This window comes from Varanus komodoensis, unplaced genomic scaffold, assembly GCF_004798865.1.
Source record: "Varanus komodoensis strain SLA01 unplaced genomic scaffold, ASM479886v1 scaffold17, whole genome shotgun sequence".
Classification (NCBI taxonomy): domain Eukaryota; kingdom Metazoa; phylum Chordata; class Lepidosauria; order Squamata; family Varanidae; genus Varanus; species Varanus komodoensis.
The window spans coordinates 292,051-436,229 of record NW_025335505.1 but is presented as its reverse complement, the minus strand read 5'-3'; the positions used below and the strand labels follow the sequence as shown (position 1 = coordinate 436,229).

The window sequence follows — 144,179 nt, the reverse complement described above, 5'->3', positions numbered from 1 at the left end:
GATTCTAATATGCCAGGGGGACAGCACAACATTAAAAGAATCACAGGCTCTTAATTAGAACATCTCTTTGCTAAATCTTAGATATTAAATTTCAATTCTTCGTAAGAAAACTCAAAGCTAAAATCTTGTGTTAATAAAAACAAATGTATTAAAATTCACAGCAAGTCCAAGTATGAGTGTGTGTGTGGGGGGGGGGTGTATCCTTGGCAGCGCACTGACTGGCCATGCAAAAGCTCAGACAAGTCACAGCTGAGTCATGGCTCGCGACGTCACCGCCTGGCGCCGCTACTCCTTTCCGAGCACGCGCATGGCCCCTGTGTGCGCTGTTATCCGATGCTCGGCTGCTGAGGTGATGCTGGGGTGACTTGGCTCGCGTGCCAACAGAGAGGGCTCTGCGTGCCCAGTGCAGCACAGGTGCCATAGGTTCACCACCTCTGCCCTAAACTTGCGACTATGTTGCCTAAGATTCCCCACCTTATCATCCCCAGGCCTTCCTTTATCTGCCCATCTCTTTTCTTCCCACAGTTCTCATTCCAGGGATGTCTGAAAAATCTAGTTTTGGAGTGGGAATTCATCTGATCTCTTCAGTTCTGCTCCCCAGACTTCAACCGACTTTTTCTCCTTCCTGAGTCTGCCTCAAGCTGAGCAATTGCATGGACATCCAGGAGAAAGCAAATTCAAGTGGAATTCTCCTTCCACAAGTTTGACTGGTGGGCTTTGTATACTTTGTATTTAAAAAATTGTGCTTTGCATGCTTTGCACAAAGAATTAAATATTTTGTACATTTTGCATGACAAATTATGTACTTTGTGTATCTTGCACAAAGAATTACATTCTTTGCATACTTTGCACAGAGAATCCACTAGCATTCCCAAGCATTCATCTCAGCTTGGGTCATTTCCTAGCCAGAGACAAGCATGGGGAAAAAGTTCAGTGAGTACAAGAGGTCCAGACTCGTTCTGATCATTGCACCCCTATTCCATCCTCAGTCCTAGTATTCAGTCTTGCCCTGGTGCTACTCTCAGGAGAGAGTATGAGCCGAAACAGAGGTGATTTTAAATCCGTGTATAGCAGCTACATCTCCTTCCTTTTTTAACTCTAGGCTAGGCACAGGAGTTCCAAAGCAGATCAGGGCACTAGAAGGATAGGGAGAGACCCAGATAAGGGTTCTACACCTATTTTAGATTAAAATGGTGGTGCACACCAGCAAAAGTAGAAGACAGCCACCCATAAGTGCCACTGGGCGCTTCACATGTGGCTCTCATTGGTGCTTGCCAGCAGCTCTTGGCCACAGCATCAGAGGGATTGCGCTGCTCTGCTCAAGCAGCTTGCTTCTTGTGGGGTTTGCCACCTCTGGTGGGCCGTGCTATCTGACTCAGACAATGGGACAAGCCATGGAGAGTTATGCAAAGCCTATCACAAGCCATGACTTGTCAGCATGGTTTACAAGCCACATGTAAGCCATTCTGACAACACCAGCCTGGAATCGGAAAACAAAGCCACAGTGTCTCTGCCTGTCATGCAAACCCAGACATTACATACAAATCTCCCTGGATATAACCAGTGTGCAACCACTATAGCTCATTAACCACTCTGGAATTGTGCAAACCAGATAACTGAGTTCCACAGGCTTTACACACAGGTACATGTCATAGGTTTGCAGCCTAAACTTGTTGTTGTTGTTGGTTAGCGAAGTCATGTCCGACCCATCACAACCCCATAGACAACATTCTTCCATGCTCTCCTGTCCTCCACCATCCCACAGAGTCCACCTAAGCTCACACCAACTGCTTCAGTGACCCCATCCAGCCACCTCATCCTCGGTTCCCTTCTCCTTTTGCTGTCAATTGTTCCCAGCATCAGGCTCTTCTCCAGGGAGTCCTTCCTTCTCATTAGGTGGCCAAAGTATTTGAGTTTCATCTTCAGCATCTGGCCTTCTAAAGAGCAGTCAGGGTTGATCTCCTCTAGGACTGACTGCTTTGATCGCCTTGCGGTCCAAGGGACTCGCAGGGGTCTCCTCCAGCACCACAATTCAAAGGCCTCAATCCTTCAGCGTTCAGCCTTCCTTATGGTCCAGCTTTCACAGCCATACATTGCAACTGGGAAGACCATAGCCTTGACTATACAAACCTTTGTTGCCAGGGTGATGTCTCTGCTTTTTAGTATGCTGTCTAGATTTGCCATAGCTTTCCTCCCAAGGAGCAAGCGTCTTTTAATTTCTTGGCTGCAATCAGTGTCTGTGGTCATCTTGGAGCCCAGGAAAATAAAATCTGTCACTACTTCCATTTCCTCCCCATCTATTTGCCAGGAAGTGAGAGGACCGGTTGCCATGATCTTAGTTTTCTTAATGTTGAGTTTCAAGCCAACTTTTTCACTCTCCTCTTTCACCCACATCAAGAGGCTCTTTAGTTCCTCTTCACTTTCTGCCATTACAGTGGTATCATCTGCATATTTGAGGTTGTTGATATTTCTCCCAGCAATCTTAATTCCAATTTGTGATTCATCTAGCCCAGTCTTTAGCATGATGTGTTGTGCATATAAAATAGCCAGAGTGACAATATACAGCCTTGCTGTACTCCTTTCCTAATTTTGAACCCATATCCAGTTCTCACTGTTGCTTCTTGACCCACATACAGGTTTCTCAAGAGACCAATAAGGTGGTCTGGTACTCTCATCTCTTTAAGAACTTGGCACAATTTGTTGTGATCCACATAATCAATCTGATTTCTGTGTTGACCATCTGCTGAGGTGCATGTGTAGAGTCCTCTCATGGGTTGTTGGAAAAGAGCTTTTGTTATGACCAATGTATTCTCTTGACAAAATTCTGCCAGCCTTTGCCCTGCTTCATTTTGTACTCCAAGGCCAAACTTGCGTGTTATTCCAGTTATCTTTTGGCTTCCTACTTTAGCATTCCAATCCCCCATGATGATAAGGACATCATTCTTTGGTGTTATTTCTAGAAGGTGCTCTCGACCTTCATAGAAATGGTCAACTTCAGCCTCTTCCACATCAGTGGTTGGGGCATAGGCTTGGACTACTGTAATGCTGAATGGTTTGTCTTGGATCTGAACTAATGAGTCATTCACTTCCCTCCAGCTGCTGAGTGATTCCATAATCCTGTTAGATGCCAATTTCAGAAGCCACTTACTGAAGACTGAACCATTTTCCAGAAACCAGAAGCCAACTCCATTCCAAAGGGCAGCTTTTCATAAACAAATAGAGCTTTGGGGAGAGTTTAACAACAGACAAGTTAAGAGCAACATGCTGTAGGCATCTGTTGGTCACATATAATTTGGGAAAGTTCGCAGAGTCAGCCAGCACGCAAAGAGCATCTTCAGGGCTGTATACACAAAGGGAATTCATTGCACAAGGGAGCACAACTTGGCTTGGCTCTTCTTTGTGCTATTGACAATAGACTCAGAGAGCAAGGTGAAGCTTCTGGAACTAGCAATACCTCCTGGGCAGGTGTGATCAGCACAGACTAACCTGGATCACACAGCACAGTGCACCCAGAATGTTCTGCAGCACCCCCTGGCACTACCTGGGATATCCAGCCCCGGCTCAAGGCCTGCCATGTTGGATGAACAGGGTAAGGGTGAATTATGGTACGTCCTCCTGACCAAACAACCCTTGAGCAGGGGTTCAATATCCATAACACCAACTCAGTTGTGCAAACTGGCCCACTATCTCACACCCGACAAAGTAAGGCAACCCTGGACAAAAATCAGTGATGTGCAGTGTTCACAACAGCCTTCCCCAGGGTGGTGTATTCAGTACATGTTGCACTCTAAATTCAGTCAGCATGACCCATGGTCAGGAAGGCTGGGAGTTGTTATCCAAAAGCATTTGGAGGGCCCCAGGTTGGAGAAGGCTAGGCGTGAGCTACAGAATAGATCCTGGGGACCCAGGTTCAACTCCTTCCTCATCCATAAAGTTAACACCAGGCAAGTTTCAGGGCTGTTGCAAGAATAAAAGAAGGGTGTGGAGAATTGTGCACAGTGTCCTAAAATCTTTGGAAGAATTGCAGGATTAACCATATGAAATAAAGCTAGAGAATGAAAAATGCAAGTTGTGAGTGGTCCAGCTCTCCCTAGATTTTGGTTCCTCTCCCAAGTAAAATGCTCTCTCTATCTTGCCTTATGGCTTTACTAGTGAGCATCGGCACTCACTAGAAGAGTTCCATTTAAAGTATGGCTGGAGGAGGAAATATGCTGTTAAAAAAAAAATTAAGATGCTGCCAGATGGCATGGGTTTGGGAAACACTTTGCCTAAGAAAATGCTTATCTAAGAGTTCCAACAGACTTTCGGTATGAGACTGAGAAGGAGCAATTAGGAAAAACTCCCACAGTCAACAGCAATATCCAATCAGCATAAAATCGTCCTGCTAAATTTAATTTAATCATATCATGAGCATCTTTGGACATGACTCTGAGAGGCAAAGATTAAGGACTAGTTGTAAGATGAGTGTTTAGCTGAGTCCTTTTCTTCTCTTTTAGCAGGAACATCAACAAGACCTTATATATATAGCCAGTTCATCATGATCCTACTGCTTTGGTGTCCCTGGCTAGTTAGCCTCTCTTTTCTCAGCAGGATGCCTTTTAAAATAGGAGATTCCACTCCCCAACCCTTGCCTAGTGCAAGAATCAGCTCAGCTCACATGAAAAGCAGATTCTCATGGCATACAAGGAAGCTAGTGCAGAGAGAAAGCTGTCAATGCATTGCCCTAAAATGATGAGCCCCAGGATAGGGACTCTTTCTGTCAGACCCCAAGGAAGCTCCTACACTAGTGTCCTCCTTGGTCCAAACAGCAAGAATCAGACTAAGGAAGCTCTCTCCTCACCTTTGGGATATTCACCATGTTTCTCAGTTTTTCTGACCGGGTCTACCTCGTGTGATGTCAAAATTAGCTATGTGTGAATACAGACAACGGAATGTCTATTCTCGACACACACGTGTGCCAAGTGGGCACAAGGGCAGACTCAGGTCTCTAGTGCACGGCAGATCCACACGTTAAAACCAAAAGTGAGCCCAAGCACACCTCCTGGGGCCAGTTCAGATAAGGCGGCACACAGAACCCAAGCCCATCCATGCTTCTCCCCAAGTCAACCAGCAAGTCCCACACGGTCATGATGTGCAGAAGAGGCAGGTCACCACGTGCCGTGGGGAGGGCCCATTAGCCGACAGAGCCCCCCAGGCTCTCCCACTACTGAACGTACTGCGTGAGGCAGCTTCTCCGGCCTGCCTTCTCTCAGCTGCCTGGCAGGAGGCTCCTCTCGACCTGCACATTTCCCATGTGCTCCATTCCTCAGGCACTCAGGCAAAACCACCTGTAGGTTGGAGTGAGAGCAGGATCCTGCCACAAGTCATGCAGTAAATGCTGCCAGGCACAGTGACTGCCAGTGGAGGCATTTGTATAAGCCATAATTAACCCGTCTGTTTGTCATGCACAAACACAAACATGGCTTTGTGCACCTTCTGAGAACTTCCAGGGAAAGGCATGTGTATACCAACTCTAATATAAAAGGGAGTTTGTGAAATCTTTGTTTTTTATATTAAAAAAAACAAACGCTGCACAAGAATGGAACTGAAGAACAGCAGGGAGCAGACCCTCTTCAGTGCTGTGGGAAGCAAGTTCAGCCCATCAATGAGAGGACTGCCACCAGACATATTTTGTGCTTGAGGGAAAATATCAAACGGATCTACACATTACAGAGGCTGCTTAAACTTGGCTGTAAAAAAAGCAGGAAATGCAACAACAAAAACAAAAAGAGAATGCCAATTTTCCTAACATTTGCATTTGCTGATTACTGTGCATGTTGAGGAATAACAGCTATAATTTAAACAGGTACAACACATTTTTGCCTCAGTGTAGAAGGCTGTGAGCAGGTGGAGTGTGTGCCTGTGTGTTCAGTGTGCCGCTCAGGTATTATGGTGGGCACCTTTCCCTCCTGATGGTTCTTGATCTTCAGCTCAGACTGGCCCAGATAGCTATCCGGGTGGAGAACACCTTCAGCGAAAGGGCTGTCTTCTAAAGAGGTGTACTTGGTCACCCTGAGGCATTCACATAAAGCGGGAAAGGCTGTAATAACATAACAGGCAATTTTCGGGCCTTTCAGATTTGAGGTAAGAGGGAGCCACCTCCCTCTGCCTCCTGGGAGGGCTGGCTATGGACTGAGGTTATTTGGAAGAGGGAGAGACCCAGTCCCATGGTCCCACCAGTTGATGCCTGGTCTAGAAGAGGAAGACGCTTCCACAGATCAAAGCAGCATGTCAGCAGATCCAGAGCAAGGAGCTACTTCGCTGCCTAAACGCTAAGAAACCAGCAAGCCTCTGTTGACACCAGGAACCTTCTGCTACGGTAATTCCAAGTTATGTTGCTGACTCTTTTTGAGCTGATAGATAGCTATTTTAGTACCAACACACACAAAAAAGCTTTTGTTTCCTCAGCAGGTATAAATCATTGAATGTTTAAACAGTTCAATATTAATGTCCTACTGGTTATGTAAGAGGTGCATGGAAATAAGAGTCTCTTGTGCACAAGGCCATTTCAGGTTCCTGGAACATCGTATTCTGAGCTGGAATATAAATGTTACAGGGAAAATACGGGGGTGGGGATGCGATCGCTACCTATGCACACCCAGTTACATGCACAATATCAGGATTAGTTCCCACCTGCCTAAAAATCAAATACATGCATAAAAAAATATTTCTGGAATCCTGTCCCTCCACCTCTCCCCGCCAGCAAAAAGCCATATTCTTTTAAGTGGATTTAATTAATGGAAGCAGATTTAAATAATATGCGCACAGCAGGCATTGTGCTAGTCAAATGGTGCAGAAAGCCTGACAATGGCCCAGAGTTTAGTGGGGTCGCATGCCTTCCATGTAGCGTGGCCACTTACGCAATGCCAGGAAAGAGGAGACGCTTTGTGAAAAAGCGGGCGCTGATTTGCATGGAGTTTGCATAGGATAGTCTGTGCATATAGATCCCAACATAGAAATAATTAGTGTGAATTAAATATAAAGCAATACATCTCAGTATAATGGTGATGGGGACTCAATGAAAAATAATAGGAAAAACCCCAAGCACACTCCCCCAATCAGATATTCAATGTATGTAGCACCAAAGTTTTGGGAAACTTGGACAGGAGGGGGAAACATTAAGGAGGCCATCCCTTAGCTAGAAACCATGTTTCTGAGCATGTTCTGAAGCATCATTTCCTGCTGGCAGCATGGACACTGCAGTGTTCTCTTTCTCTCAAACATGATTGGGTAGCAGAGAAATCGATAAAACTCAAGCTTGCTGGCTGTTATTTCCAGCCAGAATCACGACAGTGTCGTTTTCTCTGCCTCCCCCCTCACGGGGATTATCTTTTCTTCTCCCTTCCACCGTGGCAAGGGGGCAGGGGTCCTTTGCTGTCAGGGGAGGGGGAACTTGTTGGAGTCAAACCCAGACTCAAGGGGGCCTGAGCCTCACTGTCGATGAAGCAAGGCTTTTCAGAGGGGGAGGCTGCATCCCCCACAAACCCTTCTATCGTTACTTGCATAGCCCATCTCACAGGCAGCTCTGGTGCTCCTCAGGGCCACTTTGGTCCTGAAGCAGTCCTCTAAGCATGAGTTTTGCCACACATCCTGACTGCCTCATGAATAATCAGGCTGTAGAATATAGTGATTAATGGCATATTTATTTAAAGTATTGGTCCCTGATAGTCAGCCAAAATGGCAGCCACCGTGGCTTTTACATCCATAATAAACAAGCCCTGAGCTGAGGCTTACATTCTAAAAGTCAAAAGAAAGGTGGGATTGGAGGGTACAGGGAGGAAATTGCCATTGGCACCTGATGTTACAGAGCTCTAATAACATCCAGCTGGGATGAAAACAACCAAGTTGGTTCCACACCAGGCCATGAGACCACCAGAGTTAGAAAGCACATGTTCCAGCTGCCCACAGCCCCAATTTATTTATTTACTTACTTACTTACTTACTTACTTACTTACTTATATTTATAGGCCCCCTATAATTGCCGAGGCCTTCCTAGGCAGCTACCTGGAATTTCCTGCTACCTGCCCCTAGTATTACAATAGGTTCCTATTTTGTCCCTGTTTGGCCATTCCGGTCTATGCTCCTTTCACATGTGTTTATCTGTAAGTCGGTTCCTTCCCCTTTCTGCATTAATCTACGATTTTAACCACAGAAAAGATCTGCACAAAAAATAATATGTACAGTAGATATGTATTTGCTCAAAATGATACATTGCTGGTATATTTTGTTTTAAAATAAGCTTTTCTAAATATATTTTATCTCAAAATGCATCTTTGTTACACCTTTTTGTATCTTTCTGTCAGTCCAGAACTACATAGCAAATTTTGGAGAATTGCAAAATTCAGTCTTATCAGTTCATATTTAAATTCACAACAACTGAATTCCTCAAATGGCCCTAACGAATCAGGAAGTCCTTAGTATGAAATCTTTCATCTGCCATAGCTCAATATGTGGTCCAAAGGGTCAAAATATATGTGAGGCTAAACAAACTTTTGAATCCTTTGAATTCGGTTTTCTTCCCCTTACTTTCAGTTAAGAGTAGCTGCTGGAATGGGACCTAATCTTGGCAAAGACTGGGAATTGGGGGGGGGGGGGTCTCCTTCCCTATAGGATGGCTCAAAAAAAAGCAAAGCAAAGCAAAGCAAAGCAAAGCAGAGAGATTGCTACTTTGTGCAGTCATGCACATGAATGGACTAGCTTCCCTTCAGTCTTCTCCAATCTTCCCATCTAGCAAAGAGGGAGGCACAGATTTTGTTTTAAGACATGTTTTATGTCATCCGCACTTTAACTGAATTATCAAAGAGGTGTATAAGTTGTAAAACATGGCCCATAACTCAGCAGGATCTGCATGGCTTGGAATGAGCCAGTCTACTGCAGAATCTGCAGGTGTTGGCATTTTAGCAATTCAGGTTCATATCGAAACAGAGAAACAGAGCGAGTCAGAAGGGGCTTCCCGGGCCATATACATCCTGCCTTTTTTCCTTCAATGAACTCAAGCATCCTGAACAATCCTCCTCCTCTTCCATTCAATCTTTCTTATTTATTTATTTATTTAGAAAATTTCTATGCCGCCGAAGCCTCGGGGCGGCTCACAAATAAATCAATTAAAATACTATAAGTTAACAATATAAAACAAGTTAACAATATAAAACAAGTTGCCGTGGCCAAAGAATAAAATAATACTATTAACAGTTAAAATGATGTTTGAATAAAAAGGTCTTTGTCTGGTGCCGAAAAACAAATAACGACGGCGCCAGGCGGACCTCTCTGGGGAGCGCATTCCATAGATTGGGCGCCACCGCAGAGAAAGCCCTCCTCCGGGTACTCACCCTCCTAATTTCCTTCACGGAGGGTTCCCAGAGAAGGGCCTCTCCCGCTGATCTCAGGGGGTGGGCGGGCATATATGGACGTAAGCGCTCCTTATCCTCACAACAACCCAGCGAGGTAAGTTGGCTGTGACTCAGGGACTTGCCCAAGTCACTCAGTGAGCCTTGTGGCCAACTGGGGACTAGAACACAAATCTGGATCTTAGCCCAGTGCTCTAACCACTGCACCACAGTGGCTGCCACTGGAACGCACAGCAGAGTCCTCCAACATCCCTAGGAGCATACGGTATATTGCTGAATGCTTTTGAATTGCGGCCACTGTTTTGTAATGTGTGCAACCAGATCTGTTCTGGGATTAAACATGCTGTGAAGCATTTCTAATTTGGAAAGGAGAAGAAGAAAAAGAAATTCTTATGACCAGTTTACTAGCACAACCCTAGACAAAGGTGAACACCATGTGCAGCAAGGAGGAAAAGACTTGAGCAAACTCTGAAAGTGGAGACAGAATTGTCATTTCAGGAAAAGAGCACCAGTGCATCCCTAGAGTCATCCGTGAGGTACTGGAAGGTGTGGGGATGCACATGCCTGAATACTGCAAGAGCATTGCATACAAGCTTTTACCATGCCTTGGTTAAAGGCCAGATAAACTGTCTTCAGGGATGGATCTGGCCCATGGCTGCCGAGTTTGCCATTGCCTATTGATCCTATGCGTTCTCCTATCACAGCCTTTTGCAACCAGGAGCCCTGTGGTTGTGTGGGACTACAACTCCCATTATTCCCTAGGCGGGATGGCTAGGGAATGATGTAAGTTACAGTCCAACACATCTGCAGGACTCCAGCTTGGGGAAGGCCAGCTGCAAAGTCTAGCCATTTGTAGCTGCCTCAATGGGCATCTTTCCAGTCCCTTTTCTAGCAACTTCCTTCTCCAGAAATTGACTGAGAGTTTCGTTTTATGTCTGAGAGAAACAAGCACACTGAACTTCTCTGCAAACATATCTGGGCTGCTTCCTCTGTAATGTTAGTTATATTCCTACTTCCTTTTTCAGGACTCATACATAATGAATTTGGAAGGCATGCATGTAACCAGATACGCTTCCCCCCCTTGAATGTTCTCTGGTAAACGGTGGGGTGCAGGGAGAGAGCTTTTTAGCAGACGTCTTAAAGCTAGATATGAAACAATGCTCTCTAATTTACTTGACCTTTCATTTCAGTAAAGGAAGAGTGGGGGAAATAAAACATAGGTTTCTACTGCTCAGAAATATTTCGTTTTGCCCCACACTTAACCTCAAAGCTTTTCCAATCCTTCAGGTGCAGCTCAAGATTGTTCAGCCCTCAATGGAATCTCTCAGCCTTGATTAGCTCAGAAGGAGGCACGGAGATTAAGGAAAGGCACAGGAACGATGAAACTGTGAGCAGTGCAGTGCAACGAAGGAGCGGGAGACGTGCAGTACACTCAATCCTTCACCAGGTATAGACCAGCCTTCCGCAACCTGGAGCCTTCCCAGCATTCTGGAGCATCGTCCGTGCTGGGCTGGGGCAGATGGGAGTCACAGGCCAAGGCAAGAGGAGCGCACCAGTTCACAAAGGCTGGTGTGCATCTATGCAGCCATTTCCAAAGAGTCTTTCACCACTGAGAGTGACCAAGTATTTTTCTACACAAGGCACTTATCAGGCGCTCATTATTCCCTAATCCCAGTTGCGCAGGGGCTCCCCAGACAATATTGCATACTTCCAGTTTGCTTCTCTGCATCCAACCAGCACTTTCAGTGGATTTCTTTAGAGGAAAGGCAAAGTGGCGTTCAACGGAGAGAGAACAAGAAAGCACCCGCTCCTCTTGTGTATCTGGGCCATTGTGCCACGCCACAGTGTCACCACGAGGCTACGCAATGGTAAAACGGGTGGGGAACTAGCCCTCACGTAGTGCCCCAATCTCGATTCTGTGATGGCACTAAAAGTAGATATAGCAGATTGGCAGCTGATTAACAGCCTCGTGTAGAAAAGCCCCAAGCAGCAAAACTCAGGATGATACAGAAACGGCAGTCTGGGCAACGTTAAGATTTCCAATGGCTGGAATTAGTAGAGCAGCCAGGAGCATGGAGGTAAGTCCTGCCTCAGTGCTGACCCCAAGCTCATCCGTTTGCTTTCTCTAGTACATGTGGATGGTCGCCATTCATTCCTCTGGAAAAACCAAAGCAACATCCTCAGGTGACCTCCTGCAGGTCTACCAGTGCACCGGAGGCAGGGGATCTCATCAACCCCAGGAGCCTAGTTCAGTTTCAGAGATACTCTCAGGACTGTACTTTCAGGGGTGAGGGAGACAAGGAGCCAGAAATAGAAGACATGCCAGCATAGTGTTGCTGAGAGTTCCTTCTAAGAAGAATCTCAGTCTTTTAGAATGAGAATAAAGCAGCACCAAAGTCCAGAAACCACTAAACACTGAAGGCCAGAGGGTGGCCGTGTAGCCTGGGAGCAGGGCATGGTCTGTCTTGCCAAGGGGCAAGCAGTTCTGCATGAGACAGCAGGGGGAAAAAGTGGGATAGAAATATAATAATAAAGAAATAAATACTCAGGGGAGAAAGGGTTTTGGGATGGGGGGTTCTTTGTTTACTTAAATCACTCTGCACAACAAAGAAGGAAGTATAAACAGGGAAATTTGCTTACCCTCTTTCCATTTCCAGGAGACTCATAACTGACACAGGAGGGCCCTTCATTCTGGCCCAGTCTGCTCAGGGCTACTCCACAGTCCCAGGCTGAGAGGAGCGCCAAGCAGCTGGGTGATTCCTAGAGATGTCTATATTGTTGAAGTAATTGCAGTAGTGTCCACCTCAGTGCACATGTGTGATCACTCACAACTTGCCGCAGAAGGTAGTGGAGACCCAAGGCCTAGCGATGAGCAATGGGTTTAACTCTACTACTGCCTGATTTTGATGTACAGAAACAGTCCGCTCCCAAAAGCAAAGTCATATGAGCATAAGACCAGGGGAGTGGGGGGCAGGGCTGCTTTTCAAGTGCATGTTGCCTTGACAATGAAACTTGGGCTCAACACAAAGTAATCTGGGGTGTGCATGGAGGAAGTTTTCTGGGGAACACGAGGTCCTCCGTTTTTGCTCTGGATGCACACATCTCATGCTGTTGGCCATGAGCCTCTGTGCAGGGATCAACCGTGTTCCTAAATGTCCCTGGAAATTGTAAGCTGTGCATACGTGCGCACATGCATGTGCCCACACACACAGCATTGAAGGGTGTTCCTCATGTTGATGTGCAAAGCACAGATGGATGAGTTCCAAGCCAGTTCACAGGGACGTCTACCATGCTGAACAGCCAAACTAGTCAGCCAAGTTGCAGTCCAGTTATTCACTTCTGTGGCCAGTGGTTCAGGATGCAGGCTTCCCCAAGGCCCCACGCACACCTCCGATTTGGCATTGCATTCTTCATGCTCTTGTAAGCCAGAAAGTTATTTCCTCTGGCCTCCTGCCTAGCAATTATCACAAAATGACTCTTCTCTCTGCCTCTGACTTTATCCTCTTCAATGAGTTTCACAGGGCCTTGCTCAGCCAGAAAGCTCTGAGCTGTTCGTGTTGGATCACGCAAGCGATTTGTCTACTGAGATGGCAAGCTGAAAATAAATATACACATTTGCAGCTCCGAGCAATTCCTAGGGGCTCTGGAACAGCCTTCCCATCCTGGTGCCTTCTGGGGGTGGTACCATAGGTATGCTGGCTGGGAATGACAGAGCCGCAGTTCATCACTTCCACGGGGCAGAAGGCTGAGGGCAGCTGCTGCAGACCAAGCCAGGAAGATGGCAACCTCCTATATGTCCATTCTGTGGCAGTGCCAGCCCAACAGTGCAGGCTGTCTCATCTTTTAGAATAGTGTACGTGCTGGGAGAGTTTCTGGCCAGCTCCACTCACACACGTGATGTGTGACTTATGGTCAGGGTAGACAGACAAGAATTTGGTGTGGCATGATGCACTGCCTGACAAAACAGGTGTGTAGCATGCATACACATACCTTCAAAATTACCATCTACGGGGAACTACAAAGATCACAGCTGAAGATAGTGGCACCAGAAAATGCAACAACAGGAGTGCATTGTTTCTGAAGCAGAAAAAGGCATGACCCATTCTGAACAATAGGAACCCTATGCTCAGTCTCAGAATCTGACAGTCCCAGACTCACAACGGGCCTCCTGTAAAAGTGACCTTTGTCCTGCCAGAACGTCTGCACAGGAGGGTATGGGCACAAGTCTTGGGTTCAGACACACAACCTCCACAAGGACCATGTGTCGTGCGGTCAACCCACTTGCTCCAATGCAAAGAATCACACCAAGGCGTGACAAAGGGACAAGGCCGCTGCACAGTTCAGCTGAATCTTCAGGGTGCATCCAGCTTGTGGCTTTCCTCCCACGCCTCTTAGCACTTTGCCCATGGCCACGATGATAAATGGACCCGACCAGGGAGTGAACATTTTGAGCACAGCCTGGCACCAGAACTTAAACTAGCCACATGGCGGCCCAGACTAATTGTTCTCAGACTGCTGCTGAGGGGTCGACACAGGTAAGGATCAGCAGCATAGGGACAAAAGTTGTATACATTGTATTGGTTACAAAATAATTATCTTTTCAGTCTTTGTTCTCCCTTTGGGGGATGTTGTATTATTTAAGGCACAATCCTATGCATGTTTAGGCAGAAAAAAGTCCGACACTACCCATCATTCCCCAGTGAGTGCGGCTAAACTTTTTTGTATCCAAATTAGCAAAGGACTGCATCTTTAATGTGTTAACCCCAAAACTGGATCCTACCTGGGGAAGTTGTGGGCTCTCTCTCACTGGAGACATTCAAAAAGCATCTGGACAGCCATCTGAGTGGGATGATGTAACTTGGTGTCCTGTAACAGCAGGGGGTTGGACCTGATGGCTTTCTGGCCCCTTCCAACTCTACTCTTTTATGATTCTCTGGTGCTTTCCATATGCCCATCTTCGAAAAGAAGTCTAGCTAGTTGTGGCCAACAAAACTGCCGTTTGTCAGCCAATTGCCTGCATGGACCCAAATATATATAAATCGCAACTTCTTAGCCCATTTCTGTTTTTTTAAAAAGCAAGGAGGTGTGGCACGTGCTCTGCAGTGGAATCCTCTGGGTTTTGGAGGGAGGTGCTCATGTGGCCCTAGGCTACCCTCACTTTTCCCAATGTGGATAGCACAGAGTCACAAAAGCTGCCATAAAGAGCCCAAAGGCCTGCAAAAAGAGTAGTTTGGGGGGCATCCCCTCAACTCACCCTTCCAAGCAGGATGCCAGTGGGTTTGGAGGGTTGCTAAGAAGCCCCAACCATCCTCTCCGTTTTGTGAATTACCCCAAGTATCTCAAGAAGTGGTAAAATGTGAGGGAAATCCCAGTGGTGGGAAGGCTTGTGGAGCAGAAGACTCCCTCCCTGGATGGGAGTTCCACAAGTTTTAAAGTGCTCCCACCAGCTCCTCCTCGGTGGAAGGAGCCTTTCCCAGTGGTCCCCAAATGCAGCTTTGGCATTTTGGGAAAGCACATCATCTGCTAGCCCCTCGACTAGACTGCCAAGCCTTCCTGCCACCCTTGTCAAGGCTCTCTGTGTTGTCTGGTTGTGTTGTATTGAGTTGTGTTACTTGACCATGGTTAATTTTGTTCTCTGAGTTTGGATGACACAATAAACCGCAGTAGGTTTCTTGAGCCCTAGTACAAGCCCTGGCTAGTTGAGATGTTTTCCAAAAACCATGGTTTAATAAACCCACCATGGCCTACAGTGTCTAAGCCCAGATATATTACCACAAAATAGGCAGGGGATGGGATGGAACCTCGCTTCTACATGAAATAGGGCCCCCCACACACACACACAAAATGAGGATGCATCAGTGCAAAACAGTTTTGCACCACATACATATGTTGATTTGTATGCATGTGTGTGTGCAGATTCAGAAATAATTTTTCTAGCTGAAACACCAAATCAGTGCATCTCAAAATATTGTAGAAAACTGTGACCAGGTGTCATGTGTACCTCCCTGCCCAGTCTGTACTTCAGGTGCTGCTGAAGGGCAGCTTCAGGTCCCAGTTCTTCCTTGAACAAGAACTGGACTAGAGAGCCTTTTGAAGAGAGGATGCCTATGAAAATAAGTCTGTCCCCTGTAAAGCAGGTCATCTGCCCACACAGCCTCAGATGATGCTCTGTTGGGATTTGCTGAGATGTTGTGCAGAAGCTTTGTTTTTCTAACTGTTGCCACCTTCTTCAAATGTATAATGCTGTTTTCAAGACAGAAGCTAGAACTGAAGAATATGCAAGAGATTTTGCTCTTTCAGCTCTTCCTCCTGTTTTGTGTGCATGATGTTCCCAGGTCCTGATTCAATGTCAGGTCCATTTTAAACAAGGTTCATTAGAGGATTAACAGGAATTTGAAAATGGTCCCAGTGCGGTCCCAGCAGTGGCTCTGGCTCCAAAAGGACATTCAACAAATGCTGGCTAATTTTCAGAGTTTAACCAATGAATAGTAGGCTGCATTTTAGAGGTTCTGTTTTTTCCATGTGGAAATGAAGTGAAATTCTTCTGACCCCAGTTCTTCAACCTCTTCTTAATGAGCTTCACCAGTGGTTATTCATTCTCACTTTCCACAGAATCATAAGAGACTTTCAATAGCCATCAAGATGAAGCAGACCAGAATCTTGGACTTAACCCAGGAAGATTAAATCCTTGTCAGTAAATGACCTTGGACCAGTAACTATCTTGGACTAACTTACCTCAGAGGGTTGTTGTGGAGACAGAATGGACCAAACCCATATAGAGCTCCTGAGTATACAGGCTCAACTTCAGCCCCCGCTGCAGGGTTAAGGAATTTTTTTCATACCTGAAGCACAAAAACATAATCATGCTTTCCCATCCTCCAGCAGACAACTCCTAGCACTAATCATCTGTATCAGACCCTAAGGTATAAGCTCAATTACAATGGCCTTTCTGCAATATCAGAAGATATTGCATGAGTGTGCGTACATTCTTAATTTGTTCTATCCTCACCAGAGCCTTTCTTGGTACAAATTTTCCATATTTTTAAAGGTCATGGTTTTGACATCAGTAGTAATCAGTAGGCAGGTGAGCCAACCACAGCTGAGTGCAGATGGGCTGGGTGGTTTTCCCCATGGTAGTTTTTTTTACCATTGTTGGGCTGTTGTACTGTCTGAACCTGGTACTTCACATGATAAATTTGCTCTTTATAACCTATGATGAGGAACAATGGTTTGTTCTATGGTTTGTTCTATGGTTATTCCATAGCATCATTGCTTGTCATGCTGACAGAACCCAAGTCTATGGATTCCATGGTCCTGGTATGCAAGTGCCACAAACTCCCCTGAAAAGAAAGGCCACTGCAAGAGCCACGCCAGCAGGGCAATGAGGAATAAGCAGGTAAAATAGACAGGGAGCAATGTACCTTAGGACTGAATTTCAGGTGAGGTTGCTCATGGGAGGACTGAGCAAGGAGAATGGAAACCACGATAACATAGAAGCCATTAGATCAGCTGTTGGGTAGATCATGGTTTTTTTAAAAAAAAAAACCTGCAAACCATGGTAACCATGCAGGATCGGTTGTTGTGTTGTGTGCACCCTTTGTGATAGGCATTGCTGTTAAAATTTACTTTTCGGTTCATATCTTGAGTAATGCTACAGTTCCTTCCTGACTATTTTTAAAATGCATTCAAACAACAAAATGAAGTGTAGTGCTATACTTTATAATGCTAAAGCACAATTAAAAACACTTTTAAAAAGGAGACCTTTTTAGAAACATGACAAATGCCAGTAAGTGGGAGGGTTTTTAAAAATTATTTTAAAAATTAGCGTTAGCAGGTGGAGAGCTTTCTGCCTAAACAAATACACAAAAGTGATATCAGTCCTTTTTGCCTGTCATCTTCCCTGGAGTTGGCTACATTATTATATATCCACCAGGATTATGGTTCTTTGTTGCCATTCCCACCCCCAGGTTTTCTCAACTCTTTAGTACAAGTATTCTGTTTTTAAAAACGCAGGACAGAATCCTGCTGCTGTTTGAAGTCTGTCTCAAAGTTCCACCTGATTGTAATGGAGCAAGTCAGACCTCATCATGCTGTGTCCAGTTTGGGCACCAAGATTTAAGAAAGATGCAAAAAAAAATTAGAAAGAGTCCAGAGGAGGGCAACAAAAATGATTGATTGATTTATTGATTGATTGAAAGCTTTTCTAAACCATCTGACTGTCTCTTGCAGAAAAACTAAGAAAAAGATTTATGTCAGTTGAAAGACTAGAATATGCATTGTGTCATAAGTTTTCATAGAACACAGCAACTGATTTCCAGATGTTTTGGACCTCAACTCCCACCCCCACCATTCCTGACCAATGTGCATGCCAGCAGAGGCTACTCAGAGTTGAACTCCAAAACATCTGCAGAGTTACCTTCTGTCCACTCCTAGACTAAAGCCCACTTAATCAGGTGTGTGTAAATGCTGAGGCCACAATAAATCTGTTAATTGTTAAAGGTACCACAAGTCTCTCCTGTTTGTAACATGGGAGACTAAATGACTTCTAGGTGCTATCCTCTGGGTACAATCCTTTTCCATCCTTGGGGCCATCATCTGCTTTAAGAATTTCTGCATTCAGAAGCAAAATTACTGTTAAATTCCAACTCTTTGTGCTGTTCTATTTTAGAGAAATCAGTCACAGAGGTATGAGAGTCTTTCCTAAAAGATTTCCTAAAAGATGTAACCCTAAATAGATTCCACTTCAGTACCAAATACTGCTAAGGAAACAGGGTTTAGAGTATATATTTTCATGTCTGGACAGTACAAAGCTCTGAGAATAACATTTGGACTTGGTTCCATTCCAGTGACCACAAGTTCTGTAACTAGCATTGTATCTCATACGTGAAGAAAGCTACCCCCATAAGAATCCAAATTCCACAATAAAGAGTTATGGTTTAAAGCATGGAAACAAATTAAGGCATATTTCCAACCACCTCAGCACCCCTGAATTGTTACTCATCCTTGTTTTAAGTGAACAAGATGCTTCAGTGAAAAATCAAAACCAAACCTGCTTGTTTCTCAACTCCATGCAGGTAAGTGGCACCATTAATCTTTGCAATAGGCTTCTCAAAATTTATGCTTAAGTACAGCCATTCTTAATGCACGAGGTATTGGTCACATACTAAATCATGCTTTAATATTACATGCCCATGTGGAAGTACCTGCTACAGATATTGGACCACCTATCCTCTTTTTCTTTCTGCAAGGCCAGGGAAACTACAGCAGAGTTTAGTTTTTATGAAACCTGACTTGTTGATAATATAGCTGTTTGGACATGGATAGGGACTAATTATCCAAAGTGGAAACTTCTTTCCATCCCCATTGTTGACAAACCCCAAACTGGTCAAGATACACAGTCAAGTCAGTCTAAGGTCAAAACTAGCAAATTTTTAGATCCGGTAAGATTCTGCAAGTAAAGTGACTGATAAGCAAGGAGTTATGGTTTAAAGCAGCCACCAGTTAGATTAGCAAGCCAGTACCAGACGCAGTCACCCAAACATGGTGACTCTTGATCCCAACTGGTGGCAGAGAGGCAGAATATGGCTGCTTAGACTCCTTTTCAGGCTACGTTATGAGTGTGGGGGAGCAGCAGGGGAGGTTACTGGTCTGTAACCTCCTGCTTGACTGCAATCTTTAAATGCACTTAATCCACCAGTGAAATCAGTGTGACCAATATTGGATTCACATGGTTATTCATGCTCTGAATGAAAAACTTAACGACACATTTCAAGTATTTACACTGGTTAGTTCAGTGATGGTTGGGGTACGGGATGAACAATTCGGACAGCTCTGTTCTACCATCGATGGGGAAACAGTGCCTTGGGGCCCCTGGGCAAGACAATCTACTTGCTTGCCAGGCAAGGAGCAGGGGCATCTACTGCTCCTCCTGGGCACCACCACCATTTTCTGGACTATGGCAAGAGGTGGATCAACACTCAGGTTGCAGTGCTGAAGAGGTGGGAAAACTCCACAGGACTCCTGTGAGAAGGCCAGACGCAGTCACCCAGACATGGTGACTCCTGATCCCAACTGGTGGCAGAGAGGCAGAATATGGCTGATTAGACTCCTTTTCAGGCTACGTTATGAGTGTGGGGGAGCAGCAGGGGAGGTTACTGGTCTGGTTAAAACCAAGATTTAGCCAGCAAATACTTCATAATGGTTATGATCCGAGGGCATGGAATGGGCTTCCACAGGAGGTGGTTGAAGCCCCATCGGTGCGGGTGTGCAAGGATAGACTGGCCATGCACATGGTAGGCATGTCATGAGCAGAGCCGGCTGGAGCCAGGGGTCGGACTAGATGACTCAGGAGGCCCCTTCTGACTCACTCTGTTTCTATGTAGGCATTCTTCATAAAAATACATAGCATACAGGATTGTGACTGCTGTTCCATGGAATGCAGCTCAGCCCAAACTTAGCTGGTTGCCTGTGATCTGTAATTGTTTCTCACTTTGGAAATATTTCAAGAATTTGGTCATAAGGAAATGGTCCTAGGAATTCTTTACTGAGGTGTCACAGAATCATAGAATAGCAGAGTTGGAAGGGAACAGAAGGCCATTGGGTCCAACCCCCTGCTGTTGCAATTTATGAATTTACACCATCCCTCTCAGATGACTGTCATAATCAGAGTCAATCCTATCCAGCTTAAAAAAAACTATGCAAACCTGCCATAAGAAATGAGGAGTATACTTTTTTGCCTTCCATAAAGCATATGCATTTTCAGGCTAGACCAGCAGAAAACATTCCCTGCCTCTGAAAAATCTGAGTTGTTTTGCTTGAGAGAAACGTATGCTTGAAAGCAAACTTTGCCAGCCCTTCAGTGGTGTAGTGGTACATTTTGAAGTTGGGCGGGGGGGAGGGAGTAGATCAACACACCAGTTCTCTCAGTTTTCATCTCCACCTGGATGGATCTCAGTGGCCCATTCAAGACTAGCCCACCCCAAAGCACTTGCTTTTACCATCTGGAATAATAGGTTGCTGCAGCTGTTGCAAGGATTTCAGCTAAGCTCAGAGGGAAGTACCCTGCCGCATCCCCGAGCCCTGATCTCGCCATACCCCTCCCACCATGAGATGTGACTTGCCTCCATATCATGAACTTGCAGGGGTACAAATGGCTGAATGTTGGCATTATAACATGCAGAAGATACAGATATCTGGCATATGTCTATTTCCTGGTCTCCAGCATCTCAAGCTATCTATACCACAGAACTGAATCTATACCATGCTAAACCATACCAATCTATACCATACTAAACTGCCTGAATGGTCATTTCCTCTGCCCATGGAATCCTAGGTTTAGAGCAATAAAAGGTCTTCTTGCCTTCCCCAGATTTCAACTCCTAGAACTATTTAGGCAAAGTCGTGCTGGATAAGCCAGCACAAGACTGCTTGAAGTGTGATTGTAGTTGGCCCTTGTCTGAACTGATAGTCTAAATCTGCCATGTTGGCCTCTATAAGATCCTCCCCAATTCTGTTGCCCATCTTCACATGCTGTGTGGTACACCTGGAAAGCTGCTTGAGACAGACAGTGGTAAAATTACCATTTGACTTTGGGTGGGGTCTCTTTAGATGCTGATATGAATGGCATCTTCCAGATGAGGTAAGCCAGCCCTGCTGCATTTGGGGCGCCTCCAACTCATCCTGCGAATCTGCTGGATAATTTTAGACTCTGAACACAATGGTGGTGGTGGTGCTTTCAGATGCCCCTGATATTATTTCTACTATGAACAGGAAGCTAATATTTCTCTTCTCTGCTGCCTTCCAGTTTTCCATGCTTTACAACAGCTTCCACATTGTTAGAACAAAAAAGCTGTTTGCCACCTGATTTAGAAAAGTAGTTTTTCATTTTTAACATATTTAAATCATAGCACTGTCAAGATGGCAAGGATGCAATGGGGTTTGTTTCTGCTGCCCAGATAATATCACTTGCCTCTCTCTTGGTCAGGATGCAAGAGAGCTTTGAAGTGCTGGACTTTGGCCCCAAGATCCAATTAGGCTGCACCACTAATTGTGTCACTGGACACACACCACATGAAGGTGGCCAACAGGAAGCACACGAGAGCAACAACAGCCAATCCATCTCCTGCTGTGTGACAGCTTTTGTTTATTTGTTCAATTAAATCACACATTAACTGCTCTTCAGCCATAGCTCTCAGAATGGCTTACAAAATCAAACCATTAAAACCCTTCAAATGATTCACACCAAGCAGTTTAACAATTGGGCACAAAACAGAAAGACCACCAAAAGGCCTGGGCAAATGAAAAGCTTTGTCCTTGGTGTGCAAGAGAAAACAAGAACAGTGGTAAAACTCCCTGGGAAGCAAGTTGAGGAGGGGGCATGTGCCACAGCTGAAACGACTCCAGCTGCATTTGGATATCCCGCATGCAAAACCATCCTTATTACAGAGCCCAAGAATCCACGCCCATGAAAAGTTCATTTCTCACATGTACTTTGAGCCCAAGAACAATGTCTGAAGTATAGAATAACCCTCCACAGGAGTGGAAATACAAACAGATTGAAGTTACAGTTGCATTCTAGATAACCAAGAAGTGCTTGGAAGTGCTTTTTTAACTATCTGGAAGAGAAGCTGCCCATTCCTAGAAGGTCTTGAAGTTCCAGACGGCCTTATTTGAGTGTCTGCTGACGCAGGGACTGGGGGAAGTAAAGAGCAGCTGGGAATTTGATCTGTTCAAATCCAGTGACACTATATCATCCTCATGCCCCATTATGACTTGGGATGGGAGTAGCTAACCATTGCAAGTCATATGCAGAATAGGCAGAGATAAGAATCCTAAATAAAGACAACATGGAAAATATACAAACGCTACAAAGCAATCATCCAGATTTAAACTTTCCCACAGTTCCGAGGGATGCAGATCCCAGTTTTGTTTAACCTTCATAAACAATTGAACACCAGGAGTATAATTTCATATATTTTACTTCCAAACCAAGGAGGAGAAAAGCAACCAATAGCTGAGACAAGAAAGTCAATTCCCCCTTTTGGAGATATACAGGGGTAATTTACAAAGTATTTATTTATTATATTTACATCCCACCTTTTTTCCTTTCAAGGAACTCAAGATGGCGGCTTACATGATTTTCCTCCTCCTCTCAATCGTATCCTCACAACAACAGCCCTGTGAGGTAGGTGGGGCTGAGAGTCTGTGACTGGCCCAGAGTCACCCAGTTGGCTCCATGACTGAGGACTAGAACCCAGGTCTCCTGAGTCCCAGTCCTGCACTCTTAGCAGCTGCACCACACCGGCTGTCAGTGACGCATTTCATACACACTCGCACACAATTGTTTGTCATGATTAGTTGTTCCATTATAAATGTGGCAGAAACAGAGGCCAGGTGTAAGTAATTTAGCATGCAGATCTTCAGCCTATGTCTTTTATCCCAGTGCATAAATACATGCAGAAAATAGGCCTTTCCGATCTATCGTTGCTCCAGTCTAGACTTGCATGAGTACAGCAGCCCACGGAAAGACTGCCAGAGCTGCCAATTGTGCCTTTCTCCTCTCACCCACACCATCATGTACACAAAGGTGCACACATATCCCTCACTTTATGAGCCATTCCCTGGAAGAGGTGCCTGACCGCACTCAGGTGCTTCATTCTAGGTGCCTCCTAGGTGAGGGCTTCATGCAAGCTCAAACAATGAATTAAATTCCTTTCCAGAAAGCCTTAAATTATAGAAAATGAAGGACAGCCCCACTCGGCAGTGCTCGTGCTGGCCCAGTTCTCGATGCTGGGGTGGGGTACACAAGCCTCAGATTGCACAGGGACTGCCTAACCATTCCTGAGGCCACCACCATGTTTTCCTGCCACCACTGCTGAATTTGCCTCTGTGACAGCACAAATTGCCTTGACTGCGCAGGGAAGCAAGCTATGCAGGTAGCTTGTGCCTCATTTCCAGGCAGCTCCATGAGCCCAAAAACCTCCTGGAAAGGCTATTCTCCTATGAAACCGGCCTCAAACTCCCTGGGCACTTTGTTTCCTTACTAAATCAGTGTGACTTCTGCCTTGTCAGTGGCAAATTCAGGGACAGTGTATATGTGTGTGTATGGGAGGCGGGTACTGTTACTGGTTGCTGTTAAACCTTTAGCAAGCTTATCTGAATAATTTAGGTATGTTATGAAAACTATGAAGTGACGCCCTCTCTTCCAGTGCTTTTTTTGGTCATAGAATGCACTGGAATGGAGTTCCAGCACCTTTTTTCGACAGATTTTCCAAGTTTTAAAAGTAACTTTTGAAAATTTGATGTTTGGTCCACGTGGATTTGAATCGCCGTCGAGTGTAGCAGATCGGCGGTAAAATCATTAAAACGGTGCGTGCGGGCTGCTTGTGTGTCGAATCCGATGCGTGCTGCTTGTGATGGTGCTGCTTGGCTTGTGGCGCTGCTCAGCTCGTGATTGGTCATGTGGTCGCATGCTGAGTGCTTACTGCGGGCGGCAACTATTGTTTCATTACACAACTGACGTGTGTGGGTGTGTGTACAGTGGTTGACTATGCGCAAAAGGTAAATAATTTCATGAGTTCCAGCACCTTTTTTCTTACAAAAAAAGCACTGCTCTCTTCAATGCACCCCTTAACACGGTGAGAGGGTTTTCAAGAGTCGGAGAAGCAGGAGCAATTGTCTCTCCAGGCTGGTCTCATTGCAGGTCACCCAAGGTGGAATAGTCAAAGCTGGGGCACCAGACTAAGATGCTCCTGCCCTCATCAGGAGGAACGGGCACATCGGGAGAAGAGAATGGGTGTCTCTAATGGTGATGGGCTGGCGGGATCCCGAGGGGCAGCTATAGGGCAGGAGTAGTTAAAAGAGAAACCAGTGGAGGAACTTTCTCAGACCACAGCAGTGAAGAACCACTTTTGAATCTGCTTACTGTGAAACCCTATGATGGAACAATCCAAAATGAAACAGGAGACAGTGCCAGGAGATGAGACTCCCGGGTCAGAAGGTACTCAACTAGCTAATGAAGAAGAACAAGGGGCAAATATGAATAACGCCATCACTGAGAGAAGTCAAGCAGGTGACATGAACCGCAGCAAAAGGAAAATTGGGTGCTGCTCCACACATACACACACTTGGAACATGGCACTTGAGAAGTATGAATCAAGGCAAAGTGGAAACTGTAAAGCAAGAAATGGAATGTTTATAAACATTGCAGTACTTGGTGCGAGTGGCCTAAAGTGGACTGGAATGGAAAGTTTTCAGTCAGCCAAACACAAAGTGTTGTTACTTTGTAAATGACTAACCCAGAAAAAAATGGAGAGGCTCTAATACTGAGGAAAGATGTTGCAAAAAGAGGGGGGAAAGATTAGATGGATGTTGGAAGAAATATTCACAATTACTCTAAGTACAGACAAGAAGCACTTACAAAGGGGTACTCGGTTTCCTTTGCTTAAAACAATGTTTTAAGCAAAGGAAGAGTTTGGCTTCAGTTCCAGAATGGACCTGAATGAATTCTGTGAGCTTCTAGCATGTATTTTGTGGACTGCAGAACCTAAGGAACAAGAGGTTGCACTCATGCTCTTTCCCTTGAACTCCTGTCACATAGTTTCTCATAACTTAAGGCCCTGCCTGCTTAGATTAAATTGGAACACTGTGTTTATATCCATACTATGTAATGCTAAACAAACGGCAAAGTTATATGAAAGCACTCGGATTCCAAAGAGAAATAAAACAGGCTCTAAGTTGGACTTGATTGTAGCACAAGGGAAACAGCTTCCAATGCTCAGACAGCTGTGCCCCTTCACTGGAGCAAACACACTTGTGCAAGTGGAATGCCTTGCGTGTGTGTTAGGCTGCATTGTCTGCAAGATACTTGCATTTCATGTGACACAATGTTAGCTGGGCTTGGTATGCGATATATTTTTTGTATTTCTGCCAAGATCATCTTAGAACGGCGTCACAGTGTGCCACGGCCAAGGCCTATTTATGCTGATCCCATTTCTCCAAGTGGTGAAAGAAGTTCTCGGTAAGCAGCTTTTTCCTGGGACTGGTTTCCTTTGGAAGGAAAGAATCCCAGGATTGCCCTTCTCTCCCTGATCTTTGCTGTAATCCTCACAGTAATGTGCGTGAAGGATGGGTGTTCCCAGTAACAGGGTATTGTCGTGAGTTACCCTTGCTTTGGGACAGTGGGTGTCTTCCAAGTCCACTCAGGGGTAACTAGATATAAGACTGCAGCAAGAAAAGGTTGAAGTCAGCCCTTTAGACACATAGAAAATGTTAAGCACGGGTGGAGAGCAGATATGACTGAGGAATCCAAGGCCTGAAGCAATCCGTGCTGGGGTCATTGCAATGGTCTGTCCTCCTGTACAGTTAATGTGCTGCGCATGTTCCAACTGCTAAGCACTGTGGCTGGATGCCATTTGAACCTGACCATTTGCTTCCTGGGGCCAAGGCTGTGAAAGGGGCTGATGCCATGAGCTGACAGAGAGCTCAAGCAGAACATACCAAAACGTGCGGGAAGTGACACGTGCAGCCCGGCCCAGGCTACCATTTTCCAAAAGTGTAGAAAAGCAAAGGGTTAAGGCAAAGCCAGCATTTCTTTGTTGCTTTAATATATGGCAGTTACTTGATACCCAGCAACTATAGGGCCTAGTGCTGTTGAAAGACAGAAGGGAACTTGGTTTTTCCAGCAGACGTTCACTCAGGAAAGGCTATCACCTTACCCACTTTGTCCATCTAAAAGCCAATACCGCTAGCAGCTATCAGATGTCCCTGAAAACATTAGGACAAACAGTGTGTGGGAGGATAAAGGGCATGGCATATGTACATATACGGCTTAGAAAAGCCATACAAGGGTAGGAAAACAAAACTGTTCTGAAAGGCAGCCATTGAGCAGTTCAATATGGGTCGTACTTATTAAGATAAAGGAAAGTGTATGATACATTAGATTTATGCATTTATTCTTGGAACATTATAAAATGTGACCTGGGGGTGTGGGGAGCAGAGCTCCAAGGACCGCGTATATTCTTCTACCTTATAGTCATAATATCAGATAAAACTCCACAGAGGTCCATGGAGTAGCAGTGCAAATGGGAAAAAGAAATGGCACTAAAGACAGTGTTGCCTCGCCCCGTACACAACAGAGGAAACATTAGCAATTCATACAGCAATCCCCAAACCACTAACTCGAAAGATATCCCATAGGGACATCCTGTTGGGACTCCATCTATCCACTGAAATCCTTCCTCAGAGCCTACTTTCTCTGCAAAGTCTCTTCCGAATCAACCAAGAGAATCTTTTCTATCCCAATCACTACTATTTAACTCCCTGCCATTCCATTCTCACTCTGCCTCCATCAAGACCCAACCTTCTGTTTCATCTTTGTCCCATCTTATCCAGGCACTCTCATGTACTTATGGGAGTTTCCTGGTTAGCTGTTACCAGATCAGATCCACGTGAAATGCTCCATCCAAAGGCAACTCAGTGTGTACATAACGTGCTTCCTGCTGCGATGTTCCCATGTGCCCAAGGTTTATAGGGATCAATGTGCTACCAGCACAGCCTTCCTAAGGGAAACAAGAAAGACAGATGTGAGAAGGTACTAGAGAAATATGCTGTCTCATTTCGCATAACACAGGCATGTGAAATCCATTGAGAAACATGACCAGCCACTATCTTAGATAGAAATTTCTCAAGCAACTTCGGTTCACCTGTAGGTTCACATCTGTATATTGGTGTTCTGAGAAGTCAAGGGCTATGAAGTGGTTGGGTCTACCACAAGAGTGCAGAATGTACACACACAAAATTGCAATGAGCATGATTGAATACCAGTGAGAAACTGCCTTCCTGCTTACTCTGTGCTGGTAGCAAAGAAATCTTAATTCTCTACCACCACTGCATCAGAACTATATTGGCTGGTGAAAAGCTGGCCATCTGTAGAAATGGGAGATGAGATGGAAACCACAGTGACTTCTTGCGACTAATTCACATTATTTTTTATAGGCAAAATGGTTTGCATTCATCCCAAGTCAGATTCAGTTGTTTTAATATTCAGAAGTGAATGCAGCCAACTTTCCATCTCCTCATATAGTTTTGGATAGGTTTCAGCTTGGGCAGCCTTGCAGCCTGATGAGGTGAATTTTGAACCCAGGCCTTTCCTAAATTGTAAAATCTGCCATGATGGACCTACCTTTTGGACTTGGAGGTGGTTGCTGCTTCCCTGTAGAATTGTGTGGTTCCCGTTGCACTTAAGTAGGCAGTAGGAAGGAGCCGCAGTTTGGTGGAAAAGCAGAAAGTCCCAGGTTTAATCACCGGCATCTCCAGGTAAGGCAGGAAATACACAGCACTGCTATTTGAGAGCACTGCTTTCTGTGTCCTGTTATTTCTAGGGATGGGCCAAGCCTTTCTGGAACCTGGGTCAGGCCTGCTCCTTGGACTTCTTCCAGTGCTCGTCCCTCTCTGGGGAAGGTAGCCAAGCCTGGGAGAAGCCCAGGAGCACTTGCAGCCCCCCAGCTGTGCAACCAGAACCTTTCCTAGCCACCGGTCCTGGCAGCCATGCTCCCTCCCTGCTCGCTGCTGCGCTGGCATGAGAGGGAAAGGGGTGCACTGTGTGGGCAAGCCAGCTGCCATCCCTGGCAGCCAGTCGTGGCATTGCTTGTAGAGCGTGGGCAACTCAGTTCCTGGCAAGCACGCCCCAACCTGGGCATACCACCCAGGAACTCAGACCCTGGGCCACTGGAGAGCGGAGCAGAGTCCACAAAGCTGGAAACCAAGGAATGTGCCGGAGTTTCCACCCAGAGTGGATTCCTCCCACATCCGTGATTGTTACATAGACTACCTTGAGAAGGCTTCATCCTGAAAGGCAGGATAAAAATGTTTTCAATTACGGAATCCATTGTTTGAGATGTAGGCCATGGATGGCACTTTTCCACTGCAGAATCAAGCCTAGTCCATACAATGGAGATGCCAAGCCTCAGGCCTGGCCTGGGACCAGATACAGTCCTCCTAGTCCCAGCCTGGCCCTGGTCCTCTCCCTGGCCTTACCCTTCCTCCCCAACAACCTCTCCAGCTTTTGTGCCATTGTATTCCCCATTGTAAAAGTTTGGATTACCTTCCCCAAGTCTTTCAGCTAAAACATACTGGTAGGTTTGATCCTTTGCACCCATTCCTCTTGCAGTGTGGGCCCCATGAGCATCTCTGCCCCTCAGTCAGAAGGAGGCCCTGCACCCGTGCCACGCAGCAGCCGAGCAGCCCATGGATGAGGTCCTGTTGAGGCAGCAGGCCTCCCCCAGCCACGCTTCCGCAGTGATGCTGCCACATGCATCAGGGACGCCTGAGAATTTCCTCTCCTTTCACTGCTGTTCATGCACTGAGAAGTGCAGGTCCTCAGAACACGCACCCAAGCCACATACTCGACTGTGCGACTGCAGCAGCCGCACCTGCTGTGCCCTTAGCATCAAAAACAACTCGAACTCAAGGAACATATTAACATAGTGACCTATTCTGCATGCATTTCTGTTACGTATTTAAAATGATTGTCCAACAGAACACGCACCTTTTTTTTAATGCAAGTCACATTCTCTACAAGAGAGCTTTGGCTAACCAGAGTGCAATAAAAGCTCTTTTCCTCAGAGGGTCTTCCTGGGGCTGCACAGCAATATGGGTCGAATTGGAAACAGCCTCCCGAAATATCAGCTCAGCTACTAAGCAGCAATTCTCTCTGCAGCAAGAGCGGTACACAACCCCGGCCTCCTTAGCCACCCAATCAGGCACCCACAGCCTGATTAATAGGCTCAATATTAAACAGCCTGGGCATGTTTAAAAGGAAGTGTATAGCTTTTGCTGGAAAGAAAATGAGGACGATGTGAGATGAACCGTTCTTGGGAAGCAGTTCCATAAAGTGACTGCCAGGCACGACGGAAATGGGCTTAACCCTGTTCACCTCACTCCTTGCTTCCCTTGGCAAAGGGACAAAAAGCCAGTTCAAGCAGGTAAGAGCCATCCTCTAGGCACACTGGTCCCAAACTATCACTGTTACATGTGTTTAATTGCACTCACAGATAATGCAATGCACAACAAAACCAATCAGGGCTGGTAAGTGCTCTGCATAAAGGCTTTTAATTAGGTCAGATTTTTAATGGAAATTATTTAGATGTTAAACTGCTGCATATTTTTCTATATTGGAATTTTTAGCTGATTTACTTTTTCACATTGGAATCTTATACTGCATTTTATTGCATTTGTTTTCTTTCTAACTGTATGTTCTGTGATTGTTGTGAATCACCCAGACAGCTTTAGCTATTGGACAGTATAGAAATAAAATGATTTTTTTAAAAAATTTGCACCAAGAAGAGAACGTTCAAACTCTCTGCCTTCAAGGGGAGGATTTCCCCATCTTTCTGCCTGACACAGAAGTCACAAAGTGCCCCATTCCAGTTAGCTAAGGCTCATGGAGAAGCTGGTAGCATCTCGTCACAGCCAGATCAAGGCAGATCAAGTCACATCCACTATTCCTAGCCATTTTATTGTGCTCAAGAGGACAACATCGTAACAGAGAACTGGCTGCAAATTCACATGACCATTTTCTCCACCAGCAGGTACAAAGCACATGCACGGGCATATCCTCTAATAATTCTGAATGATAGGCAGCTTCGATGAAAGCAGAAACTCTGCCTTAAGGCAAGCTAAGAAGACAGATGGATAAGTAGGCATGAAATTTAATTTAGCAAAAATTAACAATGCTGAGTATGTGGCGAGTTTAACCTCCTGAGCTGTGTCTGACTATAGGAGAGATAGAAGAAACTCATTTCTAAATGGCCTGGAGAGACAAAGCCATTTAAGTAATTAGCAGCTAGGATGGATGGCAGCAGAAATATTCTTAAAGAGAATTTTGGCCAACAGAAGACTACTTGGAGATCCAAGGCCAGGTTGTCCCAGTGGCAGAATTAAATCAAGGTGCTCGTCTTGGACTGCACCTCAGGCAGCAGGGAGGTCAAAATTGATTGCTCCTTTATTCATTATTTTTAAAAGTTGCATAGCTTCTCACATAGTTTTAACAATGGTATATGAGGGCGAAGGCTCACCTTAACCTTCTCCCTAGCATAGACTGCTTCCACGCTTGACGCTTTCTCTCAATTTAACCTAATTTAGTAGGTTAGATTGTACAATTTAGTATTAGATTGTATTAATCCAGAGTGCAGCTGTGGGGAATATCCTAGAACAACACTCACGGGAATGCGAGCAGCATTTTTTAAATTGACGGGAAAAGACGTTCATTTACAATAGTTTCGTACTGCTAAAATCTATTCCCTTATCGGAAAGCAGTAAATTCAGTAACTTCTCTGAGGCAATAAACACATCGCCTTTTATACACTGGCCAATAATCTAATCATAGGAAATGCTGATGTGCCCTTTATTTCTGCTCATTTCAGCCCTTGCTCAGCTGGCTGGAAAATACTCTCATGCTTTAACATATTACAAAATGTTTCCTTATTTAAGTGTCACCCTCTTACAGCTACTGTGTCAATGTGAACTGGCTGGGCCAAGGTCGGATGGGCACAATCCTGCTCACACCCATGGATCCAACTACCTTATATTGCAGTATGACAGAAGGTCCAGTCGTATAAGATCATGTATAATACCCCTGAGAAAGAGTACTGCTTAACAGTTGGATTTCTTTTTAAAGAAAAATGCATTTGGGAGGCATAGTGTACATATCAGTTTTATAATAATCCCAATGTTAAAAAGAAAACAGGACTCAACATTGGGGAAAAACATTCCGGGCTGTTCTGTTTTATTTCTGTCAGAGGCAAAGACAGGAGTTTTTTTCTGATAGAGGCATTTTCCTTTTAGTTGCATGATTATGCTGTTGACCTATGCAGGCATTGGCAGGCGTACTTAAACAAAAATCGATATCCAACACACCCCAACTTCCAATTAAACTTGAAGCACCAGCCAGCTTCAAAGAGAACGCTTTTTACCATCAATGCTGCAATACGCAGCCAAGGCTCCACAGAGGAATGCTGACTTCATGCAAAGAAATGAAGAGTGACTGATGTGTGACTGCCTCTCATGATGACAGGTGGGTTTTTCATTAACTCTTCCAATCTCATGAAATTCCTCACACTTCACTTGTGATAATCGCCTACATGTGTGCATTCATTCCATATTCAACTACAAGCCTTTGGCTACATTGTAGAATATCATTCCAGGGAATGTGTGCGTGCGTAGGTGTGCGTAGATCAGGCTTGTCAAAACTCATTCCTCAGCTCACCTGTGGTGAGTAAAATTAGCCTGCAGGTGACAGATAAAGAGGTTTTTCTACATTGCAAGGAGGTTGGATGACAGCAGAATTTCCAACATCTGACTGGGAAAAAAAGGGTCCCTGGGAGTATGGGGAGAAATGGGGGCAGAACTTGTTGGAGGAAACTGACAAGGACAGAAGTTAAACTAGGCCAGATTTTGATGGACTGGGGACAGAGTCGGGTGAGAAATGGACAACGCCTGGAAGAACATCCATTGCATTGCTGGTTTTGCTCTGATTCATTTTGTAACCCCCTCCAGACAAGGAGATGTAGGGTCTACTCTCCTGTGCAGGAGAACCTTTTGTTTTCTCATGGGGATGAACAAGAAAGTCACTGGTCAGCTGTTTTTACCAGAAGTTGGAAAGACAACCAAGAAAAAGCAGAGAAACCAAGGAAGGACACCATTCCAGCAGTGTTTTCCTAATAGTATGACAGAGCAAGAGTATCATCTCTGGAAGCAACAGGAAGCAGTGGCTTCCTCATTGTCCAGAGTGTGCAGCAATGAGATGAGGGGAAGCTTTCCAGTTCTAGATGCTTGCAGTGTCTTGTAGACTGAGTGGCCACTAAAAGATCTCAGAGGCTTCTGCGTGTGAGAGGTCCCATTACGGGTTGCTAACCCTCACCCTAACCCCATTAAGGATCTCCTTCTCCCATATGAACCTGCCCACTAATAGCAATCTGAAAAAAGGCGCCACTCCGGCTGCCCCTGCCTTCCAGGTTTACATTGGTGGCAAACAGAGACGGGGCTTTTTCTGTGGTGGCACCCAAACAGTGAGCCTCTCTTTATAGACACCTTCATCAGGTGCCTGCTCTGTTATCTTTCTTGTGCCTGCTCTTCCATACCTCAAGTGAATTTAAGGGACATGAGCCCTTTTAATTGCTCGCTGCTTTTTGATGTGTCCATTGTTGCATTTCCCAAACATTTTAATTGTATTTCCTGGTGATTTTTATTATTCTAGTTTTCTATTTTTTGCATTTAACTTTCTTTCTTGTACATCATGCAGTAAAAGTAAGATATAAATCTCACTCATGAATGAAACAGGCCAACTGGTGAACTTCCTGCACCCATGGATTTAACTACTGAATGCTGCAATATAGATGAAGACGCTATGTTGTGTTGCTAGTCGTGAAGTCACGTCCGGCCCATAGATGAAGATATAATTGAGCAAAATCATGCATAGTACCCCTGAACAGTTGTATTTCCTTTTAAGTTCCTACTTTTTACATTGTTAAACGTATTTTTTAAACTTCTAAATTAAAAAAAAACTTTTAATTTAGTCTGCAATTTTGTACTCCCTGACATGGGAGTAAGCCTGAGAGTTACCTCTGAGTAACCCACATAGGGTTGCGCTGTCAGAGATGCTTCACTCCAACTGAGAAATAATGGTGGCCAGGTGCTGTCACCCACTGGGCAGGAAAATGAGATCTCAGGAAAAGAGAGTTTCCCTGAAGAAGCATTTCTTCAGCGACTGTTTGCCAGTCTGGGCTGGCTGCGATGTGGGTGCCCGGATGCTCTCCTCTCCAGAGGGTGGTGGTGATGAACAGTTGCATGACTTTCAGCACCCACCCCCTTGGGAACGGCAGCAAATGCTCGGACACTGAGCCACAGAAAAATGTGCCTCATGACCAGATCGGGCTGCCTTTGTGAGTCACCTGACCTCAACCGGAGAGCCTGCCAAGGCTGGCTTATACTTTTTAAACAAAAAGAGAGAGAAATCTGGCTTCATTGTTCCTCAGGTTTTACACTGCTGAGCTGCCATTCTAGAAAAGGACAATGTGACTGACACACATTATCTTCTCGGGACATTGCCAGCAGGCGCGTTCTGGGCGCACAGATAAGGTGGCACAAATGCCTTTGAGGCTCTGTAAGCTGAGCACCGGCCTGGTAACCATTTACAGAGCTTTTGAATTGACAGCCTTTGTTTTCACATTTAATCCCTAAAACTACTTATTTTATCATGCACAGCAACACAGTGGAGGCCAGAACAAATGAATCAAGAACACCAAGCTGAATTATGACAGTAAAAATTCCAGTGCTATCAGGAAATGGCTTTGCTCTGGCCCAGCAGGTTCTTAGCAGGAAAGGCTCTCTTGCAGCTTGGGAGTCTTCCAGAGCTGTTTGACTCATGGGGAAGGCTGGATCTGTCTTCCAGGAAAAGGACAAGCTGGGGCATTGTCTGCCTATTGACACTGATTGAGAAATGGCAAATAGGAACAGGGGGACACAAGCCTTCTGGAAAATCTGTAAATGGGAGTAGAGGTATCATATGAGAAACTGGGAGAGAACCCATGCGCCTAAAGAAGAGACATGATATAATTATAATGATCCTCTTTTGCTACAGAATTCTCTAGCCCTAAACTAGATGTATGGCTCGGAAGTTGCTGCTTTGGTGCTGTCAACAAAATGCTGAAGATGAGAACGGGGGGGGGGGGCAATTTCAGAGAAGTCTAGTCACAGAGGCCTCTGGGGCATGCTACTGTATACATGAGGAACATGCATAGAATGGCCAAGTGTCCTCTTTATACAGAGGATATTCCTCTATTTGAAAGCCTGCTGGAAGATACCGCTCTGTTCTGACGGAGACTTTTATTTAAAGAGCCATCCAAGAGATGCCAGGAAGTACTGCCTGATGGTTAGGACCCCGAGGGTATGGAATTGGGCTTCTATGGGAGGTGGTTGAGCCCCATCGGTGAGGGTGTTCAAGGACAGGCTGGACATGCACATGGTAGGCATGTCATGAGTGGATCCGGCTGGAGCCGGGGGGTCAGACTAGATGGCCTACCTTCTAAGTCTAAGGAAGAGGACATCAAAAGGAAAACCCAGAATCCCCCTTAGTGGCACCTATAGAACAAAAGGAAGAAGCAAGCACACAGCACTCCTGGGGGCAGATATCACGTTTCAATTACTTTGAGATTACACACACACACACACGCACGCACGCACACACAAATGTACAATTGTTTTGAAAACTATTTCCCTCTTTCTTGATAATTCACAAGTGGCCACTGTGAAAGTGGGCTGGTTGGAAGTGAAGTGTGTCTACCTGCCCAATGCACCTTTATTTATTCCTTTGATCGTATCGTATTTATATCCACCTTATTTCCTGCGAGGAATCCAAGGTTGCTTACAGAATCCTGCTCCTCCTTTCCATTTTATGCTAACGACAACTATCTGAGGTAGGTCAGGGTGCAGGTCGACGACAGGCCACAGTCATCAGGCGAGCTTCATGACCTGCAGGGACTCAAAGTGCGCTCTCCCAAGTCCCTGTCTGGTACTCTAACCCTGCACCAGCCTGGCTGTTCTTGCCCGAATCCAGTTCCTGCCACCCACCCAGGGCTCACTGCATTCGCTCACATGTTGTTCTGCTGTGTAGCAGACCTCAGAAATCATAGTGACAGCTTTGTTCAACTCAGTGTTTATAAAAGCATTTTAAGTCAATGAAGGACTGCAAACAGCAAGCAGAGAAGATGAAGGCCAAGTAGGAGGTTCGGAACAGGCAAAACAAAGGGGTTAGAAATGTGTGGCTTAGTAATACCAAGAAGTGGTTTCCTAACCCAGTTTATATGTACTTACTGTGAGCTCTTTAGAGCTTCAAGAAAAGGATATTGTGTCTAGCAATACTACATATGCATAGATTCCCCTTTTAATCTCCTTTTTAAGGTCTTTTGCCCAAAAATCCGAGAGCTTCCCAAAGTGCACATGTTTAGTGAGGGGGGGTGGGAGCAATCCTGGACTTTAATGCAGACAGGATTTGGCAGCATCATGTCCCCCTTCCAAGAGAGAGAGAGAGAGAGAGAGAGGCAAATCAGACAGTAGTGAAACTATTCCTCATGCTATTAATGCTAAAGTAATGCTACTTCTGATTTAGCTCATTAGCATATGAGAAATGTGAGGTTTGGTTTTGGTTCTAGTTTGCTTTGTTTTGTGCTTAGGGGCATTTAAAATGCAAGTGTCTGGCCAGTTTAATGAGACTGGTTTTTGTTCCAATCTGCGATGTGCTTTAGAAAGGGTATTTTTGGCTGGGACAGCCCTGGGGTTTCAAGCCAGCCTCTAAGTAGCAATAGTCAATTCCACGGTAGTTCTGTCAGGTCATGCTCAGCCCCTCTTTCTGCCTCCCAAAATGCACTGTAGGCTGTATTAGCATTGACATGGCTGGAGAAATTTTTAAATCTTTGGGGCATGGCATGACGGGCATGCTGGCCGTTGTAGGCTATTTTTCTGTCTAAAGTTATACAGGCTTACAGCTTCATAAAAGTTAAAAAAAAACCAAACCTCTCACATTTTTTCTCACTAATGAAGAACAGATTAGAAATTCTAACTATGCTGCTATGTTTTGTGGATGGAAACATGACAGAGCAGAGCGGGCATCTTCTACCCAATCATAGCTACACTGAAATTTTGGATTTATTCCTTGTCAGCTCCCAGGAAAAGAAGAAAAGGCAGTTTTAACAGAAGCAGAAAATTCTTTTCTCTGGATGTCAGAATGAGAAGGTTTCCCTATTTCTATGAGCAAATATAGTCTTCAGAACTGCAGCCATTTTAAGCCAGTGACAGTATAGAAAGTACTACACAGCATTTGAGTAAAGTGCCTTTGCTGCTTGTCCCGGCGGTTTGTTTGCATCATGCACAAAATTTGCCACAGTACACCTTTATACATCAACCTAGACCATTCTCCGGCTTCACACATGTGGTGGGGCAAACCAGATTCAATGCAAATTGTGACTTCCTCATATTTACCAAGAATAATCCTTTTAGACCATTGGGATTTTTTTCAGGGTTTTAAAATTGTCACCTTAATGATCAGGGCGATTTGAATATCCATGTTTGGCATCAAGGGGCAGCCCCTTTGCGTGTTGCACGACGAGTAGCTTTTTTGGTCGGTGGTGCTGTTCTTGGATTTGGTACAGCTCAGGAAACACAGTTACAGATGACACAACCTGAAGGTATTGCTCCATTAAGTTAAGACTGAGCAAACAATTCATGCTTCTTGTCTGAAAAAGATAACATTTGTGTGCTTTACCCGAATGCAGGAACAGCGACAATTGCCTCTTTCTTCTGTATCCTGCACGAACACACAGCATGGCAGATATAATTTATTTCCAATATCAAAAGGACTATCTTGTTCAGTTTTTTGTAAAATTCATGCATGAGAAAGGGCTGACACATTGTATTAAACATACCACCCTTGGCACACAGTGGCCTGACGAGAGTGCAGTGTGCGTTATGGTAACTCATGCAACAAAGGAAACATCACAACACACAAGTCATAGCAGCAATTTGGAGAACTCTGTGTGGGAGGTATTACACTCCCCACCAGTCTACCTGGTTGGAGCAGACCAATAATTGCTCCATAGCATTTCCCAGGGTCTTCCCTTCCATTGAGCCAAGGTAGGTTTTGAAGAGATACCCTAGAAGGGACTGAGAGCCATATTCAGTGGTATCATGCTCACTCCAAACTCATTCAGGAGTTTGGCTCAGTCTTTTAGGCTTCATCCAAAAAAGTAATCTGGTAACTCTGAATTAATTATGGAACAGGTTTGGGTAGGGCTTCCTATTGCTAGCCATGTGGCCACTCAAAGCCTGTGCACAGTCTAAGAGCACCTGAAGGGATGGTTCTCCAAAGCAGTGCACTGACACCTGTGGACACCTCCAGTGTTGGCTGCATAAGAATCCCCAGTGTAATTCTTGGAGACACCTGAAAAAATAAGGGTGCTTTATTTCCGTGTGTGTGTACAGTGGTACCTTGGTTCATGATCTTAATCCATTCCACAACTATGGTCACAAGCCAAATTGGTTGGAAACCAAGTCAAATTTCCCCATAAGGTTCAATGTAAATAAGGTTAATCTGTTCTGTAAACACTTTTTATCACAAAAATTTGAAACAAAGTAACAAAGAACAACAAAGTAACTACAGTACAGTAGAGAACACTAACCTAGGTGGGGGGGGGAGGTTATTGTTTGAAGGGAGAGTCCCCCTCCATAAGGGCATTGGGGAGATCTCCTTCAGGGGTTCCTCTCTTCTTTGTCTCTTAGCTGCAGGGTCAATTTTGGCGAAAAATCTGCACGTTCGGGTCACCTTCATTACCACTCTGCACGTTCTTTTTACCACCATGCTTGCTCTGCACTTTCTTTGGAGCCATTATTCAATATTATCATTGACTAATACTTTACACTATTGTGCTAACAAGCACACAGAAAAGCTTCACAGCAAGTGACCACAGGTCTGTCTGCGACTGCGAGTGGAGAAGATGGGCATGATCACAATCGTGTTCGTGCAGGAACATGGCTGCAATCGTGGTCATCACCCGATGTAGAGTTTGCAATTGAGGCAAAATTTCTCTGAAATGTTGGTTTGTCAATATTTTTCTGAAATATCAGTTTGGAACCAAATTGGTCATGAACTGAGACGTTTGTGAACTGAGGTACCACTGTGTGGGTGTGCATGGATTTGTAAGAAATGCACACAACTTTCTAGCAGCTATACATAGGCTTCAACAAAAGTGGACCAAATATCTAAATAAGTATCCATTTGAGGGTGGAATCTATACCTCAACCCTAATTTTATTCATATAACCAAAGTGTTGTAAGGTCTTCAGTTCATTACAGCAGAAGAAGTTCTTGTTCATAAGATAGGCCTTTTGGTGTCAAAAGGATGCAGAAAATCAATTTCCCTTTTTTGCTTAATTTTCATGAAGCAAGCAAATACTTCTCAAGAATGTGCATATCAGCAAATCTTAAAGACTATCCCAGTACAAAATCTATCTGTGTGTTAGCTACTCCCCAACAGAAGCCACTTGTAGATGTTACCCAATCATTTGTTTAAAAATTAGCTGTGTTGAACCTCCAGCAATTAGCTAAAGTAAACAATCCCTTGTTGAAGAGATGTTGTAGCATCCAAGCTAAGAACGATGTAGGCTAGGTCTGCCTGCACGGTGGTAAAAGAGGACAGGATTCAGTAAGAGTTTGTGCGAAGTGGCAGAGAGGGAGGGTGCTGGCTTTGAATCTGATAGATACCTTCACGGGATGTGTTTTCTGCACAGAATTCCAGCATAGCTTTTTTCTTTCCTTCTCTCTCTTCAATATATCTTTCAATCCATGAGACTGATCCCCCCCCTCCTTCAAAATTAGCTTTCTCTCTTGTTTCCTTTGGCAGTCACCAGCTACTGCTCCAGCATCATCAGAATGCTGGTGGGAACAGAGGAATTCAAAACAGGGGGGCACTGTCAGCATCCCAGTTTCAGAGTGACCCTGAGCACGCCTGTGTAACTTTGCTAGCAATGGCTTTCATGGTGCATAACAACCTTAATAAATTTTAAACAGCTGCTCAGAAATTCACCAAACTGAAAGGCACCCCCCCCTCCACAAGCGTGAATAATGTGCCTTAGCTCTTTGCCTCAGAATTTGAAAGAAATATATACCACACCAAGTCACAACTTAGTAAAAAGTACGGCTGGGTCAGCTTTCAGCAGTTCTAACTTGCTGTGTCAGGGGCTACTTACATCAGATTGCTCTGAAATATTACACAATGGTAGACCTCACGAGTTTCACTAGAGATGCCAAGTTCCACATGATCAGCTCTGCATGCAAAATTTCAAACCAACTGCCACAGCTGTCATATGCATTTATTTGTTGTTTATTCCATTTATATGCCACCTCACTGGTCATAGGCTGGTGGTTCTTTGGACAGCTTACATCATTAAAAACCGTCCAATATAAAGCAGTGCAAAACACACATAACAATACACAATCAATTCCAATAACAATAAAATTATAAAAACCTATTAAAATTCAATAAAACCAGCATATACAAAATAATAATAATACAATATATACACACATAGACCAAAAATAAAGCAATATCATTAAAATGTATCATATCAAAATCTAGCATTGAAACAAATTGGAACAAATTGCCAGCAGCACAGTAACGTAAAAAATAAGATTAAAACTTCAGTAAAAACCCAAGAGATCACCTAATCAAAATAACTATGGAGCAGATGTGTCTAGTTGGGGCCCAAAGGCCAGAAGGCCTGTGGAATTAAGTTCCAGAGTGTGGGCATCATTCTCGAGAAAGCCGCCCCCCCTTGCAACCCCCCCCCCCCGGCAAAGTGCTTTTGAGCAGTTCCTCCCCACAGGAGGAACATGGGGGAGGGCTTCAGGTGAGGACTGCAGTGACTGGGCTGGTATGTATGGAGAGAGGCTTTGCTTTAGACAACCTTTCGGCTGTTATAAAGGTGAGGCTTATAATGGCAGGCCCCCTTCCCAATTTTTCGACTCTCCTTAACTAAAGGCACTCTTCTATGCCCCTTCAAATGCAGCTTTGGTTAAAAGATGTACCGTGCATGCAGCCCTAATTTTGTCAGGACTTGGGTGTACCATGCACCTTGTGACCTAGAAGACATATTGGGTCATAACTGAGCTTGTATTTCCACGCCAAGCTCGAGCCAGAGGACTGAACTGCGTGGAAAAAACTGAAGAAACTGCCTTACAATAACAAGCTGATGTAATGAATTGTGTGATACATTTTGCTCTATGTAAAAACTTAGTCTTTTTGCTGCTGGTCTGAGCAACTTGATGACCAGCCCTTGTTAACAACTGTCTTGTTGGCTGCCCCATCAGTACTGGTTAGAGGGGGGTATTACTTTTTAGACTGAATAAGCTAAGTAAGTCAAGACAGGAAAGGAAAGAAACATAGCAGGGAAGCATGCACAGAAGGGAGAAAGAATAGTTAAGGATCTTGATTTTTCGACCCTTTGACTTCTCTAGCATGGATGGGGAAAATATAGGCTGGGATGGGGGAAGGGGGCCTACCAATCAATCTTTAATAGTGCTTTCGAGCAGTTTACCCAGATCAGATATTAAGCTAGCTGGCCTATAATTTCCCAGATCCCCCCTGGATCCCATTTTAAAAATTCATGTTAGATCGGCCAGTCTCCAATGCTCTGGTACAAGGGCTAATTTTAGGGACATGTTAAATATTTTGGGAAGAAGGTCCATTATTTCATGCTTGAGTTCTTGGATCACTCTAGGATTGATACCATCTGGACCAGGTGACTTGCTGACTTTCAGTTTGTACATAAGGTTGAAAATATATTTTTTCACTAATCTCTGCCCTAATTCCTTGGACTTGCTTCCAGCCCAGAGACAGGCATCTGTTCTCCATCTTCTGCTGTGAGGACTGAGCAAAAGAATTCATTCAGCTTCTCTGCAAGCTCCTTAGCCCCCACTTTGTGCTCCTTTAATCCCATTACCATCCAATGGCCCGCCTGCTTGCCTTAACCACATTCTTTCTTTGGATGTATTTAAAGAATTGTTTATTGTTAGCCTTGATATTGTTAGCAATTTGGCCCTCAAACTGTTTCTTTGCTTCTCTGATCTCCCTTGTGCAAGCTTGTGGTCCTGTCTGTTCTTTCATCATGAGGAATTTTACTGTGCACGCATGAATTATCAGTGAGGTTGTTTATGGGCTCTTTATTAAATTATTGTCCTCCAATATTCTTTTTTTTCCAGAGTACTTTTCTGTTTTTGTTTTGGTTTTTTGGAAGAGGAGAAATGGCAGCATTTCTCCTTGTGTCTTTGAGTAATTCCACGGTAGCATACCTCCATGTCCGGGTTCTGGAGAGCAGTTTGTGCTTGAATCTCAGTGCTGCAATGAAACCGAAAGCAGCCACAAGAAAGCCCCATGCCAGCAGAATCCTGCCAGTCATGACCCTTAGGGCCATGGAAGTATTAGGACCTTGTGCTCCTAAGGTGATTGCAAAGTGCATGTGAGGAAGGCTGAATCTTGCTTCTCTGTAGTTTGATCGCAGGCTGCAAGCAGGAGTTCACTTGGACATTTTGTATTCATCTGATTGGTGTCATCAATGCACATAAAATGCTATTATTGTTGTCTGTTGTTTTGCATATCATGTCCTTTTACTCGCAGGTGTAATGGTTGCTCACCCTTGTATTGAAGATTGAATCAAAAATGTAGCTTGCAGGGTTTGATTTATACACACACACTTACATTTGAACTGTGCAGGCTATTTCCTTTCTGTGTCAAGTCCTTTGCTGAGAAAAGCACAAAACAAACAGCACACGCAGCATGGATTGCTCAGCAGTCAGCAGTGTCCACAAGACAGGGATTTTCTGGGGTATTTTTGCAGAGTTCATCATGGCAAGTAGCAACTGCTGCTCCAGTTCTGCCCAATCAGCATAGATGCTTCTTAAAAAAACTACCTTCTCTATTATTGCACAGGCTTCCATTTGAAAGTTCACAGCTCCGTGTCAATGTGCATTATCCCAACGCTTGCTCTCACCCTAGCAACGACTAACGGGCAAGTTACAAATTGCCAAAGGTAATCTAAAACTATAATTATTCTGGAATGACATGAAGTTAATTGGAACAGCAAATATTTTGATATATGGCATCTGATCAGTACAGGAGACAAGGCCAAAATGATTCACGCAGCAAAAAGAGGAGCAACAGCCCTTGAGATTGCATTTTTATTCATATTTGGTGAGGGGGGGGGGATGAAAAAATAAGATGGTAAATAAATGTTTTGCATAATTCAGGAAAATATCTGTATGCGGGGAATCATTGGTAATCTGTGGCTTTCCAGATGTTTGCCTACATCTCCCATGATGGTTACGCTGCCCAGGGCTCATGGGAGTTGTAGAGGAAAACATCTGGAGGACTGCAAGTTGCCAGTCTCTGGAAACTGTTTCACATGTGCACATTCCCCTCTGAAGTCCTCAGCACTTTATGAATTTCGACCAAATGTGTGAACTATCTCCCCTGGAAAGTCTTGAATTTGATGTAACATCAAAGAATTTTATTTTCCACATTTCAGGTGGAGATTTCCCCCTGCATACAGTGGGTAACATATATGGGATAATGTCACAACAACTTCTTAAATAGTCTCTATGGCTAGGAACTGGCTCAAGGCTGCCATTTCATTCTGATTGCCGAGGAAAGCCATATAGGCAGTTCTCCCTGCTGCAAGCTCTACATTCTATCAAATACATTTTGCATTGCCGTGTTGTGTCTTCATATTGTGTGCCATCCCTTGATACTAAACCCAAAGAAATTCGGATCATGTACAGGTGAACTAATCGAACAAAATGGGGCCATACACTGCAATTCGGATTAGAAAAAGGGACTTTGGACCTGAGGAGTCATAACCAGCGGCGTGGGTGAAAGAGAGGTTTGTTACCCCTCTCCCGTAAATGCTACTTGCCGTCCAAGTCCCACTTCCATCTTGAACCACATCACAACCTCTCCAGAGAACTCACTGCACTTGACTGAGGTCCAGGGCTCTTTGGACTTCATTTTGTCAACATGGCTTCTGTTTCCTGAGCTACTGCCAATTAAAATGCAGTAAGGATGTGTATATGACAAACTCTCTGACAAAGGCTTTGACATGGCACTGACATAGTATCACAGCAGGTCATGTTTCACTAGGACAGAGATGACAAAACTATACTCTAAGCTCCAGAGCGACAGGGAGAATGAACCTCCAATGCAGCAACTTTGAATGGAAGAATTATTGTTACTAGCTTGACTGCTACTCACTCTTGATAATAAAAGCTATCTTCTAAAAGTAAAGTTATTGGAATGAAGATTTATGGTGTGTTTTTCTGCTTTAGTAGGACAGATGTGAAAAACAGATCATGCGATGTTAAGGAGCACATTGATGACAGAGAGGCATTTCTGACCAAAGATGTTCACAGTGGGGTTTGCTTGCCATGTGCTTTAGATGATGTGAAGGACTTATCTCCATGGGTCTGGAAAAGAGTGAAGATTGACACCTTCTCAAGCACAGTCACTTTGTTCCAGCAGCTCAGGTTTATGTGGGCTAGAGAAAGACAATGCAGAGAAAGAGATGCAGAAGAGAAAGCTTCTGCATCTAAGAAATTATCCACAGTGATGATGCAAGATTTAAGTCTGGAGGACTGAAAGCTGGTGGCCACTAGCTACTGTGAAACTGCATTTACCTGGATCAAGATAAATAAAGAGACAGGCCTCTGATAGCACAATTTTTATTCAGAAGTCCCACTGAGTTTAATGGGGCTTTGACCCAAGTTAGTACACATAGGCTCATAATCTGAGTGACATAGCTGACGGGCAAAGATGAGTCTTTGAAAGTGGAGAGAATGCTCTTTGCTTTCAGGGGGTCTGGCAATCCCCTTCAGGTTTCAGGATCCTTCATTAAAAATTCAATCTGTCATGATGCTTTCCTGAATTCTCAATTTGGCACTGTAAACAGAGATTACAACATCCAAGTCTCTGTTGCTGTATCCTTAAGAAAAAATGGACCCTATCCAAGGCTGCCCCCAGAACTTTCCAGAGCTTCAGAATGTAAGAAACAAGAAAATATTTTAAATGCTCTAAATTTTGTTTACAATCCAGTTGAGAAGCAGAAAAATCCACAAACAGGTAGAGAAGTAGTGGAGAACTTCCAGCCCACAGAAACCCAATGTTTTGACAGAAGAGCTTCCCAAGGTTTCTTCCGGCCTGGCCACCAAGCCATGACCCTAGAGGACTCCCACAAGAAAATACCCCACTTTGGTCCATACAGCGTAGTCATTTTAAAATTTTGCCTTACCTGCATATTTATAATTTCCATTCAATATACAGTAATGATAACATATTAAACAAGATTTTTATTAATTATTGTTAATGACAGATTTAGAACTCAAAACCCTGTGAAAGGTAACTTGGGTTTAATGGGTGCTTAAATTGTTCTTTTCTACTCTGTCAACTGAAAGCTACTGTATTTCGAGGGCGGGGGGATTGAACGAGAGAATGCTAGCTTAGTAATACATCCTTTTATTTCAGAAAGAAAAAAATGAGGCACAGCTGACAAAGTTGGGTTAATCCAACAGAGCAGCTGGGCTTAAAACAACAATGCATTTAGCTCACAGACATGTGATATCTTTTGAAATCTCTTCAGTGACTTGTCAGTTTGTTATATGCTGTTTCAGAATCAAGGGTTATCAGAAAATAAAAGCATTGCTCTTCCAACCTCATGTTGATATGCATCAGCAAAAGAGTCCTTCACCTCTGCACTCTGCACTGTGGTAATAATTGACTTGTGTACTGTGGATCTTCTCCCTAGCAGCTCTAAGCTCAGCCACATGACAAAGGCAAGGTCTAAAGAATAGGAAGAATCCACCTGAAGCAACTTTGCATGCCATCCCATCTGGTGAGGCAGCTCTTCATGTTCCAGAGGATGGTCCAATTGCATTCATTTTATGCAACATGATGGTGCAGCCTCCTGTACATCAACATCACTGTGCATGAATTGATACTGTCTTCTATAATACAGCTATTACCCCAATGCATTCCAGGGGAAGGTTAACCCTTGCCTCAACAAAAAACTTGCATTAGTCAGATCTGGGGTCATTTCTGACCCCAGACAAATTGCCTGAAGCATATGAAAAACCTTTGTCCTGCCTTTTCTGTCATTTTTAGTGAAGAAGCCTTAGGAAGTTTCCCAAGACCTTTACTGTTCCTTCAAATTCAGTTTGAAAACCGCATACATGCATCAAAACCCTAACATACTTACTAGTCCGTTAAAAGATTTAATTCTGCTTTCTGTATATGTTCACTTTCTCAATAAAGTTGTTCTCGCTACTTAATATTGCTAATTTAATGCACTTATAATATCTGTATGATCATTCTCTTTTTCCTTTCCAACTATGATTATTTTTAGAAGCCACTTTAATGGGGGAGGTGTCCTTGCCCTTCAATGTTCCTTCAGGTGATTGAGGCCAGTGGAGTTTTCCGGAGCCCCCACTGGTGTTTCCAAGATGACCACTGCTCCAGAAATGTTCCCTGAAGCAAACACCACGGCAGAAGAGCAGCTGGAAAGCCTGTCTGGAACACCCACTGGAGAGGAGGAGAAGGTTCCTCCTGGTGAGGGTGGAGAAAATGGCGCAACTCGTTCCTTCCCCTTTCTGCCACCTCAAATGGGATCCACCATGAGCTATGGGGAGAGGAGGGGCTGACCCTGTCAAAAGTGTATGGCCTCTGATATGGGAGTGATACTTAAACATCATGACTCATGGCTATAGATAGCCTTATTCTCCACTGATTTGTCTACTCCCCTTTTAAAGCTGTCCAAGTATGGTAGCGCAGCGGCTAAGCAAGTGATGTGTGTACCGGGAAGTTGTGAATTCAGATCTCACTTCTAGCAACAACACTTGGCTTTAGGCAGGCCACAGTCTCAAAATCTGAACTGCTGCCCTTATAGGCAGTAAGGAGACCACGGCACTGTTCCACTGTGCCATTCTTTGAACCTTGTAAGGCAGTACTTAAATGCTCAGCTATGTGAAAGAGTTAAGAACCATCTCAGCTGTAAAATGAAACTATCTCTACATAGTTCCAGACTCAAAACAAACTCTAAGAGAATGTTGATGTGACTAGTACACAAATGCAGGATGAATTGACCAGTAGAGGAATCAGGGTGAATTGACAATATAATGCAAATCAGAATGAGAACCAACTTCTGCTCTTCATGTAGTACAGACATGACTCCAGATAAGATCATTGGAAGGGTCCCCATTCTTTGACAGGTTACAAGGTCATGGCATTATGAACAAGTCCCTCTCTGTCCTACCTCCACCATTTTGTCCTGTCCTGTCTCCCGCACCTTACTTGCAGGGCTCCAATCTGAGCTCTCCATTGTCCAATACCTTAATGTTTTCTAATCCTATTGCATTAAGTAGTAGGGGTGGGGTCGGGGGAGAGAAATTGATAACAGTTCTATAACCAGTCCAGGTAAGAGGACACAAAATGTGTTCTTCATCTGAGGCTTTATCTAATAGGTCAGAGGTAGAAAACACAGAGTCCATGGGCACCAGGGCATCTGTGTATACCTTCAACTGGTACCTAACAATATGTATGATTCTTTTGTGTTTTAATTTCTTCATTCCCAGCTACAGGAATAGTTGTGAAATGAGTTGTTTTCGGTGCTAAAATTTCAATACAAATGAGTTGTTCAGTGGAGCTCAGAACCCCACTTCTGCTTTGTACTCAGGCTTTTGGGGCAGGTTACATGTGTTTTACTATGTTTCCTATAGCAACTGCTTTGTAGCAGCACTGGGGGCAGTTTCTCAAATGGCCCACTGTGTCCGTAGTCCCAAAAGTTTGCCTACTGTGGCAGCAGCTGCTTGAATCAGTCACAATGAAAAATATACTTACATATATTTTGCAGTTGCAGTGCCTCTGTATGGGTAGAAGAGTTTGCGATTTTGAAGGATCCTGCTTGAAGTGCTGTGAAATCCCTCAAAATCAGACATCATGGGAAGGCCCAAATAATGTTGCACAGGCCATGATGGTTCTTCAGGTACCTGAAAAGTTCTGGTACATAGTCACCAGAACCCACGTCAGCCCAACAACATAGAACTTAAAGCCACAGTTCAAGCACCAACTTCCAAGTGACAGGAGGCAAACCTCCTGAGAAGCAACACTTCATGGCTCCAAGAAAGGATGAAGAAATTGCTGGCTGCCTGTGGTTTTTTCCAGGATGAGCCCCTTCTGACGTGGAGTTTCCCATGTGAAACATACTGATAGGGGTTAGCCCCTGGCAGCTGCTGTGGTAGATTCAACCCTCAGAGGTCTGGACCCACAAATACTGTTCTCAGAGACAAAAGAGGGGCTCAGAAAACTGGCACTTGTAACAGGCCTAGAACCTACAGCATCAGTATAGAGCAGCAGGTTCACTCCTCTTCTCCCAAAGTGCACTTCCACAGAAACTCATTAGTGTTCACAGCTCCAAAGTCTAAGCTTGGTGAAAGCATCTTGTTCTTCAGGGATATTCCAAGCTCAAGCAAATGGAGCTGTTAGAGAGAATGTCGCAGCACATCATTCCCCACTACATCCGACTGATTGTAACAAAGGCATGAACAGATTGGATGCCTGTGACATTCTCCAGAAGGTTCTTTAAGAACAACACCACGGCTGATAAGTGAAATACTCCTGCAACAGCTTTAAACAACACATTAAGGATTGTTTCCCATTATTTAACCCCTTTCGACTGTTTTTGACGGATTCTTCCTTAAAAGGTATGGATTGTTCTCTATGTGTTTATTCAGAAGGATCCTTGATGAATGAGTGTCATGCTTGATAATTCTGTCCCATAATATGTTTCAAACCATTGGTGTAAGTTGTTAGGGCTGTGCTTACAGCTACTCTGGGAAGAAAGAGGAGCTTGGGAACAGGGCATGTTCTGTGAGCTACTGAAAATCAGCAAACTTCAGATTTGTAAGGTCTAGTTCTTTCCCTAAAACTCTACCAACAGGAGCCAAATGCAAATGTGCGGCTCAGGGGATCAACAGTAATTAAAGAAAAAGGTATCTCTAAGCACATACCCAGCTCAGAACTGTGTTTTCAGTTTGGAATTGACTCACAGTCCTCTCAAACCAATTTTTCTTGGCCCTGGATCCATTGATCAGCTCAGCCAGTTATTATTTGATTTTTCCCCCACTATAAAAGTAAGGTCTCTTATTTGGCAGCCATGAAGCCAATAGGAGGCTATGCAGATGAAGCGATGGAGCTTAAACAGAAAGGAGGGTTCAGTTCCCATCAATCTATGGGATAACTTCACTAAGTTGCGCTCAGCACCATTACTGGGAAAAGGCTAAGATTCGCTTCTTAGAATGAAGTTGCCATGGCTCACAGGACTTCCCAGGGCCTCCTTCCCAGGAATGGGAAATGCATCCTTTCCCCAGTGGTGGAGGAATGTCCTTACTTAAGATGGAATTTTAGGAAGACCAAGTGCAGACCCGCACAGTACAGATAAATCAATTCCATCTTTCAAATGAGTTGAACAATTACCAGTTTTAACTATGAACTCCCACACTCCCAAGGCAAACACCATGTTGCATTCACTAAGTAAGAACTACCGGAAAACAGTCTGCTGGCTCCAGGTCTCATGAGCTTGATTCCATTTTAAGTCAGTTTCTTCTAAATTTAGATGTTCTGACGCTGGTATGCAGAGGCTGCACCCACCCATTTTCCTCATCATTTACTTGCCATTTGGCCCGTCCCATGAAGAGGCACTTCATGCCCAGTGAAGCAGTGTAGAGGCTATCAAATCCCAGCTGGGGCAATCTGGTGCCATCCGGTGTCACGGTGGTCATTTTCCCCATCAGGTTTCAAGTTACCATGGGGCTTAAAACAAAAACTTGGCAGATTACCTCAGATCTTGCCAACAGGTTTAGACTTTGTGCTGGTTTCAACTCAGCATGTTTACTTCCAAGAGTGGTTCTTGTGGCGTGTAAAAGTCAGCTTTCCAGTGCACACAGCCATGAGCCTGGATCACTGGATTGTTTCTCTGCACAACTGTAGCTAAGATTTGTTGGCACAATATGGCAGTTCAATGCTGTTCTCTGGACTGGTGGCAGCTAGTCGTGATGGACCAGCTCGGCTGGCTAGCAGGGTAGCCAGTACACGCCTAGGGCCAGAACAGTCAACAGGCAGCAGCCTCTACACCATTCCTCCTGGCCCTCTCCAGCCATTTCCCTCTGTCAGAGGGCAGAACAGTTTGCCTGGCTTCTCTTGCATCCCCTCAACTTGCTACTTCCCTCAGGTGTGGTGGTGGTCACTGCCCCATTGTCCGTGTTGACATAAATTCAGCTGCCAGTCAGATCAGTTCACATGTGCAGGAGTAGACCACCTTTTTATCCTTTGCCTCAGGCCACAAAAGTGCATTGGGCCAGGCCTGTGCATCCCTCCCACCCAGAAAGAGGTAGTGACTTGGCTCCTACTGAAGAATCAGCTCAAGACCTGCTGGCTTCCATAGTTAAAGATCAGTCTCAAATTCACCATTGGAAGGTGGCAAACTGAAGGAAGCAGTGACTCAGAGAGTCCAGATATTGTTGGACACTCATTGTTCTCAATACTTTTCAGTCTGGTTTTAGGTGTTTTGGAGACAGAGACTGCTTTTGTCACCCTGAATGAGGACCTAGGCTGAGAAAAAAAAAACCAGGGAGCATGCAAGACTTTTAATTCTCCTGGACTTCTCAGCATCACCCAATGCCATCCACTGCAGCATTTTTGGACCACCTTTCCGAGTTAGGAGCTCTACCTTAGACACAGTTCCATTCCTGCCAGATGCTTTCAGGTTCTAGAAGATTCTGCCAGAAAACCGTTGCTTATTCTTTCTGGGAAACAGGCCAACCACAAAGTTGTTTTCTCTCCCATGCTTTTGAACATCTGTTCCCTAATATCAAGAGGTCATCTGCTCACCTGGACTGAGGTAACTACAGTATATTGGTGCATTCCTCCATTTCATCAGAGCCAGAGTAATCCTTGGAGAGTACATGGAGACCGAGAGGGCTGAAGGGCCTGACTTCCAATCCAGGAAAGTCTAAGTGATGATGCTGGGGGATTCACCAGCCTAGGTAGCTGGAGAAGTACCTGTTTAGGATATGATCACACTCTATTCTATCAAGCAGGCTCATCATCTGCAGACACTCCTGGACTCAGCACTGCTGCCACATTCTAAGGAGCAGCTGTGGCCCAAAGCACTGTTGATTAGCTTTAGTTGATTTTCAGGCACCAGTCTACTATTGCTGTGGCCTTGCAACCTCCAGATTAAGGTACTTTAAGGAGGGCTGCCTTTGAAAATTATCCAAAATCTCCAACAGTGATAAAAGGCTGTTCCTTGCCAGTCTATGCTGGAAAAAGCCTACCTCCCCAGTTTGGAAACATCTGTACTGTTGACTTGTTTCTATCAGCCCAATAGAAAAGTGTAGGGTTTAGTCTTAAAGCCCTTCATGGCCTATGTCCTGGCTATGTCATATGAACCCTGCAGTAGTTCTCCAGATGTTTTGATCTAAAGCTGTCATCAACTCTAGCCAGCATAGCTAATGGTGAAGGAGGATGGGAATTGTAGGACCAAACATCTGGAGGAACACAACTAGCACAACTCCTTTTTAAGGTCTACTGATTAAGCTCTGCTCCAAAACCCATCTTTCTGAAAAATGAGATTAGCTTCTACTAGGAGATGGGCCTTTTGGTCTTGGCTCTGGAGCTGTGCAACACCATTCCTTCAAGAGGCCTGTGCTCTTTGTCAGTCTCATTAAAAGGTGTACTTTTACAGTCTTTGCCTTTAAACTGTTTTATCAAATGCTCCTGCAGCTTTACATAATACTTATCACATTATACAAAAGCTATTTTGATAACTTTTATGTTAAAAGGAAGAATAGAATGCAGTAAATAAATTAATGGAAATATTTGTGTCACTTTATAAATAGGGAGAAAGATGGAAGTAATGTTTGTGCAACATAAGCAATGGCCATTTCCTCAAAATGCAATTTAATTGGAATGTCATTTTTAAAAAAAAAACCCACTGTCCTATTCTCTGTTGCATCTGCACCATGAGGAAACCACCTCCTTTATGCTGTGACTGAATGAAGAAAGCTCTTTGCCTGGGTCGCTAAATCAAGTTACACACAGTCTCCTAGGTGAGTTGGTACTCACAGAAAGGGACCTGAAGATAATACAGGTGGAGCTCATCCACCAAGCTTTGGTTGGCCGCTCCACAGGATGAGGAGTGGGCAACGTGGGACAAGGAAATGGTCCGCCTAAGCTGACCTGCTGCCTGGTGACAGCAGTCACTGGTGGGATGCAAAGGTGGTCCTGGTGGGCTTGGGCTGGGGTCCTGTTGCTACAGCCTCTGGATCTCCAGGGAAAATCATAGGCCTCACTGAGCAGACTTAGCTTTATGGGCTCCTTGCCTCGTTCTCCCTCAGTCCCCGTTGCTTACCGCTCTTTCTTTCACTATAGACATCTTTCCTTTCCTCTTCATAGATTGCAACAGACCGCTGGCCTCCTGGGGAAAGGGACTAACACTGGGAAGAGCCAGATTCCTTGCCTTGTCCCAGTGAAAAAGCACCAGGCCCTGCTGGGGTCTGACATCCAGCGACTACTATCTCTGAAAAAACTGGCAAATATTTTTCACTACACAGAAGCAAGAAGAGTTAATCTAAATAAATTTGCAACTATGAACACTTTCGATATTTTTAAATTATTTAACTTTTATTACTGTTGCACCATTGATACAATTACATATAATTTCAATGCATCCATTGTACATTTTGCATTTGTTTGTTTGTTTGTTTGTTTTTCCAATGAGTGGTGTATCGGTGTCTGTGACACAGAATGGAAGAGAAACTGGAGCGGCAATGAATGCTGACTTTTAATTTTTCATTTTCACTGACCAATAAACAGAACTACAGGTGCACCCAACCACGGACATGCATTAAACTCGTCATGAGAAATCTAGGTAGGCTAAGTAGGATGAGAATGCTTTTTTATTTTATTTTATTTTTAACTCCCAAAAATATTTGGAGAGGAAGAAGAACCGGAGGATTAGCACTGAGAAAAAATGTGGACAGCTACGTGAGTCTTGTCTGAAAGTTGCCATTCATCCACTGCATAAAAAATACAAAATGATAAAGGCTGTAAATTTAAAAAAAAAAACCCACAGAAAATACTGCTTTCGGAAAGATCTGATTGGTATGGTACTAGCCCAGAGGGCAGAATCAATTCTTCATCACTCCCAAACCCCCATTAGAGAAAAAGAAGAAAGAAAAGATCGAAAGATCAGTGGAGTGCATTTACAGCAATTCAGATACAAAAGAGAGGTACTGCACTTTCAGACTTCAGTGTAGTTTTCTTATTTTAATTACTGGTTGAAGTACAGGATTTGGATTGTGAAGTTGGCAGAAAGTATATTAGAGATATTTCCCCCACAAAAATACTATTCGGGTTTCCCACCAGAGCAACCACCCCACCCCACCCCTCCCTCCCCTCCCTCTCAAACTTAATGGGACAATCCATTTTCGTTTTCGTTTTATTTTTTTTTTTTCCTTTTTTAATTTTTCCCTGGGCAATACATATCGCTATTTCAGATCGGAAACAAGTTAGTAGAGCTGAAAACAAGAGAATTAAAAATAAAAAGAAAAGGGAAAAAAAGACACAGGTTGTAAGTGGTTAATTTTGTGTGTTTTGTTTTGTTTTGTTTTGTTTTGTTTTGTTTTGTTTTGTTTTGTTTCCCAACAGGCTGTCCAATTTAATCTTTCACTGCTATGGTTTGATCCGAATTAGTTGCTGGAGCTTCAGATGGTTTCGCTTCCTCTGGTGGGGCTGCAGGCTCTGAAGCCTTCGGAGTAGAACTAGGTGCTTCTGTTGTTGCTGGGGTCTCCTTGGAAGGAGGCGCAGCCTCGCTGCTGCTAGGTTTTGAGTCTGAAGCTGGGGCTACTTCACTTTTAGTTTCCTGAGCTGCAGGTACTGCAGGAGCCTCAGTCTTTTTGGCCTCCCCTTCCTCTTTGCCTTTGTCATCTACTTTACTAGTGGCTGTGGCTTCTGAAGGCTGGGGAACTTTTGCATCACTGCTGGACTCAGAGGGTTTAGGGGCATCACTGCTGGCTGGTGGAGGAGCCGCTGAGCTGGGTTCCTCTTGCTTGGCCACCTGCTGCTCATGGTTCTTCGGAGCCTCGGCCTTTGCATCGACCACGGCCTCGCCCTTCTCTGGCTCAGCCTTCTTGGGCTCTTCCTGGCCCCCTGCTTTCTCTTTCTCCCCTTCGCTTTCTTCAGCCTTGCTGGCATCCGCTGGGGCCTCCTTGCCCGCCGCCTCCTCCTTGTTGTTCTCCTTCACCTCCGTGGCCTCCACTGTGGCCTGCTGGCTCTGCTCGTTCTCCTTCGCAGCCTCCCCTTCCTCAGCACCTGCCCCCTCAGCCTTCTTGTCCTTGTCTTTTGCCTTTTCATCATTCACGTTGTAGCCCTTCTTCTTCTTGCTCAGCTTGCCTCCCATTTTGGAGCCCTGGAAACAAGACAGGGGAGAGCGTTAACCCCGGAAGGAAGTCCCTTGGTATCAGTGGGGAAAGCAGGGGCTCGCACGATGGAGAGCAAAGCATGGGATTTGCCACAGTAAGGGAGAATTCTGCCCACGGCAACCTTCACGAAAGCCGGGCCAGAACCACCCCCGATTTTGGCAGTTGCAGGCTGAGAAGGGCTCAACACTATAAACATCAAGAGATTTTGGGCTTCCCTCACTGTCATCATTTCCCTTAACAAGTCTGTATTCTAATGATTCTTCCCTGTTACTGATGCCTCACTTTGGAGACCTACAGAATCCCCAGGAAAGAGTAACTGATGGTTAGAGCACTTTGAATCTACAGCAGATATATGAGTGCAACAATACACCTCTCGGCGCAACTTTCCACATACCATTTGGACAGTCATATTCTAACACTTGAGTGAAACCAAAACTCCTCTCCAGAGCCCAGCAGGAGGAGCAAAAGGAATGACGCCACTCGCTCCAGGTTCAACATATACAAGTGAATTAGGATAGAAAGGTGCAACTTCCCATCCCTGAGAAATTTAACTAAATTTAATCTCCCTTCTTTTTAACATTCCTCAACATTCCCTAGAGAAGAGCAGAATGCCCAGGTACATTCTGAAAATCTAGCATCTTATGGCTGCATTCAGACTGTCAGAGAAGGCACAGATTTGCTCCATGAACCCACGGCTGTGGCCACACACTCTTAGCGCAGTTGTACAGCTCTGTGCACAGAAAGGTCCAGCTTCATCCTCAACATTTCCTGCTAAGGACAGAAAAGGATCCTGCCTGAAGGCCTGGAGGACTCTTGCCAGTGAGGGTCCCCTAGTGATCCAAAGGGGCCAAAGGTCTGGCATTTTCTATGTTCCCTTCACACACTGGCTTGGCTGCAGCGACCCTGCCTCACATCAGCGCTGCTGATGCTGCATCTGAACCAGAGCAACCTGACTTCATATCCATTAGCAAAGCAATCAGTGTCTAGGATCAGAGGCAGTTTGCTTGGGAATGCTAGGGGCTGGGGGACACAAGCAGGAAAAGGTTGGTTGCGGGCTTCCCACTGGGGGCATCCAGTTAGCCACTGTGTGAACAGAATGCTGGGTTAGGTGACTCTTTGCTGGGATTCAGCCATGCTCTCCTTATGTTCTTTTGAAAACAAACAACACAACCTGAAGGGGAGAGCTTAACTTCCACAGCTACTATAGGCCTTGGATGAAGACTGAATCACGGCCAAAGTGCCCCCTAGCATAAAGTGCTTATTCTTCCCCACATAACCTGTAACATTAGAAGAGGAACTTGCATGTGTGCATGGGGGCGGGTGGCGTGCTCTTAATAGTCTTGTTCCATTTGCAGCTTTGATACATGCAGTGGAACAAACGATGAGGACAGGAATAGGCTGAGGTATTAACCAGTCACGGAGGTATCAGAAGAGAAACTCAGAGCTCTCACCTGCAGTGACAGCTCTGAGCGCCAGAAGAGTTCAGGCGCTCACAATGCTCACTGCAGGCACAAGGGTGTGCCTCCCTTGATTAAAGAGCAGGCATTTTGATCAGCTGCTTCACGCAATGACCCTCAAGCCATGTAAACCACCTGGAAGGCAAAAGCTTCTGGACAGTGCACTGATATCAGAGTGGGATCTACACAAGCCACAAGAAAGGCCGCCAGCCCCACTCGGGTCAGGGGCACACAGTTCCCGAGGCCTAATGCCATCAGGGCCACCCCATTTCTTGCAACTGCTCATGTAGGTCACTGTGCGCTTATTATATAAAGAAAGTGACATTTCATTCATGCCCATCCAGTCACATTGCACTTCAGAGCAGTTTTGCAAATCAGCAGGAACAAAGATTTTAAACAATAGCGAGAGCCATATTTGCTTCCAAATAGCCAATCCCTAATTAAGCCTTCATTTGTTTGCCTGGCAATGCCTGGAGAACACAAGCATGCTTTTGTTTGATGTGCCTCTTCCACTTTTCCAAGGGTTTTTTTTTTTTTTTTTTTGCCTTTGACATGACCAGCAGAATGCCTGTTATTTTGATTGGATATGGGGGGAAAGGAGAGAGAGAGAGAGAGAGAGAGAGAGAGAGAGAGAGAGAGAGAGAGAAGTGCCAATCATTCTCAAAGTAAAGAGTACAGAAGAGATATATTGTCATCCCCAACACACACACACACATACTCACACAGAGGCATGGGTCAATGAAGTCTTGTGGGTTGCCTTGTGTCAAAACAGCAGACTTCACCACCCGCACAGTGGTGTGCCCAGTGAAGCCATTCTTGTCCATAAGAATGAATGGAAAGCATGTGTGGAATAAGATAAACTAAATGGGCCATATGGGAGCAATGCTGGGTCATGAGCCAAACCTATTCCTGATATCCTATTTGGGGGGGTGGGGGACTATTTAGCATTAAGTCAGGTTTTGCCCCCACCTGAACTTATCCCCATTTACATTTTTGATGTTATGTATGTATGCTAAAAATTTTATCCTGCCAAGCTAGGCAGACAGCTAGTTGTGGTCACTCATGGACCTCAAAGGCTTTCTTTGAGCTATATGGGAGAAAGCTATCAGGCTGCATTCAGGAAAACACCTGAACAGAGAGATACCATGGCACCCTCTGGATGCTTTTGAGTACAGCTCAAATCATCCCCAATCACTTGCCATGCTAGTTGGGAAAGATGGAAGCCGTCACGGAAAACATCTAGAGAACTCCACATTGGAAAAGGCTGATCCAAAGTTGTTTCATGACAGAGAGAGGAGAATTGCTGAGTCAGAAGCAGCATGTGATATGCGTGCGCCCTTTGTTCAGGGAGCAAGGCTGCCCAAAGCAAACTCAGCCAAAAAAGGGCTCCTTCTTCTGTGATGGGCCATGCACTCAGGCGTACACATATGCATGCGCACACGCACACACACAGCCATGCATAACGAGAAAGAAGTGTTTTGGAACGTAAGTCTCTGAATCTCAGTGGCAAGTTGGAATGAGCCAGAATAACGCATGCACACTATCCTGACACATGAGTAGCCTCCCTTTCTTCTGCAGCTTCTCCTCTGCCCTCCCCTCTCCCTCTCCGTTAAACCACACTGTCTGGCTTCTGCTGTTCACACGCTGCAGCTATAGGCATCTTTGAACAGAAAGATCAAGGATAAGAGGAAGCACTAAGCAAACACACAGAAGCAGGCCCTTTGGAAAGTTCTGCAGCTCCATGACGGAGCTCAAGATTTACATGCCCAAGGTCCCAAGCTCAATACCCACCATCACCAGGGAGGGTGGAAAAACTTCTGAAACCCTGGAGAGCTACTGCCAGTCTGTCGACAATACCAGGGTAGAGCGACTGACTCTCTGCCTTAACGCAGCACAACAAACAACCCTTTGTTGCCACCATGGTTTGTGGGTTTTTACCTTGATCTACCTGACAGACAATCAAGCTGTTTATCAGAGTTTCCATCCTCCCCACTCAGTTCTCCTCCCACTGTTGGCATATATCCCCTCTGCCAGTCTGCCTGAACTTCAATCCCAAGGTACGTCACTCCTTGTTTATGTTGCCTTCCGCTTCCTCAGTGACCCATACAAAGAGACTGGATGACTGGTGTGGCTGCTGCCGTTGCTGCTCTTTCCAGGGGCCTCTGTAGCAGTTGCACACCAGGACTATAGAAACCATGATGTTTGGTTCAGACAATACAACAAGCCATGGTGCTATGGAAAAGCCATGGAACAAACCATTGCTTCTAATACTGATTTCTAAAGACCAAAATTTCCATACTGAAATTCCATGCCTGGATCCATGCCACATGACAAACCAACAGACCATGGTTTGCCATTTTGTCTGAACATAGCCCATGTGTACATGCAGCAGAATGGGAGAACCTCAGCTGCTGTCGGGTTAGACAGACAAGCACTCAAGATGCTTTCAAGGGGTTGACTTGCTTAGCATGAGACAATGAATGCTGGACCGGCTGTTTGGGGGCAGGCTTTTACAATTTTAAAAAAGTGTTGCCACTGTCCATAGTAAAGGTGAAGCTCTCAGCAGCCCAAACTAGTGCCTGCCAGATCTGTTGGACTAAATCTGCAACAGTCAAACAGTGTTCCCCAGAACTCCAGGGTTCTGTAAGAATCATCCAGGGGTTTCCTCCTATGATTAGAGTGAAACCATGAGATCTCCATTCCTTTTCTTTTGTTTAAAAGAGAAAATTCTGCAGCCAGGCATGGTCTAATTCAGAGCCCGTACACACTTACTTTGAAAAGCAGATTAATTTGTTTTAAAGCCAAAGTGGTTCCATTCAAGTGGATTCAGATGCAAAGAATAATGATCACACAGGTTTAACACAGGAATAACATGGATGCAGAACCAGAAACGTGGTTGCAGCTGTCATAGAAACATAGAAACAGAGCGAGTCAGAATGGGCTTCCTGGGCCATCTAGTCTGACCTATAACACCAAATTTTGATTTTCTTTGTGGCAAAAACCAAGTCCATCCAAGTTATTAAAAGGAAGTACAATTTTTCATATTATTAGTTAGTGATGTTATACTAAATGTTAGTATGTATTCATTAAATTTAGTATTATTTAGTTAATAAGTAACCAATGGGTTCTTTGATGTATTTATAAATAGTTTTTGTTTACATTGTATGAAATGTATTATGACAACAGTAATTGTAACACTTTGTTCAACTAAAACCTATTACCTGAAATGTATTTTTGAATGGGTTCTGTACTGATTTTTCACAATGACAAGGGATCCTCAGATGTCGCAAGTTTGAAGACCACTGAACTAAGTTCCCATCTTCCCCAGCCACTGTGGCCAATAGCAGCAAGGGGCTGAGATGGGAGGAGGAGTTAATCCAACATGTTAGGAGTATACCTGGATGGGGAAAACTGCTCCTGGCCGCTTTGCCTGGGGCAGAAAGCTCAGGAGAATGGTGCCACTCAGTATAAGTTAGCTGCCTATGTTCCAATCAATACAATGGCAAAGGTGACCACCAAAGGCTCTGGGGAGAATTTAGCAGCCCATGATCTGGCATGGCACTCTACAAGCCTCTTGAGATGGACTGAATTCCAATAGACAGTCATTCTTGTAACTAGGATCAATCTGTTCCTGACCTAAGTGCTTCACGCACATACATGGTTATTCCAGACTAGTCAACTGACCAGTCAAACCCCAAGCCTGCCTCAAAGAGTTCCTTCTCCCAGTCCTGCTCTCTGAGACCTTTTAACTAATGCTACCCGATGGGAACAGATGAGCCAAGGATGTGCTCCACCACCAAGCAGTGCCTTGTACTGGTGCTAGGGCTGCAGCGGGCTGCTGCCGTCTCCCTAAGGAACAGGCTGATCTTGCAGAGCCTGCTGCCAAAGCCCTAAGCGTTATCGTTCACCGGAAGAAAGGCAAGCCTTTTTCAACACCCTCCTCACCCCCATAGCAAGGTGAGCACCAGGGAAGAACCCAGGCCAGCCAGCAACTACTGTCCAAAGCAACACTGCCTTCAAGCAGGGGTAACAGAGAATGAAGCTTGCTGCAGTGAGATGTGGGCTGGAGAATACAAAGGCTTGGGCAAACGCTGTGGAAGTCTCAGCTGCTCCTAATGGGCTTCACTGGTGCATTTCCCACAACATTGTGGACCAAGGAATTTATAGGAGGTTGATTAAAGCTGATTTATAGGAAAAGATTAAGACCGTGGAAAACAAGACAACACACAGCTATCTTTGAACTGCTGGGAGAGCTACATTCCATGAGGTCCACAAGAATTCCTTAAATGAAATACCATGATGCCCATACTGAAGTTCAGCTGAGCACTATAAAGCAACTGTAGCATAAAATCTTTCTTAGGACCAACCCCCCGCCCCCGCAAGCTTTCTCCAAACAAGATGCTAAGCACAAAGGAGTTGTGAGAAGACAGTTGCTGGACATGATTAAAGTATCATATAGCCAGGCACTATGGGGTACCTGTATGTTTTACTCCATGGGTCATTTGGGGAAGTTTTACACTGGGGAAATGATGTGGGGAAAGAGTTAACTCCATTCTCACAAGGGTTTCTTCATTTGAATTGGGGGACCAAGGACTGCTAATGAACTCTTTAAAATTCAGGAACATGTAACTCAGTGGGCCTTAGACCTGAGTAGATATGTAGAAGATTGTTCATTAGGGACCATGCTAGGTACAAAAACAATCTGAGGGACAAAGAAGAAATGGCTGCTCACCCTTTGGAAATAAAAATGTCAATAGTTATTTGGATCCATCTCTAGCATTAATCAGAATGCATTACTCCCTTGTAAGGTAGATAGCAGAAGTTTTAAAAGAGGAGTTCTTATTTATGCATTTGCTTCAAAAAAATAATGCCATTTGAATCCTAAAACGCATCTAAGAGAAATAATCATTTCAAAATACATAGCAAAAAAAGCTAATTAGAACAAAAATGTGGTTTTCCTAAGAGTAACAACACTAAAGATTGCTTTTAGGTTACGCATTAGGTATCTGGTCCATAGAAATAGGCAGATTAGAGTTATTTAATCCAACTCGAGAGCCAATGGGCTGATGAACAGTATAAACATATTCTAAATAAATAAACAGCTTTGATAATGTTTTGATCACATTGTTCATCAGCAGGTTGGGCTGGCTGTAGATGATGGACCTGGCAGTCTCGTGGCCTTTAGGCTCTCCAAGCCTCGCGCTGCTTGTGATGTAGCCATGGCATGAGGCAGGTGACAGAAACGCAGTGCTCACGAGTTCTCCACACATAAATGCAACTGAATGAAAAACTGTGGAGCAGGGCAGGGGGAGAGGAAGATGCACTGTGCCAGTAAAAGCAGAAGAGTCAAATAAACCACCGGTCAGCAACTACTCTGCCTGAAAAAGGAAAGTTAAGAAATAGTTTCTTCCCCTTGGCAATTCCCTGACTTCCTTTTTCTATATTTTGTTCATTCTGCCATAGTCGGTCTGTCACACTACACGTCTCCATGTCCACTTCCACTGCTTCATCACACATTAGTCTGGCTTGCCCTCCTGGTCTGCTCTTGGTCTGGCTCATCTTTTGCATTCGCTTTCCAAACTGACTGGAGCTCCTCAGTTCCACACATCAAAACTTCTCGGTTCTTCTTTCTTGCCCTTCAGAAAACAACGCCTTTTTGGCGCTTCAGCTTTCCTTGTTGCCTCCCAATGTCTGCAGCTACTAAAACAGCGTATTGGACAGAGAAAAGGAAGTTTTGATGTAAAGGAACAAGAGAGTCACACTGTGATTCGCCTATTTTATCAAAGGATATATTTTTAATTAACTGTAAATTCTCTAATCAGCACTAAATATTTTTTTTAAGCCCTACTTTGAGAAATTCATTCCAGATCCTTTTTTCATCAGGAATTACCCACTTTGTACTTTCTGGACCACATATGGACATAACCAGTGGTCCAGAACCATGTGATCCCATGCAATGTGATTTGTGGATTCCCCAAAAATGAGTTTGAGGTTTTAAATGTGCCTGAAAAATATGTACTTTTGAAAAATGTACAAAAATACACTCATCTGTAGTAGAATAATGTATACATTGAAGGATGTGCAGAATTGATGCATATATTTGGGTCTATGCACATGAAAATGCACATGAATTTTCCTGCCCCCCCCCCCAAAAAAACCCCTCACCACCTGCTACAGAATCAGGTCCGAATAAGCTCAGCAATTAGGAGAACTTCAACAAGGTTGGGTGCTGGGGAAGCACACCTTCCTGGCTTGGGATGAGCAAAGGGCTCAGTCTGCAAAATGGCTGCTACTACTCCTGCACACGGCTCACCAGTATCCCTACTGAACCTCTGGGAGCATAAGGCCAGAAAGACTCCTCGGGGGGCTGTGGGGCTACATGGCCAGCATCCCATCTAGCCCGAGTCCCCAGGATTGAGCGGTACAGCAGAGCACAGCCGAATAGCATCCTCTTGCAGCCATGGCTACCTCAGATGTCCGCACTGCAAACAGAGGTACCAACAGCCCAATTTCAGCATGATGGCAGTTCCACAGGCCATGACCCAAACGAGTTCTGCATGCATGCCTAGCTACACTGTGTGAAAGATGCTACTGAATGATTTTCGCCTGAGTGTCAGTGGGCATTGACTGAATTGCTCATAAGCGCCCCAGGGGTTGCCTGGAGCCTTTGTCTTCCCTGTTCGTTTCATATAAGGCTGTTATAATATTCCAATGTGAATATTGCCATACATTGAATATATGGATAATGTAAACTCTTGCCATGTGTAAGCCTATGTCTACCTGGATAAATTATTGGGGTAAGGTTGTGAGAAGTGCAAAAAAATCTTCAAACATCATTTGTGGAAACAGTCTTGGTGCACTGGACCCAAAAAACCGCAGCTCCAAATCTCTTTCCTGGAGCTTCCCCCCAACCTGTAAATCCCCTCCCATTTTTCCCTGAATGGCAATTAATATGGGAGAATCCTTTTCCATTGTTCTGGGATGATCTCTTGCAAATTAACAGATTATGATTTTATTGGTGATTATTTGTATAAGAAAAAAATTGTCTGCATTACCTCCTGTAAAATTTAAATACATTCTAGTAATTACTTGTTCCTATATTTGCATTTATAGAGTTAAATATGAGCTTATATATGCAGGTTTTGTGCAGATTTGTGTCCTACTGGTCTGGACCCTGAAGTATCTAACAATATCCTGCTTTTATCCCAGTCCTACATATTTACTAGGATATCAGTTCCACTGACTTCAACCATTCATATTCCCAAGTAAGGCCTAGATTACATATAAAGCTAACCCATGTTTTATTTAATCCATGGCTTGTTGCCCTATCTACTGGCTGTCTGACAGATGACTAAGCAAACTGTAGTTTGTTTTCTCAATCCTTGGGCTGTTTCTTACCCCTTCCTTGTATCGCAAATTCCTTTTTGGCAGTATTGCAGTGGCATACAGAATGGGTGTTGTTATTGTTTTATTTTTTCTTTGTTTTACCACTCCTCTGTAACTTGGCAAAATAACCCATGAATAACACATGGTTCTCTGTTCACATGTAACAACAGCCCATAGATTAAACAACCTAGGATTTAAAAGCTGACAACAAACCATGAATTCTGTTTCTGGATTTTTAACAAACCGTGACTCAGTTCACATAACCAAACAACCTAGAATTCATCAAATCATGGATTAAATAAGCCATCTCTGGTGACCTGGTTCACATGTAGCAACAAACTAAAACACAGGTTGAGTATGTAATGCTATGAATTATGGTTTGTCATTATAGTTAAACTTACAGTTTATAAATTGTTGATCATGAAAAACTCAATGGTCACAATCTAACAACAAACCAAGGAATCTCTTCCTGGGTTATTTGTGTCTATCAACCCATAACTAAACTATAGAGCAGGATTCACACATAATGAGAATGAGGACAGAGTGACAAGCCATGATTCAATGAAAGTTCCAACCCATTCTCTGTTGTTATATGCAAACCAGGTCATGCTCTCGAGGTTTTCATTATGTATGAATCAAACAAGCATGTTTAGGATTGTAGTCTTAGGCAGCAATCCTATACTTAGAAAATAGTAAGCCCCACTTGAGACAGGAGCATAGGGGCATGCCTTTAGCCAGTGACTCAAGCTTAGTATCACTCAAGCTCTCACAAATGCCAGGAAGATTGAGAGCAGGGCAAGCCAAATCCAGTTCCAAAAGTTTTCTTTATGACTACCAGATTAGGTTAGCCCCCACACAATTATGAGTCCCTGCCACTTTCTCTACGGGGAAATACAGGCAAGAAAACCCATCTCCTGCTACCCCTTCTGCATGAACTGCAAGAGGCTTTGGCAGGCCCTCCTATTACATGGTACAGCTGCTACACCCAAGCGAAGACACAAGGAAATAGTACTGAACTACCTCTATAGAAGCCTCTCATCTTATGTACATGGGAGGAGAAGACAAAAAACCCTCTGCCTGCATTTTGATTTGTTTTGGAGTGAAACAGTGGGAAGAGCAAATGCAGGGGTTCCTTCAGCTCTTGCATAGTTGAAAATATGGCCCCAGCAAACAGTATTTGCTGACTATGTTTTGCAGGATGAACTCAGCCAGCAAGGTGCAATGCTGAAATAAATAAATAAATAAATAAATAAATTCCTTGTATTGCAGTATCTCAAAATTCCCAAGTTTTCAGACTGGGAAATTTTCCCTCCACCAACCACAGGAAAATCTGGTCTACAGCTCTGAACATGCTCTGATGCTTTAGATATGTACCCCTTCCATCACTGGGAAAGCATCTCATTTTATCCCATCCCCATTTAATATCTTTGGTTGGTGGCAACTGATCCCTTGCTTTTTTTTCTCAGTAAAGGAATTGATTAAGAAGCTTGGTTTATTAAGTGTGGTTATAGATTTCTTTGCTTAAACAGGGCTGCTACATTCACCCTCTGCCACAGCTGAGATGACCCTGCTGTTTCATGTATTTATAGTGTGATGAACTTATAAGCCCTGCTATTTTGTAAGGTAAAAATGCAGCCTTACAAACAAACATGATATTTGATACTACAGCAGGCTGTGTGCCAAGCATAAGAGGTGGGAAGAAGATTCAGCACAGGCGTCTTCATCCTCAATTACAGACGAAAACATCCATGGATGATGATAATTACATGCAACAGATTGTTGAATTGCCTATGAAAGTCCGCAACACGACAAACAAGTTCTTCTTCAGTCTTTTTCTGTCTCCAGCCCCAAAGGATAACAGGCCACAATCTTCTTTGAAGACTACAAGAAAATGTATAATGCATAGGAAAAGAAGTCCTGGCTTCTTAGTATACTTGTAACCAACTTCATTACTGATTCTAAAAAATGTTGGCTAATGGCCTCCAAGAGTAATTTGAGACCCTTTGGACTCAACCAGAATGCCTGTTAATTTGCTGAAAACTTCCACATGCAATAAAACATTTTAGCCAAAGCCCTCTGCATTTAACAAAGAAAGTGTTCAATTGTAAGATATCTCCTAATACTATAAGCGTTCATTTCCCATAACCATCTAGAACATATGTTGCATTTTTAAAATTATTGTTCAGATGGTGATCATAGTAAAGCTTTGCCCTAATGAATGTTGCTATTTATTGAGCCAGATTTCCCTAGTCAACTGGGTATTTCACACTGCAGCAGACTGAATTAGAAGAGAACCGCATATAATTATGGCTTATGGCAGCATGAAGGGTTAAAAAGATCTGTGGGGTAACTGTAGACCTCCCCATTCTGTCAAGGGTTCCAATCAAATAATTACAGGAGTGGGGGAACCCATTTTTAACCCTACAAAGTTGAAGTTGGCCAATATCTATCCTGGCTTGAAGTATTCACCACATGGATGCTGGGAGACAGAGGGGAATGAATTTTATACTGCAAATTCACACCATGCAGCGTTATTATGACATCGTTAAATGTTGACTTTGCAGCAGATGACTTGGGTAGACTGATGGTGGAACAAAGCAGGGATGTCACACCAACGATCCCATCCAGTCATTAGACACCTGCAGTGCCGATCAGTTACCAAAGCACAACAACAGAACAGGTGTAACAGCAGTCAAGTTGCCATAGAAATGCCTGCCAGCTTTAAAATAAAAGAACTGGTGCAACCTAGCCAAAACCTCTCCTATTACTGATATATCACCAGTTGTATACCTGGCACCCTACCAAGAGCAGTCTCAGCCCCGAAGAACTTACAAATGCTTTTTAGATAGACAGACAACAGGTGAAGGGTAGGGAAGGAGCAAGAGACAGATACCAATGAGAAGATGCTGTTATATGGACTGAGATGAAAGCAGTGGGATTTGAGCACTTCCCTTTAGCTAGATCATCGTCACAGTGGGGGACATAACGAAATGCTAGAATGAACAGCTGGAAGGGCCCAGTGGGGAAAGCTCTAGGCTCTGGGGCCCAAGTCTATGAGTTCAAATCCTCTTCGGAGGCTTAGCTTGGGGTGCTATAGCAGTTGAATGCAGCACTGGAGCTCAGGAGATCTGGGTTCTAGTCCCCACTCAGCTGTGGAGCTCGCTGGGTGACTTTGAGCCAGTCACAGGCTCTCAGCCCGACCCACTTCACAGAGTTGTTGTTGTGAGGATAAGCATGATGGGAAGAGGAGGAGATTTATGTATGCCACCTCAAATTCCTTGAAAGGAAAAAAAGGTGGGATATAAATATAATAAAGCAAACAAATAAATAACTGTCCAGTTATGGAAGTTCTAGATTGTCCAAAATGATGCAGAATGTAGTGGGGCCTCACCAGTGCCAAGTCCGCAGGACATTCTAATGCCCCATCAAGGGTGCAAGGCTCCCCAGGGATACAGCCTCCCCTCTTTCAGATCATTAGGGGTGCGAAGGTTGCCTGAATCCCCTCCTTGCTCACTCCCAGGCTCACCAGTTCCCTCTGAGTTTAGCTGCAATCCTTAGCAATTAGCTGGTGGGAGAAATTATTTTTCTCCGCATCAACATATTGTGTCTTGACGCCATGCAAAACATTTGAGGGGTGGCTCGGCCAGTTTGGTCTTATTGGGCAGCCACGCCCAAATGCTGCTCCTGGTGCAGATGAAAACTGCTAGATGGGTTTGCGGATGTGGACCCACACCTGCCTGAAGTCTGGGCTCCTCTTGGGGACTGGCTGAAGGAGCACCTGCGTGCCAAAATGTACCCCCACCACTCTCTGGAGAGGAGCCATGGAAGCAGGAATGCCACTCAGAGACGCATGCCTTGAACCAAGCAAGTAAGAGGGCAACATTCTTTCCTGAGAAGCAAGTCCCACTGAAGTCGGATGGGGCTTCTCCCTAAGAAGTCTGCAGACTTGCCCTTTCAGATACAAAAACCTGAATGCGCCTCGCGCGTTTGTTCTCATTTCACTTCTGCAAGACGTGGCCGTGCTGCTGAGCGCCATCTGTCATGTGAGATGCATGAAAACAGCTCCCCACTTGTATTTACCCACGTCCCACCAAGAGCTCTATTCCAAGAGACGTTACTTGAAGGATTAAACTTCAGGAAACTGGCCAGCTTCCTAAGATAACTTAAGGAAGTTAACAATGGGACATTTTACTGTCTCTTCCTCCCCTGCACAGCCCCCTGCAAGCCTCCAAATGCCTTTCTGGAGTGTTGAGGACCCTCAGAAGCAATAGGGTAAAGCACACATATATTACCATGCATGCTTGCATGGAGCAGCTCACATATTCTTCCTCCTCCACATTTTCCTCACAACAGCCCTGTGAGATAGATTAGGCTGGGAGGCATTGACTGGTTCAAAGTCACCCAGTGAGCCTCATGGTCAAGCATGGACCAGCAAACCGAGTCTCCCACAGTTGAAGTGCTGCACCACACTGGCTTTATTAGGATCCAACCTGCACCCTGCAGACTTATCTTAGGATCCAACCCAATTTATCCTGGGATCCAGCCCCCACCCCTCCTGGGGAGGACATAGAGTGCAGAGGGGCACGAGAGCAAATGCTTCTCACTGAAATCATGCATATGCTTCTCAAGAACCAAGCCTCGCTCAGTTTACTTCCAAACAGACAAATATTGGGCTGTGCCCTTCTCCCATGGATGTGAATCTAAAGTGTTTCGCCACGGTAGGATATAACAGGACCAGGCCACTGCTGTTTACTATTTGTAAATACAGTCACAAAAATACATTCTGTCCCCACATGCTGTCACATAAGGCTCTGTACTTCTACCCTTCCTCCCAGTAAAACGTTTGATGTATATTGCAAAGGTTTGAAACAGTAAGACCATAACAAAAGCAACACATGCAGGAAGCAGCAGCAGGTCCAGCATAGTGGCAGCAAGGCTCAAGGGGTGATGGACAGAGAGATGGATGGGCGGACAGGGTTTCTTCGGGGTTTCCAGACAGGGGCCGCAGGGACACTCTGGGCAGGACATACATGTGTGCCTGCATCTCCATCCACACGCTCGCCCTTTCGTGGGTGAACCTCTGCACAGGGCTGTAAACAGAGCGGGGCTCCCTCCCTGCATTCGGTGGACACAGTGCAGTGTCCAGGGCCAGCCCACAACCCCTTTCAGGTGAAGGCCAAGGCAGCCTTCCCCACCCCTTCTCCGTGAAGAAGTCGCGATGAGGGAGCACTTTCTGCCGTACCTGAAGGCAGCAGGCTGGTTTAAGGGGTGTAGAGAGCCTGGTGGTGAGAGCGCTGGACTGGGGAACTGGGCGATCCAGGTTCTAGTCCCCACTCGGCCTTGAAGCTCACCTTTGGCCAGCACTCCTGGCGACACTTGGCCAGGCGCTCACCCTCACAGGGTTCTTGTAAAGATAAAACTGAGAGGAAAGGGGGGATTATGCAAGCCACTCTGAGTTCCTTGAAGGACAAAAGGCAGTATATGAGCGATGGGGATGAAAGAGGCCATTTTCCTTGGCATGGTTTCCAGGGCCAGGGTGGCACCGACTGCGGATGAGGACTGTGAGGCCTGGGAAATGAGATCCGTGGGCAGAAAAGATGGCGGAAGAGGGAGGGCTTATCTCCAGGCCGCTGTCTCCAGGTGCTCCGGCAGACCATGGGAACTGACAGGGTCTGGAATTGCTGGGAGGGGACTTGGGAAAGGAGCCAGAGGAGTCCTGTCCAACCCTGGCCTATGGCACAATGACGGGAGGGAAGGGCGAGCCAACAAGATGGCCTGAGTAGATCTCAGAGGCCCCTCTCCAGCGGGGCACACCCAGCAGGATGGAGCCCAGGGTTAGGGAAAAGGGGCTCTCAGAAATAGTTTCTAGCTTGGGTTCAATGAACAGCTCTGTGCATGCTCAGAGGCTCTTCTCTATTAGCTTGTTAGCTGTACACTTGAAATAAAGTGCTTTTTGCCGAAGAACTGCTGCTGATTGAAAGGAAGAAGGAGGGAGCCCAGCTCCCAACATTTAAAACAAACAAATAAACAAACAAACCAAGAACTCCACAGGGTCTCATATGCAAGGCTTTCCTGGTTCTTCAAAGACAGGACTATTTCTGTGTGTACAAAGTATGTCTCATTAATGGAGGTCCAATAGGGTGTGATGGCGAGAGTGCTGGACATCCCCTCTTGGCCATGAAGCTCCCTGGGCAACTTTGAGCCACTCTCTGACCAATCTACTTCTCAGGCTTGTTGTTACAATATGAGGGTAAAGCTGAGCTATGTAAGCTACCCTGGGTTTCTCACAAAGAGGAAGCTAAATGCGATGTAATAATGGTGAAGGTGACGATAGAGCAGGCCATGTAAAAAATGCAGTTCTGCTCTGCACTGGAGGGGAATGGCAGGTGGACTTGAAGAGGGATGCCTGGGAAGGCTGCTCCTCCACCATCCAGCAATGGGAAGCCTCCCCATTCTGCTGAATGTAGGGCTGACCCTCGATGCAGCTCCTTCCCATTGCTTCAACCCATGTGGGCAGTTCTTTCCTACAGCACCGTTCCCCAGAGAGAAGCTACTGGGAACAGTCCGTCAACACAGCCTCGGATGTTGCCCAAGAATTGCTAAACCATGTCAGCTCCCAAGCTGTGCAGATGATGTGAAAAGGGTCCTAAGCATTTCATGTTGGAGTCTGAGATTTTGAGGGAATGACTGCCTCTCCTTGGGATTCCACGAGCCTCACCCATGTAAGTAAAGTTCATCTTGTATTCCTACCCATGTGAAACACTTGCAGCTCAGATACGGAACAAATCTAGAACTCACCGTTGGTTTCCAGTTATGCACTCAAGACCTTTCCCACTAAATAAAAAAGATCTAATGTACAAATAAAAACTTGAGGAATGAAATATTAACTGAGTCATAAATAGGAGATGGCTAAAGGGGCAACACAGCAAAACGATCGAGCGTAACTGAGCCAAGGATCTCATTCATTTCAATGGAAAAGTTGAGTGTGTGTATTAACAGTATCTCACTGAAATCAATCAGACTTTAAAGGGATTTATTTTGGCAGGATCATGCTCTGTGTTTCAAAATAATACATCCTCAAAAAAGTTACTTTCCTTAGGATTTGGGGTTTAAATTCTATTGGATGTCCAGCTGTGCTGTAAGAATGTTTATAAGCTGACAAAGTAAACACTTTTTAAAATATGCCTGTTTACAGAGAACATTTGAATAGGTGTGGTTGAGCAAGAGGAAGTTCAAACAAGCTTTAAGCATTCAAAGCTAATGCAATGTTGTACAAAGTTAGGAAATTCACAGCCCAGGTTCCACAACAAACAGTCACTTTTCAACATTGCACACGTGTGGGATCATCTATTTCCCTACGAGGCATGCTGGTAAGTTCGCATCATGCTTGTTCTGGAAATGGAAAAGTTTCAGCGTCACAGTCTGCGTTGCTAGATTCCTAGTGGTTTTAAACAATGTTGCTGTAAACAGAGCCGTGGAGGATTTGGCTCTCTTTGAAGTTGCATTCCCATCCCTGCTGCAAAATAACAGAGGGCTGCTGCTTTAAGGGGCAGCCCCTGAGCTTGGCTTCCCACACCTTCCATCTTACGAATAGTTTATTTCACCCACTGTTATTCCTAATTGAGGGGGCTTTATATATCAACCAATGCTAATTGACTTCAATCAGGAATGGGCTGGTCCTTTCTTTTATCCTGCCTCCTCAGCTGCTGGAGATGGCTAATGAGCCCATGTGGTGTAGTGGTTACACTACTGGACTGGGGAGCCAGGAGATCTGGGTTGGAGCCCTCACTCTGCCATGCTCACTGGGGACTTTGGGCCAGCCCCAGAGTCAGCCCAATGAGCCTCACAGGGTTGCTGTGGTGAGGCTACAATGGACCTGCGTGAGCTGCCTCGGGTTCCTCACAAGAGGAAAAAGGGCCGCCTAAAAAAGCAATGAAGCAGCAATAGTAGCGGCAATGATGACGACGACGACAACAACAACATAATAGCAGAGTAGTAATGCAATGTGATGGCGATGGTGACTTCACAGTGGTCCTCTCTTCCAGTTATAGTTGCTAGGCTGGAGAGGGTCCCACTCAGTCCCCCTTCAGGCAGCAGAGCAAAAGATGATGCTGTCAGAGGCGATGAAGAGAAGTGCAGCAGGGCAGCAGCAGGAGACGATCACTGGCATAACACTTATGCTGGCAGGTTTCTACTAAAACAAGGAAAGAAGGCTTGCTGGGCTTTGGGGGCCCGATGGAGCAAAAGGACAAGCTAGTCAGGACCTGCATCCATTCCTACTGTGGGCATAAAATGGTCTCACCCCACCCCTAACACACCTTTTACACCCTCTGTCCTTCTAAACCCAATAGAGGAAAGAATTTAGCCTAATTCTGTAGCTCACAATAGCACAATAACAGGAATATATATGACCGATCTGGTGGGAGAACAAGGTTCTCCTATTTCAAAATGCACAGTGCAGAGTCGGGTCACTCCATCCCTGGAGTGCAAAGAACTAGGCACACATAGGCAGGAACTTGGTGAACTTTGCGAAATGGGTCCTTGCATGAAAGAAGCATTTGGCATTAGAAGAGCAATGCAGCATAGAAGATTAACACAGCTTGTCCTCTCAACATCCTCAAGGCACCCCCAACCTGGTGTCCTCCAGATGATTTAAGCATCAGTTTCCATCAGCCCCAGCCAGCATGGCCAATGGCAAAGTATTCTGGGAGTGGCAGTCCACAACTCTTGAAGGGTACCAAGTTGCTGAAGATGCCCTACCTCAGGATGTCGGCACCCCCTAAGAATGCCTGCTCGGCCACTGCAACACGAGAGGACCACGTCCTCCATGTGGAAGTCAACAGGGCAAGTATGGAGTTTATAGGGGATGTGACCTGATATTAATGCCTAAGTTCTGGTAAGCTTCCAGAATGGTCAGGTGAGCACAATGGGGAGCACAGTCCATTTCTGGACATTCCTAGTGTTATAGCTAACCAAAGACTCATTATTCCAAGTACTAACTCCATTTCCCTGGCAGAAAACCAGTCAAAGCACATGAAGCAGAATATTCATTGCAGACAGAATCCCAGTACAATGCCTTATAGCAGGTGAGTGGACATTCCTAGTATTTCCCCAGATATGTCAACCCATGCAGAGAGAGATCAAGGGAACCGTCAGGGGGAGAATAGGGAACTAGGCTGAGGCACAGAACTACCAAATCGATAGTTATCCTTTTCACTGACTCAGTGACCCACCCAGAGTACTTCCAGATGAGGCTTTTGTTGTGCATTTGTTCTGCCTCATTCTTGGAATTCTAACAAAGGTCAAGACATTGTGTGGGTTCACACAACATGATAGCCCACACTTATTGTGTTCACCATGGCTTGTTAGCACAGTTGGATTCAGGCAACACAACAACCTCTGTTTCAGCAACAACCCAAACTGAATCCATACTCAACCTGTGACTGTGGGTTAACACGTTGTCTGAGTCATCTTCCACCTAGAAGTCTCCTCTGTTTTCCCATTGCTTTCTTAGTACAAGAAACTCATCAAGGAGGAAAGGAAGGAATAGTTGTACAAAGCCCTTTGACTGGCAGCACTAGAAACCATTTTCCTGGAAGCACCAATAGTCATGGGGTGTTGCAGTCGCCTACCCACTACACCTCTACTGTACCTGTATTTCTGTTGTCCCTTCACAAGCAACCGGCCCATTCAATATTAGTGAGTCATTTACTGCCTTTTTAGCCTAAGCTTGCACCTAATTACTCTGGCTGTTATAGCTGCAACCCCCCAACCACCTGCTCCACTTATCCTCGTAACAACTTTCTGAGGTCGGATAAGTTTGAATAGAGGGAGAGAGACTAGCCCAAGGTCATCTGGTGGGCTTCAAGACTGAGAGTATAGGAGAGTGGAACGCAGGTCTTCTAGGTCCTGGTCCAACACTTGGCCAATAGGCAACCTGGTACTTTCTAAACATGTTGGACTGCAGCTAATAAAACCCCTTAGAATTAGTCATGCTGGCTGGGGCTGGTAGGAATTATAGTCCAAAACATCTGAAGGGCACCAGGCTGCCAACCATGATCTCAACGAAAGGAACCTGCCCGCAGTCATCTTGACTGTGACCCTAAAACCTTTGATGAAGGTGATGAGGAAGCTCTCTCATGAGGACCAGGCTCAGGCCCCTTCATTAAGGGGAGAACTTATTTGTGGCCTTCTCAGCCAGAGGATTCAGTTGTGCGAAGATAGAGTCAGCTACAGTACCTTAATCTCCTCAGCTTTGTATAAGTCCAGAACTCCAAATCAGAAGAGAGGTCCTCTGGAGAGGTGTAGTGAATCATACTACAGGTCTTGTCAGGCTTCATAGGGCATCAGTTTATTTTCACTCCTTGCTAAGACAATATATTACTATAACTATACTATATTACTTAGTATAAGAGAGCGCCAGCCACTTAGAGCTGTCCACGGTCCTATTTCTGTCTACAAGAATTTTCCATTCGATTTTGCCCGTCTCACCTGGACTTGATCTGACCTTGCTCATTTTGCCTTGACCTTGTCCATTTTGATAAGCCTTTAACTCGGCTTGATCCCCTGGACATTATTGGCTTCCCCTGTGGCCCTTGAGAGGCCCAGGGCAACTATTAAAATTTAAAGTATGAAAAGGATGGGACAGGTGGGCTGAGCACGACATAGCAGTCCTGACCTGGCAAGGTGGTTGTCGGTAGCCCATACCAGACTGGCCTGCCCTCACTCAAGAATTTATACAGGGCTCACATCTGGTTGACATGGATAACCTGGAGCTCTGATATGAGATGGATCTATTACTCCCTAAACCTCCTGTGCCTCTGTCTCAAAGGACTTGGGCTCTAGCCCATGTGGGCTTCCCCCACCCCATAAAGTAGACTTCAAAGGCAGGGGAGTAATTAAACCTTGGGCCATAGGAATGCACCAGCTAAACTCAATCACATATTGGAAATGCACCATTTGGCCATGCAATCCCAGTATAAATTCGCCAGCACAGACAGATGTTTCTTCTGCATAAAGCCTTGAATTCTTCCCAGTGCCATAGATACATATGGCGGGGGGGGGGGTGTTATTGCCAGTATAACAAATGCCAGGACCAGATGAGCTCTGCATAGAAGAACATGCTTATGCTTGTTTTAATGGCATCACTAAGATAAGAGTGAGACAAGAGCATAATGGATCCCCAGAGCTCAGGAGGAAAAAGAAAAAAAAACCTTTTTTACATTCAAAAAGCTGGGTGACTCATATAGCCTGGCTACCTGCCTATTGTCTGGCTTATCATCTGTTTCTGTCTGATGTATATCTCCTTCTTACCTACTGTGAGAAGGGATACAGATCAAAGCACCCCCAGGACAGAAGGGATGATAAAAGGGCTCTGCATTCCTGAAATCAGAGTAATCTTATTAATAAATTACTCTCCGAGACCAATGAACCACTTGGATGAAAGGGTGGGCTGATGCACTGCTTTCATTAGCCAAGGCCACAGCCCTTTGGTCTGCCCATTCCTCAGTGAATCACCCGAGGAGGAGAGGTAACATTTCAGATGGGTTGGACATGGTGACTAATGAATGAATGACTTCGCACTTGGCCAAATGGTTGAGCCTAATGCTATGTCTGCACCTATCCTCTGATTACATTTCATTTCAGTCTGTCTGCCTGTGGCCAAGAAATAATCTTTGTATGTACCCAAGCAGACACATTCCTGTCCCATGCGGATCACACACGCAGATTTGGCTACTTGGGTTTGGCTTTGTTTTCCCTTAATACATGTCAGAGTTGCTCTACCACACCCTTCCATCCGTACAGCCTCAAACACATTGAAAGTTCTCTGGAAGGGGGTGGGGGGAATGGAAAAGGACTTCGAAGTACAGTTGAAAAAGGTGTTGAAGATCCTCAGCAGGTGATGGGGTTCTCTGACAAGAGGGAATGCCTGTTGACCAGTCTGACTTTGTAGATGTGCCCCTTGTGATAGCAATCAAAGAAATTCTGCTCAGAGAGTAACAGTTTGCAGGATGCGGAGGATGCCTCCTCCTCACATGAATATTAATCAGCAAATGGCATGAAAGACGCCATCTTGAATTTGCCGTGCTAGTTTTTCTGGTGTGCCTTTGAATATCAGCTGCTAGGAAACACAAGTGAGAGATTCTTGCCTTCATGTCCTGTTTGTGGACTTGGTAGAGGCAGCGGGTTTGCCGGAATGGGACACAGAGGCCTTTAATATGATCCAGAAAGGCCCTTAGGATTTTATTTATATTGTTATTTTTGTATTTTATTGTATTTTATTGTGTTGTAAGCCGCCCCGAGGCTTCGGCAAGGGGCAGCATAGAAATGTTCTAATAAATAAATAAATAAAAGCCTGGGGTGGATTGCAATTCCAGTCCTGAACCATAAAACATGATGGCCAGGACCCCGCTCTCAAATTAAACAGAATTTCTTTTCAGAAGATGGTTTTTAGAGTAAAATACATTTGTAAAAGATGCCAAATGTTTACATATATAGTAGCAAAGGGACATGAGGAAAGTTAGTGGGGGCATGATTATGGCTAGATGGCAAACTGCTGGGAAGAGGCTGTATCTGCTCTTTTACCACGTAGCAAAATATTCCAAAAGGCGTGGGGAAAGTTAATTCAGTACAAGGCGTTGCTCCAATATACTATGGAGTATGGAGTCACAACCCTCAACCGCACATCCAATATTTTTCTTTAAGACAATTGACTCTCAAAGACTATAGTAAAAAAAAATGTATCAGTGTCCCACAAAATCATCACTATTCATGCACAGAATTTTGCCTTTAATCCTATTTATTCCTTTGGACTGCAGCTCAATTTTTCTGCGCTTTGCCAACTAACTCCATCGCCAACATATTTCCATCCGGAACATGTCGGCAGGAAGCAGCATTCGACCTGTTTACAAACGCAATCTTATGCATGTCTGCTCAGAAGCCCTGTTGAGTTCGATGCGACTTTCTCCCAGGTACATGTGTAAATGATTGCACACTAAGTATTCATGATCAGGGTTTATGTTAGAGTATAAGTAATTTATGGGGGGTTGTGTGTGGCTGCGTATTACTCCATGTGTGCTTGCTCTGGAGAAGGGAGGGATCATTCTGACATAGTGCCATATAAGACAATAAAATAGCAACTGTCTTTACAGTCTCTTCACCCTAGACTGAAATAGAGACAAAAACTGATCTATGCAACATGCAATTTAAAACAAGTATAGAGCGCACGTGGCTCTCAGGTGTTGCTGGACTGCAAGCCCCATCATCCCTTATCAGTGGCCATGCTGGATATGGCTGATGGACGTTTCAGCACCACAACATCAGGGGAACACACATATCCCAGAACTGATTCAAAAAAATGTATGAGTGTATAGGCAGAAAGAAACAGGCTTAACTTTCACTAAATACAAGCTCCAAAATCAAAGCTTCAAATGAGAGTATAATTCAGAAATATGACTTTAGACATTTTCACAATTTTCAACACTACCACATCATTCCTCATTCATTCAGCCAGACTATACAGTTCAGCAATACTTAAATTAGTTCCCAGATCACACATAAATTAGAATTCCAGAACAGACATTGCCAAGATCCAAAACTCCAAAGGTATCTATTTCCCCAGCATTGCATACTGGTCTTTCTTAAACTACTGTCCTTTAGATAGATAGACAGAGAGAGCTAAAATCAAGATCAAGTGTATAATCCCAGAATGCATTAAAGCAGTTCTTCTCCAGTGTGCGTGCATCTAAATCCAAAGGCATGGCCAACAAGGAACCCTGCAGGACACAGCTCACTAGGTGACATGCCGAAGTTGTGGAGGTCCACTGTTGATATCACACATTGCAGGCCAGATATGTGCCAGTTCTAGTATATTCCATCACCTTCTCCCTTTCAGTGTGCAAATCATTTCAGGACAGAAGGAGAGAGATCCATTTGCAGTGCAAGGAAGAAGGCCTTTAGGAATGCAAACTGAGGGACATCACACAAATGAAGATTTGTGTGAGGCGTCCACCATGATGAAGCGCAGCAGGTTTGGGGCTGGCCTGAGCTTGGAGGAGAGACCATCTGGGAACCACACATTGCCATCTCGAGTTCCACGATGGGAGAAAGGTGGGATATAAATATAATAAATGAATATAATAAGTAAGGATTGCTCACATAACTTTACTTATTTTCAGCAGTTAGATCCTGCCTTTCTTCACACACATCCAGGCTCATGGTTATTTGCTGATTTCTCCTCAGCAGTCAGTTCACCAATATAATGTAAGAATAAACACTCTCTCTGTTGGCTTGGCAGTACCATGGAGGATTCCTGAATGTGGAATTATCCATAATCCTAGCTGCAGAGTCTTCAAAAAACAAATGATTCCAGAAATGGGAGGACAATCACTCTACAACGTTACACAATGTGTATTTCCCCATCACTGAGTCACTCCAACATGTTCCCTAAGTGGCCTTTCCGTACAACTGCGATTTTTCTCCAGACCTCTCCCCTCTTGCTATCATTAATAGTTCTCCTGCTTTCCCTGGCTGCTCCTCTGGCCTCTTTCATGTGCCTTTTTAATGCACTTTTGCCAAGTCTGCAAGTTCTTCCTCCTTTTGCCCTCTCATGACTGCTAAAGGGGTTCAGTGGAGCTCCACTGCCCAGAGCTGTTGGAAGCCAGCCTTCAGTTGCTTCACACGTCATCCCTGACCTCGTTGCTATTGCCATCATGCCCCCACTGCTAGGACCACACACGGCTGCAAGAAAATGATGCTGCCACATTATAAGTAGGCTTCAGCCTAAACAGAGCTTCAAGAAAAGACTGATTCTGAGCCCATGCCATCCATTTCCTCACATTTGTCAGGCATTTATGTACATGCATTTCACTGATGTACTCTACTTGATTCCAAAGTACATTATTGCTGAGCTCCCTAATTCAAAAAAAAAAAAAGTCAAACATCTCCATCTTAGTGAGGAACCCATACTGATGACAAGGTTCCATGGTGCCTCCTACAGTGTCTGGGACTTTGTTCCCATGCAACAAATCCTGAATAAGCATATATCCTCCGTAGTGTCTCTAGGTAAATATCCACAGTTAAGCTCTTTTTCACAATACTGCCACCGAGTTTGAAGCAGACAGCTCATTTAACATGGGCATTCATTTATTATGTGTATATTTATTGTATGTACAAGATGTATATACTCCTTCATGCTCCAGTATGGAGGTTTCGGAGCAGTGAACAGTAAATGCTAAAAGAAACAAAAGGATAAACCATATATAGTAAAACCAAGAGCAATAAAAGCATATTAATGAAACCATTGCTGGTTAGGTCTGGCTTCCAGAAATAAAAGTGTTTCTAGGAGGCGCAGAAAACAATACAGAATTGTTGCTGGCCTGATTCCCACAGGGAGAGAGTTCCACAGAAATGAACCTGCTGCATTCTTGGCCAGGTGGACTCCAACCAGTCCACAGATCTAAAATTGAGCCAGTGTGGTATAGTTGTCCGAGCATCATACTAGGACTCCGGAAATCCAGTTTCTAGTCCCCATACTCGACCCTGTCACACTGACTCTCAGCCTAATTCATCTCACAAGGTTGTTGTGAGGACAAATTGGAGAGGAAGAGGATCATATAAGCTGCCTTCAGTTCTTTGCAAGAAGAAAAGGGATGGGGCATCAATGTAATGAAATGTAATATGATGATGAGAACAATGACAATGATGACGGACTTTTAAATTTTGAATTCTATATGATGGTTGCCTTCCCATTTTTTCTGGTTTTCCCTACTAAACTCTTCTCATAATTTGACATTTGATTGCATTATCTTAAAAGGGCATGTATCACTTAAACTTTCCCTTTCTGCAAGACAGCCTAAGGTACCCTTTGTGTTCTTAGGAAATTTCACCAAATTTTGTTAAGTTCTGTGTCTTCTGGGCTTCCAGTTTTTTACTTTCCTTTAGAGCTGGGATGAAAAGAGGGGTTCATCACAGAAGGGCATAAAAATTCCCCAAGGTCCTGGCAGAGTTTGGTCTGTCAGGAGGTTTAATTTGACTGGGGGATGACCTATCATAATTCTTTTTTAGGAGGAACCTTTGTAAAGAAAGGAATCTGCCTCTAGGAAAAGATACTACCACCACGATAACAAGCACAATCCTGGGTATTTTCCATTCAAATTCAGTTCTTGTGAGCATAACCTACAACATTTCCAGTTTTCTTTTGCACTGAAGTTTTCAGTTACGCCTGTTCTCCAGTTACAACTCATGCCAGGTTTTCTTCTGGGTTGTGGCCGAAACCAATGCCTTTTGCTTACATCAGTGGAAGAAAAGAGCAAGTTCCTCTCCAGGATAAGGAACCCAGCCAGAGTTTCATGCTTATGTTGAAACCAGGTGATTTCTATTCTTTTTGTCAAGCTGCCACTAATTCTTCTATTCTTCTTTCCCACATTCATGTATGTTAGAAGAAGGTTCACAGTCATCCTCTGGCTTGAATATTAGAGGCACTGGGTATTGAGTATCAAGCATATGAAACTGCTTACAAACACACCTGGGCAGTACAGGAGGCCTTAGGATGCCTGGGAAAATGTGTATGTCAAAAGATTTTTTTTCTTGTTTCAATGAAGGTCAAATTGTTTCATAGCAACCTTGTTGCTGCTGCTTATGCTCTTTGTCCCATCTTCTTTCCAGTCAGAACAAGCTAGCACCCAACCCATTTCTGGAGCTCATACGAGGCAAGGCGCACTTGGCCAGTGTGTCTCGGGTTGCTACCTGTCCCCCCTGCTGGCTCATATGGTCTCTGTGCCAGCCCATTTGCACAGATAAACCCCCACATCTGTGCTCCAAGCAGCATAATGTACAACACGGGCACTTTTGGAAGTCTCCAGGCTGTTCTGGAGATGCGGAAACCCTGCTCTTAGGAGACCTGATACGCACATCACATCACGTTAATCTGCATGTGGGGCTCGTCATACTCACAGGCAACATTCTTAAAATGTGAGAGGTGATGGGGCACACTGCAGTTCATTGTGACATGCAAACCCAGCAAGACCGGGTTATTGGCATAGTTAACAAACCACCCAACACCCTAAAACAGCCCATGAGCTTCACTCCAAAATCTCCTGTGCGTATCACTGCCAGATATTATGCATTACAGAGAAGTAAGTCACTCATGTGAGTAGGCCTTCTGCAAATAACCTGAAGGAAATCCAGTCAGATCATTTTTACTCGAGAGCTACATGCAGATTAATTCTACTGCATGTAGATTTGAAATTCAAATCTGTTAGAATGTACGCTTAGATCAGGGAGATAGGGAATTACTTGGAGTGTTGAAGTTTAGCGTGTGAAGATCTTATGGAGCACCTAAGATGAACTATACATTCACAAACCGTACAGGCAGGTATGAATCTGGAATCTTATTATTTTTCTGCTCATTTGGATCATAGACTTCCCAAAGGTTGTTCTGTTGCAGGCCCTACTGAAATAGGAGTGGCAATTGAATGAGAATTTTTCTTCATTGATGCTAAATTGATGAATTAATTGGTTTGAGTGCCAATGCTGCATAGGGAAACCTGGTTAGTCTATCCCAGTAAAGCAGGGATGGGGAATGTGATGTTGTTGGGCACAAGTTCTGTCATTCCACATCACTGGCTATGATGGCTAAGGGCTGATGGGAGCTGTAGTCCAACAACATCTGGAAGGTCACCCATTCCCATCCCTGTATTAAAGTGAATAGAAACTGGACATTGCTCCCTTATTGAGCTTTTTCAAACACCTCCATCATAAAGCTGTACATGCAGCTTTTAGAATGGAAGGTTAATTTATCAGGTGCAGCCCAGTAGCTCTAGAATTAATCACAAATGATATTCCTGTTTTCAGGTCACTTGACCCTCATGTACTCTTCTTTTCTTTCTGTTTAGCCTTTGACAGTCATTTTTCAGCAGTTCCTCAATCACAAATAGTCCAAATGTTTGTACCAACAGGGGGATGTGTTATGTTTGGGCTTTCATTGGTTCCATTTCCTTGGCGTGTTAAGGCCCCACCAAAAAACGGACCTTGATGTGCCAACTTGCTGTGCTCTAGTGGCTCTGAATACAGGTTCCACCATCCACTGTCAGAAACCATCTAGAGAATAATTCTAAATTCACAGCATTCAAGATCCATCTAGTTATGGGAATTAACGTGTTTGCAAATATGTGCACCTATCTGTCAAGGAAGCCAGAACTGACTCTGACAACCAAATGCTGTCACTGCTGCTAATACTGACTAGTCTATAATTAGTCAAGAATGTTAGAAATGTTTGATTTAGACTGGTGGAGGGAGCAAGGTATAGCCCCCACCTCCATGTAGGCTCCAGGTGTGGGACTGCCCTTAGTGCTTTGCTATGTATTCACCAGATCAACCTATTTGGCTGAAATAGCCCAAAGTTGGTGTTCTTACTCTGCCCTTGCTTTCTGTCTGTTCTTGAATGCATGAAGTTGTCTTATACTGGCCCAGATCACTGGTCCCATTCTGACTCGCAGCTCTGGAAGAAGAACACTGGTGGATCGAGCCAAAGTTCACCCAGCCTAGCATTCTGTTTCCTCACAGTGGACAACCAGCTGCCCAGAGGAGGTCCAGAGACAGGATACAGATGCAACAAGTACTTCTGCTGTTCTTCTCCCGTCACTGATGCTCAGGGACCCTGGAGGTGGCACAGAGCCATAATGGCTAGTAGTCACTGACAGCCTTATTCTCCACGAGTTTATCTAATCTCCCTTTACACCCAGCTCAAACTCCACAAGGTCTCAGGCAAGGGTCCCTTTCTCATCCCTGCTAGCTGAGATTTTTCTAAATGGAATCTGGATCCTCCTATACGCAAACAAAGCGTAAGTTCTGCCGCAGAGCTATGAGCTGTTGTTTCGCTCTTGGACTCCTCCTCCCTCCACCCCGCATTCACAAGGCCAGCCTTCAGAAGCCACTGGAGGCACTTTCCTGGGAGAAGTTAATCCATTAGCAAAAGAATTCCTCCCCCCCCCACCCCCACTTTCATCTTGATTCACAAGGAGATGAGGGGGAAAGAAATAGGCTGTTCAAACTCTCATTCCTTCACAGCTTTCCCACTCACTTGTGCTAGACCAACACTGTGCCCCAACCGGCCATGTTCTGAAACCACAAGAATGCCATTCCAATCTCTGTGTTTCCCTTCTCACTTCCTTATCTGATTTCTGTGGGCTTATTTTAATGTGTTTACTGAGATTTCCAAGAGGAAAATATAAATCTTATATTGGCAACAGTACAGTTCTTCTGTAGACTTTGAAAAAGGCAGCCCATGGTGGCCTTGCAAGATTAGAAGGTTCGTGCACTCCTGTTGTTTTTAATATGAAGACTTCAGTTAAAAGAGGATTAACTTTAAATTTAGAAACCAGGCACAGATTTTGGCTTCAAGGGTATACTTGTCCAAGGCCTTAGTTTTGGTCTGCTTTGCTGACAAAAAAGTACATCTCTCCCAAAAAGTATATGACCAGAGTTCAGAGAGCACCGAATCAAACAACCTCTCTTGCCATGGTTTTGTTTTGATTCATTTCTCATTAATCTTCTCTGACAGTTTTCACTTACAACTCTCACCTCATTCATCTTTGTAATAGATCTACAAAGCAGGTCCTTAAAGTTCTCATTGCACAGATTCAGGCTTAGGGTGCATCCGGAAGGATGGCTGCTAACACCATCAAAGACATCACATACCGCTATTCTATCTTTCTCTCTTTAACAGATCTTCTGTGGGTAGAAAGGAGATGGAAAGAGTTGGCAGGAAATCTAGGAAGGTTACAAAGAGAAGATGATGTCCCCTGTAAAATTCTGTGAATGGAGCAGGGTAAGTGCACAATAAAATTTGGTCTGGAAGTACCCTTAGGAATATTGGTATGCCCAAACAGTTATCAACAAGCAGATCTGCTGGTACAAGTCACCCAGCCAATCCAGGGTAGTAGGGTAAGGTTGGAGTTGCCCCCTTTTGTTTAACGAAGCTTTTCTGCTTTCAATTACTTTCTAAGACAATGAACCTGAGGAGGTCCAGTTTCTCCGGTCCTTTTTCTCCAAGTCAGAACATGATTCCCTGCTAAATGTCTCCACTTTTGCCAGCAGTTAAAGACATAAGAACCCCAAAAGAAGAAAAAGTATCCATAATTCCAGGAAAATTGAACCAAGATCTGTGAAATCTATGTGGATCCCATGGTTGTCTTCATGATTGGGTTGTCACTGGCTGCCTGATAAAGTGTGACAGAATCAATTCATGTTTCACCCCAATAAAGATAAAGGTTAGCTGTGAATACGGTAGTCCGGTGCAAAAGACAGCAGGGCTTCTGGAACTATCATACAGGGCGGAAAGAAGCCGCACCTGCTGGAAGGCCTGCATCTGCAAACCTCGGAGTGACCAGCGCCCCCATCACCTTTGCGTCTGGTCTTCCTAAACAGATATCCGAGAGAGCACCATCTCCCTCACCATCCTGCCTGCTCACTGAGAAGAGACAGCCCTGGTGGTTTCGTGCAGAATGTCTGGGGTCCACATACAGTCTGCCTTCCACGGGCAGCTCACTCTCTGTGGAAGTCTCTGTCCTGAAAACGGAGGCATTTCCTTCGATCCAGAGCAAGATGTGTATCCTATAAACAAACAGACAGCAAAAATGGTGGCACTGCTGCCAGAAATGCCTCCTGCCCCGGAAATGCCCCTATTATCCCTCTTCATCCACAGAGAGCAGAGCGGTTTGCAACTGCCTCCTGTGGCCTTCGGGTCCGAGCAGTAATCGGCACCACAGTCCTCCTGTCCCAGCCACATTCAGTGTTTTGCATCCAAGGAGGAGAAAGAAGTTAGCTGCTTCGCCTTCCGTTCTTCAGCCAAGGCCATCTAGTAAATGCACACTTTGTGATGGACCAAGGAAGCAGAGCTGCTTGGCTGTTGTGCATTCAGAAGAACTTGTATTTGCCCCAGGAGATGAAACTGGGGCAGAGAAGCTACAGAAGAGTGGAATCGACTCCTCGCATCCGCTCTCTCTGCTCCTGCAGTGAGGCCTGTTGTGACTATTTCTGGAGGAAAGGGGGCATATCTTGGCACACTGACCTTTCACCTGGCTCTGGAAAATGTAGCAGGAAAGCAATAATGGTTTTCCTGCTCTGGCTGTAAAATCACTGCCAGAAGCCTGGAATGAAAGGAATGTATCCCAAAATACAACCCCCAGGGAGCAATCCCTTAAAGCAAGTGCTGCTGTTGGCTTGTTAATAGCAGCACCCACATTCCGAGCATTCTGATGCAAGAGCAGTGACTTACAATATAACTTAAGGGACACACTGTAATCTCACATTAGTGTGAGATCAGCCTTAGGCCTAAGGCTTTTTGAAGACTTCAAGGAAAACTTAACAGGGAGGAAAGAGAATAAACAAGGTGGGGAGAAAGAGAGAGAGTAATAGGTACAGAATGGGATTTATTGACAAAACAGAAAACTGTGCACATTTTAAGCTAGAATAAGCTTGGCTGGGAAAGTTCTCTTCAGGAGCTACGTTTTGATACAGGTGTTTCTTTTGAACTGAGTATCCCCTTGATATAGTGTTTATCCTAGATCTGGATGAGCAGGGTCCCTGCTTTTTGACTTCTGCACTTCATTTCCCTTGGATCTGAATTGCTGGGGTGCTTTTCACCTACTGTGCTAGTACTGAAGGATAAAATGCATGAGAAGCTACCACTTGAATCCTTGTAGATCACTTGCTCAACTTTCTTCCAGAAACCTGCTAGCTGCCTTGTTAAGAAGCAACCAGTGAAGTCTGTTTTCTACCTTACCCTTAAAAATTTCATCCCACCACAACCTGCTTCTGAGGGCCAATCCAGACACGTGCATCTTTCCTCTGCACAGTATCAGTAAGTGAGGGCTACTGTTTGTGCAATGAAGGGAACAAAACTGGTCCTTCCTTCTTGCTTATCTTGCGCTCCTTCAGCTGCTTCTAGGCCACTGAGCTGGGCTAGAAAAAGCAACTTAAAGCAGCTGAGTATAGAAAGATACAGCCAGGAAGAACAATAGTTCCTCAACCCTGCACTTCTATTTCACCTTAAAAAGACTTATTTTATAGGTAAACCAGGAAGCACATGTGTAATAAAGATCCATGCACCTGAGCTGTCCCTATATAAGTCACAAGCCCATTGGAGCCAAATTAGGGGAAATATTTGCCACAATGGGTGGGTTCAGACAATATGTTAGCCCCCACTCAAGGGCTGAGTATGGGTTGACTGAGGTTTCCACGGAACTGCAGGGTTGTTAAAACATGAGCTATCCTGTTGTCTGCACCCAGCAGAGATAACAAGCCATGGGGAAGAACCCACAATTGATAACCCAACAACAAACCATGGGTTTCCCTTCATGGGTTGTTTGTGATTAACAAACCACTGGCTCTTAGCAGGGTAAGTGCAGCAGGGGTTAACTGCTGTGCTGCCACAGTCCTGATCAGAATCAACTTCTTCCATGCCTGCTACATTCAGTGGGAGAAAAATTCCCAGTGGAAGATTTCCTTCCATTGCAAGTAAATAGGCATGGGTTGGAGGAAGCAATTCAAATGGGGAGCCTGGTGAAGCCAAGGGAACAAACTGCTTCCGCCCCGCACCAGTTCTGCTTTAGCTTATGGCCCTACACTAGTTATTTCAATATAAGTGTGTGTACGGGTGTGTAAATACTTGCTGTATGAAAGATTAAAATGAAGATCAGATTATGTGCAATCATCTGCAGATAAATATAAATAAATTAAATATAGAATTATCTGCTAGATTGTGTGTGTGTGTGTGTGTGTAAACTGTCCCTCATCCAGGTGCTATATATAATTCATAAAAATAATGAAATGAAAAAATGAGACTCAACCAGCAAAAAAACAAGTCGATCACTGGAACTTTTAAGCACTAAGTGGAAAAATTAAACTGGGGGCTTTCTATGCAAGGCTGTTAATTGCTGTATCTACTTTCAGTTTTATCACAATACTGAGATCTAAGAGATACACAACGAGCTCTTCTTTAACTATTTTTTGACTACAGAACCTCCAGCTGTGTTATAGCAGAACCACACAAGCACACAAGGAGAAACAACACACTTTGTGCCATTCCAATACCCCATTTTCCACATTCTAAAATAACATGGAAAGGACTTTGGAAAAGCAACAGTGAAAGCGGAGGATCACAATGTTGTTGAAAGAGTCTGTAAACAGTCATGAGCAAGGAATCATGCACGCATAATAAATGCCTCATGTAGAAAATCCCTCAAAATACCTAGGTGTGGGGGGAGAGAAAGAGATTTACTGAGCACCAGGAAGAAAGCAAGGTCAAGGCCAATTGTATCTCTCTCAGGAGGGCATGATGTTTAAGAAAAATCAGCTAAACAACTGCTGTAAACCAGGTGCCTAATGTCACATCTAGTTTATCTTTTATTAAAATACACGGAGATCAATGAATCAAAGCTGGGAAGCCATGAGAGATTTCCTGATGTTAAATTGTTTGGCATCTTCAGTATCCATACAGTAAAGAAAGGCATATTTTCATTGAAAAAAGCAAAGACACCTTAGGAAGCTCCGGCACTTGCATGGAGGCAAGTCCCACTGCACTCAGTAGGGCTTACTCCAGGGTAATCATCTACAGAATGTTTCTGTTGCTGCAAAGGGCTGTATCCAGTTAGCCATACATAACTGAACTTCCATGCATTTGAATGGATCTACTCTAATGAAGACTAACATACAAGGCAATCCAAAGTTCTCTAGCGGGTGATTTAGTTTTGCAGATAATCTTATCTCCATTTTAATCTTTTATATACTACATATGCAATGAGGATTTTCAAGCTTTTTCAAACTCATCTTGACAACAGCTCTGAAATAGGTCATTGTGATACATTCAAGTCCTACCTTCCAAACTTGATACTAAAAAAAAGATATCTTAGGGATGGCCTAAGTGGTACAGCACCTGTTTTGCATATGTATTTACATAAATACAGAAATGCTTTTCCTATGTAATGTTCCCTATTTAATCACTTGCATCTCCAAAGTCTCTTAAGTTACAGAGCTGGGGGTGGGGGATGGAAGAGCTACTGTCAGCTGAAGCAGACAATATTGGACAGATGGATCAAAGGGCTTAATTAAATAAGGCCTTTCTGTATAGTCAATTTCTATTTTTCAGATGAAATTGAAGATGAGAGCTAGAAACATCTAGGGACCCCATAATCAGAAACATAGAAACAGAGTGAATCAGAAGGGGTCTCCTGGACCATCTAGTTTGACCCCCGGCTCCAACCAGCTCTGCTCATGAAATACCTATCATATGCACGCCCAGCCTAGCCTTGAACGCCCTCACCGATGGGCCCTCAACCACTTCCCATGGAAGTCCATTCCATATCCATTCCAATGAAGATGTGTTTGAAAGCCACTGTGGAATGGTAGGGCTGGTTCTAATCTGTGTTCTAATCCCATTTGGCTATCAAGCTCAGTTAGTGACTTTGGGCAAGTCACTCCCTCTCAACCTAACCTACTTCTCAGGATTGTTGTTGTGTAGATGAAATGGAGCTATGTAAGCTGCCCTGGATCCCTTACAAGAGCAAAAAGGTGGGGTATAAATGCACTGAGATCTTCATTAGCATCAACATTCAGACCTTCCAAGTCCAATTGGATTGTTGTTCTTGAAACTGTAGTTGAATTCCATATCATTTATCCTGTTTCACATCTGTTTTGGAATGGAAAGATTGCTTCCAAACAGTAATCACACACAGGTCTAAATTTAAATATGATTAAGGCTACAAGCCCATACCAATTTAGCAAAGTCTTTATTTTCTAAACTTTTCAGTGGGTTCCTGAGGTTTTGAAAGTAGATTAAGACTTGTACACTTGACATGAAAAAGTGTCTTTGAACCTTGGTCATGCAGAAACGAATGGTTGCAATGTGGGATCAAAAGCAAGTGAGAGGCCCGTTTCATGTAGAGTCTAGCCAATGTCCGTTTTATATTTCCATTACAAACTGATTTAAACAAAATCCTATTTAAACCTCATGTATGAACATACTCTAGGGATTAGGTGACAAATGTAAAACCCCAAATGAATGCATTCATCATTACTTAAATAATAATTTTAATTACTTAAATATTATTAAGCATTTTTCACAGACTAGGGATCTCAATGCAGAGCAGGAATTTTGTTTGTCAGAATTTTTTAAAGAACCTTCTTTAATTTCCCTTCCTCCCAAATATTTTGAAATGTTGTATTTTCTTCTTCTTATAAATACATTAAATGGAGGGAAATTTTACACAATACGATTTTTCTACATTAGCACTGGTGCAGCAAGGCAGGATGTCAGTAAACTAAAATTAAGCACTTTGATTTGCTACACAAATTTATGTTGACTGAAACATGCAAATGGGGGGGGGTGCAGCTGAAGTTTACACTTCACAGAGCAAGAGGAAATAAAAATGAGAGTGTCTTCCTGATAAACCACCCAACAGCCTGCATGCATGCCCAGAAGAACCAGCTCAGCTCTCCTCATTTTAGGTTGCTGCAATGAGGAACTACAGAGGGCATCCGTGGGTGCATCACGGGCACTGCTTCCTTCTGGGCTCTAGGCAGCAAGGGCTGGCTGTGAAACAGAAACTGCTGCCTGCCTGGCTCTTGCAGCTGCTTTCTCCCGTGCTCTCCACAGTTGGCATCACTGGCCATTGGAGCAGATGGAACATGTCTGCTGTTCGCTGCACTCCCTCCGGGGTCCGTTATGCTCCGCCTCCTGACTTGTTCCCAGCGCCTCCTCTCAAATCCACCAAGGCATGTGAATGTTTGCAACCAAAAGCTGAGAGCCCAAAGTGATGTCAGTGCTACCTTTCTGAGCTGTCCAAAGTGAAAATGGCTTCTAAATGCTCGTATGGTGGATTTTGAATGATGGGAACTCAGCATAAGGGACCACAACTGGCAGTCAGTAAGCCCCAACAGATGCCAGGATGGCCACATCTGGCAGAAGCTCGAAGACAGATAAACTGTCCTTATCTGAGGCTGAGATCTGAGCTTCCAGTTGGGATTGTTCTGGTCCATTTGTGTCTTTTCCGACGCAGGACACCCAGGCAGCGCCTCATATCTGGACTCTGCACTGGGGCGCCTATGGGCACCCACAAGCCTCTCCTCTGGTGCCTGCAGAAGGGCCCCAACACGTCCTGTTTGCAAAGAGCAGACACTCACTTTTCTCTCCTCCATGCAGTGTTTCCCAGGCTTCTCTTAGCTCACATCCTTTCCTTGCACCATTTTTTCATTGGATGCCAGCATCCCCCTCCTTGGTTGGTTGATTATTTATTTATTTGGAATTTTTTAATGCCGTCCCAATCACATAAGCTTCGGGACAGCTTCCAACATCATAAATAAACAATCATACAGATAAGTACATATAAGATCTGGATGCATCCTGGCTAAAAATTTGAAACCAATAAATAATATTAACAATTATTAAAATATCGTTTAAATAAAATAAAATGAACTGGTTGAATGCACTTGCTATCCAGCCAGAGAAGACAGAAGCGCTTGCCTCAAATCTCACCCTCTTTCCTGCAAGTTCCAGCAGCTGCCAGGCCATAACTTAATTCTTTTATTTTATGGGGGTGTTCTCTGTATATAAACAGGGATCCTCATAAACTTTTAGGGGGGGTTAGGATACTTACAAGGTCTCACACCATCTCACACTTAATTTTTAGGATACTTACAAGATCTCACACCACTGAAGCTTCCATTAAAGGAATATATGCAGGCATGTGTACATATGTGAGAGAAGGAAGGACTGGGTGAGAGGGAAAGAGTTCCAAGTGGTTTTCCCTAAGATTATTTCCCTACATGGAAGTGAGCAAAGGGTTGCAGTGATGCCTATGACATTTTTTTTCCCAAAATTCACAGGCCCCCAAAGTTTGGAGCTTTTACCCATATTCCTCAAAAGGAAATTCCTGCCTTAAAAAATGTTCTTTTTTTCATTCATGGACTGAATAACTTCATTTATCCAATGTAATTTAACACTGAAGACCTAAATTTGAAATCACTCACACACGCTTTGCATAGGTTATTGTGTAAATAGTCTTCAGTGCTACTTTTCATGTCAAACTTGTACAAGTAACTATTTCCCAGCATCTACTAAGTCCATTTTTCAACAGATCACGTGTATCTGTGTATTCTTGACACAGTGGAGTAACAGATCATTGCTTCACTACACTAAAGTCTTGTTTCTGGGAAACATTAGTTTGATCTAGATCCAAGTTTACCCTTTCACCTGAACAGGCAAAGGTCTCACATTGTATCAGGACTGCCAAGACTGAAGGCCAGACCCACAGTATGGATGTCTGATCAGCATACCAGATTTGTAAAAACACCTGAGATGTGTGGCTCTCTCAGGCCCATGCATACACATCTCCACACATTCTCCAACTGTTTGAAGACCCCTAGAAAAAGCCTATCATCACACCTATCAAACGCTTGTGTTTACCTTCTACCAAATCCCCCTTCTGAAAAATTGTTGACGTTTGGTCTCTGTGCTTGAAAGGGAAAGGGAAAGCTGCTTTTCTTCAAAGAGATTTCTTATCTTCCAAATGCAACCATTTGCAAAGCACAGTTTGCTCCACTGCCAGGCACAGCTTGTACACAATGGGCCCCCACAAACCTGCAGCAAGTCATATGCTATCCAGAAAGAACCCTGCCCAACACAGCAAGGTGAAACATCCCCTGAGGTGCTTGGGGTCCCACTGGCTCATTAGGAACACCAAAAGGTACACAGTTACAGTGCTCTGGATGTTGCCCAGGCAACCAGGAAGGCCTCGAGCATTTCCAAGAAAACCTGCCCTTCAGGATTTGGAAGGCAGTTGGGTTCTCACAGAGCTTTCCATGGGCCATTTAAAGCCAGCAGGGCACAGGACAGGGTGCAGGCTACTGCGTCTCTCCAGAAGCACGAGGGTGTATGCAGAGAGGAGGAGGGGGGTTTCAGTAAGCCCCTCAGCAGAAAGGGCTCCAGGCAAGAAGCTCCAAGGGAAGGGAACAAGCGGCCTGTCCTCACTTCTCCCTCATCTTCTGCCCCACTCTGTTCTGATGGCAGTGGATCAATAAATGTTGCCAGAAGTTCACACAACAGGCAAGGCACAACACATTCCAAGCAAGCTGTCTATGTGGCCTATTTACAGTAACTGAAAGGACTGTAAATTGATGATAGTGCAGAGAAAGACCAAGGACAGAGATGAGAAGGTGGGAAAGACAAGCGAGTTAGTTTTCTTCCTTCCTCACTACGTTATGTTTCCACAGAAGGAAGTTCTTCTTCTGTTTTTCCTCTCTCCCTTGAGAATCTTGAAGTCTCTGTGTTTGGTCTTCTGCTAGACTTCATATATATAACAATAACCACCTCCCATCTCAGTGTTTTCAATGCCACCTATGAGCGGATAATATCCAGCTCTAACGCTACGCAGAACTTGGCCCCTCCATCCAGTCCATTATCAAGCCTTCAGTGTTTTCCACTTGGATGCATTATCATCAGCCATAGCTAAGTATGTCCAAGCTTTTCCTCCCAAGCCATTCTCCCCTCATTTATTCTCATGATCCATTGACCAGGTGCAAAGCATTGATTTCCATGTTGACTCTTCTCTCTTCTTAGCACATCCACCAAGAAACCCTCCTCTATTCAGGCCATCACCAAGATGATGAAGATAATACACCAAGATAAGGCCTTCACTGATGCACCACAGGTGTGCATGGCTCACAAGCCACCGTGATTTGTACTGTGGCCTGACTGGTGTTTTAGCCCATCCGCTGCACCATTTTGACCAAAAGCAGAAAACAAAACAGACTTTCAGAGCTGCTTTCCCATGCTGTTTTCAGATCAGAAGTCTTGCTTGGGACTAGCAGCAATATTTATTTATTTACTTATTTATATATTTATTTTTCGATTTATACCCTGTCTTTTTCCTACAAAGGGCTCAAGGCAGCTTACATGATCTCTCCTCCTCCATCTTATCCCCACAACAACCCTGTGAGGTAGGTTGGGCTGAGAGTCTGTGACTGGCCCAAAGTCACCCAGTTGGCTCCATGGCCGAGCGAGGACTAGAACCCAGGTCACCTGAGTCCCAGTCCCATGCTCTTCACCACTATGCCACACTGGCTCTGTTCAATATGCTCAGCAAGAACTCTTAAGTATAAGAGCATTCATCCTTCTTCAAACCCATTTGATGTCATTGTTTCCCTTGTCTCAGGAATGGACAACTGCAAGAGTCCAGAGACCATTTTCAGTCCTCCTCCCTGCCTCACACACACACACCCTGCAAGCACCACACAAAGATGGTTTTAAAAAGGAAGAGAAAATGCACAGTGTTTTCCTTCCAGCTATGGCATCTTCTTCCTGTACAAATCCCATGGGTCGCTTCAAGCAGGAGGTGATCATATACTGAATAGGATGTCACGTTACCACTGCATAGATCTGATTATATGATGACACCGTGCTGGCAAAGCCAGCAATCAGCCACAGGGGGCATTCCAGCAAACTGGGGCATCACACAGTGCGTTAGATGCCACTCACTACATAGGTGGTCGCCATGCTGGTATCACCCAAGGGGACAGGGTTAATTCAGAATGGAAAGGATACTTCCTGAAAAGGTGGACATTTTCAAAGCTATCGCATAAGAAATAAGAAACAGGGACTCTTTCCAGGGCTGCTGAAAATGCGCAGCTTAGTGGTTAGATGGATGGACTGGAAGATCCGGGTTCTACTCTCCACTCAGCCATGAAGATCACCGGGTGATCTGGGGCCAGTCATAGACATTCAGCCTTGCTGACGGGAGCTGGGTTTCCCCTTTTCCATGTCAAACAGCATACAGTCTCTTTGCAAAGGTGCTCTTTATTTCCAATTTGCAGCTAACAAACTACTGCTGAAGGAAGGTGAGCCCCTGTGCATGGACAAAGTGATTCACTGAACCCAGATGAGAAACGACTTTTGAGAACCCTCCTTTTCAGTAGGACACCCCTCTGGGGGTGTCGCTCTGCAGAAAGATCTGCACAAGCCCTGTCACTGGATAACCCCTCTAGCCCATCACTGCATCACAGCGTCAGGAATCTCTGCTCCCTTGTCTCTCCCGTCACTCCCAAGCCCTGCCTGTTCCCTTGCTGGAACACCTGGAGACAGTGGTCTTGAGATAACCTCACCACCCTCCACCATCTCAATATCCCCACTCCCCATTTCCCAGCCCTCCCACTCCCCATCCACTCTGATCCTGGAAAGCATGCCGAGAGCAACAGCCTCTTTCATTCCCAACATTTGCCTACACCACAGGGTAGGTTGCTGTCACGAGGACAGAACAGAGAGGAGAACCTTCTAAGCACCTTGGGCTCCATGCAAGAGGAAGAAAGGCAGGATATAAGAGTTGTTTAATAATTCTTGAAAAGCAAGGCACACTGTTGGCTGCACCATTTGACATGTATTAAGCTGCTAAGTGGCTGCAATTTTGTGATGCTTCATTGTTGTTTTATTTTTATATTGTATTGCATTTAATTAATTTTTGTCACACCCAGAGAGCTTCAGCTTTCAGGTGGTATATTATTATTATTGCTAGGAGAAATATCAAGAACCTCAGATATGCAGATGATACCACTCTCATGGCAGAAAGTGAAGAGGAACTAAAAAGCCTCTTGATGCGGGTGAAGGAGGAGAGCGCAAAAGTTGGCTTGAAACTCAACATCAAGAAAACTAAGATCATGGCATCGGGTCCTACCACTTCCTGGCAAATAGATGGGGAAGGAATGGAGGTAGTGACAGATTTTATTTTCCTGGGCTCCAAGATCACCAAGATGGGGAGTGCAGCCAAGAAATTAAAAGACGCTTGCTCTTTGGGAGGAAAGCTATGGCAAATCTAGATAGCATACTAAAAAGCAGAGACATCACTCTGCCAACAAAAGTGCATATAGTCAAGGCTATGGTTTTCCCAGTTGCAATGTATGGCTGTGAAAGTTGGACCATAAGGAAGGCTGAGTGCCAAAGAATTGAGGCCTTTGAATTGTGGTGCCAGAGGAGACTCCTGTGAGTCCCTTGGATAGCAAGGCGATCAAACCGGTCAGTCCTAGAGGAGATGAACCCTGACTGCTCTTTAGAAGGCCCAATCCTGAAGATGAAGCTCAAATACTTTGGCCACCTAATGAGAAGGAAGGACTCCCTGGAGAAGAGCCTAATGCTGGGAACAAGAGATGGCAAAAGAAGAAAGGGACAACAGGGAATGAGGTGGCTGGATGGAGTCACTGAAGCAGTTGGTGTGAGCTTGAGTGGACTCCGGGGGACGGTGGAGGACAGGAAGGCCTGGAGGAATGTTGTCCATGGGGTCGCGATGGGTCAGACACGACTTCCCAACTAACAACAACAACAAATTATTATTATTATTATTATTATTATTATTATTATTATTATTATTATTATTCAGATCACAAGTCACATAGGCATATTTTTATATTCTGAAATGGTTCACTCTGACTTTATTTTGCTAATGCATACACTATATTGTGCTTTGAATAGTAGCAGCAATGAATCCTTTTCCCCATGGATCATTACACAAAAAGTTAATATTAAAAATACATTGATTTTTTAATGCACAGCTTCAGGTCCTGGCACACAGTTGCACTTGGCAACCATTAACAATGGTCAGAGAGCAGCTGATACATTTAGAAACACACAAAGCAGTGACACAAGACAGATGCTTACTGTTTGGAATTCTAGATTGTTTGCCACCAAATTTGCAGAGAGGGTCAGTGACCGACAACTGTTTGAACCAAGTGAAACACAAGCAAACAGTGTCCCATGGAATGTATGAGCACTATCACCTATCCATTAATCCCTTAATTAAAGAAGACTTTGGCCAATCCAAAGCGAGATGGAAACCTCTAAAGAAGGACTTCTAAATTAGCATTGCTAAGCTTTAACTAACCTTCACAGTTTGGACATATCTGACATGAGTACCCCTTTTCAAAAGCTGACTTTGATCCTATTAAATTCCTAGCACAACCCACCAGGGACAACTTGTACAGAAAGCCCACCCAGCTGAATGGGAACTGTGCAGACCCTAGTTCAGATTGTGAAAGCAGGGTGGTGTTTAACCATTGTTAATGAAGATGCCAATGACCATGGTTAAGAATGGCAGAAAGGATTCAAGAGAGAGAGAAGAGACCAGAAGGGAGGAGTGCATGGATTTGCAGCCCATGCCAGGTCTCTTAATCTCCTGCTCAGTAATTCTTGGGACCAGTGCAGCTGTAATTGAGATTACTAGCCCCAAAAATCATTGAGTAAGAGAAAAGGGCAACCATGACTGCACTGATAATGCTAGATTTAGAAGTTCTTGTCCATCATTCTTGAGTTAAATACGTTCCTTGGCTTCATTCCACTGTAATGTTTTATTTAAATAAATCCTTGTAAATAGCACAAACTGGTCAGACCAGGTTAACTCTGTAGCCTCCTGACACCACTGCCAGCAAATCAGCGGTGCTCTTCAGACAATGCCTTAACACAGTTTTAAAGGGAAGCTCAGCAACCCAGTAAATCAAAGAGGTTTACAGGAGGAAAATGTCCTTTTGTGTCCCTCTAATTGGGTAGACACATCAGTCCTTGTTAGAGCACCTCATTGAAACATTTGCTGTTTACTGAGGCATGTGCTGGAAGATTTTACTGGCATGCTTGCAGGGGCCATGGAGGAAGGCTTCTCACTGAAATCAGGTTGTCTTTAAAGGTTTGCTGAGAAACACCATTCACATTAAGCTCACACTTAGTGCAAGTTTTACAGAGCATCGTTGTTGTTCCTTATAGAAAGCTGGAGGCCTCGTAGCAGGAATTACTTTCTCAATTCATGCTTACTTGGGATGAGCATTTGACCCACCTTGTCTGTGGCTGCTGTCTCGTTTTGCTGCCCCTGCTCCTGTCTCCTTAACCTCCACTTGGTACACACAGATGACAGTCCTCATGTCCAAGCCATTAAAAGTCCAACTCTTGATTTAGGAATTAGCATTTCTTCAAAGTTTGTTAAAGGTACAGTCAGGGTACCTTTTCAGGTCATTTGGCTATCCTGTGTTCATTGTTTCCAAGTCCCCATATACTCTTCCCTTCTCCTATCCTGCTAAACATAACAGTGGCTGGGTTCAAACAACACGAGACCCATGGGGGGCGGGGGGAACCACTGTTGGTCTGTCATATGGTCTGGTTGCAGTCATGGTATTTCACCATGGTAAGTTTGGTCTTTAGAAACCATGATAAGAAACAATGTTTTTTTCTATGGTTTCTCCATACTGCCATGGCTTGTCATGCTGTGTGAGCCCAGGATCATGGATTGCACAGTATTCCTGGTATTTTACCACAGAGACCTCTGAAAGAGTGTCAGTGGCTCAGTCTAAGTACTCCAGCATGTGAGACAGCTGTGAACATGAGTTGGGTTCTTCTGCATTTGCCCTCCACAGGGTCTGCTAAGCTGAAATGAAACAGTGGTCAAAGAGCAAAAGAAAAAAGAGGGAACCAATGAGCAGCTCCAAATAGACTTCTGCAAGCACTACCCAATTGTTATTCTTCCTCTGAAAGCTGCAAACAGAATAGCAGTTGAATTTGCCACCCTTCAGGAAGCAAATGTTTTGTCTAGCCTAGAAGAGAGGTGTGGGTGTAACCAAGTCAGTTCCTCTGAGCATCCAAATTGTGGTTTTCATTTCTAAAAGGTGTTTTAAAAAATAAATTATCTTCAAAATCTAAATTTAAAAAAATAAATGTTTAAATTTAAAAATAAATTTTAAACATTTTTAAATCATTTTCAAAATTTAAAATCCAATTTTTAAACAATCCATTTTTAAAAATCAATTATTTTCATTAAAATGCTTAGGGTACCCATGATGCTCATAAGTCTCTGATCTTAGAAGTTTGTGAACATCCAGCGTAGAGGTGGAGGTGCAGGAAAGACGGTCTCCATCACCCTGCTTCTCCCAGGCTGCAGTACAACCAGTACTGTCTGTCGAGCTGAAGCGCTTTGAAGTGAGAGGGAAGGAGCCTGGAGTGTCAGAGGGATCCTTCCTTCCTTCCTTCCTTCCTTCCTTCCTTCCTTCATTTCCTAGCAGCCCCAGTCTCCTCTGTCCCTTGCCCTGAACCACCCCTTATCCCCATGGAGAAGCAACCAGCATGGTTCTTTCCATGGCAGCTGCAGTGAGGAGAGGCATCAGAGCACAGATTCCCAGCTCCAGGGCTGGAGCTCCGTTCCCAGCCTCAGATCGTGGACTCCAAATCCTCCTGCGGCTCCTGAGACCCTGTATATGAGGACACAAGACCAAGCTCTCCTTTAAGCACAGCTGTACAATTTCAGGGCTTTTAGGATTTGCACAAAGGAGTACGAAAATGTTCAGAACGGTTTCCTGGCAACTTTTCAAGCTGGAAAGCAAGCCGAGATGTGATCCTCAAGTGGCATCAACAAAAAGACAGTGGGGGAGTGTCTTTAAATCTTATTTTAATTAGCATTAGAACGGTCTTTCATTCCAGCACTGCTTCCCACCATGCTTCTGATCCACCTGCTTTGCATACTGAAGCACCCAGGTTCAGTCCCTGGCAGCTCCAAAATTTCTGTCTCACAGTCCTGGGGAGCTGCAGCCGGCTGACCTATGCTGAGGGCGCTGAACTAGAGAAGCTGGGAGTCTGACTCACCCTAAGGCAGTTTCCTGTGTCCTGCTTTGTTAACACAGTTGACTTAGCATTTTAGCTTTAATTAAAAGATGGAAGAAAAATTAAATGTGATAAAATGGCAGTGACTAGACAGGTAATAGCAAAGGTATGCCAGGTGGCGATAGGTTAGCCTGCCTAAAATGCCACTGCACACATCAACAGTGCGTCACACATGTTTTTTCGCTTTATCACACCTTGCTGTGTTACAACCTGAAATTGAATTGGATTTAATTCATCACGTTACCATGATGTGCACAAGATACTCAGCAGTGTGAAACTGCAAAACCATCGTTAAATAACCTAACAAATTGCAAACTGGTTAAACAGAAACAGAGCAAGTCAGAAGGGGCTTCCTGGGCCATCTAGTCTGACCCCTGGCTCCAGCCGTCTCTGCTCATGACATGCCCACCATGTGCATGTCCAGCCTATCCTTGAACATCCTCACAAACGGGGCTTCAACTACCTCCCTGGCATCCAGATGAACTAAGACAAACAGGCCCGTGTTGGTTGCCTAAGTATTCCTTAGTAATTAAGCCTTAGTAGAAGCCTGTTTGGCAACAATTACAGCAATGAGTTAAGTGTTTCTGGATATGTCTCTACCAGCTTTGAACATCTGGATCTTGCAGGGTTTCCTGTCAAAACTGCTCCATCTGTGAGGCTGGATGGAAGGGCAACTTTCAAGTCTTGCCATGCAATTTCAATCAGAATTCAATTGCAATTGCAATTTCAAGCCTCTGGGCTTTGGCTGGGGTATTTTAAGACATCCAGATTCGTTTTTACCTATGCCAGTGCTCCTTTGGCTGTGTGTTTAGGGTCACTGTCCTGCTAGAAAGAGAACCTCCTCCCCTGCCCCAGGTAATTTGCAGATGGAAAGAGGCTTTCCTCTGGAACTCCCCTATGTTTGCCTCTTTCCATCTTGCACTCACTTCCAACCAGTTTCCCAATCTCCACCAAAGAAAGAATTCACACAACATGATGCAGCTTCTACTGTGCTTCATCTGATGTTCTCAGGGTAACGAAAACTGTTGGTTTTTCCCCACACAAGGCATTTTGCAGCAAGGCCAGAAAGTTCTCTTTTGCTCTCTTTAAACAAGAGAATCTTTGTCTACATGTTCGCTGGGTCTCCCACATGCCTCCAACAAGCAATGGCTTTCAGTAATGGCTTTCTTCTCACAACCCAGTTATGTGGAGCATCCAGGTAATAGTTTTCACATGAACAGTTTCTCCCATCTCAGCTGAAGCTCCTTCAGAGTTACCATTGGCCTCTTGGTTGATTCTCTAACACCCTCCTTACCCAGACACTGATTTTTAGTGGATGGCCTTCTCTAGATAGAGCCATGGTTGAGCCATATTTTTTCCATTTTTGTAATAATGGATTTTATGGTGCTCTGAGAGATGCTCCTAGCTTGGGATTTTGTTGATAACCCAACCTTGACTGGTGCTTCTGCACAATTCCACAGAATTCTGCAGTTGTTTTCATTGCTTCTTGGTCTTTATGATGCTTTTTGTTTCAATATGCTCTTCAACAAACACTGGCATTTTCCAGAAACAGGTGCATTTAATCTTAGCTCACATAGCACTGGAATCGTACACAGGCAGACTCCAACTACTTCCAGTATGTGATTACTGGAGGCAGTGGGTTGCATCAGAATTTTGTTCAGGCATGTCACAGCAAAGGGGGTGAATACTTTTGCAACCAGCAAGTGCCGGTGTGCTTTGCTTCCTTGATTTTTCTGCCACAATAAAAAATATACCTTCACAGTATTCAGTATCTTGTGCATATCAAGTGGTAGCAATGCCAATTAATTCTATTTAAATTCCACATCGCAACACATCAAAATGTGGAACAGACAAAAGTGGGGAGTAACACTTCTAAAAGCACTGCATATGTCTCCTCTCCAGCTTCATGCAAATCCCTCTAGATTCAATAAAGTAGGATTACAAAACTTCAGGAACTTGGGAATTCATGAAATGGCATTCTTCAAGAAGGCAAAATTGCACATTAGTGACTTGAAAGCTTTTCAGTGAGATTCCCAAACTCACCATTCTGAGAACACACTGTAGTACATCCTCAGTCTACAGAAGAATTTGTTTTTCAGGCATGGATGTTTAGATTTAGGGTCTTGCTGTTGCAAGAGCCATTGCAACAGCATTATTTATTTATTTATTTATTTATTTATATTTTTCAATTTATACCCTGCCTTTTTCCTACAAGGGCTCAAGGCAGCTTACATGATCTCTCCTCCTCCATCTTATCCCCACAACAACCCTGTGAGGCAGGCTGGGCTGAGAGTCTGTGACTGGCCCAAAGTCACCCAGTTGGCTCCATGGCTGAGCGGGGACTAGAACCCAGATCGCCTGAGTCCCAGTCCCATGCTCTTAACTATTACACCACACTGGGGCAAATGTCATTACTTCTATTCCCAGGGTAAGAACTATTGTAGTAGGTTCTCTGTTTTCCATACAATTAAACACTTGACTTTCTGTAAAATGAAGTGGATGACTATTTGTCAAGAAGTAAGTAAAACCTCTTCAGTGAGGAAGCAACTGGTGAAAAGTGTTGTTTTCACTAGATGTTTACTCAGCAACCACATATGGAATTTGTCCATCTGTATCCATACCCCCACATCTAGTTTCTTTCACTTTCACCACAGATGGGAACTGCTCACGATTCAGAACTATTCAAAACTTTAACTACCAATATCTGGACTGCAAAAAATATGAACACAACTGAACAAGAGGATAATGTTCAAACATATCCTGTGTCATTCCCTAATTTCAATCAGACATTTTATAACAGAACAAGGGGCCCAAGCACTTCTGTCTAAGCCATTAAGGTAAGCTACATTCACAAAGATATGAGGCGGTTGAACTTTCAGGCAGCCAGGGCCCAAAGTAACGATAATTACATGATGTAGCATAGGAAAGAATTTTGTTCCAAAATGCCTGCACATTCATTTGCAGTGCAGCTAAGCACCGGATTTTGCATTACAGAATTGCTGTGGCTCTAATTTCCATGCTGGAACACAAGAAGGCTAGGGAGCGTGTCAGAGAGCCACAAATGGTGCTGTTCCACATGCGATATTGCCACGGGAAGTAACCATGCTGCCAACCCTCCAACTTGCTCATGAGAGCTCAGCTGGGTCCTAGAGTTTATTATTTATTTTTTATTTATTTAAAACATTTCTATGCCATCCCCATTGCAACAAAGCCTCGGGGTGGCTCACAACAAAAACATACAAAATTATACGAAAACCAAGTTATACACTAAAAATATTAAAACCCGGTGCATCTTGGCTTAATTTTTTTTTTTAAATCCTACATAATAAATTAACACTTAAGTTTTAAATAAAAAGGTCTTAGCCTGGCACCAAAAAACAAATAATGACGGCGCCAGGCAGACCTCTCTGGGGAGCACATTCCATAGGTTGGGCGCCACTGCAGAGAAGGCCCTCCTCCGGGTACTCACCCTCCTAATATCATACACAGAGGGTTCCCGGAGAAGGGTATCTGCTGCTGATCTCAAGGGGCGGGAGGGCATATATGTACCAGAAAGAGCCACACCAACACACTACTGTGCTAACCCTGTACCTTAAGGTAGGGTGAGGGCTGCCTCATGGGACAGTGGGCTGCCCCACAAACCACTTTTTCTAGAAATTCACTTTTCTTGATAGCTGTAGATCTTTCCTCCAGAAAGAAAGGCTTCATGCACTTGGTGGTTTTCTCAAGGACTAATCATTGTCTTAAGAGATCTAAGAGAAAGATCCAATGCACAGGAACCAATGGGTGTTGTCTGCTGCTGCTAGTCCACCCAGCAAGCTCTCTTGCTGGGTGAGGTTTGGTACACAATTAAAAAAAAAGAAATAGAGCCACACAGTTGTGTCATGTACCCAACAGAACTCTTGCCATGGAAAACAATTTTAAACAGCTTTAAAAGATCTTGAAATGAACTTTGCAGATTGAAGACAGGCAAAGATGTAGAAGCCTGGGTGTTGAGAGAAATCCACAAACATGAAACGTGTTCTTTGGGCCCCATGCAACGATCATGATGCCCAGGCGTGTATCTTTTGCCACCTTTATGGCCCATTTCAGGAGTGTCCACAGGAGTCTGATTCCAGAGCAAACTTGACCAGCCTATGGCCATCAGGGCCCCAAAGTCTCAGAATCCATACTGCTTCAGTAGAGATACTCCGAAAGATATTTCCGCAAGTATGTGCCAAAATGAAGTGATGCAGCATTTCATTAAAGCAGCCCAGGGAAATGGATCCATATCCAAACCTGCACAGTACTGGTGGAAATCATTGTTATTCCCATTCAGAGTGGTTTTCCTGCACTTCCTGAAAACTAATGTCCAAAGATACAGCAACCAAATCAGTGGAGGTGATGGAGGTGCCACGCTGGTGCTCCATCCCTGGTATGGAATTATACCAGGCATGATGCTTCCACCCTGGCGCTCCATCCCAGCCGGGTATCGTTCCACAGGTCTGCATGTACCCACTGTCATTGTTCCTGCTGCCACATTGGAGAATCATCCTAGCCACTGCAGATCGCTGAGTAAGTGGGGTCATCTATATGATTATTCCAGGGAAATGATAAAACCAACAGTCAGAGGAAACAGTATGAATCATTACCCAGTCCACGTATACGGAAATAAAAGCCCAGCCCTGCCAACAGAGTCAGCATCTCCCTGAAAAGGCTAAAGTGGGCAATAGTCAATGCAGCCAGCCCTCCCCAGTCTAGTGCCTTCCAGGTGCATTGGCCTATGACTCCAGCTTCTGTGCAGGGAGATGCAGTCCAGTCCTCTGCAGCACAGCATGCTGGGTGGAGTTCCATGCAGCTACAGTTCCAGGCACCTCAACAAAGCAGAAGCCAGCCAGCCATACCGAGTGCATGCCCGGGTGATGCAATCCTGCATACCAGGCCCAAAGCCCAGGAAAGCTTTCATCCTGGCAGCGTGGTGCAAATTCTAATGAGCATGTGAAGGCAGGCTTGAAGGTTAAATAAATGCCATGTCAGCTTCAAGGACAAGGGATGCAGCTTCAGCCAGTTCTGTAACACCAGATAACCACAGGATTGCTCTGAAACTGGGGGGCTGACCACTCGAGCAGCCGACCTGCACAGCAAGTGGACGAGGCGAAGGCTCTTGCCGGGCCAGCACACTCCAGCAGGGGAAGAGCTCATGCAAGCTTTTCCCTTCTTGTGCCAAGCCTGGCCTTCACAGCAGCTGCGGCCACTATCGGCTCTGAACTATGCATTCCAACTGTTTGCACATGCGGTAGCTCTGTTTGCTATGATCTTGTTTCTCCACAGACTTCCTGCATTGCTACATTTTCTGTCGGTTAGGAATATGTGGGTACCGTTGCAGCCATTTAAAACTTATCATTCTAAACTTATTTCTATTTCTGAGCTGCCCAATAGCTGAAGTTCTCTCGGAGGTTCACAACCACAGATAAAATACAACAGCAGCACAGTACAATGAAACATTTTAAAATAGAATACAAAATTTAAAAATCAAAATTAAAACCAAATTTAATAATACAACACCAGACCCCTCAGACTGAAGTCATGTTGTGGCTAAATGGACTGCTGAGTCTTGTAAATTTCTATTTATCTGTTTGTGTGTTCTCCCCCATTTTACTGTTTATTCTCGTATGGTTTCATTGGTATTGTACCCTGCTTTTGAGATTGTTTAATAATAAAAAGCAAGTAATACTGATAATAAATCTATTTTAAAATTTCAGCAAGTGTCTGGGGACAAGCAGCAAAGCTTAAGCATCCATCTTAAAATAATTATATACAGAACTGCTAGCGTTGTATTTAGAATTTAAGTCCATGGATACTTTGCAGTTTGCAAGAAGAATGCTAGTCAGGTTTCTAGTACTTTGTTATTCTGCAGTCTGTTTACGGGATGAGGGCTTACGATGCACAATTGATTTGTCCTGGCAAAATCGGGTGAACTCTCACCATAGCTGGTCATGGTGAAAGACAGCATGGATCTCTCTAAAGTGCTTCAAGGAACTGCCAAGGAAGCTGTTAGCTCCTATATCTTCTTCCCGGACCCAGTTACATTTTTTCTTCATTCATTCATTATTTATTTTTATTTTAAACATTTCTATCCTGTCCTTCATGACAGCATCTCAGGACAGCTTACTAAGCTTAAAATCAACAACATTTTGTATTTCAGGATGCTTCCTGTACTTTCTCTCCTCCACCCATCAATGCAATATGCTGGGTTGACACACTTCACTCTTTTTCACATGGTTGCTTTCCTGTGCTGTTTCCCTCCCTGCCATGAGAGCTGCAAATGCACCAGAAGGCCAAAATGTCACTGATCCTTTCCCTTTACTTTCAGTTTTCTCAGTCCGGCAGCTGCAGGTTGATCCACAGCATGTGATTCTACATGTGATGGAATTCTCGCCCTGCCGGAACAGACCAAAGGCATATCTACTCCAGCACAATCCAGTTTCCCATAATGTCAAACCAGATGCCCACGGCCAGCCCAGAAGCAAGGTGTGAGGTCAGCATCATGTTCCCTCTCCTGTCCCCGGCAAGAGAGGGAGATGGAAGGATGGAACACAGCCATGATGATAAGCAGTCGTAGATTCAACCTCAAGCACGGGGCGCCCCTCCCTCTCCCTACCATCAGTGAGAAGATCTCACCACACCAGTACATTCTGGAAGCCCATGTGCTTCCGAGCAGCTGCACAAGAGCACCACTGTAGTCTCTTCCTATCCATTTCCAAAATGTGTGGGGGGATAATGTTCTACTGCTTTGTCTCCCTTTCCTAGATTTTCAGAAACTGTCCGCTTTTACAGTATTTGTTCCACTCACCCATCAACATAACTACTGATTCGCCTCTGAAGTCAGTGCTGCCTCCATGGACAATATTACCAGATTCCTACTCTGGAGAGCAGTCCAGCTGCAGCAGGCTTGCCCTTACCTGGAGACAATATTTCTCCCTCCTCCCTTTGGTTTGTTTCTTCCTCTCTCTCTCTCTCTCAGAAGCAGAAAGGGAAACACTAACCGTAAAATGGTCGTTACGCAGATTGCCCCATCAAGTGTGTAGGCAAGATCCTCATTGGACATGATGAAAGTGTCAAGCCCTTCAAGAGAGGCTGAGGGAGGTGTGCTGCCTTCCAAATTTGTGCTACTAAGTCCAAGCCAGCAAAGCATGCAAAAAGGGACCTTAATGAAAGCGCAATCTTGCAAAGCCACAGCTTGGCAAGGAAAGCCTTCTGGCTTGGATCTGATGGCTCTTTCTGCTAGGCAGGCAATTTGGGAAAGGTTGTGAGAGCCACTGTCACATGGGTAATTTGCAGTCTTTCTGTGATTGGTTTCATAGACTACAGAGGTGCACAGGTGTATTTTTTTTCTGGAACACAACATCCCAGTCTCTGCCAAGGTCCATCTGATGAGTGGGGGCCCCTGTCTATTTGGTGAATTAGCCATTTGCTCTGAAAGGAGTTCCTTTCCTAGACACTATAACTGTAGTTTTCTTCTTATTTAAATCGAGTAGTCTGTCTCTAGGCCTAAAAGAGGGGTGTTGAACCTCAGGCCTATGGGTTACAATCCAGCCCACTTGGAGTTTTCAAGATGGTCTTTGTCTCTCCACTGAGCCCCCCAAAGCTTTGGGAAAACTTCTGAATTTGGCCCTCAGGCTGTAAGAAGCTCAATAACCCTCATCTAAAAAGATGCACATGCCACAAGAAACATTTTTCTTGATACTTTGCCATTTCACACCCACACACGATTCATTATTAGATTGCATTTATAGCACCCCCTTTCCCTCTTTTTTTTCAGACAAACAGTGCTATGCCTCAGTGGTCAGGTGGGCTAGAGATTGATGTTTGAATAGAGATATTTTTAACATTTATATTTTAAATGTGTTATTAATCTGTTTAAGTGCTAATATATATCACAAGCCCATGTATGACAAGCCATACACTAACTAAATAAATTCATCTTGTGCGGAATCCGAGGCTGCATTTTATCCTCGCAAACTACAGCCTGTGAGCCGGTTGGGCTGAGGATCGGTGACTAGCCCAAAATCATCCCATGTCCAATTCTCTAGAAACGCTGAGCCAAAAAGGGTGGGCACTCCTGTAAGAATCCCTCATGGGGCTGGCCTTGGGATTGCTTGCTCCATAAATGCAAGAGAAAACAATGACCAGACGGAGACGTTCATTCAGGTTCCGTGAAGCTCCAACATCGCTATGTGCCTACCAGCCTTCCACATGTTGCTGAATGCAGACCACACGACACCAGCCGCTGGCCAACCCTTAAAGAACTGGTCTGGGACATTTTGGTGATGGGGCAAAACTTCCCAACCTCACCCCCTACCATGGACTCCTCTCTGCATAGCACCCATAGCAACATAGGTAAAAAATGTCCATTACCAATGTGTTGCCTATTAATGGTTGTCACCCACAGAGGTTTATCTTATGGTAGACCAGGCCCTGCTTCAGTGATTCAGAAATCTGCAACATGACCAGGTGCCCACAGTCCTCTCTCTTGCATGGGATGGGAGGGACTATGATCACCCTTTGCTAGGGAAGTAAAACTTGGCCATCTGGAATTCCTGGCCAAAATTTGCAAAAGACTAAAAAATAGATAGATTTGTCTGTTGTTTCTGGGTTTTTGTTTTTTTAAGAAAAGTAAGCAAAACATTAACTACAACTGCCTGGGCCATCTCACATGGCCTTTCTGCTGATTAGACAGAAAGAGCTGATATGGCTAAAGATGCTTGATTAATGTACTTGTCTTGGTTTTGCCATTTATCACATGGATAGTTTCTTTTGCAGATACTTGTCGTAATGTGGCACCACTGAACTGCAGTCAAAACTAAAAATCTAAAATGTGTTGATTGTACTTCTTTCCAATTCTACTTTGTATTGCTTTTATCAGGTTCAACTACTGTGTTGTAAGCCGCCCCGAGGCTTCGGCGAATGGGGCGGCATAAAAATGTTTTAATAAAATAATAAATAAATAAATAAACTAGACTTCCAGAAGAGTAAACAGATTAATTCCCATATATCATAACAGAATAGAATGATTAAATGGATTCCCTGTGTCTTGGGAAAGAGAGATTTGTGCTGAAATGCTCCTGCTTCTATATCTCGCTGGTCTATTCAATGAGCATTATCCAGCCAATGAAGCACAATTAAGTCCTATTGATTTCAATGGACAGTTAAGCATGTGCTTATCCCCTTTTCACCAGATGTGGAAGTGCTGAATCAATGTCTGGGATCATTGTTGAACTGTACAGGGCTCAACATACTGAAGCTCCATCGAGATCAGAGGGAAGCATTATTGATTCAGCCTGTTCCAGACAGAGTTGCAGGAACCCTAGAGCAGGGGTCCCCGACCTGCAGTCCCCAAGCTCCGCAAGCCGCATGTGGCCCCCAAGCTCTCTCTCTGCAGCCCTCCAACCTCCTTGTTTACTGCTATCACCCTGAAGGCATTTCCCCTCAGACCTTTATTGTTCTTCCTGTCTCAAACAGCACCATCTACTGCTGCTTTTCCTGTCCCTTTCTCACCAAAAAACAACAGCAACATTGTTTCTTGGGTCTCCGTGGTTCCTTCTGCCAGCTCCCTCTTGGGCTTATCCTCCACCTTGGCCTTTCTGGGTCCTCTGCCACCCAGCAGAGCTCATGTGCCTGCACCATGCAGCTTCTTCACTCTCCGTCCCCATGCATTACCAAGTTGAAGGCTAGGTATGTACATGAGGAGGATAAAGCCGCTGTGTGGGTGGGAACAGGAGATGCCTGGTCTTCTTTTGCAAAAAAGGCAGGAAAAAGAGAGTAAAGAGCAAAGGGCCTGGCATTTTCCCCAAAAGGATACAAAGTGTTCTGCTTGCTGACCATTTCCAGGGGTTCCTCCAAGTGGCTTCCAAGGTTACTGGTGAGGATGCTGCTTCAGGCAGAAGCGTTCCCCCTCCCTCAACAGGAGCTTTTTGCCTTGCTGGCTTTTGCCTCTCCTCCCCACCACCCCAGCTCGGAGTCTTCTCATGCATCTGTGACTGCAGGAGCCGGGGAGTGGCCCCCGGTGCTGAGGGGGAAGGAGGACTCTCTCAGCAGGGAAGCTTATGGGATTCCCCCTCCCATGTCTTCCTCCAGCCAAGTCTCCCCCCCACTGGCCGCCATTTTGCTTCTCCAAATTGAGGCCTGCCTGGCAGGCAGTGGTGTGTCTGCCACCCTGCATTTAATTGGAAGCCAACCCAAGGGCATGTTCTCTGTTCTGGGTGGGAGGCCCACCCTATCATTCGCTCTTCCTCTCTACCTACCCTTTTTGGCAGTCCCCCAATTTTTAACTTATTAGCACATGTAGATTTAACGGGAGTGTGTTTATTAATACCTCTCACAGTATTCAATCTACTTAGAAATACAACTCTGCCATCTGGTAGGTCAGATTCATAATCTATTCTTGAAAAATTCTTCCTAGCCTGTGCAAAGGACCCCATTTTACTGAGAACTGTGAGGCAGGGATCTCTTCTTGTCTTTGCCATGGTTAAACTGAAAATCCCCAGCTAACAGCAGCCACAGTGGGGTGGATTTAATGGGAAAGGAAAGAGTTAGACCCCTAAAACTATACTTCTCATATTTTTATTTATTCAAGGATAATACTGAAACTCTGCAACTGTTGCTGTGCTCAGAATTTTGTAAAAAGATGTCTGCAACAGAAAGTCCTGTTTCAAAGAAACTATAAATAGTAGATTAGCTCCATGTCTTTAATGACAAATGGACTTCTGAGTACTTCTTTGTTTAAAACAAGGATAAAGCAGTTTGTCTGATATGTCTTGAAACTGTCTCAGTGTTAAATGTTAAAAGGCATTTTGAAACCTGTCACAAGAGCTCAATATATCAAGGAGAGGTTTGAGTGAACAAGATAAATTCTCTTAAAAGATCAATGTTTTGCAGCAAAAAAAAAAAAGTTTTAGAAAGCACATGGAGAAGTGGGCTACCGTATTGCTAAATGTATTGCTGGCCATTCACTGATGGTGAATTTGTTAAGGAAATGCATGGTTAGAGTCAGGGCTTTTTTTCTCATAGAACACACCAGAACAGCATTCCGGCACCTTTTTTTGACGGATTTTTCCATGTGATTGTGAATCGCCCCATCGGGTGTACCAGGTCCGCAGCAAAAATCATTAACATAGTGCCTGCGGGCTGCTTGTGTGTCCGTGCTGCTTGTGAGGGTGCTGCTCAGCTCAGGACGCTGCTCAGCTTGGGATCGGTCGTGTGGTCGCACGCTGAGTGCTTACTGCCAGTGGCGACCATCATGTTTCATTACACAGTGTTGCTGTGTGTAGAGTGACTGGCTACGTGCAAAAGATAAATAATTTATTTTTTTAAAAGTTGGTGAATTGAAAATCTTTTTTAGTGTAAAAGTGTGACCCTAACACGTGAGTTCCGGCACCTTTTTCTTTACAAAAAAAGCACTGGTTAGAGTAATGGAGGAAATGTACCCTGATAAGGTAAGTATTTTGTGTTCATTGTGGAAGTTTATCTGCATTTGTACTCACCAGGCGTGTTGAAGAACTGGGAGAAGATAATCATATGTCACTGATTATCAAGGCAGAAAGTAATGATTTTTTTTTTCCCTTCAGCATTAGATAAGAGCTATGATATTACAGACACTGCTCAATCTATTTATCAGGGGGCTAGATTCCAACTTCAGAATTACAGAAGAATTGTGTGCACCACAGAGTTTGAAAAGCACTACTACTGCAGAAAACATATTCTTGAAGGTGTGTGAATCAGTAGGAAAAACTTGGTCTGAGTTGGGATAAATTGAAAAGCATCACAAGTGATGGTGCAAGAAATACAGTGGGAAGTAAAACTGGTGCAGTTGCGAGAACCAATGAAGAGATACCGAAATTCAACAGCACACGTCCCATGCAATTTCACTGCATCATCCATCAGCAAGCCTTGTGTGGTAAGATTCTTCAGTGGGAAAATGTGGTGTATATTGTTGTATCCTTCATTAATTACAGCATGGCCTTACTCATTGTCAGTTTCAAAATTTCCTCTCAGAATGCAGAATATGCAGAATATGCATTGTAACATGCAGAAGTCAGGTGGCTTAGCAGAGGCAAATTCCTGAAACATTTTTCAGTCTTTGTCATGAAGTTGATGTCTTTCTCAAGGAGGAAGGAAATGGTCAAGAAGTACTTTCTGACCCTAGATGGATTTTTTATTTGGCTCTCTCTTAACTGATATCACAGAGCATCAGAACACATTGAATCGAAGGTTGCAGGGGAAAGGAAAGCTTGTGTGTGGCATGTATTCTGAACTGAAAGCTTTTGAAGCAAAACTAAACATTTTTGTGAAGCAAGTTAGTGAAAATAATTTTTCAAACTTCTCATGCTGCAATGAATTAAAATTTGAGGACAGGAATTTACAAATCAATGGCGAAAGACACATCAAAGCACTGAACCTTTTGCAGGTGGAATTCTAGAACAGATTCTCTGATTTCCATAAGCATGGAAAGGAAATAAGAATGTTTCGGAATCCATTTGAAGTAGCACCAAGCACCAAGATGCAAGTAACTTTTTTTTTCAGATGGCACTAATTGATTTGTAAATCAGTGATCATCTCGGAGACATTTATAAAGAATAGTCTACTTGATCTACTTGATATATTTATCAACTTAAAGAAACTTGCTGCAGGCACATTCACAGTCTTTGGTACCACATACATCTACAAAACAAACTTTTTCCAAGAACAAAATTGTGCAATCCAAGAGTAGGTCAAGAGTTACAGATAAACATTTATATGGCATTTTAAGGGTGTCTGTCACAAACCTTGACTTGGACATTAATGCCTTGGCTAACAGAAAACAACCACAAAAATCACACTGACTAGGTAAACATGTGTGGCTAGATAATAGGATTCCTCAGTAAAATGTTGTTCCAAAATGGATTGCATTCATTTCTTCATTGAATGTTTACTTTTGATCTAAATTAGTAGGTTAATAATGTTGTTACATTTTGATTTAAGATGTGGACCCCTTTAGGCTCTGGGCATCTAATGTAGCCCCCGTGCCCCAGAAGGTTAGGGATTACTGCCCTAAAGGATGAAGTCCACCGTCTGGAGGTGCTGCTGGATCTGGTCTTGCCGCCTTGGCAAGAAGCGCCTGTCACTAGCTTAGATCAGAGCACCCACTGTAGCTGCTTCCAGGCCGGGATAGCTGGCCGCTGTTAGTCATGCTCTTGCAACAGCCCATTTGAACAATGAAGCATGTCTTGGAAGGCTGCTCACACGCCCCTGGAGCTTCACAACGTCCTGTTACTGGAACTAGGCATGTAAAACATGCTATTCTTCAAACTACTGCACTGATTATTCCTGAGAAAATAGCTGGAGACCCAGGCTCCTTATCAGCCTCAGTTGACCCCAAGTGAGCCTGGCCGGATGTTGAGACCCTTTTGGGTGCCCTGCTTTTGCGGAGAAGGCTGCAGTAACCAGAGACAGGACTTTGGGCTCATACCTGCTCTGTTTTACTCCTTTAACTTTCACATAAACCATTCTGGGAACACTTCAGGCTAAAGGGAAAAGATGGAAAAGATTAAACCAAAGGGGGGAAAAACGCTCGCCAATTGCAATCAATGGCATTAAGATGTGCTTAACTCTGGCTGGACTGTGCCCAGTACAGACATGATCTTGCCAGTGTTAATACTGTTCTAAGCTCCATTTCTTTTCTGTAGGATTACTAAGGGGAATGTATTTGAAGCCCTTGCAGCATTAAAATGCGCCAGGTAAATCCTAAATACTTTAGGAAAGTCAAAATTATTGGGTCACTTGGGCTGAAATGTGCCTTGTATTTTTATTTTTGTTTGCTTGTTTGACTGATTGATACGCCACCCAATTAGCCATAGGCTCTCTGGGAGGCTTCCATAAAATTAGTGCCACAATGCAATATAAGAAAACAACAAGTACAATACATTATATTTATGTATGGCCAAGTAGTCCAATGAGATACTTTCAAACCATAACAACCAGCTTTAAGGTAGTCTCATGTACTACAGATGACTAAGATCTGGACCAGATGACTTGATTTCAAGACCATTCATATTCTTTGTGTGGGCCAATCTGACTGCAAAGCTGATATAAGAGGGGAGGAGAGTCTTCCATGAAAGATGAAGCTTGTAGAATACGGTTGGTGCAAAATGTCTAATAGGGAATTGGCTCTGAATCAGTACTCTGAAAGCTACTCCTTTCCATAAGAAGCTATCTGACCATGATGGTTATTATTTAGACTTATTTCCATTGCAACAAATCACAAGCTGGGTCAACTTCTTCCACACCAGTTCCTTTTCTTATCCTCAATTCCAGTTATGTCCCTTCTTCCCTGAATCTAGGGATCTTTCATGATTCCAGCATTTTCCATGCCCTGCTTCCACTACAGCATTCCTAAATTCAGTACTGATTCATCTGGGTCATCCAGTCCGCCCTGAGAACACACCTGCTGGACGAGATCCTTAGCTCTACACCTTAGTCAGCAACCATTTTAAAATACGTCTTTTACAGAAAGACATTGAGAGGGCATGGCAAAGACAAACAACCTTTTTGAATTCCCTGGAACTTGTTCCCTGTAGCGCTTGCTGCTGCCCATGATCCTGAAGAGATGACCCACACCGTTGTTTCTGACCTGACCAGATTCTGAGAGTGATAACCAGTGTAAGCATTTAAAGATATGAGCAATATTGCATATATTGGACTACAGCTAAAGATAGTCCTGCTTAGACCCACTGAAACTACTACAGCTTCATTTCTCAGTTTCACATTTGGTTCATGCTGAGGGTGGGCAACTTGTGACCCTCCAGATGTTTGGGCCTCTAACTCCCATCACCCCTAGCCAGTGCTGAGGGCTCAAAGGGACTGTAGGCCAACACATCAGAAGGATCACCAGTTGCCACCTTATCAGCTGCAGCATAGTACACAGACTCATTCAAGACTAGTTCACAAAAGAGACACCATATCCTTAGGCATCACTAGTGTGAACTGGTGCCTCCCCTCACATGGCTGGCAAATGCATAACCACCACCATCTCCCTGGTCCGGCTGGCCCTCTTCTGAGCTACTGCTGCAGCGATAAGCTTGGCAGCTGTTCCCACACCAGCAGCAGGAGATCCCCACAGGAGCCTGGTGGGCAATGTTGGCTGTAGCCCCACGTACTCCTGAGGCAGCTGGGTGACGAAGGCCATCACTCATGTGATAGAGCCCTCCAGGCAGCGGCATAAATGTGCCATACACCACAGGCACTGTCCTTGCAGGTGTGATATGCTGTTTTGGCTTCAGAGCCAAATAGACATGTTGTCCCCCGCACCCCACCCCTTGCCTTCTGAGAAGTTGCAACAAAGCCTAGACAATGCAGAATGTGTCCACATCCAAAGTTTTGTCCACAAAAAGGAACTTGGGCTTGGGGCGCTATCACACCTAGGTGACAATACCTTCAGGACAGAAGCTCCAAGGAAGAAGTGTGAACAGTGATGCAGTCGAGTTCAAGAACTTCAAGACAATTTCTACCAACTGCAGAGTGAGACTTCAACAGAGCAGCCTCGAGATATGACTTGAAAGGACAGTACATTTTAATGGACTCTGTCAATACAATGCATTGTTTTGGTCAAGTCGTGAGTCGCCACAAGAAGCCCTGCAGTTCAGTTGCCATCACCACCAATAATTTGTTTAGAAATCAGTTTGTCAGAGAAACTGACTCATCTGGAGAAGAGCATGACAGCTGAACTCCCAGTGACCTGGTAATTATTCAAATGCCTGTGAAAAGCTACTGTGCCTCACTTGTTCTGGAGACTTGCTGGAGTCTTTATTCAAGGTTCTATGAATAGAATTCCCAAAGCACATTTCTGTGAACCACAGCACACTGCTGTTCCTGCCAGACACCACTGAATGTAGCTTCTGAAATCATCTCATGTTAATGGTGGGACAGAACTTTGGAGTTAAGACATCCTGTAATTTCTCAAGGCCTTTAATCCATTGGTCTTCCACAGCTGGAATGGAGAAATCCACCAGGGGGGTCATACCCTGACTTAAGATGGGTCATGCCACTGGGTCATCACCACCATTTTCTTTCCCCATGTTTTGAAAGAGAGGGGAGAGATGAGAACAAAAGAAATAGAAGAGCAAAGATATAAGGTAAACACCAAAAACAAGAGAGAAGTTAGTTTCTTGTTGTAGGTTATGGTGGTTCTAGTGACTGAAAAGGTTCCAACTGATTGCCCCAACTTGCTTCCATTTCAACCTTCTGATAAAGCTTTCAGGAGCGCCATTCATCAAATGTAGGGCAAATTCACCACCCAATTTGATTAGGGCAAGGAGCCACGTGAGCAATGTCATGAGAGGAGCTGGCTGGAGCCGGGGGTCAGACTAGATGGCCCGGGAGACCCCTTCTGTTTCTATGTTTCTATGTCACTTGCCTTGCATACAGATTGTTAATGCTCCTTCATTGTGTCCTGCAGGATAAAACCATGGATAAAACAAACACAAATTTCACTAGACTCATAATGCCATGCCAGAACCATTGTGTGAACTCATTCAGAAATACACCACTCAGCTTAGGCATTCTCACTGCCTCAGGTTAGACCCAGATGATGGAACGGAACCTTTCTTTCTTTCTTTCTTTCTGTCTTTCTGTCTTTCCTTCTTTCTTTCTTTCTTTCTTTCTTTCTTTCTTTCTTTCTTTCTTTCTTTCTTTTTCTTTCTTTCACAGAGCTATCTGTTTTAGGACAAAGCGGGATCTTCTTGTGCTGGAAGTGAAAAAGGGAGCAAGGTCTGCAAAATGAGCAAAGGCTCTTTGGCACCTCATCAAAGGCAAAGGAGCATGGAGGTGAAAGCATAACACGGAGGGGCCAACTCTGCTCCAAAACTCCCATCCAGTTGCCTGCACCTCTCTGCTCTGAGATAGGGCTTTCCTCTGATCCAGTGAACCAGAGAGCACAGAGCTAGAAAAAGCAAGCGAGCCTGACCCTGTGCAGGCGGCCGCAGCCGTGCTCCTGTCGGTGCGCAACATAAAAGCCCTTGCTTTGGACCTGTGCAGCAGACTTGCCATCAAACCTTCAGCAGTGCTGGACAGCGGTGTGCTGCTGCGTGCCAAGAGGCGCAGAAGCCCTTTCGCCACACACATGCCTTCACCATGAGTGGAATTGTTCAAACCTCTGTGATGGCATTGCACAACTCCATCTGTCCTTGGAGTCAAGCACAGAGGGCTATCCAGATGTTTTATCTTTCAAATTGCTATTGCATTGGCCATAAGCCATAGCCAGTATATGCTGTAACACCTGAATGATGAGCAGTCCAAGGTACTTGCGGCAAGGAATACCCTTTGAAAACAATGCACTGTTTTCTTTTTAAAAATCAAGTTATTCTTTAGGAATGCCATAGAACATGCCTTCCTAAATGGATGAAAAAGAATAAAAATCCCATTCAGACCGCAGATGTCTTAGTATTGGAGGAATTCATCAGGATCTTAGAAACATAGAAACAGAGCGAGACAGAAGGGGTCCCCCAGGTCATCTAGTCTGACCCCCCAGCTCAAGCCAGCTCCACTCATGATATGCCTACCATTTATCTTAACTGTGAATGCATAAAATAAGTGTGCTGTTTAGCTTATCTGCTTTTCATATGGATTTGTATTACAATTGTGGGCATCCCACTTACGGTTTTGTCTTGATGTGCAAACTAACCACAGAGAAAAAGCTGATAGAGATACTGACTTACCTCAAATGCTAGAATTACCCTGTGTAGAAACCACTGTTATGGGGCTGAACATGTCAGTGGAGATAAAGGTTATGAGGCAGTTGGAACCCAACAAGCAGAGGTTCAGCAGAAGCCCTTCCTTAGGGCAAGCTTGCACGAGGCATGGCTGCTACACAGCACCCTGCACATGCAGCCTCTTTCAACAAATATTTGGAGAAAGGGGAAAGCATGTCCCAAAATTTGGTTAGATCTGAAAAAGAAGTGTGAACAGCACTCGGAAGGAAATCCTTACCTCCCCGCCTCCCCCGCCTCTGTGTGTGTTTTAGGTCAAGCTTTTTTTGACCTAGTTCTCACATAAAACTAGCCTGCAGCATGGGTTGCTGAATTCTAGGTTGTTCTGATGGGTATACAGTCACATTCACAAACCATGGTTTTAAACAATGAACAACCCAGGAAGAGTACCTACAGTTTCTTGCTGAGTTATGAATTCTGGGTTGTCATCTTTAGCCCACAGAGTAAGCAGGCAAGAGCAATGAAAAGCGCCAGCTCTCTCCATGCCAGTACTTTGGCGCTACAAAGGATACTTGGAGGAAGCAAACAAAGGAGAAGGGAAATGAACGACTGACAATAATCAGCCAGACAAACAATGGGCAGTATAACAAGCCACGTGTTAGTGCTACGTGCGAACCAGGCCAAGTTTTGTATTGATTCAGGCTTTATTTATTATTTTCACATAAGACAAAACACAGTGAAGCTCTTCCCTTAGGAGCATTAGTTAATTGTTAGGGTATCTGCTTCCTGGATTTCAATAGCGTATCCTTCCTGCTCACAGCCTGTGGTTTGATCATGGGGTCCATTTTGTTAAATTATGTAAGCTGATCCGATGGGGTGTTTTGAAGCAGCATTTCCTGCTTCTCTGCAGATGACCCACAAGGCCCCTTCAGGTTATCATTTTCTACATATGCAGAAATCAGAGAGACAGAAATTATTTATGTCCTTGGAGTACCTACCAAATTACATCAGCCATGTGCAGAAAAACATTTTAATATCTATTCGTTTCAAACATTTTCACTCTTTCTGCCTTCTGAACAAAAGGTCGGCCAGAGGTGTGCTCATAGCTGTGTCCTTTTCACTTACAGGAACACTGAAACAGATGCTCTTACCGATCCTAAGATTGTTCTGCTGCACAAATGCCATAAGAAGAAAAGCTGAGACACAGAGGGCACACGGACATGCAAGAGTACTTGGTCTATAGCTATGACCTCACAGTGCTCACTGGTATGACTGTATATTAACAAACTATAGTATGCTCTAAGCAATTTCCAAATGGTTATCTGTCGTTACAACGCCTCAATGCCAGGCCAGGAAAAAAAATCTTGAATCGGAGGAAAAGAAAACAGTGCAACTGAACTGGGCCGTGTCCCTGGTTACTGGTCCATCCAGTCCCCAGACCGGTCTGCCCTCAAGTAGCTCATGCAAGCCCAACCACAGCGGCTTCTGCCGCAAATGTAAAGCTGCCCCTGCCACCGCGGCTCATTCACATGGCTTGCTCATGCTGGGCCTTCTGGCTTGCCTCTTGAAGAGGCCGGGCACACACACCGCACCAACGTGCTATCCTGCCGTGTCTCCCCCTTGTTCCCGATAGCCTGGCTCTTAACTGGTCCTTAGCTGAACTTGGTGGGGGAGCATGGAGCCTTGTTGCCAACTTCCCACTTCATCTGCAGCCTGTCACACCACAACTCTCACCATTTCCAGCCACAATCCCGACCCAGCAGCCAGGAGCAGATCCTGGAGTGGGCAGAGAGTGCTATGGTGGGAAGAAGGGAGGCAGGAGAGCTTCATTCTGTGAATTTGAATTCTGGCTCCATTAGCACAGGGTCAGAAACCAACCTGTGAGATGGAAAAGGTCTCCAGGCCCACATCTGTGGGTAGAGATGAATGTGACCGTTAACATTTTAAGCCTTTCCAGAAGTGAGCTAATGAGAATGTATTTACTCATTTAAATTACATCCCTCCTTTCCACCAAAAGAAGAATTCACAGAATGAAAGCTAAGCCCCTTGTCTCTCGACCATCAAACCCAGTGCTGTCAACTCTAACTGGCAGAAGAGGTCTTTTTTGCCTGTCTGATACCTGATCATAGTATATTAGGGATAGCATGAATTTAACTTGGGGTCTCCTATGTTCAAAGTATGCGCTGCACCCACAGAGTTGCTTCATGCTTGTTGATGGTTGCTACATCTTTGACTTCCTACATTAAAACAACAGAATGGAAGAGCAGGTCAACTTCTGTCAAGAGGCCTGTTATAGATATTCCGGTCTTATGTGTACTTGCAGTACATACCGTATTTTTCGCTCTGTAAGACGCACCTGACACACCTAGTTTTTAGAGGAGGGATCCATGGAAAGTTTCCTGATAATCACAGGCACATTCCCCATCACTTCCCCATGGGCTTCATTAAAAGACGGGTTGCCATTTGAAAACACACACCGACCTGTGATTAACAGCTCTCACCTGCGCCGGAGGAGGGGGGCGGAGCAGGGCGCACTGAGCGCGTGCTGGCCAGGTGTGGTGCAGCCAGGCCGGCAGCTTGCCGGCAGTGGTCTTCCGGGCGGTGCGGTGGCGGCGGCAGGTCTTCCCGGGCGGTGGGGGTGAGTAATCCGGCTCTCTGTGCGGCCGGCGGGTTAAAGACTGCAGCTCCTCCTCCTCCGCATGCCTCCCCCTGAGTGGCACAGCTCTCACCTGCACCGGGGGGGGGGCGGAGCAGCGCGCACCGAGCACGTGCTGGCCAGGTGGTACCATGTGGTGCAGGTGGCTGGCAGCGTCCCAGGCGTCGGGCACACACACATTCGCTCTAAGACACACAGACATTTCCCCTTACTTTTGAGGGGGAAAAAAGTGTGTCTTATAGAGCGAAAAATACAGTAAATCCATGTCTGTGATCCAACTGCTAATTTACCTGTAAGCAAGGCTTGTGGAAATTTAGATATTTTTTTCCCTTTGAATAGCATATTTCACATTATAACTCAGAAATTCCTTGTAGGATTTCCCAAGTTTTGCAAAAGACCTGCACTGCAATACTCAGGGCCTCTACTCATAATACACCAATCCAGATGACCCCCCCCCCACACACACACACATTTCTATGTGTGGAATATGTTGTATGGTTCTTTGGACCCTGGTCACTGACTACCACAACTACAGTGGGTCACAACCAGCATTCCTATACATAAAATACTGACTTTCCAGGAGGGAAAGAAATACTCTACTCTGAAAAAGGATAGAGGGATCTCCACAAAATTTAATGCATTCCAATACATACCAGATTAATTTCCCCACAGGCATGAGAACTGGAATTAGGGGAGCTGAGATATAGTTTAAATACAACAGAGGAGAGTTTCAGAGCAGATCTACACTACAAAAATGTCTGTCATGCCAAATCGATTGCATGGTTTCCCTGAAAATATCCTGGGAAATATAGTCTGCTGGGAATGCTTGGAATTCCCAGATCCCTAACTCATCTCTAAGAATGAGAGTTCCCAGGATTCCCTGAGGAGAAGGGAATGAGTACTAAACCAGTTTCTGTAAGTAATGTGGATATATGCTTGAAGGCAAAATCCTAAGCATGTTTAGACAAAGGGTCCTGCTGGGAGTTGTACACCTTTTTTCTGTTTAAATACGCATCAGATGGTGCCCTGAGTCTCTAAAGTTTTGTGAAAGAAAGCAGAGCCCAAAACAGAAAGATAAGAGAATGATTTTAAAAGGATAGTGATAGTATTTAGTAGAGGCTTTTTGAACTGCAGGAAAATGGGTGGAAGGACCCTGCCTGCATTGCTACACATTCAGGTAACATGTCAAGTCACCTGTGCTGTGCTGGAAGGCATGGGGTTGCCGCTGAACAGGTGACCACATGGGGAGGCAGAGCCAGAGCGGGGGGGTGGGTTTGATGGCCTTATAGGCCCCTTCCCATCCTACTCCTATGTCATTCTATTCTACTCAGTGGAGGCTATGCCAGTCCAAGACATTAGCGAGATCTTCAGCAATAGCAGAAGAAATTGAAGAGAAGATTTTTGGAGAAGTTGAAAAGAACAAGAAGCAGAAATAGCAGAATTTGCCAAGAGTTTGAAAGTGGTTTGGATCGAAAGGAAGGAACTGCAAATGTCATCCAAGTTTTGTGGTACAGTGGAAGCGGAAGTGGGAAGAAGATGTGAGGGAGACCCGAATTTCAAATAAAAATATAAAGAGCACTCTGTTCATCAAGCTGATTTGACATCCACCAAGTTTTCCTGATGCAGTGTAGCAGCTGAATTGTGAAATAAGAACCCCTGAATTAAAATGCTAATGGCAGCCACCAATTCATGGGACGGCCTCAGTAAAGTTGATATACATACGGTTGATATGTATTTATTTATTGTTGTGAGCTGCCCCGAGGCTTCAACGAATGGGGCGGCATAGAAGTTCGCTAAATAAATAAATAAATAAAATAAAGTCCACATCTCTCAGGCTCAGCACTCATCTGCAATGGAAGTAGAATTTTATTTACTCTCCTACTTCATATATTGGATGTTGTTACATTTGCTGAGAGAAATGTCCAATTCTCTAACTGCCAAGTATTGTTACTATTACAATAGAGCTGCACTGCCTAGCAGTTGGAGAACTTAAGGTGCAAGGCCATTCATGCTGAAACAGAGAAAAAGCCCTAAAACTCCCATCATTTTCCATGCTGGGGAATGCTGGGAATTGTAGGACCTCTTTCTGCCTAAACACGCATAGCATTGCGCTTTTAAAGCCACTGAGTTGCAGCCAACATTCGTCCCACTTAGAGTGGGCCCATTCAGATAAATGACCAACTTCAGTCCCATGTATTTCAGTGCTCTAAATATGACTAACGTTGGCTGCAACCCTTCCTTCTTTCAATTCTCTGTGTGATTCATTTATCTGGAATGAAACATGGAGAATGCTAGGTGAGTTGCTAACATTTTCCTCTCTACCGCAAAAGCCGTTTCTACCTTTCATTTATCGAGTAGACACCACCAACTGTTCCCTTTGAAAATGGATGTCTTACCTGAAAAGCCATCACAGGAGAGGAGAGTTGTCTGAGTAGCTTGGCTGGTGGCTGGAACTAGCACTTTACAAGGGTCCTTTGAGGAAGCCTCCAACCACCTTGCACCGTGGCAAGAGAAGGGCCAACGGTTTTTCAGACTGACACTGGACACAGGGTGAAAGTGAGGCATGGAAAAACTCCACATGCCATTTCAGTGTGTGTGTATGTGTGTATTTATTTATTTTTAAGATATTTGTATGCCATCCTTTGCAAGAGCCTCAGGACAGCTTACACAAATAAAATACAAATACCTAACATAAATAAATTAATGACCCACTCTGGCTGCAATTAAAATATGATGATAAAATTCAATATTAAAACTTATTAAAATATTGATTAAATAAAAAGGAAAAACATATAATGATGGTGCTAGGCGGACCTCTCTGGGGAGCGCATTCCATAGACATAATTTATATAAACAAAATTTATATATATATAAATTTATATAAGATTACTCCAGGGCTCATACGCCTTGTGTAAAGCATTGGAAAAAATTGGTATGAACGGCCAACTGACACAATAAGTATATAATGTGCTGCAGAACAACATTGTTTTTTACTTGAAGGAAGTACCTGGGCACTGGTTCAGACTGGGACCACCAGGAACAGGCAGGAAGGCGTGAATCTTTCCCCACCAATGTACACAACAAGGGGATAAAGAAGAAAAAGACCGCCGGTCCCATTGGCACCAGTGGTGCACAAGCACACTCACACCGAGTCAGGACACATGTAGTTGGCCAACTAGCAGGAAATACGTCATATGACGCAAAACCCTACGATTCTTGGGGGAGATACGAAAAGCGCATGGGCACAATGCAGAAATGATTCAGAAAACACAGGGAGCCTTGGTCAGTGCTTCCATACCCTGCAGGTTTTCTTCCAGGAGGCGGAACAGCCAGTACACAAAAGGTAATGCTTTATGGGCACATGCTAAATTGTGCTCTGGTCAGGTATTTCTTTGTGGTGAGAGCCAGATCAGTGCAGGCCTGGACTGAGCTGGAACCGGAGAGATCTGACTTCTGGTCCCCACTTAGCTAGTTGGCTCTCCGGCCAACTTTGGACCATCCATGGACTCTCAGCCTGACCTGCCTCACTCGGATGTTTGAGTGAAGATAAGCGGAGAGGAGGAGAGTCTGGTGTGTTGCTTTGGGTTCCTTGTAAGAGGAAGAAAGGCAGGGTATAAAATAATGCCATAGTAATCACGACAGAAGAGGGGCGATGATGATGGAATGCACTCATCACTGAGCAGCTGCGGTCATGCGTCCCCACTTAGTGCACACGAGGCACCAACAGAGATCTGCAAACCCAGCACAGACCGTGTCTGCCCACTGGGCCTCCTCTTTCTTCTTCCTTCCAAGCCAAAGTCATGCAGCAGCTCCTCTCTTGCAGTCAAAACACCACTTTGCAACTGATGGAGCCCATGCACACAGCAGATGCACCATTTTCTCTTCTCTTTCGGCAAGTGCAAAATGTAGATGCACGGTTTCTCATCTGAAGTGCATGTCAGCTTTTGCATTTGCCAGAGCCAGTGTGCATGCTACCAGTTCTGAAGGAACACAAGCTGTATGTCTTGCCTCTTGGCGCATGTCTCTGGGTAACTGACAGTCCATTAACTAGTTCAGCAAAAGGAATAAACCATCTAGAGAGGTAGCAGAGTTTCCTTCCATGTTGCTTAATAAATGGCTAGGCAAGGGTATGTGGGGAGGGAGCGCTTTGCAAGCCTGGAACCAGCATGTGCTGTATGAGAGCTGCTCAGCCCAACGAGACCCACCAGCACTAATTCCCGTCCTGGGGTTCACCACCTAAATTTACAAGAGTTCCTGCCATTCCAGTGACTCTGTTACATCGGGGGTTCCAAGGCATTGCTGGAAATTAAAAGGTCAGCCCCCAGCAATGCCAGAGCAACTCTGCTGCGGCCACCACTGCCAGGCACATGTGACGGGCCAGTGCACAAGGGGAGGGCCACCAAAGGACAATTCCCCAGGGCCCTTCGAACTAGAGGCAACCCAGGCGCTTGGCAAGGTATCTTCTCCAGCACTCGAGCCCCCACACCGAATAATCATCCTTCCACCTGAGCCTTCGGCCAGAGAAACCGCCTTTGCCTCCTGCCCATTCTTCACCCAAAAGCTCAGCGTTCCATGAAAGCAGAAGCAGTGGGTGGGCCCGTCGCTCACAGTTACAGGCTGCTCAGTGGGAGTCACAGGAGGGCTCTGGGGAAGGGATCAACCGCGGGAGGCAAAGCCTTCGAAGTTCCTCCAACTGCGCCTAGAGAAGCTTCCCAGGGCAAGCGTGAGAATCAGCCTGTCTGGCTGGGGGCGGGGGGGGGGGTTCATGAGAGACGGGAGGGGAGGGAAGCATGTACGAAACCCAGGCCTCGATCCTGGGCGGAGGCATCCGGAGATGCGAGCTGCTCAGCTGGTGGGGCTCCCCCATTCACTCCATGCCTCCCTCTCCCTCCAGAAGCCAGAGCCACCCTGAGGGTTGCATCAGAGGCTTCCCTGAAAGGAAGGGACCGCAGAGAAGTTTCCTGTGCAGAGTCAGCTCTTCACATGGGCAGAGGCTTCTCTTGTCCAGCTTTAGGAGAAGGCTGTTTAGAGCCCAAACTGTTCTGCTGCCTGGGAAGTCTCACTAGAAGGACTGCATGTGCAAAGGGCTTGTTGGAACCCATGGGAAGGAGGGAAGGGACCGACTCATGCCATCATGCACCCCTCTGAAAGTGGCCACCCGCTTCTGCTGCAGCACCACGGCGGCAGCTGAGGCTGCGGGGGTGACCAAGCATCCTGCTTGACAGAGAGCGGTCTTTCGTCGAAAGGGCGGCCAGGGATAGTCCTGTGCTCATCAGGCTGCCCAGTCCTCACCCAGTCTTAAGACAGAGAGTGATCTGGAGGGAGAGCAGCTGAAATTGAGGTGGCCCATCCAAAGTCGAGTGACTGGATGGCAAACAGAGCAGCTGGTCACGGCCACCAAGTCACAGGCTTCTGCCCAATGGCGGCATGAATTGCATTTCTATTCAAATTATAGTAACGAGCAGCAAATACGCGCTGATCCATAGAAATCCGTAGAAGGTTTGTGTCCCCTTGGCCCTCCTCTGTGGCCAAGCATTGCCCCTTCTTCACCGATGCAAAAGAAGTGGCCAGGTCAAGGAGTGAGGGGCATTTTGCTCTGCTGCAGGGGAGCCACCACTACTGGCATAGTTCTCCCCTGCTTCATCCTGGGGCGGTCCCCAAAAAACACCTGCCCTCTCCCCTCCCAGTTAAGTTGCATGGCCTGATTTCCTCCATTGCCCAGCTGGTGGCAACCATCCAAGTGGGACTCAGGTTCAGCAGGAAGCCGTTATCACCATGTATTTGCAGCTGGGGTGGAAAAGGAAGCCAACCAACAGCGTCTATGCTTCACTCTTGCCACATTCGCTCTGCACGCAACATTTTTAATAAACTTTTCTAATAAATGCTATTTTAGAAGAGGTGGACCAGCTATTTCAGTTCCACAGAACTTGCATTAAAACACCCTCTCTTTTACAGCTTTTGTCCAAGCACTGCAAAGCCTCTCCAAAATTTGCATTTCACTATACTGGAGGGTTTTTAGCACCTTCTGTTGTCACAGTGCTACAACTCACGAGTAACCAGAAGCCAAGACTAGTATGACGTGCTTTGCAGTTGCAGCAGAAAGGGGCCTCTGCGTGGCCTGGAATAGTGTGCCATAAAGGTTTGGGGAGGAACCAGACTCTAGCAAGTGGTAGCCCTCGCCCAGGTCTCACTGTGGCACTAAGCATGCGTCTCCATGCAATCCTAAGTATGTTTAGACTGAAAAAAGCCAGGCACTGTCCAACATGTTCAGCTGGGGCCCCTTATGGTCCTGATTGCAGCTGGAGGCTCACAAAATGAAAAGCCCTGCACACAAACAGGTAGCGTCCATGCAGAAAGCAAGAGGGGACAAGATTAGTCTTCTTTTCCTGGCATGCTAGTTTTTTGTGAAGGGTTGTTTGCGGGTTTTGGTAAAGGAGCTGTCCATCATGAGGACGCCCAGTGCAGTAGGAATCCACATGGATTTTGTCTTTAAACTACTGGGCATAGTCAAGGCAAAAGGCAAGAATGTTTTCTCTGGATGACTTCAGAGAAAGAGAGATTTCATTCCCCCACCCTTGAAATGAATAAAATTCAAAGTACATAAATGTGTCTAGATTATGGCTATTCACAGTAATTAACTGTAGACATGTGCGTATTTTTGCTTATTATGCAAACTGGTTGCTTCACACTTGTTGGTAAGAACTGGTCTTCTTCACAATCTGTCAGGAAAAAAAGATCTTTTTCAAAAGTAGAAGCGCTGCAAGATGAAATACATTATCCAAACAGGAACCCTTTTCCATTATTTGTTTGTTTCATTCGTTCTGCAAAACCTATTCAAACCTTTCTTGAAATAAGATGTCGAGATGCTATCAGTAACTGGAAGATGAGAAAATTGTTGCATGCACAATCTTAAACCCACTTCAGGGAGAAGATTAATCTTTCTAGTCTCTGTAGGCATCTTTTTCTATCATATCCAGAGACCATTTCTTAATGCACTAAGCATCTATTACATTGCATATGGTTTCTATTTTCAAATCTCAGATGCTTTTAGGAATTTGTCCCTTGACTTCATTCACTGTTGCATGACTACAGTTCAGAGATGGACAATAAAAAGGCCAAGCGGTTATCTTTCCCACTCCCCAAATATTTTATTTCCCAGCTCAGCTCAACAAGGAAATGCAAAACAGTCAGCCCTGGAGAAGAAATTCTTGTCTGCAAGGAAGACCATCTTCTCTAGCTTATCCTGCTTTTCTAATTCTCTTTCCCACAAGATGGAGACAAAACCAGAGAGAATAAGAAGATAATAAATATATGTGATCTCTATATGAAAAAAGGATTTGTATTAGTGAGTGTATTATTGGACAGAAGTTGATACTTTACTGGACTGAAAAGCTGTGGCTTGATTTACAGAGTATCGCATTACACATTTTCATTTGTGCATGTTTTCACATTTTATTTTATTTCTTTATTTCACCAGAAACTGCTATAGCACAATGCCCCAGTGTTATGAAGTACATGGCATACAAACACAAAGAGACAAGCAAACCTCAAAGGGAAAGCAGCTAGAGACAGAATTACTCCCCAGCACGCCACCAGAGAATTGCTGGTCTGTCATGAAGAATGCATTAATTAAATAATTAAGGACTCGGTGATCCCAAAGCTCTGCCAGGACCAGCATCAAGACAGCCTTGGCACCTAGACAGCCACTGGGGGCTCTTGGCCCCGGCAGGGCCCCTGAGAATGACACCTGCCCCAGGCTCCCCATGCTAGGCCAACCTGCATTTTAATCTAGGGTTTGCCCCACTGCAACACTACATCGAGGGGTCTGGGGTAATCCAGGAAAATAAAGAAGCTGGAACGCTGCTGCAGCTGCTAGCAAGTAAGCCAAAATCCAAGCCGATTTATGAGCCAGCCCCACCTTCCCCAGCCACAGGCACTTTGCCCAGGACTCCTCAGACCTGGAGCCCACTCCGCTACTCGCATTTAGGAGGCTACCTGTTGCTTCCCGGTATGAGTCCCTGCTCCAGCCTTGTCTTTCCTGCTGGCCTCTTATTGCCCTGACACTTCTATAGATGAAAATAGACAGTGTGGCCTAATTTGCACACAGAACTGTTTCTGGGAGGAAGTAGAGTGGGCAATCACCAGGGTCCCCAAGAGGTTCAGGGCACCAAGGAGTCCCTGGGTAGGAATCCGGTCCCTGTAGCATCCAAGGCCTGACATGCAGTGATGGAAAGCCCTGCACAGACCTGTCCAAGCTGCAGTAGTGCCATCTTAAATTACAATATTTATATGTGGATAAAGTAAATGGCTGTTTGGGCTTTTGTTGCCTGTAGACACATCTAAGGTGCAGTTAGGGCCTGCTTCTCCATGGTTGTTGTCCGCCCCAATTGTGTTTAGAATTCTTAACCTTCCCAATAACAACTTCACCCAGTTTCTTTAAGCCAAAAGTAGGCAGGCAGAGTTTGTTCTGAAATTCATTCCAGGGGAGTGTTTACTGATTTGGGAGGCTGTAGACGACAATAAATAGGGTTACTGCCACTGAGTACCACCCTCTACTATAAGAAGGCTGGAGGCTCCTACAGCTCAAGACAGCTTCCATCAAAATCAGGTTGTTGCCTTGCTGGCTTGGCTCCTTCTCCAATACCTTTAGCTGATCTTATGCCGTACTTGGCCATTCTGTGCTGCTCTCCTAGATCAGCAGTTCTCTAAACATTTTCTAATGCTGGGAACAATAGATGGCAAAAGAAGGAGGGGACGGCAGAGGATGAGGTGGCTGGATGGAGTCACTGGGGCAGTGGGTGTGAGCTTAAGTGGACTCAGGGGGATGGTGGAGGACAGAAAGGCCTGGAGGAATGTTGTCCATGGGGTCGCAATGGGTCGGACACGACTTTGTGGCTAACAACAACAACAACACATTTTCTCTATGCACAATTGCAAAATTACTAATGGTCTAGACGACCCCTTACTTTTGTTTTTCTAACATAAAAGTATATAGCAAGTACATAAATAACTCATATATCACTAATACCTGTGGTCTTGCATTTTTAGCTTAATGGAAGCACCTGCATGGTGATCCAGTGCATGGAAGGCAAGATTCCATGAAATCAGGCGTAATATTTGCCAACTTTAGCCTCAAGTCAGGGTTTGGTATTCCTCCTGTTCGGGCCTCATTAGCCTCTTCAATAAGCCTCAACTGGGCATGGTCAAATGGACTCGCTCTCTATTGTCAGAAGAAATAAATCACGTGTGGACCAGATGTTCTGAACGGTTTCGCAACCTTTCTGTAGGCCACATCAGTGCAGCTCATGGCACATTTGTGTTTCATGCATGACTGTTTGAGGATCTGGGCTGTGAGAGACAGGCTGCCACTAGGCCAACATACATCTGCACCTGACGCTTGGGAACCTCTTCGTCTCGCTTGGCAAAATGATGCAGGCAGCCGAACTACATGGCGGAGTGGCAGCTCACTCCAGGTGTCTCTTGACATGTGTGAGCTCTCAGTCACATCATGGTGCCAGGACACCTAAGCTCCACTGCTATCTAGTCTGGTCTAGCCTGCAACTGACACACTGCAGTGGGGAGGTACCACTGTGCCTACTTTTCCCAACCAGAGGGGCAGGGCATGCATTCTAGTTGCGATGCCCGGTTTCCATTCCTGCTGGCAATGCATTGGAATGGTGCTCAAAGGGCCTGCAAGTGTTACGAAAGCAGACTGGGGGCTGGGAAGCTGTGTTTGCATCTTCCCCATGGCAACTTCCCGGTGTCCCCCACCTGCACCATGTCCTGAGAATAAATTCCCCATTATCTCAGAAATGGTTATAAGACACAGGTCCCTTGTTGCAGCGGGATTAAGAGGAGAGATAACCAGCCTAGAAACGTCATCACTGAATTAAGATCATGGCGAAGAGTTTGGAACTGAGGCCACACTCAGGGGAGACTCCTGAGTGCATGAACCCTCCATGAGAAGCACCAAATCAGTGATTAATTTCCAAAATGAAAGATGTGAAAGGGGAGCACATCCATCTGTGAAATGTCCAGCATGTACGGGCTAGTACTCAGGAATGGCATTAGAAAACCAGCCTCTACACATGCCCAGAAGCATTTGGTTAATTCACATGTTCTGAGATAAAGTATAGGCACTGGAAACCGAAGGCAAAGCCCTGGTCCAGATCAAGGCATTCGCAAGACCTACTTTTCAAGCCTAAGCAAATCTTTCTAAGGAGTAGTGATGGCAATTATTCCAAAATGTTTTTCACCATGTACAACAATCCTGGTGGTCATGGGAGGTTTGAGAAGGGCAGCAATAAGGATACACGCCCATGAAGGGGACGGACTGTGTTCTTAAACTTTAATGGGATTTTTGCATCATCTTACTAGACCCCCAGAGAACATAACAGACTTCAGCATATTTCGGCCTCACCCTATCATTACTGTTAGAAATTTTGATTTAAAAATCCAGTTTGTGAATAGAGGGACATCTGTATTTTCAGTAGGTATTCAACCTGGATACCAGCAGCATGTGCTTCTTGCTAAGAATGGAGAGCCCTCAATTCTGTACTGGATCTCAAAAGTAGCTGTGAGACACAGCTAGGGGAGAACAGAGCTGTTTCTTGATCTACATCACTTCCAGATGCTCAGTTCAAATGCTCAAGGCATAATCCCTGCAAGCTAAAACAGAAGACACTCCAGCTGGCTGGGACATGCTAGAGGCTGAAGGCCATCTTTCTGGCGAAACTTGATGAGGATCACACTCTCATTCAATACAGGACAAGATATCCTAACAGCAGCCATGCACCCATCCTAGCCAAGCTACCAGCATATAACTGGGCAACACATCAGCAGTAGCTGATACTGTCTAATGTCTATCACCATAGCAGCAGGACCCCACAGCCAGAAGCCAAAATTCTGCTTCCCCAGTAAAGTACATAAATATTTTAACTGACTGACATTTGCTCGACTTAGACGATGCCTTCTGATGCAGTGCGCTGATTCCAATGCAGAATATATTCACACAATTTCAGATCTTGTGTAATTAATGAAAGCAGCACAGAAGAAGAGGTGCAGACATGGCCTATGTGAGAGGCAAAAGGAGCAAGGAGAAGAATAGAACTGCACAGTAGCTCCACCTAAAGCCACTTAGTTTCTGAGTACTTTGCACAAATTTCCCCTGGAAATCATGTGAGCTAGGAACATGATATTTTCAAACTAAGTAAGTAAAAACTGAACCATTTCCTACTTGTAATTTTGTGAATCTATGGGATTAAAGATTTCCTAGAGCATAACAGACTAACAGCTGAATCCCAACCAAGTTTTCTTAAAAGAAAGGCATGTAGCTTTATATAGGATTTTCTTCCAAGCAGATATGTCTGGAAATGTGCCCTCTGCACACATAGTCGGTAGGTAGGCAGGCCACTTTGCAGAAATGAGGAGTTAATTCTAAGGAAACATGCATATAATAAGGCTACATGACTTCTCTAAATCATTTACCAGGAGTTATCTCTCACCCACCTCACAAGGACTTCCTTCTGAGTATGTATGCTTAGTTCTTGATTGTTTCATCAGTCAACTCACAATTAATCCTAAACATATTATGTGGGAGCACATTCCACTGATTTCAAGATGTACTTCTGGTTGCTATATTGATGCTGGGAGAGCCATTCATTTACTCAAAAGCAACATTACTAAAACAGAGATGATGGGAGAGGAAGTTTCCATCTTACCTTGTGGGTTTTAGCAAGTACTTAGGAAAAAAAGTACTTCTGTTTTCAGCAATAACTGTGCACCACACAAAATGCATGGTTAGCAGATCACTATGCCAGCTGTAGCAAAGCGCTACGAAAAAGACAGAAAACTGCAGGGAATTTTAGAAAATACGTTCATTGGTAGCTTGCACTTTTGCCATAGTTCTGGATGTCAATGATTGGTATAGCTTGGGAAGGGCTGATAGAACTTGATTTCTGTTACGTTACGATACATACATTGGGCAGGGGTGGGCAGGGTGGCAGCCAGAGAAAAAGCATTATTTCAGACTGAATGTTTGAGCAAGTTTACCCCATTTGAACAAGTTCTTAGCAGGATGCAATCAAAGGACAGCCTCCTCAAGCTTGGTTCTGCAAAGCGGCACTTTCCCGACAGTTATTTCACTAACGCATTTCCTGGGTTACCCAATGAGGTATTTGGACAGGTGAGCACACGCCAAAGCAAGTGAGGATGTCCATAAGGCAGGGCCCACAGTGGTTTTCAGGCAGAAGAATGCAGTCTCCTGCATCCGACAGCAAAATCCTCAACATGTGGAGATGCAGATGTTTCCCTTGCATTCATGCATTAACCTCCCTCTTTCCAACACTCCAGTTCCTGTTTTCCATTGCCAAATCAGGCTGTTTAGGGAAGACAATAGCCCTTCCCCCATGATTCAGACCAGATAATGCTCAGTTGTTTCTCAGAAGGGCCTGTGTGTAAGGCAGCTCCCTGGTATACTGATCTGACTAATTGCAGGGCCTATGCACAAAGTATACCAAAAGTACACATCTTTCTTTTTGGGTGGTAATTATTTTAAGATGACGGTTTGTCTTGTGTCAATACACTACTTGTTGATACAGAAAAAACACTCTCAAAACATGTATCTTGGCAACGTAGTGGAATATTTCCAACAAAACGTATTTCAGTTTGCTGAAAATTTGGCCCCACTGTGGAGAGAAGAATCTTTTCCCTCCCCTAGGCTGAAATCTGACAGCTTTGGGATACAATTCTGTCACTGGTTCATTATGCCCCTGTGATCAAGGCAGTAAACTATGGAATGACTGATCCTGAGGCCTCTGGAGAAAGATTACCAATCAGTATTCCAAGGGATGGTATTTCCTTGGCCCAGTTCCATCCGTCTTTCATTGGGCCTAGAAGTGGTGTTTCTCTTCACGCGTGACAGCTTGGCTCTTTTGGCAAATTCTTGAATAAATCCACACCCGGGTGAGGCTTAACAATCCAATCAACACATTTCTATTCTTTCCTGGACCAACCGAATTAGGCTGGGCTGGGGATGAACATTTGCATGGGCCTTTCTTATAGCGTGATGCATCGCTCTACACACAGAAATGTGGTACAGTCATCCATCCCAACTACCCAAGAGGTGTAGAATTCCTTTGTATATCTATTTATGCAACGTTCCTCATGCAAATGTTGCCAACTTGACCCCTGTTAATTGAAAAAGACTATCTACACACACACAACCTACTGCGATGCCAAGATTTTCAGCAGGAGCCAAACTGCCACAACAGTGGCAGATGTGCAGAAAAATGGCAGCCTGCATTCACTGGGCATCTCGAGAAATCACATTCTTCAAAATGAGTGGAGAGATGTGTGGAAAGAAGAGAAACCACGAACCAGATGTCAAGAGCAGACCACCCAAACATGGGGGATTTGGAGTATCTCCTTTCATTTCCCCAGCCCTGAGCAAAACATCACGGCAGAAATTACACAAGAGGAGAAAGTGGAGAAATGTGGCTTGCAGCTGGAGTGCCCCCTATAGCAATAGCCTCTCTTCAGTGCCATTAAAAGGGAAATGTAATTGTGCTAGGTACACTGAAGTTGCCTAATTGTCCTCTTCTAATGGATCTGTCTAATTAGGACTGTTCCTCTGGCACACGGCACGTTTGCAGACAAGATGGCCATCCCAGCAGACCCTAGTCAGCCAGAGGAGGAAGAGTGAAATGGTTGCCCTCATTCTCGGCACTGGTGATGGAAGACCATTTTGCAAAATGCTGGCGCGTGGACCTGTTTCAGAGCCTGCACCCACCCCGCTCATGTCCCCATCCTTATTTGTGCCTGATCTAAAAGGCTGAGGAGGCAGGGTGAGGAGGGGGTCTGCCACAGAGCAAAAGCAGCCGTGGCACTGCTGTGATGCAACGGAGCATCTTACCAAGTCTACAATGCACGGGGATTTTCCTATTGCACACAATTTCATTCAAGTAGGGCTACAAATTCCATGCGGAGACTCAGCGCCGCCAAAGCCAGGGCAGCATTTGACGACATGCTCACACAAGCCAGATCTACCAGCAAATGGATTTCCTCCACAAGCCCGGAATAATTATTATCTCAAGATGCCTGCCTTTGTTCCCCCAATTCTGATACGAGCCGGTCTAATGATGGAGTGCCTTGCCTCGCTCGTCTTCCACACCCTGCTCTCCACGCATGCGCGAGAAGAAGACAAAGGAATAGGTAATTACAGGAGACTTTCATTCATTTCCTCCGCAGTACCGCAAAAGAGAGCCCAGACGGGAGGTTTTTCGTGCCCAGCTATGCGATGTGGATGGGGAGGAGTGTGCGCCTTTTAAAGCATCCTAGAAAGGGACGGAGGGCTGTGGCGCTACGTTTCTGGAGCCCGTTCAAAGGCGCGTAGTGATCCTGAGGATACCCAGCAGGGGTGGAGATGAAGCACAACTGTAGGATCCGTGCCGAACCCTTGCCTGGGAGCGCTGAGAAACGCTCTGGAGAATATTCGGGATGGGGCGGGGGGGGGGGGGTGAAGCCACGGGGACCTGAATAGAAGCTCAGGAGATACGAAAGGTCTTTGCGAGTCGTTGGTGGGCTTTTATTTAACAAACTTGTCACCCAGCTTTTCCCTGGGCATTCCTAATTTGCATTCAACCCTGGCGAGAGATTTAGGTTTAGGTTTCCGCGACTGCTGTCCTTTTCTTCCTCGTCTAAAGCCACACTTGCGGCTGCTCATGAGGCTAGACGCTCTCTTCTCTAGGATCGCCTGAGCAGGCAGCGCCGACGCTGTTGCACGACAGCGTGGCTAAAGCTGGCAGGCGTCCATGGGCAAGGGCTGGATCCTTCCTCTCCCCCGGTCCCGGTCCCGGTCCCAGCCCAGCCCAGCCCAGCCCACCCTACCTCTCCCGCCCTCTGTTAAAAATAAAATCGGAGGGGTTGATTTGTCAGGCTTCGCCCCGATATGCATGCAACGTATTCGGAGTTTTCTGCAAAGAGCTCCACAGGTAATCCCGGGAAAGCCATCCTTCCTCCCCAAGCTCAGGCTGTCCTCGCCTGTTGTCCGTCTGAACACTCGTCCTCCTCTCCGTCTCCCCCACTCCCCTCTGCATGATCTGCCCGTGGATGTATTTACCCCCCCCCCACACACACACACACACGCCCCATAGGAAGCATTTCTTCATCTCACGGACAGTCATTTCGCCCAAGAAATCCGGAACGAGCTCCACCTAGCCCCAGCCCAGAAAATGGGGCGCTGCGGAGGGAAAACCGCCCAGCGCCCCCAGCCGCATTTCCCCGACACGCTCCGCATCGCGCAGCCTCTCCCCGGGCGGGAGCGGGCTTCGCGGCGCGCCTCCCTCGCGTCTCCTCCGGCTCTCCGGAGGGGCACGAGGACCGCACGGGCTGCGAGTCCTCGGCGCGCTCGCCCGCCCGCCTCTCCCGCTGCAGGCGAGGCGCGATGCTGTTCAAACGGGGCGTTCCTCCCCGGCCCCAGCCACCCTCGCAGGGTGAGCGACCCCCGCGCAGAAACGGACCGGGCTGCAGGGCGCGGGCAGGGGAGAGAAAGGGGTGCGAGGAACCGTCCCCACCGAGGCTCGGGGGGCCACGACGCGGCGGCGCCTACCTTCTGCCTTCGCCCCTCGGTCCCCCTCTGTGCAGATGCGGGTGCGCTCTGGGGCCACCAAGAGAGAGCCCGAGTCCCGGCTAGTCCCGTTGCCCACGGAGTCGCCGGAGAGCTCTCCTCGCTCGGCTGCCGGGAGTGGAGTGGAGTGAGTGGAGTGGAGTGGAGTGGCTGACTGGAGCGACGCCGGCGCCGCCGCCGCCGCCGCTGCTGCTGCTGCTGCTGCTGCCGCCGCCGCCGCCGCCTCTGCGCTTCTCTGGCTCGCGCTCCCTTTCTCACCCTCCCTTCGCTTCTCTGTGACAGTCTGTGGGCAGTTCAAAAGCCACACGTGCACGCGCGCGCTCGTACACACGGACACACGAGTGCGCGCGCGCGCAAAAACTGAGAGGCATGCTTTTTTAATGGTTTCTTATGCGCCCACCCTCCCAACACGCACGCGCGCGCGCGCGCGCGCTCATCCCCCGCCAAGGATGCTCCCGCTCGCCCTTAGGGGGCGTCCTGAGCCAAGGTCTTAAATATAGGTTTTGCCCGCTTCAAGAGGAGTCTAGCGAGAGAAGGTGCTTAAGCAACCTTGCGAGCTGCCGAGCCCTCGCCCCACGTGCAGGGGTCACGGGCGGCGCAAACCGGGGAAAAACAGAGGCAGCTGGGGGGGCGGGGAAGGCTCTCCTCTCTCGAGAGATCTGCCCGTCCCGGGGAGAGGTCTGGTGCCTCCTCCCCGCCACCGCCCTTCCTTTTCACAGGCTCGAGGCTGCGTCTTCTTCTTTGATCTGCGCGGCTCCTTGCGCGCGTCTCCTGCCGCCAGCACGTCCTGCCACTGGATCGGAAGGCGAGCGAGAGCGAGAGGCCAGCCAAGGAGCGCCCGCACCGCCCCGGCTCCTCCGAAGGGGCCGCAGCTCGCAGCCGGGACGACCAGAGCGCGTCTCTCGGGGCCAAGCAGCAGCCCGCCCGCGGAGGTCTCTGGTGCGCTTGGGCTGGGACGTGCTGCGGGAGGTGCTCCCTTTACATCCCGGCTGGGACGCGTGTCTGAGAAGCCGCGCTTCGAGGCGAAAGGCAGGGCAGCGTCCCTCTCGGGACGGGCCAGCTCGGGGACGCGTGGAGCCGGAGGACCGAGCCAGCCGCGTGCAACCCGGGAAGCGCGGAGGCGGCGCTGGCCTGCAATGGGAATGACCGGGAAGGATGCTTGGGAACGGCGGCGGGAAGGCTGCGAGGAGGATTGTGAGCCGCGCTCCAGGACTTTCTCAGCCCGTCCGGCGGACGAGCCCCGCCTCCCCGCGCACCCCTTGCGCCTCTTTGCGCCTTGTTTCCAGGTGCAATAAAGGTTCCGGGCATTTTGCAGACTTGGATCCCCCACCACTCCCATAGTGTGAGGGCAACGACTGTATTCTTCTTACAGAGCGAAGGTTGCACGTGTTTAGCACGCAACTATTTTAATTTTTGTTTTTTTAAGCGATGTCGGTGGGGAGTTTTTTGTTGTTCCGTGGCGCCCTCTGCTCGCAGTGAGCGATATAGCAGGGCATCTTTTTAACGTGGGAGTTGCAATATTTTTCCATTCGTACTCACGGGCACGCATGTTGCCACAAGAATGCTGTTCTGGGATGAAAATCACAATGCAAATTTATGCCAGCTCCTGAAAGGACAGGGATGGAGCACAAAGCTATCCAATCGCCCTAAAGTTGATCAATTAATGTGCACCAAGTTGCTTCATATGGTGGGTGAATATTTTTACATGCAATGCTCTCCGGCGCAACACTCCAGATGCTTAATGTGAACTTAAAATTGGCTAGAAAAGAAGGAGAATGCCACTTCCACACGTGGAAGAATGGCATTCAATTGGCTCACATCGATGGGCTAGGATGAAATGTAGCCATTCTTCATATGGACCTCATATAAAGATGAAATGCCACCTTGAAAGAAAGCCCTATCAGAAGAGAGATTAATAGCAGAGCCGGGCCACTTCCAATAAACAAGTAACCGAGCATTCATTTACTCAGAATTGTATGCAGGTTTATCATACACATAAACTTTGTCAGATGTGAAGTGTTCTACAATTTACTTAAATTTACTTAAGCTCTGTATAAATAGATCAGCATAGAAAATTTACAGGTGGTCAAAACTACAAATTTATTTACCTCACTCCAAAGGTTTGATGTACGGAATTCATTGTTTCAATGAATACACAGATTGCGGTAGCATCAAATCTGGCTGGCGCAGTCTTTCAATCTTGTAAACATGCATTTATATGTGAATACCATTCCCTTGTTGTCAAACATATTAGAACAAAAAGCACTTACATCAACTAAAAAGAGAAATACACTAAAGCCAAAAGGGTGCAGTTCGGTTTCCCGGGGTATTTTATTTACGTGTTTGTTTGTTTTTAGAAAGCATTAATTTCTCATCTGCAAGAAACAGTACAGTCTGGCTGTGAGACAAATGGTAGTTTTTCAGAGCTATGTCAATAAACCCATATACATCAAACTTGCTGTTAATTTATTTTGTAATGAGAAGCCTCTCTTCTAGAGAAATGCACACAGCCAACTCTCCCCAAGGTGAAATATCCTTGTTCAAACATAATCCTCCAATTCATCCACCTCTTTATTTCAGAATGCGCCATGCCACATCATCCCCCAGAATTCACATATATTTAAGTATCTGGCTCTGCTCTCCTCATGGAGACAGCAAGCCCAGAAGTCAGCGTGATTGGAATATAGATGCACTCATTGCTATGGAAACATGAGACAAAGCCCGCACCAGGATTAAGAAATGCAAATCCACTGGAATGCATTCCTATTAAGCTGTCCCTACATAGGCTATAAAAGAGCTGTAATATGTTTATGTGCAACTAAATGACTGGTATGAATTGATGAAATGTTCACTCCAGTATTCAAATTATTGTAAATCAGCACTTAATGTCATTTATTTGTTTCTGCTTGTCACCAATGTACAGTTAAGTACCTTGTAAAAGCTCTCCAGAAGGGTCCTAAGCATAATAGCTACCCCACTTATGAATTGAACGATCAGAGACATTTGCAAGGTTGTTCTGCAGCCATAGTTACTGCCTTTCCACCTAACAAGCACTACTTCTCCTTGTGGAAGCCCCAGTATCCTGGGCTCTGAGCATGTGGCGTCATTTCCCCCAAATGCTCTGAGGAGGATGGTCTAAAATTGGGAAATAAGATTCCAGTTTCCAGGGCCTCGTGAAATCACCAGCAAATGGCATCGAAAGGTCCATCCCCTGGTGGGACAGTATATGGCTGTGGTCAGCAAAGCATGTTTCACTGGAGCCATATTTTCAAGTGCACAGAGGCTCAGCAACATGGACTTGGCCGGGAGGCAGCCTTCCCAGCCATTCCTTCCAGCAGGACAACAGCAAAAGCTCAAATGCTGCTGAGCCGTACGGTTAAAGGGGCAGCTTAGAGTTCAAGCAAACAAACGAACAGTGCCCCTTTTTGAATCACAGTTCCTCAGTCCCATTGAGTGCACATGGATGAGGTGCAAAAGTGAGAGGTGCTCACGCTCCACTCTTGGGAAAGTTCATGAGGCATGAGGGGAACATGCAGAAGCAGGCCAGGCCACCCACATAATGAGTATCTTCCAAGAATCTGGTCTAGATAATGAGGATCTTCTTGGAGATCCTGCACTTGCTCCACCACAACCTTCTTGAGTACTTTTCCTAAGGAAGGGGAATTTTCAGTTGGGGCAGTGTCTGTCCAGTGCCATTGGATTCGGAGAAGCAGTCACACTGTTACCTCCTTCAGAACTGCAGGAACCAAGCCTTCGTGCAGAGGTATGCTTGCCACCCGCTGGATCCAACCAGTTGTATCTTTTGGCAAGGGTTTATCAGCAAGCAGGGGCAAAGATCGAGAGGGCACATGGTTGGCCATGTTGCTGTGCGCACCTTGTCCCTGTCATCAGCCCACCATGACTGAGACACGAAATGAGAGAGCTGCTGCCTTCTCCAGAGCTACGTGAACAGGTTTGTTGAAAAGACGAGTGATTCTGCACTGTGACCAAGTGCGATGCAAAAAGGTCACAGCAGGTCTTTCGGGGGGTGGGGCCCACTCACTGGGGAAGATGTTAACTGCAACTTGGTGACCAGAAAGAGCTCTGCTGGTCATCTACTCAAGATGCAAAGAGGTAGCAAAATAAAGCTTCTTTGCTCCCTACACAGCCACAGGAGAGGCACAGTGGTGCACTTTAAAGCCTGCTCGGTCATCTTCATTTCAGGTCTTGCACCACCTGCAATCGACCTGACCTCTGACTTGTTCTATTGACCGCAGCTCCCCAACATCCCAAGCAGCAGAGCAGGCTCCGTAGCACAGGAGAAGACACACGGGTGCAATCCAGTCCATTGCCCTCCACATCTCACCAATCCCCAGCGAGATGAGGACACTGGCTGGATCACCAGCTCTCTCCTCTGCAAAACCCCAAGAAATAAATCAGATTGCATCAGTCCTCTGAAACTGACCATCAAATGTGTTGCCCATCCTGTTTTTCCTTCTGTAGGAACAGTGAACCCTGTTGCAATGCACTCAAGAAGGCAAACCTGGCTTTTGTACAACTTCTGAGAGCCAATTCAATATATTTCAGCATGAAATGTTATAGAGTGAGACGTTTTGACAGTACAATTTATATGTCCAGAAGCAGCCTATGCCAACGGCTTTATCTCTGTATTAATTTCAAAGGCTTTCTACTCTGCTTTTACCCATAGGATTTCAAGGGGCCTAACAAAAAGCCATTGTTTAAAAAATAAAAAATACAGTTCCACATTTAAAGGCAGCCTACAAATAATTTTACATATAGAAACATAGCAAGTCAGAAGGGGCCTCCCAGGCCATCTCGTCTGACTCCGGGCTTCAGCTGACCCTGCTCACACAATACCCAGCATGTGGGTATCCAGTCTTTCCTTGAACACTCTCACTGATGGGGCCCTCAACCAGCTCCCATGGAAACCCATTCCACATCCTAGGGGACCTAATCATCAGGAAGTACTTCCTGACATCCCACCTGAAACCCAGTTCCTTGAACTGGGATCATGTCCTTTCCTTCACCACAGGGGAGAGCAGGTCACGACCCTCTACCTTGTGACACCCCTTCACATACCTGTAAGTCACTCTAAGATCCCCTCCGAGTCTCCTCGTCTCCAGGCTGAAAAGACCCAGCTCCCTCAATCTGGGACCCCCAATTCAGCTACCATCCATTTAAAACTCCTTTCAATTTACAAGGCAAATGCTAAATATTAAAACTCAAAAAGTATAAAGTGGAGCAGGGTGCACACAATTGAAAGTGCAACATGCCTGCGGGTCGAGGGGGCTTCTCCCATCCACACTTTTCCTGTGAAGTAGCTTCTCCTCCAGGATTTTTCTCCTGATGGCTCCCCTCAGAGAACAACTGGGGGGAACTGGGTTCAGGGGAGAACATGTAGGTGGGGGACTGGAGGAAGAGCTCCTGCGCACACAGGTGGAACCTCCTCTATTTTAAAGGAAATTGGGAAAACCTCTTTGTGAGAGAGGGATATGCTTCTCCTGCCAATTCTAGTTTTCTGTAAAGCAAGAGGATTCTCACATCATCAAGTCCACTGCCCTTCTTCACTTTCAGTTGTTCAATATACTGGTCTTCCCAGCAAAATCCAGAATTTCGTTAACTGCTGTAGTCATAGCATGCCACAGCCCTGAAGAGGGCACAGTTGGCTTACAATACTAAAGTCAAGCACTGAGGAGAACAGACACTCCAGCACTTTGAGCTAATGCTACAGGTCACAATATAGAAAGAAAAAAAATTGTTTCTAATACTCGCAATCTTTTCGACTCACATTAAAATAAGAAGGAGAAGAAAAACACTCTTCTTGAGCAGAGTATGAACTTCCACAACAGAGGAAGAAGAATTCATTTCTTAGGGGGAAAAACCCTCCTTTATTGTACCAAACAATGGAAGAGCAACAAAATAGACAAAAATATCTAATACAGAAGAACACAAATGTTCCATCATTTTTCCATCAATTTTAAATATAATAAAGGAAAACAAACAAAACATGTAGGTAAGCATTGGAAATAAGGTTATAAAGGTCTTACTTGCAACCTAAACTGTTACCGTGAGCTGCTGCTGCTTTTCTTTTCAGAGTTCTTCATAGCACACAGTGTTCTGCATTGTGTGGGGATATTATATCGATCGTCCATCCTATTCATATAAACAACATGGTCATGCCAGATTGTATAAAATGAATGGTGTTTACCTGGACCCCATGCCAGGTTCAAGATGAAGAGAGAGGGTTGTTCAGTGCTCGGCTCCCACACTGCTCTTGCTCCTTTACCAGCAGCTCCCTGGCACACGCACAGCAAGTGAAACGTCCGTGCACTCGGTAGTCCTTTACTAGATAACTGATCGGTTCATTCACATGAGCAGATGGAAGCCGACTTCTTTTAGAACATCCTATTCTAAGCAGCGATAAGCAAGAACGCTGAACTCTGGTAGTTGTTGTGTCTATAAGTAGTGAGGAAGCATAGCACCAAGATAAAGTTAAAACGATTTTCAACCAGAAAATGAGCACATTGCATCTGACAAGTTGATAGAGAGGACATTCCGTGAATTTGGGCTGTGGGAAGAGGAGAGATGTCTCCATTTCCTGCCAGCTGGAAGCAGGCCTGGCAGCCCAGGCTACTTCATCCAGTGGCTGCAGCCCCTTAATGGCCTCCATCTTAGTTGCTTACCAATGAAAGGCCTAGGAAGAGATGTGAGAAATTATAGCCATTAATTTAGTGACTCCAATTTTAGTTGGTGTAATCTAAATTTTTGCTGAGCTACCCATGGTTCTGAACCTATTCTGGGGCTACAATTCAGCACCACAGACAGCTTCTTTAAAGGCCAGACCAAAACCCAGTGTGGATGCATCACCCCACAGACACTGGCCTCAGCTGACTCCACTGCCTTCACATCTACCTTTGAGCGCTGAGAGGGACATAGCAAGAAAAAGATACAGGAAAGACTGTTCCTCAAGAATACATACACACATACCAGTATCAATGTCTTTTAATAACTGTTGATTAAGAAGTTTTTTTAAGTTGGTTTTTATTATAATGATTGTTTGCAGTGGTTTAATATGTTATTATCTATTCTGTGTTATAGTTGTTTGGCTTGTTTTGCTCGTATCCTTGTATATGTTTTTTGTTATTGTTATGCTGTTTTAAAGTTTAGCTATCTGTAAACCATCCTGAAAGCAATGTGCTGAAAGAATGGGATATAAACATTGGAAGGAAGGAAGGAAGGAAGGAAGGAAGGAAGGAAGGAAGGAAGGAAGGGGAGAGAGAGAGAGAGAGAGAGAGAGAGAAGAACAGCAAGCCTTGTAAAATTGTGTTGCCCAGTGGCACTGACCCACAGCTGCTGATGCATGAACTTTGGCTCCCTGGCAGCCCTCAGGCATGGGGGGCATCGCCTCACCCTGACAAGCCCAAGTGCAAATCGGACATCCAACCACTGATGGGGCAAATGTTGCTCACTGAGTGGACCTTGCCTGTGGGGAGCCTCACTGGGTCCGGCCCAGCCCTGGAGGTGCTTCTTGCATCCGGCCGACAATGCTTCAGTCTTGCTCACCCAGCAGTCCTGACCCAAGGGGGAGCGGGGGCTCAGTGGGCCCTAGCCAGCCTGTGGGGCGACCAGCACTGCCAGCCACCACCATGTCAAATTCTCCTTGCCCCATGGGCCGGACACGGGGAAGGGTCTCACTGGGCCCTGGCTGGCCTGGGGCAGCTCTGCAGTCCACCACTGATGCATGTAACTTTGCTCACCCACAGGCATGCCCCACAGGGGAGCTCTGATGACCAGCCACCAACACATCACATATTGCCTTCCTGGTGACCCTGCAGCACAGGTGCACTTTCCTGGACTGAGCCCAGCCCAGCAGGAGACGATTCTGGCCAGCTGCCAAAGCAGTAATTTTGCTCACTGGTGGCCTTGACGGGGCCTGGCACGGCCCAGGACCAGATCTCATGTCCACCCACCAGTGCGTCAAATTTTGCCTTCCTCATGACCCTGACCACTGGCCAGTCCTCCCTAGGCCCAGCCTGGCCTGGCCAAGGGAGCAACCCTGGCCAGCAGCTGCTGATGTGTCAGGTTTTACTCCTGGCCGTCCTTCAGCATTTGGATTTTGTCTGGCTTGCAGGCTCTGACCCACAGGGGGCCTTGTCAAGCTTGTTCCAGTCCCACAGGCAGCTCTCCTAACCCTCTGTTGGCTCATCCAGTAGGTCTCATGCCCTGAGGGTGGTCCTCACCATGCTTGCCCAGGTCAGGGGGTGACCACCACCCCACACTGGCTCTCCTATTTATCCATCAGTAGCACATACTGTTCTGCCGATTGTCTGCTCTGAGACAAGAGCTGAACCTCATGTTCTAAAACAAGCAGAGGGGACCAGACATGTTTCTGCAGTATTAACTGGGTGTTTCTGATCTCATCCGATGAACCCAGCCTGTGTTTCTGCCAAAGAACCACCTGTTTCTCATGGACTTCAAGGTACTTCAACATGTGGCTAATTATCCATCCCTAAGACATATTTAGTATACACATGCATCTATATTTTATTCCAGTGTAACTGTCATGGCTTTATTCAGCCATAGGTAAGCCAGGGCATTTTGGATCATAACTCCACAATCTCTGACCACTGGCCATGTTTTCTGGTGCTGGTGAAATGACTCCGGGTTACTTCTGCCTGTCTTAAAAGATGCAAGGAGAAGGTGCTGAGCAAATTCTGGTAGGGATTCTCTCTCCAGAAAGACAATCCAGAAGATCTCTCTGAGCTCAGGTGAGCCCTCAGCTCAAGAGCTCCTGATTTCCAGCCCAGCCTAAAGGTCCCTGTGGACACTTGCAGAACCCTGGCACTGTCATATAGAAGGCAAGGTCTCCTCACAGAGCACCTGTGACAGAACATCTATGATTGGAGTAGAAATGTGATGTGCCTGTTGAAGGAGACATTATCATGCATGTTTGTCGCACTCCTGAACCGTAGGATTTTCCATGGGAATCACGAATTGGGTTTCTTATGCTTTCCTTGGAAGCTCTGGACCAGAATTTGGAAAGCAATGTGGCTCCCCCTAGTGGCCTAACATAGAAAGTAACCTGGTTTACCTTGCTAGTTACCATCTGTCCTGTAGGTGCAATCCTGCAAACCAGCTGAGAGCCACAGGGAGCCCTACTAAAGATTTCCAAGTCCCACACAGCTTAGCCACAGCAGTATGAGTTTCTGTATGGTTGTTTTGTGTTCCTGACTTGGCACTGGCTGGCAATGTCTTCATTTGCGAGCTCCTCTTGCCTGTTCCTGGCTCTTCTTTTGCATCTGCTTTGCTGATTGCCTGACCCTCATGGGTTCCTGACCTGGCCTTTGCTAGTATCTGACCTTTGCCTGTTCCTGACACTGCCTTCCTCTCTGATCCTTATTTGTTTTTGATTCAGCCTTTGCCTCTGGCCCTATTATATTTCACCAAGTGCCTGACCCTTTCCTGAGCACACCTCAGTTCTGGAGCTGGTGCTTCTGTCATGAATGGCTGCTACATACATCCCAGGGCTGAAACAATGGAGGCTTAGAATATCTTTATAATATTTGCTTTATTTATGAAGATGCAAGTGAAGCATGAGAAATATAAGCGCTTAATTGAAATTAAGAGTGACCATTCTACAAGGCAGAGATTTTCCATCAGTTTTCCAGAGAAAAACCCTTGATACCCAAGATGCTTCAAATCTCCACTAACCTTAAGCAAAGGGGCAAACATCTTTTGGAGCTGTGGGTACATTTAGCAATATCAGGAACTGGTCTGACACCAAAAAATATTTAAAAATGCATGGAATGGGTGTCAAGGAAAAGCAATCCAAAAAAGGCTACTTACAAGGCAGGGGTGAAGCTGACCACCAAAACAACACCTTTGAACTTTGAACCCACAAATTTCAGCATCAACAGAAACCTAGTCTATAGCGATCCTAGTTCAGCTAAGCAAACAAGATAATTAAGAGAGAGGTAAGACATCTTGACAAGAGCCAAAAGAGGAATCCAGAGAGCACTGGTGCCCCCATGTTCCACATTGCCCACTCCTGGCTTAGCATTTGGTGTCTTGCTCTTTCCCTCAGTCTCTGTTCCAAAACTACATAATGCTGTTTCTCTACCTATATATTTAGTTCCTCCCTTTACCTGATGGGGTCACCTCCTCCAAGGTCTGAGGAGTATCTTATTCCAAAACACTCAAGAGAGTGAGCTCTTCAGTGACCTTCTGGCCATCATCTTCCATGAGCTAACCAGGTTATTCCACAGAAATTACTGAGCGGAGCAGAAAGGCCTGAACTGGTTGATATGGACTAAAGAGAGGAAATTAAATTGAAAGGCCTCTAAAAGCTGAGCGTCAATGCTCAAGAGCATAGACTGGTCCAGTTTTTCCAGCCTGTCTTCCTAATGCACGGAACTGCGGTTCCAATGATTCCCAGTCAGCATAGCACCATGATGGGAAAGGCTGGAGTTGACTGTGGAGGAAGAGGTGCTACTGAGACATGAGCTCTACATCACCACAGGATTCCTGCTGCCTGGCTCATCCTGTCCCTTTTGGCCAGCATCCGTCACAATCAGCACAGCAAATGGGATAAGGGATGCTGGGGGTTTCTGGCCAAAACCCCTGGAGGGCCACAGCTTGCCCACCCCATGTGACATCATTTGTTTGGCTGCTCCAAAGAGTCAGGGTGGAAGAGGGAGCAAATTCCTGATGGGTCACGAAGCTCCCTGAGCTAGGAAGGCCATGTTCTAGTCAATCTCTTCCAGACTAACTTAATAGTGCCCAGTAAAAAAATGGAACAGCCTGGGAAGGAAATATTCCTCTATTCTTCTATCCTAAACATAGATTATCTGAAAAGACACAGATCTTTTCTGATGTCACCTTTTCCAAATAGCTCTGAACTGAATTGCAGCAATCTGGCCACGAGATGGAGCATTCTCACAATCAGAGTGACTTAGTCTGAAATGTACCAACCTTACATGAGAGAGATGCTGTGGGTAAAATTGTCTTTGAAGACCTCCGTCTCTTAGTCATGAGTATCAAAAGAGCTTTCTCATCGCTTCCATAGCTACATTTGTGTCCATTGAACATTTCCACCAATTCTGATCACACATCTGCAAAACTGAGCACTGTCGTATAACTAAAACCATTCA

General features: G+C 45.1%; 1 protein-coding gene across 1 annotated transcript; it reads right to left on the bottom strand.

Annotated features, from left to right (window-relative positions):
- Positions 1-51,684: 51,684 nt before the first annotated feature.
- Positions 51,685-133,271, bottom strand: BASP1 (brain abundant membrane attached signal protein 1). Its single transcript, XM_044426438.1, has 2 exons — positions 133,012-133,271; positions 51,685-53,497 (listed from the first exon to the last, which is right to left on the bottom strand). Exon 2 carries the CDS (start codon positions 53,486-53,488, stop codon positions 52,748-52,750), a length of 741 nt encoding a protein of 246 aa, XP_044282373.1. The 5' UTR covers positions 53,489-53,497; positions 133,012-133,271; the 3' UTR covers positions 51,685-52,747.
- Between the last annotated feature and the right edge of the window lie 10,908 nt (positions 133,272-144,179).

Excerpts from the sequence above, each read along its gene's own strand:
- BASP1 (XM_044426438.1), bottom strand. The coding sequence starts at position 53,488 with ATGGGAGGCAAGCTGAGCAAGAAGAAGAAGGGCTACAACGTGAATGAT.